Genomic DNA, 144,179 nt, shown 5'->3' with positions numbered 1-144,179 from the left:
AAACACTTGTCAAGGCCATCTCACAATCGATGTGAGACTTATTAACTCACCCTCTCATGCCCAACACTATTGGGCTTGATGCGTGGATATAAACGATGGGTGGCTCGATAGCTGAAACCTGATAACAGGTGGCCCAACGGATCGTGGAGATGCTCTGATACCATCTTAGAAATAGGTGATGGGCCTAATTCATCCTTACAAAACCGGATTGTAAGGTGATGATTGTCTCTAGTATATAAACACTTAGTCAGGTCATCTTTCAACCGATGCGGGACTCTTAACACACCCCCTCACGCCCAGCACTATTGGGCTTGGTGCATGGATATAAACGGTAGGTGGGCCGATAGCGGAAATCTGATAACAGGTGGTCCAACGGATCGTGGAGAGGCTCTGATACCATCTTATAATTGGGTCTAACTAATCCTTACAAAAGTGGCTTGTAAGGTGAGGATTGCCACTTGCTTATAAACATTTGTCAAGGCCATCTCACAAGTCACAACCGATGTGAGACTTCTTAACAACACATGGTGAGAACTGAGAGAGACAGAAATAAGCATGTCAGAGGAATAAAAATCTGAAATAGAGGAATAATAGGCAAGTTGCATATGTTAGGAGTCTTTTTTGCATAAGTGTTGTAGTGTTCTCTTGTGTATATAGTGTTGTGACTTGTGTTGCGTGGGCCTAAAGTAATGCCTAGCGCGCGTGTGTCAAGGCCTTGCATGCGTGCTTGGCTTGTGTGTATATGCATTGTATTGTTGCCTGGCCTATATAAGGCTTGTACTGTTATCCATAATAAATGAGAAGCACGTTTTGCTCCAACAATTGGTATTAGTATACCGATTGAAAGCGATCCAAAACCCATCTTTGTCTAATAACCGAAGTTAGTTACACAAAGAATCAAAGTCAGTTACACAAAGAACCAAAGTTTGTTACAAGAAACTTGAAGCTTTTGTGATTCAAGCTTCCATGGCTGAATCAAGCAATTACATGCAACCTTCTATCCCAAGATTCGATGGTTTCTACGATCATTGAGCCATGCTTATGGAAAATTTGTTGTGATCTAAGGAGTATTGGGATCTTATCGAGAATGGAGTAACTACTGCACCTGTAAATGCAACACAGGAGCAATTGAAAGCTGTAGAGGAAAGTAGATTGAAAAATTTGAAAGCGAAAAACTATTTGTTTCAAGCTATTGATCGAACAATTCTTGGAATAATTCTTTCTCGAGACACAGCCAAAGAGATTTGGGATTTTATGCACTTGAAGTATCAAGGATCAACCAAAGTGAAAAGAGCACAATTGCAGGCATTGAGAAAGGATTATGAATCCATGGATGATAAATTGTTTCTAAAAAATATTGAATTTTGAAACTTTTTTCCTAATTACCTAAATTTTCTCAACTTCTTTTAAAAAATAACATAAAATACATACGTCCCATTATCTAATTCTACACTCTAAATAAGCCATGAGATTAAACCACCATATGTTCAAATTGGACATAAAATCCTTTCTCTCTAGTTTTTAACAACCACCATATGTTGAACGTACACTACCTCCAACGATGATTCTTTTTATGCAAAAATCCTTTTGTTTCTTTCTTTCAAGAGGTTCCAACAACAAACCAACCAAACCGCTACCAAAAACATTAATATTATAAAATTATAAAGTGTGATCATCAACGACATTTGATATCGGTGACTTGTGATTAATTATCTTGGTGAATTGTGATTAATTATCTGTCCAATACAATTTTAAATTGAAATTAGATATTCTTTAATCTCATATACACATATTTTCATTATTTTTTATATAATCATAAATTAAATAAAAATATTTAATACCGTAAATTTTTTCAATAGAAATTATATTATCCAAGTGTCTTAAAATGTCACCTGGAAAGGAACAGAGAGATTATTCTATGCATAGCAAATTAAATCATATGATCAAATAAGACATGGCCATCATTTTCGTATAGCTCAACGATAAATAAAACATACTATATAATCTCTTGAAATTGGTGAATGCCAAACCAACAAAACTCGCCGTTTTATTCAACATATATAATATAGTACAACAATTATTAATATTAAAAATGTATTACATTAAGAATTATTTATTCCAATCATAGCAAACTGCAGGGGTATCGACTAGATTCAGACATGGTCCTGATTTCTTTATAGTCCAATTGCAAGTAACACATGTGTGATGATCTCTTTTAAATTTGTAGATGTCAAAATAATGAAACTCGTTAAGCCATCGAAAGGAACAAAAGAATAGTGTGGTGCCCCAAAAGTTATCGTCAAATTTAAAACCATAACTTTTACCATGTTCAAGACGTTGAAATCCAAGATCATCATCTTTAGATTGACAATGAACAGTTAAGTATAAATTATCTTCCAGAGAATTTAAAATATTCACATGTCGTGTGGAATATGCATGAACAATGTTCATTGACAACAACATCAATACTAATAGTTGAAGTAATTTTTGGATCAACAACAACATTATAATGGACAAAACTTTGATAGATTTTTGAATGAGTTACATTGGTGAGTATAAACTATATTAATATATTGTTAAAAAATTGAAATATAATAAATTTTGTTTTCATATCTCTCAATTCAATATGTTCTATCGTTATAATTATAAACATATTATGTTTTTTTGTAACTGAAAAACGTATTCTCAATTTAACTAAGAAAGAAAACCGAAGAAATTAAACTTTTGAAGGAAAACCGAATAAATTAAATAACCAATCCTTTATTAGTATGATATATTTTTTTAAAATACATGTCTCTTTCAAATTTTATCTACCTACCATTTAGTTTCAGTCAAACAAAATACTACCAAATTAGAGTACTTTATCTTTATTATTAAATAAATTCTAACTAAAATAGTTTTTATTTTTACCATTTTAGCTAAAATAGTTAAAAATGATGACTATCATCTTATTCCATTTTCGCTACTAATTTATTACTACGAACTTCTAGCTAAAATAGTCTTCTTTTTAAACCATTTTAGCTAAAATAGTTAAAATGATTTTTTTTGTTATGATTATCATCTTATTCCATCTTAGCTAAATTAATTTTATTATTATTTATTAATTAATACAGGTTGATATACGTGGCAACCCATATGGGTTATTAGCATTTAGCAGCACACCCGGTAGCACCATTGGTCTCATTACACCACTTAGATTACGTGGACTCAATTTTCCCAAACATGCCACGTGTCGATTCAGTAAAAAAAATTAATAAGCGCTTACAAATCGGACCCGGGTCGAACTATCCAACAATCATATTGCTACGACCATACCCGAAATTGGTCGGTTTCAGTTTCATGGGGCTATAGTGTTGAATTATATCCATTTTTACCAAGGGCCAAAGAACTTGAAATGGCTTTACAAACTTTTAAAACGTGGCGGAGTTGGAGTGATGGCCCGTTTATGTTTAATACCCGACCCATTAGTGGTGATCCATGTCAAAAGCCTTTGGTTTATTTTATGGAGCGGGTTGATGATGTTGGTAAGGGATTGACCCGGTCTGGGTATAAGAGAAACGACGCCGTTTCGGAGAAGAAGTGTGAGAGGGAACATTATAAACCGGTTTTGGAAATTCAATACGTCAATGTTTCGGCGCCTTTGCTTTTGCCTCATTATTGGAAAGAGGTAAGGAATTTTTTCTTTTCTTCTGCCACTTTATTTATTTTTGCTTGGTTAATATTTTAGTAGTTAATTTTTTTTTTGGGAGGACAATTAAAAATTTAGTTTTTAATTTAATTAAAAGTTAAATACATTTTTAATTCCTATAAAATTGTGGGCACTTAAGTTTAATTCAGGAAAAAAAAAATTACTTTTAATCTCTATTTATATTTTATAGGGACTATTATTTTGAGAATTAAAAATATCCATTCTAATATAGGTACCATTCTTACCAATTACATTAAAATTATCATTTGTGTAAAAAAATTATCATTAAAATTTAATATATACTAAAAACATATTTAATTCTTTAATTAATGAGTAAGATTTTTTAAATGTTTTATTTATTATTAATGCTGCTATTAATTTTTTTTGACAAAATATTAATTATTAATTAATTAGTGTGACATTTATATTTTTGAATTAAAAAGGTAGTTTTTTTTTGAAGAGTTATTATTTTTATCTTGATTCGATAGGTCAGTAAAAATAGTCTCTATTTACTTCTGTTTATTTTTTATATTTTTTTAATATTTTTTACTTGTATTGTTAGATGCAGTTGTATGAACGTTTCCAAAAAAGAATTTTTTTTTTTTTTTTTATGGATGAAAAAAAGTATTTTATGAATGTGTGTTTAAATCCCATACCAAAACTTTCTAATTTTTATTTTCTAATGAAAATTTTTAGTATGTTAATTAACCCGTGCGATGCACGGGTTTGATTAAATTTTTTATTTCATAATTTGTTTATCGAATAAAATAATATGATATTTAATTTTTTTTAAAAAATTTAATATGCATATTAACAGTCATCGAGAGATTAAAGCAAAGGTACTCCATATATGTAGAGAAAGATTAGTTTTGCCAAAAATAAAAAACAAATTAAAATATTAGAAGGGTACTATGGGTAGTGCAGAGAGTCCATTCCCTTTTTTGTTTTGAACAGCAATCAATTCCCTTCTAAGTTAGCGTCTTTCTCCTCTGTCGTTCATTCCAACTCCATTCGTTTTCTGCTATTCAGCCGCTGGGCATACTACGACAACCAGCTCCAGTCCACTCCACCGTTTAAGCGCCACTCACGATCAATTTGACAAAAGTAAAAGATAAAAAAACATAAGGGCAATGTTTGAAATAACCAAATCCCTAAATTCCATGGAAGTAAGCCATTGTAGCACCGTCCAATACCGACGCAAAGGCTATTTCAACAGGAAATTCTTTGCTGGCCATGAAATCTGGACATGAAACATGGGTTGGTTAGCTGAACAGTTGAAGAAATTTCGCAATCAACAATGGGGCTTATGCACATACGGTATGTGATCAATTGATTTGGTATTTTAAATTAATCTTTGGTCAAATTTTGGTCTCTGACATGAACTAGTTTATATTGTTTGATTAACAGACATTGATGGTTCAAACATATTCAATGTTTTTTTTTGTAACATATTCAATGGTTGATTGGAATAGTAGGAGGCTGAAGCTGCCCCTTTTCTTATTTAATTAATATTTATTATCTTATCAAGTATATTTACATTGAGGAAGACCATGAAAAACTTCATGGTATACTACATTTTTAGTGTATCGTACATAATTCTCATCACTTTCAATAATGAGAATCCTCAAACCGTTTGGTGAAGTCACCCTTGAAAAAGCAACATACCACTGTCCGTGACTAAATACAGGTTTTGGCAAATATAATCCCACATAATTTAATGACTGACCCTGGCAAATAAGAAGAATATGCCACTTCTTTATCTAAAACACACATAGCAATTTCAAAAATACTCCCATGACAATTATTCATAAGTAAAATAAACAAAGATATATATGCATACCAAAATAAAATAAAAAAGCCAAAGCAAGATATGAAGAATTTTCATTTTACACAAAGGAGATAAAGAAACACATCGGGGGTACTATGGTAATATTTTATTATAAAGTTTCATTCTATTGTTTACACCTCAAATTATAAGAAAAAGGAACTTAATTATTAATCTTTATTTCCGTTTCATTCCATTCTTTACCACCAATCCAAAAATAACCTTAAGAAGGAGGTCGTCCAGGACGTCCGGGAAATATCCTTGGTATACATCTAACGCCCTCTTCAGGATGGCTACCACCATGATAAGAATTGTGGCAAGTAGGATTTACCCAAACCTTACTGGAATGAATAGTTGGACCGTCGTAATTGTGAGCAACTAGTGTTTGCGGATCAGTTGTTGGTGATTGGTAACTGATGAGGCCATCGGATCCAGTAGCAACCTCTTCATGTAAATTTTGGTGATGCTTGAGATTCCTTGCAGTGGTGAGAGAAAAAACTGCAAGGAACGAAACTAGCACATATACTAAGTAATAATTAGACATCTTTGTAGCTGCATATGACACTCACAAATAATTAGTTTGGAGGTAGGGCTGTATTTGTATACATAGTGACAACTTTCTATAAATTCTCGTGTGTAAAAATTAATTAGAATAAATAAAAGTCAAGCCCATCAAATTGGAATACAAGTAAAGCAACATTGTCGTTTGTGAACAATAGAATAAAAGTCAAGTCTATGATGATACTCTCTTGCGAAAAGCCTCTCGGAGAAATTTCAAACCTCAAGCTTCAAATCTTAAGACTAGAGTTGTAGGTTTCATCTTCTTCATCTCAATCTTCGTCTTCTGTCTTCATCTTTGACTGGATCGGTTGAGAAGGGAACGACACAACGACTAAAGTGGTGGCATGCGTGGTGCTTTTTTGCCGTCTCTACTATTCCATTTGTTTCTTCGAATTCACTTCCAATTTATATTTAAATATTTAAATATATATAAATTTTTAAAATTTAAAAAAATTAAAATAAAAGTAGTGAAAATCTCAACTTATAAATCAAATTTTGAGTTTCTTTAAAAAAAAAGTGTGTTTTTGAATTATAATAAAACACATATTTGTTTAACAATAAAGACTAAAACTTGTGCATATATAATAATTTTGTATGGCCAAAACATGTTACTTTTTTTATAGAAACCAAATATATATTTAACCTAAAAAAAAATAGCCAAAGTATTGTCAGAGCAGAAGTTAGAGATTAATCTTTCAAGATAAATACTTTCACCTATTCTCGACTTGTTCGGTTGTTCCATTTCTTTTTTTACCAAAAGTTAAAGACTAATTCTTTGAGACACAAATTTATTTAAGAGATTGATCTCTCTCAATAAACAACTTTCGAACCATAGTTACATGAGATGAAGTTCATGAATTTCTTTATTTTTAATTAAAAAATATTTTAAAAATTAAAATTATTAATAAAAGTATTATTTTAGCATTTTTTTTAAATTGAAACAATGATAAAAATGACTAACATGTGCATATTTTGATAGATAAAGGACTTAAATGTTACAAAAATAAGATAAAGGATCAAAGTGTTACAAAAAAATAAGATAAAAGACGTCTAACGTAATTTTGCCAATATATATACTATTTGAATAAAAAGAAAGAAAGAAAATCAATCTAAAGGATGATTTATTTCACATTTTTTTATAATCTGATTTCGCGTCCGTACGCAGGTTCGCTAGATTGCCCAATTGATTAATGAATTTTTGTTATGATAGTTTAGGGTTGATACTAAATCCGTTTTATATCGATGTATCCCTATTTGAGTTGTATCTGATAGTCAAATTTAATATTCCCTAGTATTTGTATTTCTCTGTTTATTTATTTTACTTTTACTTTTGAAAAAAAATAAACAAAGGATGATTTCTGATAAAACAAAATGATCAAAAACCCTTTTTCATTAGTGGATGAAAAGAAGATAAAAAGGATTTGACACCATCAATGTGTAAAATTCCAACAAGGTGTATATCAGTCAAATTTGACGAAAAAATTTTAACAAGGATTTGACACCATCACTTATTTATCGATGTATCTTATTTGAGTTGTATCTAATAGTCAAGTTTAATGTCTCCTAGTCTTTGTATTTATCTGTTTATTTATTTTACTTTTACTTTTGAAAAAAAAAAAATTAAATGATGATTTCTGATAATACAAAATGATCAAAAACCCTTTTTCATTAGTGGATGAAAAGAAGATAAAAAGGATTTGACACCATCAGTGTACTTGTGTTAGAGTGTACTATATATAGATAGAAAATTTGTATTAAAAATTGTTTGTTTCACTTATTTAAACGAGCACCATCTAGGAGAAAAGAAAACAACAAGAAAATGAGGTAAAAAGAAATAGGTCCACACTGCATCAAGACCACTAAAACTGAGTGTCACCACCACGTCGCAAGTTCCTAATAATTAATTAATTAATTTAATTTATGCTTAAAATTATATAATTAATTCAATTGCATAAATAATCACAATCACAATATTCATAATTTTTTATCAACGTGATCTAAGTTAACCATCTATTTCCTTATCAACGTGATCTAAGTTAACGGACCATCTTTTTTATTGAATTAACAAGCAAGTTGGTAGCGGAAAATTTTTATGTTATGCTTTTTCTAATTAGTGTACTAATCCTCTAGCTTATTTAGAAAGTACATAAACCTCTATCGTAAGGGTTGAAGTACCCTCCCTTATATTTTATATACAACTATTGCTTATAAAAGAAGAAAGAAAAAAAAAAGCAAGTTGGTAATGGTATGGTAGCACATTCTGTACAACAATCTGCGCTACGGCTATAAAAGTGTGTGGTGCTATTAACTTTCACTATAAGGCCATTTAAGTTATAAATAGGAATATATTGGTCATTATAATCTCAACTTTCACTTTGTAATTAATAGGCAAACTATTGTTAATTTTATTCCAAGTTTTATTTTATTTTCTTAAACAATTCCAAGTTTTATTTAGTTTTCTGTTTTTAGTTTATTTGAGGCCTACTCACCATATTAATGTGAGTAATTCTCTACAAAAAATATATATATATAAATTTTGATTTTTAAAAATATTAAAAAAAATTAATCCAAATTAGAACTTACTTGTTGGTATATAATTTTAACTAATGTGACAAAGACACTTGATTAACTTTTTTTTTTAACCAAGCAAACTTAATTCATATCATTAACTAATAAATGTTCAATACATAAGGGAATAATCTCAAATCTATGGAAACTAGCCCAAACATTGGTCGCCCTAGTAAGAGTATGAGCAACCAAATTCGCTTGTCTCCTAACAAACTTAACCTCAAAGCACCTTTTTTCAAAACTTAACCTCAAACTTAACCAAAGACACTTGATTAACTTAAACCTTATTAAATTGACTAATTAAGTTCTTTAGTGTATGTGATTAAATTGGTATAGTATTTTATAAACTTTAAGTATCTATTTGAACCATTCTTTGGCCAACACCTTTTTTCTAATTGACTTTTACCGTTCTACACACGCTATTCTACATCGGTCTTGCACCGTTATACACTCACAAATCTAACATAATTAATTGGTTTTCTACACTACACATGGTTCTACTTCTTCTACCGTTCAAAACACACTAATCTACAGAAAGTTTGTCACTATATATATATATACAAAAACTAGTAGTATATACGAGCTACCTTCAAACTAATTAAATCTAGTATACAAGATGATGTCTTACCTATCTTTGCTAGTTTGGTTCCTTGCAGTTATCACCCTTACCATTGCAACAAATCATAAGCATCAAAATCCTCAAAAATACCACCCTCGTTCCTTAGATGGTCAACTCGACCATTTTCGTAAGATACACTCCATTTGGTATATTTGACGTTTTATTTATATTTAAGATCGAAGCGAGAATAAGAATTAAATACTTATCGGTTTAGAATTGTTGGTCAGTTTAGAATTGTTGGTCAGCTCCGCTGTTTATTATATACTCTCAATTCATATATGATATTTTTAATTTTGGTCAACTAGTCTAATGGCTAGAAAATTCATTTTGATTGGTCTAGTGGTATTGACTTGGGACCTGAGGGTGTGCTCCTCCTTAAGGTCTCAGGTTCGATTCTCTCTGGTGCCAATTTGGATGGACTAATTTAGCTTCTTCAATAAAAAAAAGTCTAGTGGCTAGAAATTCCAACATTAAGAAGGATAAGTGGGATGACCGAATTCGAACCTTAGACCCCTACATATATAATGTAATTATATAATGTAATGTTTTTGTCAACTGAGTTAAACTCACGGAATAAATTTGATTGTAGAGTTAATGTCTTTATTTGTTCGTGGAGTGTGGTTATTTGTTTTTGAGTAATAATATTTATAAATCTATTATGTTCTACACATGCGAGATTTGGTTGACCACATTAAAAATTGTGATATTAATTCAATTCATAAGTAAAATTAAGTAAAATTAATTTCATCGTGAATTTGAGCGAGTTCAATTTGAAAGTGACTTAAAGTTGTTGATTAAAGAAAAAAAAGATATGAATTAAGTTTGTTTGGTTCAAAAAAAAGAGTAAAATTAATTAACCTCAAATTTTGAATGTGATTTAAATTAATTATATATGCAATTAAATTAATTAACCAAAAAAGATATGAATTTTTATATATCGATTACTTGATAAAAAAAATATTAATCATATTTTTGTTTGTTTTTCTTTATTACCAGTGGTCGTGCTGTGTGATCCATATTTTCTATCGAACTAAAGATCTATAGCGTACTACCCAAACCTCATAATATTTTACTAAAATGAAAAATAGCTTTCAATTATATCAATGGATCATTGTTTCGAAAAAAAATGGATCATATATTTACTACTATGGGCCTGTTTGGATTAACTTATTTTTCAGCTTATGCAAACAGTTTATGTAGTATAAATTAGGTTTTATGTTATTTTATATGTTTCCACTAGTGAAAATTACATTTTTATAAGTTATTTTATCATAAACTAACTTATAATAATACATAAATATTTATTTATTTGGATAAGTTGTTTGAATAAACTAAAAAATAAGTTAATACAAATTATATCAAGTAAAAAAAAGCAAGAATATATCAAGCAAAACCAACAATGTAATGTGCAGTGACGCTCTCGATAAATAATCATGGAAAATTCACACACTCACGAACTAGATTTAAGATGAAACCTAAATAAATCAACAATTTTCAAGAATTAAAAAAAATTACTTTGATTTAGTAAAAAATAAAATAAAATACTTTGATCAAACAATATGGTTCGTATTTATGCTTAACATAGTTTGTTCTTGAAAAAAGCATTCAACAAATAAGTTCAATCATGCAAATAGACTTTCGTTTTTTTTTATATAAGCATCATGCAAATAGACTTGATTTATCACAAACATCGGGATGACCAAACATGAGAAAGTGTACTCTAACAATCAACACATACGTTTTTATACCGTTTACATTTGACATTTTTGACTTTCTAGTACTAGAGGTTATAAACCTTTTGAAAAGAGCTTAAAAGGTGATGCATAGTAATGTTGTGCCATCTAGGTCTATGAATGTAGTTTTCTCATTGTGGAGAATTAGGAGAAATTCTTGAGCTATAAGTGTCATGACATCTCTCATTTGGCCTTTCAAACATATGTCTTGAACAAAAGCCTTTAAGAAGATTTCTCTCCCCGACTTTCGTGTTTCTTTTCTATCCCTTATTTTTTTCATTTTTGCCCTTGAATAAATATTTCGGAATGTGTTTTTCGAATTTCTTTCCTTGAGAAAAATTTTTGGAATGTGTTTTCCGATTTTTTTTCGAATTTGAACTGGAAAAACTTTGGAAATCTTCGAAAAATATGTTTTGAAGTTATTATTATACAAGGGCAAAAATGGGAAAACGATGGGGTGGAAAAGAAACACGAGGGTGAGAAGAGAAAAATTTAGTCTTTTAATTTCCAATCAAGCTTGCTGTATGACAACCATATTCATGTAATCTCTTCTCTTTGGGTGAGTTGTAAAAGGTTTGTAAAGGTATACGTAAGGATAACATCTCTATCGCATTGAATATGCGAATGAAAAGTGTTAAAAATTGGTGATTTTATATATTTTTTTGGGTACTTATTAACTTTTTTCACAATTTGAAGTAAAAATTAACTTATTGTCTTGACAAAGAAAAGAAGAAAGACAACTTATTGTAAAAATTAGTTTTTATTAGTAAAATAACAAATTTAGCTACTTCTTTTCTCCATCATTTTTGTAGTGTTTTTAAGGTAAAAGAATTTATGGACTTAAAAGAATTCACATTCTGACTATTCTTGCTAAACGAGCATAGCGAGGTCAAAACGAACCAAGTCAGACACGATTCAAGTTTCAGGGCGCTAAGTGAACCACTGATAAACCAAGTTAGAATGTTTGGATTATTGAAATCAAGGTGATTCGTTAGGCGAGCTCTAGCGAGGTCAAAATAAAAAGTTCCAAAGAATACTAGGGAAGATGCATTAGCAGATTTGTTAAGGGAGCATCGCTTCACTAAGCAAATCTAGGTAATTCAAAGGATTGATGGATGATGTGATATTTCTGTCGACCTAAAGAAATATCCATATTCTCCTAATCGAATATCCAATTTTTGACTTTATATAAATATGCTTATATTTACTTTTTTATTATCAATCAATCTTGTAACATAAAACTCATTTTGAGAGAGAAAAACAAAACAGGAAGATAATTAGTCTTGTTTCATAAGTAATAGATGCGATTCTGCTCCATCCTTTAATCTCTTCTTCTCTTCTCTGCATAAGTTACTACGAGTATATGTAACTAAATTCTCCTCTATATTATGATAAGTTTAGCTAACTAAGATTTTGATGTAATAAAATGGTTAAAATGTAATGTAGATGCAGCGTTCTTTGTCGACTCGGGAAGGACAACGATGAGTGCTTGTTTCCGTAATAGCTCCGGTAAGTTTACTATTTGATTAACACAGTGGAGCAGCTGGTTCTATCAACAGAGGAGGGTGAAACATGAACATTATTGCAAGCCATGAATGAAGCTAAGTATTGAGGCTTTGAACGAGTCCAATTTGAGACTGATTCTCAAGTGTTGATTCAAGCAATTCGTACTAAGAGAAGAGACAGTTCAAAGTTTCTTCCTATTTCTATTGTTAATGATATTATTCTTGTTATGTTATATTATACGAACTTTGGAGTTAAAGTTATTTGGAGACAAGTGAATTCGCTTGTTCATACATAAACATGTTAATTCGTGGACTTGTTTCAATATATTTGAGATTATTCTTTTTTATATAGAATTTTTGATAATTAATGAAATGAATTAAATTTGTTTTGTTAAAAAAAAAAATTGATGTGAATTATGACCGGACTGATTATACATAAATAATCTATATATATATTTTTTTGGTACAACATATAATCTATATTTAATACTCTAGTTTATATGTTTATGATGTATATTTTACTTTTTTTTTTGGTTATTTGATGTATAAAATGTTGTTAAAAATAAACATAAAGTGTAAAAAAACAAAAAGTTATAAAAAAAATATAATAAAACTTTTATAAATCTTCATTATTTTTTTTTGACAAATTTATAAATCTTCATTTCAAAATTCCTAAAACTTGAAACACCAGCATCAAATTTCCCTCTACTCAACAACTTTTGCCAAAAATCAAAACACAAGACATCAACAAACAGAATCAGATCAGAGACTGTGTGTGAAGTGAATAACTGCATCTTCAGCTTGACTCAGATCCAACCATAACCAACTCGAACGAGTCACCGAGTTATACCTCAACTCGTCCAATGCCATCACCGTAATCGATAATGCAAACCGCATCTTCTTCTTCGGCATCGCCGGAAGCGATTCTCGAATGGCTTCACAAGGAAATGGGATACCGACCACTCGGTCAGTACGCCGCCGCCGGGAAGTCACATTCGCCGTCAGTTGAATCGATCCGGAAGGTTTGTCGTGGGAACATGATTCCGGTTTGGAATTTTCTCGTCACGCGTGCTAAGTCTGAGAAGACGGTGAGGAATGTTCGAAGGAATATTACTGTTCATGGTGATGGAGATGGTGTAGGGAGGAAGAAGGAGAAGATGATGGCTGGGGAGGGGTCTGGTTCGGTGGAGACGAGAGAGGCCGCGTTGATGGAGAGGGATTTGGCGGCGAAGGAGGTGGAGAGGTTGAGGAATGTTGTGAGGAGACAGAGGAAGGATTTGAAGGCGAGGATGCTCGAGGTTTCGAGAGAGGAGGCGGAGAGGAAGAGGATGCTTGATGAACGAGCAAATTACAGGTTTTTGTTCCTAATTTTGACCTAATTTTTGAAGTTCTGTAATTTGATGATTATTATTTGATTTGGATCCTAATGAAGGTTTAGTGAAAATTCATTACTATAGTGTAGTATAATCACTAGTTCAAATTGTGATAATTAAAATGCATTTATATGGTAATTTCAATTTCAAATGTTTCCCCAGTAGGGTTTGTATTTACACTTTACTAGCACTTGATTGAAGAATTTTCCCTGTTCTTCTGCATTAGGTTAAAAGTTGATTAAGCTACGAAACACTGACACACACACACACACACACCAGAGACAACACTAACACTAGTAACAATTTAAGAAAATAAAAGTGACCGAGGGTAACTACATGTGTCATGATCGTGTCGGTTGTGGAAACTGATCATGACTTCAAGCTGAAATGTTGGTGCTATATAGTGATTAGTGAATAAGAGATGCCAACTTTGTTGAGGACAAAAAGAAATGGATTTGTTAAAATTAGAAATGGATTTCTGCTTAATTTGGTTGTAGAAATTAGAAATGGATTTGTTTCAATGTTGCAAATGTTATTATCACCTTGAGTGTTGACATAGGCATATTGCGTTGTTGCTTGTTAGTATAATAATAATAATCTGCTTATGAGATTAAATATCATTGTTGATGAGAAAGTATGTGTGCTTTTGTATCGATATCAATGATATGTTTGAAAGAGAGTGGAGAAAATAATGAACTTGTGATGATTCTGGCATTGAATGGTTCAGTACTTAAAGTGTATGAGTTCTTTACCATTCTGCAGGCATAAGCAAGTGATGTTGGAGGCCTATGATCGGCAATGTGATGAAGCTTCAAGAATATTTGCTGAATATCACAAACGTCTCTGTTACTATATAAATCAAGCGAGGGATGCTCAAAGATCAGGTGTGGATTCTTCCGTTGAAATGGTAAATAGTTTTAGTGCCAAAAATGAGAAGGAATCTGTTTATTCTACTGTCAAGAGCAGTAAATCTGCAGATGATGTCATTGTCATAGAAACCACAAGGGAAAAGAATATCAGACAGGCTTGTGAAGCTCTTGTAGCTTACATGGTTGAAAAAATACAGAGTTCTTTTCCTGCTTATGAAGGAAACGGTGTTCTTTCAAATCCTCAGGCAGAAGCAGCGAAGTTGGGGTTTGATTTTGATGGGCAAATTCCGGATGAGGTTAGAACAGTTATTGTGAATTGCCTAAAGAGTCCTCCTCTATTGCTTCAGGCAATTACCGCATACACTTCTCACTTGAAAAGTCTAATTTCCAGAGAAATTGAGAAAATTGATGTTAGAGCTGATGCAGAGATCTTGAGGTATCAAAATATTTGTAGTTTCTTTTTCATGTTCTGTTGATGCTCTTGTTAGTTCCTTTGTGACCATAATTGTGAAGGTTAAACCTTTTGTGGAAATCATCAACTATTGTTACTATAATAACTTAACTTTCCCAAAAAACGTATATGTAAAAAATGCTAAAGTTCATCTGACCTTTCTTAAATGTACTAAATGAAAAATGTCATTTGTGCCCTTGTTTATTATGGAGTGAGAATATTAAAAGTAAGTTGGTGGAATTATGAGTAACTATGAGTAATAAATATAGGGGCATTCATGGAATAAATTTTAAATTATAGGAGTATTAAATGAAATCGAGTATTTTATTTTCAAGATGTTTCCTTGGTCTTAAATCTTAATAAATTAGAGTTTTGTTTCCTATAAAAAGGACCGGAGGGACGGGAGTAGTATGTATGTAGATGTATGTAGTTTATAAGTTCTCTGTTTGATTAATCTTATTAGCAAGTATATTAATCATGCTATTCATATAATTCAAACATCCATATTTCAATCAGGTACAAATATGAAAATAACATAGTTATGGATGTTTCGTCTTCTGATGGGAGCTCTCCTCTACAGTATCCACTTTATGGAAATGGAAAACTTGGGGTTGATGTGCCTCCAGGAGGAAGTCAAAATCAGCTCCTTGAAAGACAGGTCTTCATTCATCCTTAGACTGCATAGTTTTATTGTCTTGAGTTGAGTTATTGAACCAACACTGTGTCTCTGTTCACAGAAAGCTCATGTTCAGCAGTTTTTGGCTACTGAAGATGCACTAAACAATGCTGCAGAAGCAAGGGACTTGAGTGAAAAACTTATGAAACGTCTGCATGGAGGCACTGATGTTACTTCTCGTTCAATTGGGATTGGAAATGCATCTCAGAATGTTGGAAGTCTTAGGCAACTTCAGGTATTAATCACTCAAAACTTACGGTGAATTAGGTTCTTTTTAAGTGAGCTCTATATTTTCATGAATCTCTAGTCACCTTTTGTGCGTGATTCTATCACTACAAAACATCTAATAAGTAACTAATAGTTAAATTACCAGCATTTATGTTGAGAAGAAGTGCTTGTTGTCTGGTGATTTAGAGAAACACTGAGTCTGTAAGTTTGGATGATTATTGTTTTGGTGGGATAGCTTATATAAAGACTTAATGTTTACATCGATACACATTTTGTTTCTGATCTTGAGTGGTAATATTTCATTGGTAAGGACCAATGACCCTGCAATGCAATTTAGCAACAATACGGTGGAAATCAAAGAAGAAACAGAATTAATTGATGGAAATCACGTGTATTATTGATCATTGAAGGATAATAGTTGTAGAGGATCTCTCTAACTACTCCTAGAGCCAAGCTCCATCCAACACACAGAAATATCTATTCTCTGGCCTAACAGAATCTAATTCCATCATACCCTCTCTCCCCTACTAATTTCCCTTATATACCACCCAAGAGAATATTCCTTCACATGGCCACCTCATTAGTCTTCTTAGCCACCTTATTAGTCTTCTGCTTCCTATCATAAACCCTCCATATTTTGGGTTTGTCCATAGCGCCACTTTAATTAATTGCATCCCCATCAATTTTTTTCTATAGATTCAGACACTGTCTTAAACGGCTTTGGACATGTATATAATTTCGCTGTAAATGTTTAACATGTTTGTTGTACATGATTGATTTGCTTATATTATATGACATTATGGCAAAGAGACAGATACAAGTATACAAAATTTGTTTTTTTGGCAAATTATCTTTGGTTCATCTCTTCACATCTAATTATTCTGTGGTAGCATGTCAATCTGTCTTGATTGATAATTTGTTGTTAATAACGTAAGTTTTTTTTTTTTTTTGAGGTAGTTCATGTGGTGAGATTCTGAGTAAAATTGAATATTCCAAGTAAAATTGAATTACAACACTAAGGGATTTGTGAACACTTGTGCATCTAAGATTTGTTATGTCTAAACTATCACATCTAATCTAAACATGTTTAATTATGAAAATACTTTTTTTTATATCAACCATTTAAAGTAGGATCAATAAATAACTTTATCTTCTTCTATCTTGGAGGAATATTTGCTTGTAATAAGTTCAATTAAATTATTTAGGGTCCCTTTCTTATTTTCCAACTTTGTTCAGGAATTAAGATTTTTTGTTATGAGTTGGAAGAAAAAAGGAAAGAGCCTTTTCATCCCATTCAGTTCTATCCAATTATTAATGCTAGAAATATTTTTCACATCAAAATTTGTGGTGGGAGTTTACAACTTATACTTCTTACATGTGTTCAGCTAGATGTTTGGGCAAAGGAAAGAGAAGTTGCTGGTTTAAAAGCAAGTTTAAATACCTTGATGTCTGAAATACAGCGCTTGAATACGTTATGTGCCGAAAGGAAAGAAGCCGAAGATTCTCTTAAGAAAAAGTGGAAAAAGATTGAGGAGTTTGATGCTCGTAGATCAGAACTTGAATCTATATACACGGCACTTCTTAAAGCAAATACGGTAAGGTTCCATTATTTCACTATTTTCTTTATTTGTGGAATGTGACTGTTGTACTTACTGCTTATCCTTGGGTATTAATGGTACACTGTTTCAATTTAATGATTTTACTGGTTTTAACTTGGCCAATCATTAAAAAAAAACTTAAATTAGCCATTAATAGATTTGGCTGTGTCGCCATGTTGATGCATTTTGTTTATTGATATATGTATTGCTACCGAGACAATGGATTTTTGTTGGAAGTTTATATATATTGTTTCTACCGGGCTTTAATGGTATTCATTTCCCTTATGTTGTGCAAGTCATTCCAACAAAGCATTTTTCTTGTATTTCTTTTCCAATTTCTTTTTTTAATAAACAGCTCTTTGTTTTTTGTTTTGTTTTCTTTTATGTTGCAGGATGCTGCTTCATTTTGGAGTCAGCAACCATCAACTGCAAAGGAGTATGCTTTAACCACTATAATTCCAGCATGTTCTGCTGTTGTTGAGACTTCAAATAGCGCAAAGGATCTTATTGAGAAAGAAGTGTCTGCCTTTTATCGGAGTCCAGATAATAGCCTCTACATGCTTCCTTCTTCACCACAGGTTTATGATGCTTTAGCAGACACTTGTTGACTTTTACAAATGTTAGAACTAGGTTTTCGGGGTTTAAGATATGAGCTTGCTTACTTTTGGATCTTCTATTTCTACTATGTGGTAGTCAAACTTTACTCGGATTAGATCTCTAGTGTTTAATAATCATCGTATTGATAGAAGAAATTTATTCAGATGAAACTAAAAGAAGGAAAGTACAATTGAGGGATGGAAATGATATTCTTCGAATCAGAAAGCTCGAGATACAACGAGGAAAATTAATTGTTGAAAAAAATAATCAAGAATGCAAGAAGGCAGCTTAATTTTTGCAAATAAGAAATGAAAACTCAATTGAAAAAGAATTAGAAGTTATAGATATAATCCTATCCTAGGGAAAGAGACTTTGTGAAGCTCGGCAAGTTTGAGCTGCTAATGGAATTATAGAGGTTTTTCAGGGAATAATCCTGATTAGTTTTTTTAGGTTTAATTTGGAATTTGCATTTTGATTTTGTTGTGTCTGATGGGAGATGGTGAAAAGGGTGATTGTACTCCTATGAATTTGCTTCAGCCTTTGGTCATTGGCACCGCTGTCAGCTTTCTCTATGGCGGCCTGAAATTGTTATCGCTGCGAAGTTTGTGAGAGTTGGGATGTTGCATGAGAGAGAAGCAGTCGAGTGAGAGAGTTGGTAGGGAGAGGCAAATAGGTGTATTTTTTACTTTGGAGTTGTGTCCATAGTTTAGTGAGTAACAAATTTTTAGATCATTCTCATACCTTATCCCTTGTTTGGCTGCCTCATGATCAATTTTGAAATCAACTAAAAAAGAATTTTCTCTGTGCTATCTAGTCAGTCCCACCTTTTTTAGCAAGTCAAATGAATCCTTTTTTTTTTGTTGAGAAAGGTCGACTTTAAATGGCTTAAGAGACATTTGCTTTGAATATTTTAATAATCTATCTCATGTATTAAGATGTGCTTCAACTTAAATTTACCATAAATTCTGGTACAGGCACTGCTTGAGGCCATCGGGTCCGGTGGATCATCTGGACAGGAAGCAGTTGCAAATGCAGAAATAAGTGCGGCTATTTTGACAGCAAAAGCTGGTGCTCGGGATCCATCGGCAATTCCATCAATATGTCGTGTTTCAGCTGCACTTCAGTATGCTGCTGGTGAGTATATTATCATTTTGCATGCACTGAAAGGCTATGAATTTTTTTTTCATCCAAGCGTGAAGTATCTATTAATTTTTTTTTCATCCAAGCGTGAAGTATCTATTAATTTTTTTTTCTTAGAATTAAAAATATTATTGGATACTTTTTGGGTATGTACTATTAGGAATTATCAAACATGTATCAGTATCAGTGTTGGACATCAATACTTTGCCATTTTGAATTATTTGGGCTTCATAGACAATATTACGTTATTCCGAATGATGTAGTGAAATAGTGTAGAGCTTCCACAAAAATTATAAAAAAATTAGAAATGGTATATGTTTTCACATCTATAGATCTATATTACTATTGCATATTGATTTCATTAACTTGCAAATGTGGTTTCATAGGTATTTAATATTGGTGGTACGCATATTGGTGGTATTGAAATCTTTTATAATGTAGTAAATGATTTTTTTAATGGGCAGGCTTGGAGGGTTCTGATGCTGGTCTAGCATCCATACTGGAGTCCCTGGAGTTTTGTTTGAAACTCCGTGGTTCAGAAGCTAGTGTGTTGGAAGATTTATTAAAGGCTATTAATCTTGTCCATATTAGACGAGATCTTGTTCAAAGTGGTCATGCCTTGTTGAATCATGCCTACTGTGTTCAGCAGGAATATGAAAGGTAGATATGCATACAAACACCCCCAGAATCCAACCCGCATTCATGGTTAAATTCGTTTATGCATGTCAAGGAGAAAAAGATGTAGTTAATATATCTTTCCATCTCGTTCAGATTCATACCCTAATAATTTGTTGGAAGCTTTTTCTTCATTTTTGACATTTGATATAATGATGCAGGACGACCAATTTTTCTTTAAATTTGGCTGCAGAACAAGAAAAAGCTGTCACAGAAAAATGGTTGCCTGAACTCAAGACTGGTGTTTTGAATGCTCAACAGAGTTTGGAAGATTGCAAATATGTCAGGGGATTGGTGAGTTACTCCTGTTATTATTATTATTAGATATTAGATTGATATCCCTTAAAATAAGGGTGAACAAATCACAAATGAATGACTTGTTTATATATTTTTCACGTTAAGCTCACTTTTGAAACTTAGATCACCACTTTCTGTGTGTGTGTTTAGCTCAGATGCAAGTTCTGCTAAGCATGTTTTATTTACATATATGGCTATATAAAAGACTTCATCATAGTTGTTCAATTTGATATGTAATCTGTTGGTGGATTCTTATGTCTTTGCTTATAACTAATAAGATTTCCATTTCTATTCTTAAATTGTAACTTCTCCAGCTTGATGAGTGGTGGGAGCAACCAGCATCGACCGTTGTTGACTGGGTGACGGTGGATGGGCAAAATGTTGCTGCATGGCATAATCATGTGAAGCAGCTTCTTGCATTTTATGATAAGGAGCTACTATTGTGAATATAATTTTAAAGCACCTGCAGTAAATTAAATTTTTGGAAGTCCCAGATTGTCTAAACATTTCCCACTTTGTGATCAACATTGAAGACTATATTCTTTAGCCTCAAGGTGTTGTGCATTAGCCAACCGATACTTCAAGCAGTTACTTTGGGATGGAATATACAGCAGCTGTCTTTATCGATAGACCAAGTTGTCAAGAACAAGAAAGAAACCTCTCCTCTACCTGTTGATTTTTTTATAGATTCGCTCTCTCTTCAAAAGTGTGGTGTGTATTATAAGCCATTTTAGGTTTTAGGTGGTGAGTTGGAATGCTCTTTCTAATTGCATGTGATTAATGTTTTGATTCCTCTGATTGTAGAGCTCTGTAAATTGATTTATTGTGTACCAGATAGTTGAAGTTGAAGACATATTCAACTTCATTTACTGCATTCTGGTTTGAACTGTTGTACACAATTAGTACCATTTAGAAAACATGAAGAAGTCTAGTTACAAGTAGACTTATATGGTACTTGTTATATGATTTACGTGGTATATGAAATTTCTAGTTTTACAAACAAAACATTTCTTTGTAGAAGAGTTCTGAGTTCATAATTTATATTGCTAATCAAATTTAGCAATCTTGTTGAATTCTCTATTTTCTCCATGATGTAAAGAGGTCAAATATCAAGTTTAATGTAGGACCTTTGAAGCTGTTTTAGTCGAGATAACAAAGAAAATGAAAAACACTAAATTTGGGCATTAATTATTGTTCATCAATATCTAAACTTTAGGTAGTGTGAATTATGTGATATAACCGCAAATGGTTGTATCATTCATATGAAGACCGTGAGCCAAGTTGACATCATATCATAGTTCTTCAAGAATCACATTACTGCTACAAGGAATGTAGTTGGTTGGTGCAAACTTGATAACTTCAAAGGCTATTAATTCCTTTTTATAAGTGGTGAAATAAATATAAGGAATTTATTGAGAAAGAGACAAATTAGAAACTTCAACAACTATGTTCAGAGTCTGAGATCAGTGTAACTGAGATCAGTGTAACCAACAAAAAAAAAGAGACTGAGATCAGTGTATAGCAAATACTTCTTTGACAATACAGATGAATTGTGTGACAGTATCCCATATTACTTTCCACATCCATGTATAAATAAATGAGAACTTCTACGATACAGTAACACTAACAAATCAAAGGATTTTGGTACAATTGCTTTCTTAATGATCATTTGTGTCAATCAAATAGCTATATTTCAATGTTATTACGCTGAGACTTGAGTACTTAGTCTCTTAAACTCATCCTTGAAATCCATATAAACAAAAAAAAGATTTAGAAAACCAAATAACTAAAGACACAAATTCTATATTAATCTTATTATTATAGGTATTTTTGTTTTTGAAAAGACAAAACTATATTAATAAAATAAGCCTAACACAAAGCACAAGTTACTTTGGTTAAGCCGAATTTACAACAGGGTTCTGCATTCACAACACCAAAACTATATCATCATTCATCAAGTAGCTATGATAGCAACTGTCACTCAAAACCAGCATCACCTGATAAATCAAAATGAAAAAGTACACATTCTAAAGCCCAGCAGCCGCGGCGTTGGCAGTAAATGATTATTATTCACTTCATACTCATAGTCCGAATTCGGATTTACATATTGCCAACCAGAAAACCTTTCATGTCTCAAACTTCTTAACCAATCCTCAACCTTTAGAACTACCCAATTTTTCAACCGATTCTAACGCACTGCTCTGAATATGCAAACAGCACATGTACGATAAGTCCATATCTTATTACCGGAGCAATTTGTGGGCACTTACCACTCAATAGACCTATCTACCCAAAGATAGAAACTAAGTTGCAGGGTATGTAAACTATAAAGGTTCGATTGAATCTGTGAAACTCAAATTATTATCGCTGCAATTTCACAGCAACAATATGCACGACCTTTGCACAGTAGCAACAGCTAACAAGATCAGACCATACCTTGCAGATGAAAAAAAGTTCCTATACTACAAATTCCAATTGCATAGACAGTTAGAATCTTATCCCCCATCAAGAAGGATCACCTTTTTCGCTCAAAATTGTTGCCTTTTGGTATCTCAATTTATCAATTTCCTTTACTAGATAATCTAAAGTCGTGTCCGTAACATGGTTAGGGGTGCATCCAGCATCAAGCATCATTTTTAAGAATTTATAAGCATCCTTCACTCGGCCAGCCTTGCTATGAATTTCAATCAAAGTATTATAAGTGACAATATCAGGATTTATCCCGCTGCTTGTCATTTGCTCAAAGAACTTGTTCACCTCATCGATTCGGCCTGCCTTCCCTAAAGCATTAATGAGAGTGTTATACATAACTATGTCGAGATAACCACCCTGCTTCAGTAGGCCATCAAGTACAGCACTGGCTAGATCTGCTCTTCCCATCTTTCCTAAACCTTGAATTATCATATTATACGTCGCTATATCGGTGGGGCAGAGCTTTTCCCCCATTTCAGTCAGAATAGCCCAAGCCTCATTGAAATAGCCCTTTTTGACGAATGAGCTCATGATAGAATTGTAAGTATAACTGACAGGATCTACTCCTGCGTCGGTGAAAATCTCGAACAATTTGCAAGCCAGACTCAACTTTCCCTTGGCCAAAAATATAGACAGAAAAGTATTCACCATATTAACATCAAAAGAATCAGGCCCTTTTTGTTGAACTCTCTGTCCACGGTTGGGAGTGAACAGTTGCGAAGCATTGCCAGTTGACTTTACGAGACGCTTGGCCAATTTATCCATGTGTGGAGAGGATGACCACTCGTCGATTTGTTCAGAGGAAGTTTCCACCTCATCATCATCATCCTGGGAACGAGTTATGAAACTCATGATCTCACTAAAACCACCTTTGGAAGGGAACATTGGTGAATAATCCTTTTCCTTGGAATGCAAGTTATTGATAGAAGCTTCCATTCCAGCCTTCCACTTGAGAACACTGGGCAACAGATCCCCTTCCCTGACATGCTTGATGAGCCTATCAGTCCAATCCCAACGACCGTGTTTATGAATGCCAATCAAGAGAGATGTTATCGTAACAAGGTCAACAGAAAAGCCTCTAGCTTCCATTTCCTCAACCAACTCCAAAGCCTCCTCCAAATGACCCTCTTTACAAAGTTGCAGCACAACAATGCTGTAACTAATCCCATCGACAAACTGACCTTTCTTTTTAAGATCACAAAAAAGTGTATAACCAGCTTCTGATCTCCCATTCTTAATAAGTCCATGAATTAGAATATTATAAGTCGAACAAGAAGTTTTCACCCCTTCTTGAGCCATTTTCTCAAACATCTGGCATGCTTCATTAACCTTTGCAGCCTTAAAAAGTCCATCCAAAACACAATTATACACAAGCACACCCGGACGAAACCCATTATCCTTCATCTCATTAAAAATCCTCAACGCCTCATCCATTCTACAAGTCTTACAACAACCCCGAACAAGGATCGTATAAGTAAACTCATCCGGTTCATAACCACACCCTTTAAGCTCATCCCACACAATAAGTGCATCATTAATCTTCCCAACCTTACAAAGAACCGATAAAACCGAATTATAAGTACACATATCAGGTCCAAACAAATTCTTATCCTCCTTCATCTCATTAAAAAGCTTCATTGAAGTAACCAAATCACCCCAAGAACCAAACGCATGAATACAAATATTATAACCCCATGAATCAAAATTAAAACTTTTCCATTCCCTCAAAGTATTAAACACATTTTGAAACTCTTCCTTCATCTGGGCTTTCCTAAGAACCGAAAGTAAGTAATTCGAAGAACCAACAATAACCGAATTAAATTCCGAACAATCATCATCTAATTTCATAAGATTATTGAAAATTGATAAAGCAAGAGAAATTTGATTATTTTTTATAGAAGCAATTAAAAGAGAATTATAAATAAAAGGTGTAGTACCAATAGGTTGAAGATTTTGTGTTTGAATATAATCCAAAATATCAACAACAAAACGGAAATTCTTATTCCCATTATTATGAGAGAATTTGATAAGAAAGTTAAGAACTTTATTGAATGAATTCGAATCGAAAACGATACCGTTTTGTTTCATGGAATGAAGCAATTGAGGGAGATAATGATGAACAAGTGAAAGAGGGGTTTTGGGGTTACAAAGATTGTTGAAAATTAGAGAGTAAGTGGTTGATGAATGATGAATGTTGTTATTGGAATTGAAGAAATTGAGTTTGTGGGAAATGTGGAGTGATGGATTTGAAAGGATTTTGTGGATTAGGGTTTGTGTGATTGGGATTTGATTTAGGGTTTGTGGTGGTGTTGGTGTTGTTTGTGAGGTTTTGGAGAGGGTTTTGGTTATGGATGCTACTGTGAGTAATTCTGATACTTGTTTCCATGTTGAATTTGATGATGTTTTCATTGGTTTTGTGTTGGTTTGTAACTATGATGTTTTGAAATTGTTGTTTTACATTATCATGGGATTGAAGATGGCATTGTCTTCTTCTCTTTCTTCGTTCTCGTCTCCTGGTTTAAACACTGTGTTTGCTAACTCATCAGCTGAACCCTTTGTAAATTTCTTGACAAGAATTAATTATTTTAGATGGATGAAATAACTAATAGCTTATAGCAAATAATTTGAAAGGTAATGTAGTTTTTAGCTTATAGCAAAGGTAGCTTATTGAATTTATAATATTTTACTAAAATTAAAGGTTAAATTGTTGGAAATCGTGTGACTACAATTGAGAGGGGCTGAAATCACTTGATGATAGAACTGACCTCGAACCAGATTAAATTAGTGGTGAAAGCAAAAAAAAAATATTAATGGTTAAGCTAAATAAGTATGAAATTACATAAAAAAAAATATGAATAATTAATATTTAATTTTTTAAAGTAAGATGAGATGGTAAAATTTGAAAAATAAATTATAAACTAATAAAATGAGTTATATTTAGTAATAAGAAATATATTTAAAAAAAAAAATGAAATTTGTTGTATATACATTTTGAAACTATGCAAGGTTTTTCTCGAGCTAATTCATACGATATCTAATTAGATAGAATGTGTGTCATATATGTATAACTTATCAATTACTTAAGTCATAAGAGAATATTGCAACTGCATTTGGGGGGAACTAAAATCACTCAATGCCAGCACTTGCTCCGAACTTTGGACTACTAGGATCCCTTTCCCTTAGGAACCAGAGGGTGAAAACTAAAAAAAAATAAAAAATCATAAGAGAATATCTAACCATCTTTGTCAACCGAAATTAATTCTCTAAAGTTAAGGATTTGGTGTTTTAATTGATTTTTTCCGATATAACATAAATTATTTTACAGTTAACAGATATAAAAGTTAATTCCTATAGTAATACAAAATGACTTAATAATGTGTATTTTATGGTTCTAAGATAATGAGAAATTATTATTAATAACGATGGAACTGATGTCCATTTTACAAAGTTTCTATATAAGATTTAACCCGATCATAAGATGTTACAAAGTCAAACACACTTTATAGACCGATAACTTATTTAGTTAAGGAGAACCATTCTTTGAAGAAGCAGGAGGTGTCCCTGGTGAAGGGAACAATGGAGGAAAAGGAAAGCCCAAACTTGGTGGTGTAGAAGGACTTAAGCCAGGTACTGATGGAAAAGGAAACAATGGTGGTGATGATCTTGATGGAGGAGGTTGAAATGGATTAGGTATTGTTGGTGTTGTTGGTGGTTGAAATGGATTAGGAGGAACAAGTGGTGTACTTGGTGGTTGTAATGGATTAGGGACTAATGGTGATGGTTGTAATGGATTATTAGGGACTAATGGTGGTGGAAAAAATGGATTAGGAGGAATGTTAAAGGAATCAACATTAGTTACTTTTTCATCTAAAGATTCAACAGCATTTTTTGAAGTTTTAGTTGATTTAGATTTGGATTCATCATTAGTGGTTCCACTAGGGACTAGTGGTGACAAAATTGGTGGCAATATTGGTGTAACAATTTCAGGTAATAAAGGAATTGGTGGAAGTATAGGAGGAAGAATACCACCATTATGTGTGTTTGGATCTTGAAGTGGTGGTGGAAATGATGGATCAATTTTTGGAGGCAATGAATTTTTTTTCAATGAATCAACAAGTTTCTTTGTGTTTTGAATACTTGGTTTTTGGTTACATAGATTTGGTTGTTTAAGTGGTTTGAATGAGAAAAAACCTGCTGAGAATATGTGTAATCCTTGTTTTCTTGATTTTAGGTGTATTGATGAAGATGTGGCTGTTGATGCTATAGAACAATATGGTTCATTGCTGCTTACTAATTTCACAACACATCCTTTGATTCTCTTTACATGTTTGCTTATTGAGAATGGAAGTTGGATTCTGAATTCACCATGTTCATTTGTTTTGACTTGTTTCTTGAATCTTGGTTTTGAAATTTCATGTTCATCTTTGCATTCTACTTCAACTGATGCACCTGCATAGTATTATAACTGACATCAGCTTAAAATTCAGATAACATAACACAGGTGTCAGCTTGTGAATTACTGACACAGAAGTTAAGAAATGGAATTTCCTTTAAAAAATATTTAGTAGGTATGTAGAGTTATAAAATGGAATTTCCTTTAAAAAAAATGCAAATAAGAAGTTAAGAAATGGACCTGAAATGATATGGTTTCCCATGGAGAAATCTTGTTGAAAACATGTGTCACAATAAACAGTGCCAACCACAACAGCAGAAGTAGGCTTCTTGTGATGATGATGACTATTAGACTCAGAAAAAGTACCAAATGTTACAATCAGAAACAGAATTACAAGGAACCAAGACATTCTAAGGTTTGTTTGTTCTCTTAGAATTAACTCTCTTCTCTAAAGTATGTTTTAATATCTTGTACTATATTCAAGTATATATGTTCTTATGATCCTTATATATCTTTGATAAAGACACCCAAGAGACTAATATATAGTTCAACAAGATGTGTCCTAATAAGGCTAATTATGTCCATCATGCAAAAGCAACTCAACTGTAAACTAAAAGCAAAAACAATAATTGTAAGTTTGCTTTTCCCATCACCAAAACAACTACTAATTTAAAAAGGTAATTTTCCATTAATATAACTTATGTTTGACACCGTAAGTAGAATCACGATGACCTGCCATAATTTTTAAAAGTTGAATTTTTTAACGTTCTGTAAGTCGGATAAGTCAGAATCACGATGATCTACCATAATTTTTAAAAATTTAATTTTTTTAACTTCTGCAACATCACAACGAATCACCATAATTCTAACACAGTAACTGAATATAAACATATACTAGTATGTTTGTTTCTTTGTTGGAATATGAAAATGCAAAAGGGGTGTGTGTCTGGTTGTGATCCTGTGTTGATTCACGAGACAGAGAAGAGAAGCCACATATTCTGTGAACATGACACATGACTAATGTATAGGAAGTGTGTCCTTTTTAGATTCACACTGAGAGCTAGCTAGCACAGAATGAGATAATATCAAACATTTTTACAGTTAAGAAAAATAATTTAAATGAATGAGATAATATCAAACATTTTATAAGTAAAATAATTTAAATGAGTGGTACATTTGAATGAAAATGAGCCAAGTCATATATAGGTTAGCAACGTGCATCTTTTTTATTTGGACAAAGAAAATCATTTGCCTAACTAAAGCATTAAACTTAAAAGGCTTAATTAATAAAATGGTCCCTTAAAGACATTTTTGGTTTTATATTGGTCCCTTAAAGAAAAAAAGGTCTAAATAGGTCCCTTAAAGAAAAAAAGGTCCGAATAAGTCCCTTAAAGACGGAGATGTCTTTAAGGGACCTATTCGGACTTTTTTTTCTTTAAGGGACCTATTTGGACCTTTTTTTCTTTAAGGGACCAATCTGAAACCAAAAATATCTTTAAGGGACCATTTTATTAATTAAGCCAACTTAAAACTAATCGTTAATTAGTTCAGTGGTGATTGACGCTGAACTTGATAGAGAGGACCGCTGTTCGATCCCCGCATCTGCGATCGGGAGGAGGCTGGAACTACTTGATGTCAGAACTGACCCCTAAACCAGATTAAACTGGTGGTGAAAAAAAAATTATACTTAAATAGTTAATTATTTGCCTAAGTCATATTTTTTATATGGACCAAAAATATCATTTGGCTTCAATAGACAAGAAGGTAAATGTTCAAGGGTTTACAAGGAATTAGCTAGAGCAAAAAGTCAAAGACTTTGCAAAGAAAAATGAATGGAAAAGTTTCAATGATGTGTTGTGTTGGCTCTTCTCATTTATGGGATTGTTCTATTCCCAAACTTTTATGATGACTTCAAAGATATTTTTGCTTTAAATGTAGGGTATTGCTAACGAGTGTTCCCGGAGCACTCTTTAAGCATTCCATTAAAAGAAACTTTTTATTCAAAAAATTAAACACTACAATTTTCAATGCGTTGACTTTACGCATTTCCATAAAAATTCTATGAAAAACTTACTATTTAAGGGCTTAAAGAGTGCCCCAGGAGCACTATTTAGCATTTGCCTTAAATGTATTCTTGGCCGTTAAGGTTAATGAAGAGAACTACGTCCCTACAATCTTGTGTTGCATGAAAAGAGGATGGGGTGATCTTGGGTTGATAATTTTCAATCTCGTGGTACTTTGCGAGAACATGACGCGGAAGAGATAATTTTCAGTTGTGGAAACTTTCCGAATGTACCTCTCATAGGATTCAAAGGTTGTATCACCTACAATCCGACTTTGACGTTAAGACAACGTTAGTTATCCCATGTTAGAGAAGCTCGAAGACAAGTCATTGAAAAGTTTTGTTTTGCATAATATGGGAGAAAGTGACCCAATTATGTTGCAAAGGATAAGCCGAGCATATAATAAGATTTACGTAAAAGGAAGAAGTGAGTTGGGACGCCATAATTGCATTGCTAAAACGCCTATTTTTAAAAATCATAAAAGTATAAATTTATTTTAAAATTTAATTATAATAAGAATTATATTATAACACGCATGCACGTACACACCCACTAAATAAAAAAATTGGTGCCATCTTTTGTGAGTGCACACACAGCAAAAACTTGATTTTTAAAAATGAGACTAATACTTCAATATTTTTATTTATAAAATAGGAGAAGAGAACGTTCATTTAACCATAAAAAATAAAAATAAAAAATATCCAACCTTGTAGATGTTTGTTGGACAATGATTGTGTGACTTTTTGGCGGGAAAGGCAGCCTGCCTTTGGCCCAACCACACCCATCAGATCAATCAAACGTTTTATATCGTGCCACGTGTCCCTTATTTTTAATTCTAAAAAAATCATAAAAACAACCAGTTGTCCCTTTTCTCTCAGTTTGCACCAATCTGCCGCCGTGCATCTCTCCGCCGTCCGCCGTTGTCCCTCTCAGCGCCGGTATTTGGTTCAGCACCGGTATTGTCTCTTTTTCTGCCATCTTTCGCCGCCGTCATCTTTAAGGGGCGTTTGATTGATCTAACGATTGTGGTTGGGCTAAAGGCAGGCTGCCTTTCCCACCCAAAATTCACACAATCCTTATCCATGTTTTTGTTTGACAGAAAAAAAAAATCTAGAAAATTGTTCTTTTTTTTCTCTTTGAAACAGAGGGAGCACTCACTCTACTCACTGTGAGTGAATAAGAACCTCAAGAACAACCATAGCTTTTAGCAACACTTCAAGATTTTTCAACTCACAACTACGTACCCTCTCTACTCTAGTTTCTGGTAACCCCCAAAACTTTATTCATCTTTTCTTCTTATTTGATGCTGTTGTTGTTGTTATTAATTATTGTTAATTTGATAAACTCTGCATAAATTTCACATTTTTGAATGGAATGGTAAAATGGGTCATTTTTATAGTGATGAAATTGGATGACCCAGTAACCTGTTTTGTTGTTCTTCATGTAAAAAATGTATCTTTTGCTTCATATTGGATAACCCTGTTATATTGTATTTGAAATTGGATAACCCTGTTATTTGTTGCTAACAGGTAAATACCATAGGTTTCAAATTTGGATGCATATGTGAATGTAAAATAACAGACACACTGACGAACTTATTGTGGAGAAGTGGTTGTAAATATCTGATGAGGGTGCTTCAAATGCCCCAACTTGTAAGACATGGTCCATTTCAAAGTCATCTATGTTGCTACACTTCATATGTATCTTCAAGGTTGCCGGTATGTTTTGTTTCATTGAACCCTTCAAGCAATCCCACAAAAGACATCAACAACAACGACTTGATTCAATCGTTATGTAGAGGTGGCAATCTTAAGCAAGCTGTTCAGGTCTTGTGTAATGAGCCCAATCCGACTCAGAAGACTTTCGAGCTTTTGATATATTCTTGTGCGCAACAGAAATCTCTTTCGGATGGTCTTGATGTTCATCACCGTCTTGTCGGTAGTGGTCTCAACCAAGACCCGTATTTGGCTACTAAACTTATCAACATGTATCGTGAGTTAGGGGCTGTTGATCACGCTCGTAAGGTGTTTGATGAAACTCGGGAAAAAACCATCTATGTCTGGGCTGCAGTATTCCAAGCGCTGGCAATGGCGGGCCGTGGTGAGGAGTTGTTAGAATTGTATCGTCAGATGAATATGATGGGGATTCCATCGAATAGGTTCACGTATACATATGTGCTTAAAGCTTGCGTTGTTTCGGAGTTGTCTATCTGTCCTCTTTGGAAGGGTAAGGAGATTCATGCACATATTCTGCGACATGGCTATGAAGGACATGTTCACGTTATGACGACTTTGTTGGATGTATATGCTAAGTTTGGTTGTATATTCTATGCAAGTTCTGTGTTTGATGCTATGCCTGATAAGAACATTGTCTCGTGGAGTGCAATGATTGCATGTTATGCAAAGAACGAAAGGCCGATGAAAGCATTGGAATTGTTTCAGCTAATGATGCTTGAGGCATGTGATACAGTTCCAAATCCAGTAACAATGGTGACTGTGCTTCAAGCTTGTGCAGGCCTTGCTGCATTGGAACATGGAAAGTTGGTCCATGGCTATGTCCTTAGAAGAGGTCTGGATTCTGTATTGCCGGTTCATAACACTCTTATAACAATGTATGGAAGATGCGGTGAGATTTCCACGGGACAGCGAGTGTTTGATTATATGAAGAAACGCGACGTTGTTTCATGGAATTCTTTGATTTCTATATATGGTATGAATGGTTTTGGAAAGAAAGCCATCCAAATTTTTGAAAATATGATCAACCGAGGAGTTTCACCGAGTAACATATCGTTTATTACTGTTTTGTGTGCTTGCAGCCATGCAGGCCTTGTCGAGGAGGGAAAGATTTTGTTTGATTCTATGCTTAATAAGTACAGGATCCGTCCAAGTATGGAGCATTATGCTTGTATGGTGGATATTCTTGGCCGAGCTAATAGGTTTGACGAAGCAATCAAATTAATAGATAATATGGATTTCAAGCCAGGACCAAAGGTTTGGGGTTCACTTCTTGGATCATGTAGGATTCACTGTAACGTCGAGCTCGCTGAGAGAGCAAGCACTATTCTTTTTGAGTTGGAGCCTATGAATGCCGGAAATTACGTGCTTTTATCGGATATATATGCAAAATCTGGGATGTGGAACGAGGTACGGCGTGTAAGGAAACAATTGGAATCTCGCGGCCTGCAAAAGATTCCGAGTTGCAGTTGTATTGAAGTCAAAAGGAAGATATACTCGCTTGTCTCTGTTGAAGAGTATAACCCACAAATCGAAGATCTTCGTGCTTTCCTAGTTACACTGTTAACCGAGATCAAGAATCAGGGTTATGTCCCGCAGACAAACGTTGTTAAGTATGATCTTGATGAAGAAGAGAAGGAAAGAATATTATTGGGACATAGCGGAAAACTTGCCGTCGCTTTCGGACTCATTAATACTTCAAAAGGAGAAACCATTAGAATTTCAAACAACTTGAGATTGTGTGAAGATTGTCATGGTTTTATGAAGTTCGTTTCCAAATTTTCTAATAGAGAGATTCTTCTTAGAGATTGTCATAGGTTCCACTGTTTTAAAGATGGAATTTGTTCATGTGGTGATTATTGGTAGTTATTGGCAGAAAAGACTATGCAGTATTGCAGTTAGAATCATTATGAGGTATATATATAGTGACAGAAATTGAATGATGCCATGGTTCCAAACACAGCATACAACAATTGAATTGTGATGTACATTTATTGCCTCTTTTTACAATGCATTGAACAATCAGGATTGTGCTTTATGACACATTAGTTCAACAAGGTTAGAAAATATCAACTATAGAAAGTTGTTTATCTTTTAGATTATTATACTATTTTGTAGTTTTAGAAGTGATTTATTTCAATGAAATTCTCTATTTTCACAAATGCAGCAGTGTAGTACCAATTAATTTATTTTTTTGTTGGTTCATTCCTTTTACAGGTTGTGGTAAATAGTTGAATTAAACATGAGGACCTAACTTTGATTCTTGAATGCCTTCATTAGGATTGTGACCACAGTGGGACAGTGCATGCTAAAACATTCAAGGAAGAAAATGACCTATGGACTAACAACTGCACAGAAATTTCAACTTCCAATATATAGGACAGACTATTGATTTTCATTACTATTTCATTACAATTTCAATATAAGAATACAAAGAGCTCTACAAGATGTACAATAGTTCTTTTGAATATGATATCATGTATAGTTAGATTATGTTGAATATCAAAATTGAGTTTTATCTCTTTGGTCTATTAGCTCTTTATTCTATTTAAACATACCTTATATGAAGTATGCCTTTAAAGGCTTACAAGTCATATACTAATGATAAGTGAAAGCATATAAATGTCACATTATGCGACTTGCATTAGGCGCGATACCAACGATAAGACTATTATGCATGTTCTTCGTGATTGTGAAGACATTTGTGATTACCAAAATCCCTATATCACTAGCGACAATTGGAGTAAATTTGTTAGTCTTGATTTTGTATGAGTGGCTTTATTGAAATCTTGCCACTTCTGATATTTGCGTTAGTGCTAACTCAAATCGGTGAATTTTCTATGCAGTAGAGTTTGTAGAAAGATATAAACTCCCTCTTTTTTTTTTACAGAAAATCCAATCTTAGACGTGCCTTCCATATCAAGTCCATAGTTAGCTCAACCTAATACCTTCATGACATTGTGAAGCATTTTTCTATTTACTTTGATTTGAATTTGATGATGAAACAGTTGCATATATAGCTTAGAAATGAGAATGGATTCTCTCCATCAAATGAGAGAAATAGTAGAATCTTAACCATTGAATAAAATTGAGTTATCAAATTAAAAAAATAACAGAAAAATATTTAAGGCTGAGATTGAGGACACATGATAAGTATGAGAGGAAATAAATCGAGAGAATCCATTCTCCTTAGAAATCTCCTCCTAAAAATGCTTTCAAGCTTAATGTAGATGAGTCTCACAATTCTCATGACAATTCTCGTGATTGTTATATTAAAGCTTCATCTACTCGTTATATTAAAGATTTCCGTTGTCATATTGAAACCTCATATACCATTGTTCCAGAGTTCTAAGGTATGTTCTACGATATCTGTCTCGTTAAACATATTTTTTATCATTTCCCTCTGTATGAAAATAAACACTCAGATCCTACTTAACACTATTAAAAATTGGTATACTAATATAGCGAATTTTCAACCTCTTCTAATTTATATTTTTAGCCTTATAAATGATGCATTTTCACACGTCTTTACTAGTCATATAGTAAATTATTTATTACATTGATGCTCACTCACTTAAGCTACTTTGTGATGTTTAAGCGCTCGTTTGAAATAACTTATTTTTGAGCTTATACAAAACAACTTATGCAAATAAATAAGATTTTATGTTAATTTATTAATTTATAAATTCCACCGACAACAACTATATTTTTATAAACTATTATTTCATAAATCATTTTGATAAACTTAAAATAATATATAAAAACATATTTATTTGCCTAAGTTGTTTGGAATAAAATAAAAAATAAGTTATTTCAAATAAACCCTAGACCCCAACATATAGTTATTTGATTAATTTTTTATAATAAGAAAATTAATTATTTATTAATTAATTCAATTTGTTTACCCTAACTTCTCTCACTTTCCCTCCGTCCCTCACCGCTGTTCACAGCTTGTTCGGCTAATACTCTCTTCCGCCATACGCCGTCGTCTCTTCAACAGGTATCTATAATCTTCAATGTCAAACTAATTTTCGTGCATCTTGTTCATCACTTTTTTAGTTTCACATATTCAAAAGAAAAAGTTTGTAGTAATTCACTGTGAAAAATCACTATAGTAGCAGTATTGTTTTTAAATTTATTATTTTTAGGTTAGAGACAAGCACGAATTAGGTTTTATTTTACATGTTAAAATTATAATAATGTAGTGTAAATTTTGTTACTAGTGTTGGAACTTGTTTGTGTTATGTTACCTAAGTGATTGTTATTTGAAACGTTGGTAGTTAAGGATGGTGGTTGTTTTGGCTTCATCCTCTGATGCTGGTGGTGGGATTGGATGTTGGGATCTTCATACAGGTTCTGAGCAGATCCGCTACAAATCACTTTCTTCCCCTTGTCATGGACTTACCTCTGTTGGTGATCGTTTCCTTGCATCTTCTCAGCTTCGAGACACGGCGACTTCTGCTGGTTCTGTTTTCTTCTGGTCTTGGTCCAAGGTTTGTTTATATATACTTAGTTTATTTATTGATTAGTATCTTTATTTATGCAATTTTATTACACGATGAATGATAATGAATGATGATAATGTTCCTTGCATGATGGGTGTGCAGCCTCAAGTTGAAGTTAAGAGCTTTCCAGCCGAACCTATTACACCTCTTGCTTCTAATCACAGTGGCACCTATCTAGTTGGTGGTGGATTGTCAGGTGACATATACTTGTGGGAGGTGAGTTTTCTTATTTGATGTATATTATACATCAAGGGTTTGTTTTTAAGATTGATGGTTGATTTTTCGTGGAAATATTTTATGAAAATTGAAGCCTGGATTGTTTGTGGTTGTGGCGTATGCTGAACTTTTGTGGCATTAGGTTGTGAAGAATTATGAATTATGAATTGAATGTTGGAACTCGGAACTTAGTTTCTCTTTTATACTGTACTATACTGAGTTGGCTACATTACTTGTTAGGTTGAAACCGGAAAATTACTTAAGAAGTGGCATGGTGATAATACAGCTGTTACTTGCTTGGTATTTTCTGAAGATGACTCACTTCTAATATCTGGTTTTAAAAATGGAAGCATACGAGTTTGGTCTCTCTTAATGTACGTAATAGTGCTCATCTTGTCTCTTAATTTTCCTTTTGGGCTGCTTGGGCACTAGCAGTGCTAACCACTGTGGAAAACACTAAAACACTACTTTTCATGTCATGGTTCAGGATATTTGATGATGTGAGAAGACAGGAAGCAAGCAAGATTTACGAGTATAGTTTTTCAGAACACACCTTGTGTGTAAATGATGTTGTGATTGGTTATGGAGGGTACAATGCAATTATAGCTTCAGCATCAGATGATCGGACCTGTAAGGTCTGTTTTACTGTTTTTGTGTTGCAGTATTTTGTAGAAAAACGTAGTGCTTATCGTATGATATTTAATGTTGTCAGATTATATCGTCAATTTCTACAATTTGAAAATTTTAATCATTTATGGTTATACACCAAAGCTTTCATAACATTGGGGGAAAACCAGCTGTTCTTATTCTTCGGTGATGATGTCAAAGGTGCTTTTTGCTTTATACTTTTTTTTAAGTATGAGAGGCATATAGTTAAGGAAATTTTGGCCATGAACATAATACTTTTTGAGAACTGATACTGTGATAAAAAGCTTAGCAAATTTATAGAAATATGAAAAGTGTATTCTATGATTTGTTTTGCAAGTTTTCTATTGTTACTAGATCTTTATTATTGTTGGAGTAACTTTGATCTAATGTGTCTTTTCTATAGTGTATTTTATATCGTCATACTCAGGTCCCTGTGCTTTTTTATCCTTTACTCATGGTTACCTTTTACACTGTTAATTATTCTATGTAATCTATTCCGTCATTTTGGGTTGATTCTTGCATACAGAACCATGCTTCTCAGTTTTGTATTAATTACTACCTCCATCCCTAATATAGGATCCTCTTGGATTTTTTTTGTCCCTTTTTATAGGTCCTCCGTCAAATTTTTAATTACAATAATTATTTCTTTTTCAAAATACCTCTAATTATTTTGTATCTACTTTGTAACTGATAAGTTAGCAATAAATACTATGAAGGGTAAACTTTGAAAATTAATACTACTAGCAACTTTCCTAATACCAGTTATTAATAAAATTAATACTACTACCAACTTTCTTAATTCCTATGATTTAGTATACAAGCTCCTATATTTAAGGTCAGAGGTAGTGTTCCCTTTCAAGAATATATACGGCATCACATTTTTCAATTCAATATTGTGGAATACGGACCCAATTGTGGCATAAGGCTAGGTCTTTGTTGTTATTTGTTGTTTTTCCAATTCACATATCTTTTTTTTCTCTCTGAATTCTAATGCGAAATCACATTTCCCAATTTAATATTGCGGAATACGGACCCAATTGTGGCATAAGGCTAGCTTGTCGTTGTTATTTGTTGTTTTTCCAATTTACAGATTTTTTTTTCTTTTCTGAATTCTAATGTATACGAAATCGCATTTTCCATTTTAATATTGTGGAATACGGACCCAATTGTGGCACGCATAAGGCTAGGTTGTTTTTGTTATTTGTTGTCTTCCAATTCACAGATTTTTTTCCTATTCTAATGTGTTCTCTTTTTTGAAGGTATGGAGCTTATCTAATGGAATGCTTCAAAGAAACATTATATTTCCTTCAAAAATTAAAGCCATTGCACTTGATCCTGCTGAACATGCCCTTTATGCTGGCGGTGAAGATGGAAAAATATATATTGCTGCACTTAACACCACAAAAATCACTACTAATAACCATGTTTCATATATCACTGGTTCATTTTCTAACCATAGGTTAGTTTTTGTTCTCTTATTATCCAGATATTGAATACATTGACCTATCGACACCCTCTCGTTCATGATATTTTATATTTTCCCAAATCTGCATACATTTATGCTTCTTTGCTTGTAATTGTAACATCTCATGTACCTTTTTGCTTCTTTGCATGGTTAATTACAAAAAAAAAAAAATTGATTCAAGCTGTGGTGTCATTTAACTGATTAACTTCCTCATTCTTAACAGCAAGGCAGTTACTTGCTTAGCATATAGCGCCGGCGAAAATTATTTAATATCTGGATCTGATGATGGAATAGTTCGAGTTTGGAATGCCAGTACTCATAATATCATCCGTGTGTTTAAACATGCTAAAGGTATTGCATACATTTAATGAAATATGCCCTACTTGTGATTTGGGATTGCTTTTGTAGATCAGGCTTTCTCATTGCATAACTTGTTCAGTAAAGCTTGTACATGCTCTATTCATTACGAACATTTTTATACAGAATGACATTATATTTTGCCAATACTCAAGTTTTTTTTTCTCGCCAAATACAAAACTCAGGAAATGCATGATGATGATTAAAGTAAAATTGTTTAGATGAGAGATAATGATAGGTTAATAGAGAGAAAGTTACCCAAAGACAGAATTCAAAGGTAGACAATCCTTACCTGAGTCAAAATTGAGAATTTGCCTATGATATGTTATAGCAGTTAATATATATGATGATTATCGGTGGTAAAAGAGCTTAGTCTTGTAAGCACTCATGTGTGTGAGTTTTGCTTATTGCTCTTATAATCTCAGTTGCCATTGACACTATATGCATTATATATTCAAAACTTATTAATACTTGTGCTGCTACTGTTATTTTCTGAAGTATTTTTTCACACCTTTTTACACTCGAATACCTTATATTCACACCTTTTGATTCTTCATTTCCCTTTGACGAGGATACTAATTATTTTCTATTCAATATACTCTATATGATTATATAAAATTTACGTTTATGTTTGCCAAAATGCATGCTCGTATCTGGTGTTGTTCAAGTTTATACTCAGATTGCATCTTTTTTCATTTTTATGACCGAATCACCGCACCTTCAGGACACTGTATCAATCACATTTTTTTTCTTTCAATATTGAGTATGCTGAAGCATGCATTCTTTATGTTTAATGCCAATCTTTTGAATTTTGCAGGACCAATTACAAATATTCTTGTTCTTAGCCCAGAAAATGATTCAAGTAATCATGTGTCTTCTAATTTACAAGTAGCCTCAAAAAAGAAGGGAGCTCAATTTCCTCCTTTGGAAAAATATACAAATTCAATAGATGAAGACTCGGATATAAAGACTATTGTCAGTCTTGGGGGTAGCAAGAGATGCATGGATGAGGTTTCATACCTTAGTTCTCATGTGATTTCTAGTTACAGTAAGGAACTTCAGGTTAGTATCTAATGATGATTAAGTGTCTTTAATATTTATAGCTATCGGTCTTTATTTTTAAAATAAATTAAGAATTTAATTCATATATATATATTGTTGGTGTAAAATGTTTTTACACTGTCAATCAAACATAATTGTCAGATCGTTAGAAACGTTTGACTTCAATCATAACTACTAAAATCACACATATGATTCATTGTGATTTGCTGACACTAAATCTTTTTATGCTGACAATATATCAAAATTAAACTCATTATTTAAAGGATAGCCATTATCTAGTCTTGATTTTCAGTTAACCTATCTTTTAACCTATGTCTCAGAATCAAGGTTCGGCTGCTGCTTCTGAAATGGAGATAGAGAAACTAAAACGTGATTGCCAAAAGTCAATGCAGATGGTTAACCAATGGAAGAAAATGTATGATAACCTGCATCAATTTTGTGTAAAGGAGCTGCTAGACGAAAATGCGAAATAAGACATGTTATTCTAATCATGCAAGTTTTCAATCTTTGGGATAGAATTTTGTAGCATATCTCTAGCATCACAAGGTTCCCTCTGCAGTTTTGTCCTTCTTCTGCTATGTCTGGATATGCGTTTAACAATGATTCCTGGCGTTTCAAGGAGTTCTTGCCGTGACTTTTATGAAGCTATCTTTTGTAGCTTCAGCAAAATCGTGGTTTTTTTTTTGTTGTAATTGGATGCTATTCCAAATGTATGCTTCCTCTTATTATTATTTATTGATAAGTAATTTGTTTGGTTCCTTACTCTATATTGTTTTAAAGCCTCTCAGCCTTCATGTTTTACTTTGAGATTCTTCATCCCTTTTGTTGGGGAGTTTGGAGAGTGTTATATGTACACTACTACATCTACTTAAAATACATTTAGTGCAGTGACTCATTTTTCTTATATCTTTTGTTCAATTCATTTTTTTTGTTGTTGTTGTTGTCAAGTAGCTTAGTATTTCACCCTTAAAGTGAATAAATGGGGTGTCCGACATTCGAATCCCGGTCCTATAGATATCTTATTTGGCTCATTGTTAATCGACAGGGAAGTAACTACTTATTCTTCAAAAGGTTGATAATAGCGACACTGCAATTGATATGCACTTTGTATAGTAAAATGTTGTTCTTCTCCACCAAATTGTATTAGGACCATCCAAATCAATAGTCGGATAGTCAATATCTAATTTTTTCTTTTTCTCTGAGTTTCTTCTTCCTCTACTAGTTAGGGGTGATTTTAGGTCATATTTGGCCTAAAATCACCCCTCTTCACCTTTTTTCTTGTTGTTTTCAATCTAAATAAGTGATTTTTCACATAGATTAAGTTTTTTAGTTGTTTTTCTTTTTTATTTGTGTGATATCGTCGTCTGAGTGCGGCGTTTGTGTTGATCGTCGTCTTGGTACGACGTTGTTGAATTCTCCGTCTTGTTACGGTGTTCGTTTAGTTCATATTTGAAAGATCATCTTCAATCAATTGCAGATTCAATCAATGATTTGGGCATCAACGTTGCAGATCCGGAAGCATGGATATTTCGGTGACTTTAGTTTTATCATATTATTATTTGTAGGCATTTTGCCGTTGTATGCTATTAACACGGATGCTGTGAGTTTGTTCGCAGATTCATCCTTTTTGTTTTTAGTGATGTTGAATGTGTATTTGGATCTGATGTACTATATCAATTATTGGAATGAATGAATATCGTTATCTTTTTAGTCAAAAAAAAAAAAAATATCTAATTAAATTTTTTTAGTGAACTCGATTACTTAAGTTGACTCATACCAAAAACATATGTAAGATATCAAATGTAAAAAGATTTTCTTAAATTCATCGAAAATAAATTCTTAAAAGTATGCAAGCATTTTAATTTTTTCAATATAAAAGTATTTTTAAATTTCTCTTTTTACTTCCTTAACAAATTTAGCACTTGTTAGAGAAACCTTATCCAAGTTATGGTTCTCACTCTCCTTATTCTTTCTTTTTCTTCGCCTAGGGCTACACGACACTAACTTTTGTCTGACATCAAGTGGTTTCCGGTCTCATTCGATTGTAATTGCGGGGATCAAACTGTGGTCTCCTTACTAAGTCCAGCGTCAATCAGCATTGAACCAACTAATGATCGGATTGGATGATCGATAGATTTTTATTAAATCATGGTGTAAAACTACTTTACCTAGTCAATGCATATCCATTAAACTTTCTTTTTTTATTGACTTTATAAAAAAAAAATCTCTGATTGATCCACACCGTAATCGTATTGTCCAAGTTGGGAATAAGAAGAGTAGAATATGGAAGATCATAATTCACAACTACAGAGAGTGAAGTGTGCATGAGACCGAAAGAGAAAGAAACAACTTTCATATTTTCTCAAGCCTTTTTTCAATCAACTAATCTTGGTGTGAGTCCCTTTCTTCCATCTCTTTTGCATGTTTGGAAAACCTTACGTTGTTGATGTTTTCTTTTTTCATATATCACTTTTTGTTAATCAATGAATGGTGTGAGTAACTGAGTAGGGTTTGTTATTATATTTTTCATCGATAAATTCCATGTGTTAATGATTTGATTTATGAAGGTGTTGATGTTGTTAGCATAGGTTTTGTAATTGGGGGAACAATTGTAAATGTTTCTGTCAATGTATATATATTTTTATAAGACTCGGTATCCGGCCAAAAGACCGACTAATCTGATGGACATCAATTCCACCTTCCACTAGTGGGGGGTCCATTTGAAGCAAAGCTGGACTGATCCAACACAGAAGTGACACAAGAAGATTCAAACTTGAGACCTTTGAGAGGAGCACATGACTTTGTTTCTGTCATTGTTAATGTTTGCATGTTTTTAGTTTGAGTACCTTGTTCTTGTTTAAGTTTGGTATGATGTTAACGTTGAAGTTTTTGGTTCAATTTGTTCGTCTGACTGAGTTTTTAGTATAAGGAATGGTAGGAAGAATAATGCTAGCAACACACACTCTTTTATTGGTTAAAATCACGAGTCCTATCAAATATGTACAGGACCCTAATGATTTAGCGGGACCATATGAATTTTAACCAATAAAAGAGTGTGTTAAAAAATGTGTGTTGCTATCACTCCTCGGGGTAGGAAACTGTGTTGAATTCGACATTTGTTGTTGTTTTTGTCATCATCGCACAACGACCTGTCTCCCTCGCCAGGTGATAGGGACCAGTTTTGGGCTATTTGGTTGAGTTATTTTCAACTATTTTTATACTTTATCGTCCTTATATCTTAATAATTCTTACTAGAGATTTTAAATCATCATAGTCGACTTCAAAACCCTTGAATTGGTGATGTTGGAATTATATTGAATGGAATGAAGACCTTGGTTATGATTTACATATGCTTTTTATGTGTGAATATTATTAATATGATTTCAGTTTGTACCTAAATGAATCATATAAGAATCATATTCTTGCGGTGAGTTATGGTATGTTCCCTGAGAAAAAGGGGAATTGTCATCCAGTAAAGGAGGATTTGGTAAAAAGGGGAATTGCAGCCACGACATCTGGCCTACCTTACTAATAGATTAGAATCAACCGGGAAACTCACGTCTGAGGGACTTAATAAAGGGTTCATTAAGTTACGAGTTATCATATCTTTGTAAATTCTTATGCCTTATTATTATTATTATTATTTCTACTTATTGCATTAGATTTCTTGTAGATTATTTTATTCTCATGTTCACATTCCTCCCAGGATTCACTGAGATTTAACTCTCACCCCTGATCCTTCTTTGTTTCAGATAAAACGGAGTAATAATAGCTGAAACTTTGTGTAGCTTTTGCTTCTGTTTAAGAAGCTATATTTCTTTGTTTTGTATTTTTCCCCTTTGAGGGTTGGTACTTGTAATTAGTCATGAGATAAGTAACATAAGGTGCTACATTTTCGGTATCAGAGTCTGGTTTAACCGACCATACTGTGGGTATCATTTTGTCACTGGACATTCTTATTGTCAGTTCATCAAATGTTAAGTTTGATCAACTTAGTATTTGTGCACTATATGCAGGATCATGGCAGCAAGTGCAGGACTCCGTGGTAGTAAGAGAAATGCTCAAGCACCTCCAGAACCTAATGACGACAGTTGGGAGAAGATGTTGCAAGTTATGAAAGAACAAATCGCTGTTGCCGCTAATTTGGTGAACAACCCGGTTCAACCTCCTCCACCCAAAGTCCGGAATCCAGTCTTTGACTTTCTCAAATGCAACCCTCCTCCTTTCACTGGAGGGGACGATCCGCTGGAAGCCCAATCTTGGCTATATAGATTGAATAATATTTTTGATTGTTTGCATTGCACAGACGAACAGAAGGTAAATTTTGCTGCATATATGCTTAAGGGAAAAGCGGATAATTGGTGGAACTTCACTTGCATGTTGGCTACGGGAAAACCAACGGACTGGGAACATTTCCAAAAAGCGTTCCTTGATAGGTTTTTTCCTATGTTTATTAGGAAGCAGAAAGAACTAGAATTTATGCATCTTCAGCAAGGGGATATGTCTGTGGCGGAGTATGTAACCAAATTCGAAGAGTTATCTAGGTTCTCATCTCATTTTCGTTTTTCCCTGGATGAGGAGTTTAAAATTGACCACTTTGAGTGGGGATTAAGGCCTGATATCCAGAGTTTCATCGCAGAAGAGAGCTTGAAGAAGTGTCGACTTAAGTTCACTAGCTATAACACATTAGTGCATGAGAGTTACGCCGCAGAAGAGAGCTTGAAGAACTGTCAAGAAGAATGCGACCTGAAAGGGCACCAGACAAAGGATCCTTCTAAGTACTCTCAACATCTGAAGGTCAGAGTTCCTCAGAATAAAGGCAAACAAGTCCAGACCTCAATTTCACCCCGGACTGGTATGTGTCCCGAATGTGGGAAGAATCATCGTGGAGAATGTTTGGCTGGAAAGAATGTGTGTTATTGGTGCAAGCAGCCTGGACATGTGATTCAGAACTGTCTTATGCTGAAACAAGAGGAAGTAACTAACTCGAGTAACTCATCCACATGAACGGTATTTTCTCTGTGACAAGAACGCCGCAGATGAAAATCTGATTACTGCTACATGTTTCCTTAACCAAGAGCCCTTAGTTGTGATATTTGACTCTGATGCATCTCATTCGCCGAGTGTGTACTACATCTTGGTCTTTATCGGTCTAAGTGACCGTTTTTTATGTTGATTTGTCTTCCTTTTAAAATGGATGAATGTCATGTTAGGAATGGATTTAATTTACGTTTCTATATGCCAAACCTGCATGTTCATATCTTGTATTAATTCCAGTTTATACTCTACATGTCCAAATTGTCAGTCTTTCTTGGGGTAGCATGAGATTCATGGATGTTTCATAGTTCATACTCATGTGATTTCTAGTTACAATTAAGGACCTTCAGGATTGTATCTAATGATGATGATGATTACGTGTCTTTAATATTTATAGCTATCAGTATTAATTTTTAATTTAAGAATTTAATTCATATATATTATTAGTGTATCATTAAAAATATTTGACTTTAATCATAACTATTTTTAAAGTCTCATTGTAAAACTTTTTACACCGACATTATATTAAAATTAAACTCATTATTTAAAGGATGCCGATTAACTAATCTTGACTTTGAGTTAACCTCTCTTTTAACCCGTCTCAAAATCAAGGCTCCGATGCTGCTTTGTCGTACTCTTATCTATTGTGGATTTATGTAGGGTTGTTGTGGGAGTTTGGAACTTTGTGCTGGTAATACTTCGCATGTTTTCTTGAACGCCGAATTTCAACTCCGACATGGTGAAAACACTAATGTTCAAAGCTAGTCTTATTTACTGTTACATACTCGCGTGAAGAAGCCATAAACCTCATGTATCGCGTGAAGAAGCCATAAACCTCATGTATGTTATCCATTGGATAACTAATCTCGAAGAAACTAACAAACTAAAATGATTTGGAAACTCGGTAGAAATGGGATATATTCGGTACGATCTACATACTATCGGCTGATGGAAGTTATTATTGATAACAACCACCTCAAGGTCGATGGTAATTGGAGCAAGCTATGGCAACTTTGTATCCCTAAAAAAGTTAAATTATTCCTTTGGCGTACCAATGGTTTTTGCTATGATTGACCAAGTTGAGAGGAATTTCATGTCTAAAATTGCTATGTTGATGTGGACTATTTGGTGGAGACGTAACCAAAAATGTTGTAACGATCAGCTACCCACGATATTCCATGTTATTAGACGCGCGCGAGATGCATTGCACGACTGGCTTCCGGTACAAGAGAAACAACACAAGACGCAATATGGTAATGCATCTAACTGAGTTGCTCATTATTTAACTCAGGCATCTCGCTTTTGTGCTTAGTCCCCAAGTTAATTGTCCATATTGTATTGGATCTTCTATTATAAATAAATGCATTAAGATTGTTTTTGTCAGAAAAAAACTACATGTACAATATACTAACAAGGAATGTCGCACAAAATTAGGACAAAAATTTAAAATTATAAACTAAATATCCAAGGATTTGACATTATGCATTATTTGTTTGATATTGTTAATTTTCATGGAAGAGTACAAATTCAACCATTTTTACTTAAAATTTGAGTCGAACAAAAGAGTATGTTTGAAATCCAATTTTTTTTTAAGAAGCCAAAATGAAATTCTATTGCACTACGATATTTTTATAACTTTGTTGCCTAACTATGTTTAAATCATAAAAAATATCTCACAACTCAACATTAAAATTGAAAAGGATCCAAGCTTATGAAAGAATAAAAAAATAAAAGTGTATGTGAAAAGAGCTCATTTATATTAATAAATAATCAATTTAAATAATAACGAATTATCGAGTGAGAGACTTTAATGTATATTTTTCAATTATTTTTTTATTTGAATACTAATAATAATTTAAATTTATCATTTTTTTTATATTTTTTGTGAGATAAATTTTACATATTTAAAATTTGGAAATAGTGAATACTTTCTTAAACTTATATTGTATTTTGACTATTTATTTTATATTTTATTTACAATAAAGCAGATAATCGAAGCTAGGACTTCTTGCATACTACGTAAACCCCTCTTCACTAAGACCAAACCTAATGACTTTATTTTGACATAATTACTTATTATTATTATTATTGTCAAATATTTTAATGACTATAAATTTTACTCTTAAGTGGATAAATGATATGTTTGGGTTCGAACTCCGACCCTTGCATATATAATGCGATGTGGTACCAACTGAACTAAGCTCAGATGAAGTTATTGTTATTATTAATTACTAGCGGGTAGGGTTGGGAATAGGCCAGACGGCCTACAGGGGCCTTCGGCCTGGCCTGTATGAGCCTGGTCTGGTTATTAAAAATGCCAGGCTTAGGCTTTGAAAACGGCCTGTTTACATAAATAGGCCAGGCTTAGGCTTCTAAAAAGACATACGAAGCCTGATAGGCCGACCTGTTTATAATAATTATTATTTATATCTTATAAAAAAAATATTATTTATATAAATATTATTAGCTTTTAATTATTGCGACTTTTCGTAATCGTATTTGTTATTTTATTAGTTTTTAATTATTGTGTTAATCATATTATTAGCTTTTTCTTAATGTTGTAGAAATTATAAAAATTTAAATGTGAACTTTTTAAGGCCTGTTTAGCCTATTTAAAAAAACTATATAGAGAAGCTTTAATGTAACACAGGCTTTTAAACAGGCTACAAGGTCAGGCCAGACTTTTAAAAGGCACAGGCCAGGCCAAAAAAAATAACATTTGATAGGCCACAGGCCAGAAAAAAAATTGTAGGCCAGGCTCAGGCCTGTCAAGGCCTGGCCTGGCCTGGCCTGTTCCCAACCCTACTAGCGGGCCAAGCAAGCGCGTTCCGCGCCTGTGTCTAACTTATGTAAAAAAAAATGTCTTATATTATTGTGAGTTTGTTAATAAAAAAAATTTGTTGCTACTAAAAAATCAAGGATATTGTTGGTATTATTGGTAAGTGTTATTTCAAATTATAGTGAATGACAAAATGGACAAAAAAAGCCAGTCCAAACTCCCATATTCTTTTTATATATTGTTGATTATAAATTATTATTATTTTGAAGCAATTATTAATTATTATTATTAGAAATTTATGAAAGAAAACAAAAAATTATTAGAAGTAGAATCTAGCATTTTCTTTTCCTTTTGGACAAAGATAAGCACATTTTCCAGCATTTTCTTTGTGATGATTAGTAAGAAAATAATCTTCTATGTACCAAAAAAAAAAAAAAAGAAAATAATCTTCTTCCTCCTTAAGCAAACATTTTCGTCACTACTACTGTATTAAAACCTCTCTCTCTCTCTCTCTCTCTCTCTCTCCCCATTCTTCAGCATTTCATCATAACCGTCTTCAACACGATAGTCTAAATTACCATAAACCCCTCTCAATTTCCATTGATGCCAGCCACACTCACAACATTTCTCGATTCACATCGCCATGGCTGAAAACCTCACCGTCCTCTCCGACGCTCTTTCCTTACCGTCCGCCGACTTTCTTCATAAGCTCCGCTCCGATGATGCCGTTAGATTAGGTCTCGATGCTTTCTACTGCCTTCTTCGTCGTGGTCTCGAATCTTCCGGCGATCAAACTTTACATCTTCACTCATGGACTGATTCTCAGATTCACGCGATTTCTTCTCTCGCTAACTCAATCGCGTCCTCTTCTCGATCTTTATCAGGTACTATCATCATCATCATCATCGGAACTTAATTTTGTTTTTGTTGCGTTTTTTTGCTATTGCGAGATTTTTAGCTCGTTTGTATGATCCTTGTTGTTGCAGCTGCAATTTGTTGATTTTTTTTTTGAAGTGTTCGGAAATGATTTTATGTATAGTGTTATTTTTGTAACAAATTTTTTTGGTGTTGTGTGAATAGTTGAGCAAGCGGAAGGAGTACTTGTTGCGATTGTGCAGCAGTCTATAGAATTTGCTCTGTGCTATTTGGAGAAATCTGGATTTGATGATGATGAACTTGGAATTCAGGTTGGCTTTCGATATTGTAATAGTATGGAAGTTCTGTAGTATGAAAATTTGATGAAGAGTAGTGTGTGCATGGTTTGTTGAGTTTTGAGTATGATTTCAATGAAGTATAATTTAATTTTTTCCTTTTTCTTTAATCGTTTGTTGGAAATTGGAATTATCTGTCGTTTTCTTTTTCATCGATGATTATTTTCATTAAGTCCGTCAGGAACTCACCAAGGTTTTAAATTGTGGTCGCGGTCACATCTTTGAGATCTAGCCTCCAGGTCAAATGGGTTTCAAATTGCGGACTTCAAATGCCTTGGTGTTGCAGCTAGCATTCCATAAACATGTTTTTTGAATTCCTGCTATGAGTATCTTAGCTGATTTGCATAATCATAATTGGAATGAAATGATACCCAATCCATTTTTTAAGTTAAAAATTGTAAGGATTGCTTTTCTGCAAGAGTGCCTTGGAGAGTAGTGTGCATGGTTTATTGGATTTTTAGCATTTATTTTGTTCAAATAATGAAAAATGCGAAACGCTAAATAATATTCAAGTTAATAAATGATTTATTTATTTCTTTATATGTATGCAGAAAAAAACTACTATCAAAAAGTAAAGGGGTTTTATAGAAGTTGTTTTTTTGGTTTACAGTTTTAAAGAAGTTCAATTCAGTCCTTTTTCTTTAATCATTCTCTGGAATTGTTTGTCGTTTATTGTTTAATCAATGATTATTCATAATTCATTACGTCCACTAGGTAACTGTTCTCTGGAATTGTTTGCCATTTATTGTCTGATCAATGATTATTCATAATTCATTACGTCCACTAGGTAGCCGTTCTCTGGAATTGTTTGTCGTTTATTGTTTGATCAATGATTATTCATAATTCTCTACGTGCACTAGGGATTCAACATCAATGTTTTAAATATTGGTTGCGGTTGCATCATGATTGTTGATATTTATGAGAGTCATGGTCAACTGTAGCCTCAATTGCGACCGTGGAGACTTAAAACACCTTGGTGGCGCTGCCGTATTTCGGAAAACTTTTCTTTAAATCCTGCTCGTCATATGATTCTTATTTCTTTTTGCATAGTTATGATTGGAAGGGGAAATGAATATCATACCAGTCCAGTTATAAAGTTAAAAATTTTACGAATTACTTTTCCACAAGACTGTTTTGCAACCTTTAACTATGTTGAAACTCAATGGAGCAACAACAACAAATATTTTATTGTGAAAGATAGACTTGTCAGTTGGAAAATTTTTTCCCAGCCTATTGGATTCCACACACTCAGAGAGAGAGAGAGAGAGGCTACATAATAGTGGAGAGGGAATATCCTCTTCCCAATTGATCCCGATAGGATTTCAGTGTTGGACCTCAATGATGAAGTACCCAATTCTCAACTAGTAGGGTGGAGAAACGTAAAAATTACAATGAAGATGATGGGCAACCTCTAAAGAACAGAAAAAAAATAAATTAGACAAAATAAAAATGGATTTCTTAGAGTTCAGCATATGTTCGTTTTAAGCCATTGTCCCAAGCCTTTATTAGATACTTATTAAACTTGGGCACTAAATTGAATTTTGGGGCTGGTTTTATTTATCTTGCTTCATGCATATGTATGGCACTGTGTACCAATAGGTTTTTCTGATTTCTATACCTGAGTATGGTAGGAGAAAAAGTTCTCTCCTCATATCCATTTATAGATAAAAAAATTGTCTGGTGGGCATAGCTTAAACTTTTTTAATTGTTTTAGAACTTATTGTCTTGGTCTGTGTATTTTTCTGTTAGAGTGATGGTATTTTTTTTTTGTGCATCACCAATTCTTTTTAAACCTTTCAGGCCAACATGATACATCTCTTAGAGATAGCTTTGGTTGATGGAACAAATATGGTAGTGGACATTTTACAACCTACAACTGCAAGTGCCTTAGTGGATTTGCTGCCAATGGTTGATGATTGTTGTGGTGATTATGTGGATGACTACAAAAAATGCCGTTTAGAAGGTATCATGTTAATAACCAATAATTACCCCACTGTTGTCTTGTCATGGTTTTCCTGCTAACCTAACCATTTGCTCATTTTTTTACTGATTCATAAAAGGATTTCGGTGCTCAGTGGAAGAAAAATCAATGGATTGGCTTCTGAAGACATTAGCTTCTAAACACATGCCACATGATAGGCAAGAATCTGGATTCAGTGAGCAGACTTATGATCAATATCTCAACACTTTTGTCTTTCTATCCCAGCACTGGGCAGTTGTCCATGGAAAATGCACCCCTCGCCTGATCTTGCTGTGCAATAAACTGGCTAATGTACAAGATGTATTTGATGAGCGGGTTTTGGGCCAAAGTTTTCGAAGGAGGCTGTCATTCATTTTGAGAATGTTGAAGTTACTTGGAAGTCTCATGACGGATGTTCCGTATGTTGAATATGATGCCTCAATAATGAGGGCAGTTGCGTCATTTACTGATACTTTGTCTAATTTGTTTAGAGTTAAAGTCGAGTTTGTGAATACTTATGCTTCTGTTGACGGAAGTTTTGATAGCATCGTTTTAATGGTTACAGAAGAATTTCTTCACGATGTTCAGGTTATTTTCGGTAATAGCAATGTAGCTCAGAATATCCAAGCATGTGTTGTAGTATCTATACTAGAGAGTTTGGATTCTTCTGTTTGGATATATGACAAAACTGATCCAAATTCGAAGCCCCCCTTGGCTTTCTTCCCTCGATTTGTTGTTTATACTCTGAAACTCATTAATGATCTCAAAAAACAAAGGCACCAGATTTCTTTTGAGCGGAAAGACTTTGATGTAGAACTTGTTGGCAGTTCTACTGACTCAGAAAACAGTTCTTTTTCATGCCTTGTTCATCGTGGGTCTGTTCCTTTGCTGAAGGGATACACTTTTGAAGAGCTTATAAAACTGATATTTCCTGCATCAAGCCAATGGGTTGAAAATTTGATGCAACTTGCTTTGTTTCTTCATTCTGAAGGATTGAAATTAAGGCAAAAACTGGAAAGGTCCCATTCTAGTTTGGCAAAAGTTGCTGGACCATCCGAAATTGAAAATGCAGTGTGCCATGATGATGAGGCTCTTTTTGGAGATCTTTTTTCTGAGACAGGGCGTTCTGTTGGATCTACAGATGGGTGTGAACAACCACCTGCTTCTGCTTTAGTTTCTAACTCCAGCAATCAGAATATGCCAATTCAGGCTGCTATAGAACTTCTGAACTTTCTTAAAACATGTATCTTCTCTACCGAATGGCATCCTTCCCTTTTTGTTGATGCTTGCAGCAAGCTCAGTAGTAGAGACATTGATATTTTGCTTTCCCTACTCAATTGTCATGGCTGTTGTTCTGAAGATAATATGTCTGATGGTTGTATCCCTTCACGTGAAGATGGGAAGATTGGGCTCATCCATGAAATATGCTTTGATCTTCTGCACAACCTTCTCACAAACCATGCATTGAGTGATTCACTTGAAGACTACCTTGTGGAGAAGATCCTAATTGTTGAAAATGGTGCTTTTAGTTATAATGACAGGACCCTCACCCTGCTTGCTCACGCATTATCTAGTAGGGTTGGTTCTTCTGGCAGTCAGTTGAGAACAAAGATTTTTAGGGGATATGTTGCCTTTGTTGTCGAGAAGGCGAAATCTGTTTGTGTAAACTGCCCAAGTATCAATGAACTCGTTGGTACTCTTCCTTCATTGTTTCATATTGAGGTAGTTCTTATGGCCTTCCATTTGTCCCATGAAGATGAAAAGGGAGTGATGGCAAACTTAATCTTTTCAACCCTCAAAGAAGTTGCTAACCCAGTGTTGGATTTGAACAGCTCACTTTTAACATGTTGGGCTTTAGTGGTTTCAAGGCTGATCTTAGTTCTTCGCCATATGATATTTCACCAACAGACTTGTCCTACATCATTGCTTGTAGATGTGCGGTCTAAGTTGAGGGAAGCACCACTGTCTAGCTCATCTTTGCTTAATAAGGTTAATGATCACATGACATCTTGGTCATCAACTGCATTAAAAAGCATTGCAGGTGGATTGGTTGGACAGGAGGTTTTTGTTGGTAGCTTGATTGGACAACTAATTGATGTTTCCGAGTCTGCTGCTTCACTTAGTGTGGATGATTTGATGATTGACAAATTAACTCTGGATTGGAAGGACATATACTGTACTTTTTCACTAATTCTTGGATTTTGGAGAGGCAAAAAAGCCACTGCAGTGGAGGATCAAATTGTTGAAAGATATGTTTTCAACCTTTGTTGGGATATTCCATATATAAGCTCTGAAGCAGACAATTCAGTTATATCTTGGAATCAAGGGCAATCTGTAGATCTATCTGACATGTTGCATTTTTTCCACTTCAGCCATTTACTCGTAGGCCATCCAGAGACCTTTGGGAACTTCACTAGTATTCCAGATGTTGTATTGAGCTTGCTTCAGAATTTAAATGCTTTTCCCATACCAGAAGGCATTGAGGAATTAGGTTGGGATTTCCTCAGAAGTGGAATGTGGCTGTCTCTACTGCTTTCCTTCACTAATGTTGGCATATGGAGATATTGTATAGACAATGCAATTTCTGGACATGGTCTAACCTGGACTGAGAGTGCTTTTGGGGATGAAAAATATGCTAAACTTGCCGGAAGCATGATTTCCTCCATGATTGACTCTGGTCAGTTTTTATTGCTTGTAAGCCTGTTCTCATCCTTGCTAAACAAGCATGTGCAAATTTATCAGAAAGCTTTCCTCGATGTCCTAAGTTACAAACAGAAGGTGGCTCCTGGGTTTTTACCACTCTTACTGCTGAAATATACTGGAATCGACAAAAGCCTGCAGGACGAGCTCTTGGAGAGGAGTGGCTCCAATGCAGGCGAGCTGCAGTCTGTTTTGAGCATCATATCAAGGTTGGATGCTGCTGTTGATAAAAAAGCTTCAAGGATTCTTCCCAGAGCTTATTGGGAGTGCATATTGCATGGTTTTCCTTTCAGCTCTTCTACTTCTAGTGCGACTTTGCTCTCTTGTGTTCTTAGCGTAAGAGGAATCATTTTTGTTCTAGATGGGTTACATAAAATAAAAGAAGCAGGAAGAAATATTGACTCTGAGACTGAAGTCTTTTTACAAATTGTTGATACAATAATGATTATAAAGTGTGATAGAATCTTTGAAAGTGTTCATCAGAAATGTGACACTATCTATCACAGCTCAAGTGCAGAACTCGAACTGTCAAATTATACAAGCCTTATTCTAATAAAGCAAATGGAAGGGTTTTTGAAGGACATGAATGCTAGAGGAGCAAGTGATTGTTTTGTGCACGAATGGATAATCTGCAAAATTGTTGAGATATTAAGCAGTCTTAGAAAAGATCCTTCAAAGTCTGTTATATTTCACTTTTATCTTGGTGTTGAGAATGTGCCAGGGCAGATGAGTAAGCTTTTGCAGTTGCATCTTTGTGACTGTTTGGTTCTAATTGATTCCCTAGATACATGTTTCTCTGAATCAGTGAATGTGAAAGTTCTTGGTTTCTTCGTAGATCTTCTGTCTGGAGAGCAACTTCCTCATCTCAGAATGAGGATACAAAGGAGATTCCTTGACAGAGATATACAGAGTGTATCTAAATGGTTGGAGAAAAGGCTTTTAGGAACCATAATGAAATCAGATAGTGGGGTGAACTGTGCAAAGGGGAGTTCCATTTCTCTACGGGATTCAACCATAAATTTTATTCTATGCCTGGTATCACCGCCATCTGAAAAACAGTCAAAAGAGTTGCAACATCATATTTTCAATTCTGCACTTCTATTACTTGATAATGCTTTTTTGCTATTTGATATACATGTGGCAAAGTCATATTTCAATTTCATTGTTCAAATTTCAAGAGGAGAGTTCCTGATGAAACAACTTTTGACGAGCACTGTAATGTTGATGGGGAAACTGGTGGGCAATGAAAATCTGCTTCCAGGACTTAAGTTTCTATTTGGATTTATTGCAACTGTCTTGACTGAATGTGGATCTGGTAAAGTTTCGTTGCAAAGGATAACTAAGAAGTGTTATTCTGGAAATAGTGTTGGGGTGGGACACACGTCTGCTCGACTGGTTGGGTCCAGAAAAAATTCTGAGGCATTCATCATTTCCTCCAATAAAGAAGGAGGATCAACTTCTCTAGAATGTGATGCTACTTCGGTAGATGAGGATGAGGACGATGCAACTTCTGATGGAGAGGTGCTTAGCATAGATAAGGATGATGAGGAGGATGCCAACAGTGAAAGGGCCCTTGCTTCAAAAGTTTGTACATTTACTTCCAGTGGAAGCAATTTCATGGAGCAGCATTGGTACTTCTGCTATACATGTGACCTGACTGTATCAAAAGGTTGCTGTTCAGTCTGTGCAAAGGTTTGTCATCGAGGTCACCGTGTAGTCTACTCACGCTCAAGCCGCTTCTTTTGTGACTGTGGAGCTGGAGGTGTTAGGGGTAGTAATTGTCAATGTTTGAAACCACGGAAATTTACTGTAGATAACAGTGCACCTGTTCGTGGTTCTAACACATTTCAGTCCTTTTTACCCTTTCCTGAAGATGGAGATCAGCTGCCAGATAGTGATTCAGATTTTGAAGAGGACATAATTTCAGATGTAGATAACTCACTCAGATTATGTATTACAAAAGAGCTTCAAGAAGTAATTCCATTGTTACTGGAAGAACTTGACGTTGAGAGTCAAGTGCTCAATCTTTGCTCCTCCTTGATGCCATCAGTAATTAGTAGACGAGACTCCCACCATTCTAAGGATAAGAAGATCAGTTTGGGTGAAGACAAGGTGATTTCTCATTGCATTGATCTCTTGCAGTTGAAGAAAGCTTATAAAAGTGGATCATTTGATCTCAAGATAAAGGTTGATTATTCTAATGCCAAGGATCTCAAGTCACACTTAGCAAATGGTTCTCTTGTGAAGTCATTGCTCAGTGTTAGTCTACGAGGTCGTCTTGCTGTTGGTGAAGGTGATAAAGTTGCTATATATGATGTTGGACAGTTAATTGGTCAGGCCACCATTTCACCTGTGACAGCTGACAAGACCAATGTAAAACATCTTTCTAAAAATGTTGTCCGCTTTGAGATTTTACAACTCGTGTTCAATCCTGTGGTTGAGAACTATCTTGTTGTAGCTGGTTATGAGGATTGCCAGGTTCTAACATTGAATCCTCGTGGTGAAGTGATTGATCGCCTTGCCATTGAACTTGCGTTGCAAGGTGCATATATCAGACGGGTGGAATGGGTTCCAGGCTCACAAGTTCAGTTAATGGTTGTGACCAACAGATTTGTCAAGATATATGACCTGTCCCTGGACAACATCAGTCCAGTGCACTACTTTACTTTGTCAGATGACATGATTGTGGATGCCATTCTCTATACAGCTTCCCGGGGCAGATTGTTTCTTGTTGTTCTGTCAGAAAATGGAAACATTTTCAGGTTTGAGTTGTCAGTCAAAGGGAATGTTGGGGCTGTGCCATTAAAAGAACTTGTACAACTCAAGGGAAGAGAAGTTCAGGCAAAGGGATCGTCATTGTACTTCTCTTCAACTTGTAAACTACTCTTCGTATCTTTTCAAGATGGTACCACACTGTTGGGTCGACCAAGCTCTGATGCAGCCTCCCTAACAGAAATGTCTTCTGTATTTGAGGAGCAAGAAAGTAAGACGCGGCCTGCTGGAGTACATCATTGGAAAGAATTGTTGGCTGGCAGTGGATTATTTGTTTGCTTATCAACTGTGAAATCAAATTCTGCTCTCGCGGTGTCCATGGAAGAACATGCCATACTTGCTCAGAGTATGAGGCATTCAGTAGGTTCAACCTCCCCTATAGTTGGTATGACTGCATACAAACCACTATCGAAGGATAAAATCCACTGTCTTGTCTTACATGATGATGGTAGCCTTCAAATATATTCGCATGCTCCTGTTGGTGTGGATGCTGGTGTCATTGCAGCATCTGAGAAAGTTAAGAAGTTAGGTTCTGGCATCCTCACTAAAGCTTATGCTGGAACAAATCCTGAGTTTCCTCTTGACTTTTTTGAGAGGACTGTATGCATCACGCCAGATGTGAAACTGGGTGGTGACGCCATCAGAAATGGAGATTCTGAAGGAGCTAAACAGAGTTTGGTAAATGAGGATGGTTTTCTAGAAAGTCCCAGTCCTACGGGTTTTAAGGTATCTTCTATCACTTTTCAGTTCAAAGCGAATATATTACTGTATTTTGTCGAACACTTTTTCAGTTTGAGATTAGAGATAACACTGTAGAACACCATAGCCTAAGGTAAGGGTGTGTTTGGAAACTTTTAAAACTGGATATTTGGGGTGCATTCTGGCTGTTTTGTAGATGTAGGTTGTTTGGTTATCACACAAATTTTATAATAGTGAACTAATTTTAAGATCAGCTCTCTCTCTCTCTCTCTCTCTCTCTCTCTCTCTCCCGGTTCAACAAAGTCAAGAATAAGCATGCAAAGTTTTTTGAATATTTTGAGATAATTATTTGGAAACAATGGTTTGATCCCTTGAGAGAACTTATTTTGCTTTTACACAAACCATATATAAGCTAACATGATTTTAGCAAACATGTTTGTTGATGAAACGCAATTTACACACCCAGGCTCAAAGACATACACTAGATTGTGTTCAATTCATTATGATTTGGAAAGTTCAACCCAGGAATTGTCTATAAATGATTCAAAATTTTCTTTTAAAATTGTACGGGTTATATCCCGAATACTAAAATAGATCCATTCCAAACCATTACATGTTTTTACAATGTCATCACTGCAATAATGTCAGCTGCTTTTGATGATGTGTGTCAAGTGATTGGATACAGCATTTTTGTTCCCTAATTTCTTTCTTTATGCATTTTCACAGATATCCGTCTTCAATTCAAACCCTGATATTGTCATGGTTGGTTTTCGAGTTCATGTGGGTAATACATCGGCAAGCCACATACCTTCCAGTATTTCTATTTTCCAGAGGGTTATTAAATTAGATGAAGGAATGAGGTCCTGGTATGATATTCCATTTACTGTTGCGGAGTCTCTTCTTGCAGATGAAGAATTTACAGTGTCAGTTGGACCAACCTTTAATGGCTCAACACTTCCCAGAATAGACTCACTTGAAGTTTATGGCCGAGCTAAAGATGAGTTTGGTTGGAAAGAAAAAATGGATGCGATTTTAGATATGGAAGCAAGAGTACTTGGTTCAAATGCATCACTCGGTGGATCTGGAAAGAAGCGCCGATCAATGCAATCTGCTCCTATCCAGGAGCAGGTAATAGCAGATGGGCTTAAGCTGATTACCAAGTTTTATTCATCATGTAGGCAACAAGATTGCACAAGGCTTGAAGAAGCAAGAACAGAGCTGGGAAAACTCAAGTGCAAGCAACTATTAGAAACAATATTTGAGAGTGACAGGGAACCTATTCTGCAGGCTTCTGCTAGTCGTGTTTTACAAGCAGTTTTTCCCAAGAAAGAGATATACCATCAAGTAACCTATTTAGTATCACTTGGTTCTCTATTTTGTTTTTTCAACTTTGTCAATGTTATGCTAATTATACTATCTTGACTCTTCTCACATTAGGTTAAGGATTCCATGCGGCTCCTTGGAGTGGTCAAATCATCTTCACTACTGTTGTCAAGTCTTGGGATAGGTGGTACTGCAGGAAGTTGGATAATTGAAGAGTTCACTGCTCAGATGCGTGCGGTTTGTAGGATTGCATTGCAACGCCGTTCAAATTTAGCAACATTTCTGGAGACAAATGGTATTGTTTTGTTCTCGCTGATTGAATCTTAAATATATGGATGATAAGTTTAAACAATCCTCTGCATGAAATTATTTTATTGAGATACTTCTATATTTCTATATGTAGTACATGATTTAAACTACTTTTGCTGGTGTAGGCTCAGAAGTGGTGGATGCACTTATGCAAGTTTTATGGGGAATATTGGACTTTGAGCAGCCCGACACACAAACCATGAACAACATTGTTATGTCTGCAGTTGAACTTATTTATTGTTATGCTGAATGCTTGGCCCTGCATGTAAAAGATTCAGGTGTGCACTGTGTAGCACCTGCTGTTGTATTGCTCAAAAAGCTTCTTTTTTCGTCTGATGAAGCTGTTCAGACTGCTAGCAGGTTTTTTTTCTCATTCTGTTTTCTTTTTATATTCCAAATTTGATGTTCAGGTTTTTACACATTTTTTTTCTTCCAGTTTGGCCATATCTTCGAGATTGCTTCAGGTTCCTTTTCCAAAGCAGACACTGTTAGCTCCAGATGATGGTGTTGAGAGTGCAGTGCCAGTTCCTGGCTCAGCTGACGCAAGTGCTAGAAACAACCAAGTCATGATTGAAGAAGACACTATCACTTCATCTGTTCAATATTGTTGTGATGGTTGTTCTACTGTACCTATACTTAGGCGAAGGTGGCATTGCACCGTTTGTCCTGATTTTGATTTATGTGAGGCTTGCTTTGAAGTACTAGATGCAGACCGACTTCCTCCACCACACTCTAGAGATCATCCTATGACAGCAATTCCAATAGAAGTGGACTCAGTGGGAGATGGCAATGAATTTCACTTCTCACCTGATGACGTTAGTGACTCGTTGCCTGTACCGGCTGATAGCAACATGCAGAATTCTTCTCCATCAATTCATGTCTTGGAGCCCAATGATTCTGGAGAGTTTGCTGCTGCATTGACTGATCCTGTCTCAATTTCTGCTTCAAAACGAGCAATAAATTCCTTACTACTTTCTGAGCTTCTTGAACAATTGAAAGGATGGATGAATACAACCTCTGGAGTCCGAGCAATCCCTGTTATGCAGCTTTTCTACAGGCTGTCATCTGCCGTGGGTGGACCTTTCATAGACAGCTCAAAGCCTGACAGTTTAGATCTAGAGAAACTAATCAGATGGTTTTTGGATGAAATTAATCTCAACAGACCATTTGTTGCCAGAACCCGGTCATCATTTGGGGAAGTTGCAATCCTGGTCTTCATGTTTTTCACATTGATGCTTAGAAACTGGCATCAGCCTGGTAGTGATGGTTCCATGCCAAGACACAGTGGAACTGCTGATGTTCATGATAAAAGTGTAGTCCAACTTTCTTCATCCACTTCGACCACTTCCAAGACTTCAGTTGATGACCAAGAGAAGAATGACTTTGCATCACAGCTGCTTCAAGCTTGTGATTCTCTTAGGCAACAATCTTTTGTAAATTATTTGATGGATATACTGCAGCAACTAGTGCATGTTTTCAAATCTCCTATTAACAGTGAAGGTGGGCATAGTAATGCTGGACCTGGATGTGGGGCTTTGCTTACAGTACGCAGAGATTTACCAGCTGGTAATTTTTCACCTTTCTTTTCTGATTCGTATGTGAAAGTGCATCGAACAGACATCTTTATGGACTACAACAGGCTTCTACTAGAGAATGCTTTTCGACTGGTGTACACACTTGTTCGGCCAGAAAAACATGACAAGACTGGAGAAAAGGAAAAAGTATACAAGTTGTCTTATGGGAAAGATTTGAAGCTAGATGGATATCAAGATGTTCTCTGCAGTTACATCAACAATCCTCATACCAACTTCGTAAGGAGATATGCCAGGAGGCTTTTCCTACATCTCTGCGGGAGCAAGTCTCACTATTACAGTGTACGTGACTCTTGGCAGTACTCTAGTGAAGTCAAGAGACTTTATAAACACATAACGAAGTCTGGTGGTTTTCAAAATAATCCCATTCCATATGAAAGAAGTGTGAAGATTGTGAAGTGTCTTACCACCATGGCAGAAGTAGCAGCTGCACGTCCTCGTAACTGGCAGAAATACTGTTTAAGGCATGGGGATATTTTGTCGTTCCTGATGAATGGAATATTTTATTTCGGTGAAGAGTCTGTTATTCAGACTCTTAAACTTCTCAATTTCGCCTTCTATACAGGAAAAGATGTTGGTCAGACTTCACAAAAAACAGAGTCAGGAGACTCAAGTTCAACCAAATCGAGTATTTCATCTCAAGATTCAAAGAAAAAAAAGAAAGGTGAAGATGGAGCTGAATCTGGTTCAGAGAAGTCCTATTTGGATATGGAGGCAGCAGTAGATGTCTTCACTGACAAGAGTGGCAATACCTTAAAGCAGTTCATAGATAGTTTCCTTCTGGAGTGGAGTTCAGTTACAGTGCGTGCAGAGGCTAAATTAGTTTTATATGGTGTTTGGCATCATGCCAAACCACTGTTTAAGGAAACTATGCTAATGGCTCTCTTGCAGAAAGTCAAGTGCCTCCCAATGTATGGCCAAAATATTGTGGAGTATACAGAACTTGTCATTTGGTTGCTTGGAAGATCCCCTGATACTAGTTCAAAACACAAGATTTCGGAACTTGTAGACAGATGCTTGACTTCTGATGTAATTAGGTGCATCTTTGAGACACTTCATTCACAGAACGAACTCTTAGCTAACCATCCAAATTCTCGCATATATAATACTCTGAGTGGCTTAGTGGAATTTGATGGATACTATCTTGAGAGTGAACCTTGCGTTGCCTGCAGCTCTCCAGAAGTACCTTACAGCAGGATGAAGTTAGAATCCCTGAAATCTGAAACAAAGTTCACTGATAATCGCATCATAGTGAAATGCACTGGAAGTTACACAATCCAGACTGTGACCATGAATGTTCATGATACCAGAAAGTCAAAATCAGTCAAGGTCTTGAACCTATACTATAATAACAGACCAGTTACCGACTTATCTGAGTTGAAAAATAACTGGTCTTTATGGAAGCGTGCAAAAAGCTGTCATCTTGCATTTGATCAGACTGAGCTTAAAGTTGAATTTCCAATTCCAATTACAGCTTGTAACTTCATGATTGAACTGGATTCATTCTATGAAAATCTTCAGGCATTGTCTCTTGAACCATTGCAATGCCCACGCTGTAGTCGTCCAGTCACAGATAAGCATGGTATATGTAGCAACTGTCATGAAAATGCATATCAATGCAGGCAATGTCGCAACATCAATTATGAGAATTTGGATTCTTTTCTGTGCAATGAGTGTGGGTACAGCAAATATGGGCGGTTTGAGTTTAATTTCATGGCGAAGCCAAGTTTTACATTCGATAATATGGAGAATGATGAAGATATGAAGAAGGGGTTAGCAGCCATAGAGTCTGAGTCAGAGAATGCTCATCGGCGGTATCAGCAACTTTTGGGCTTCAAAAAGCCGTTACTTAAAATTGTATCAAGCATTGGTGACAGTGAAATAGACTCACAACACAAGGATTCTGTGCAGCAAATGATGGTTTCTTTACCCGGACCCTCATGTAAAATCAACCGCAAAATTGCTCTTCTTGGAGTCCTGTATGGTGAGAAGTGCAAAGCAGCTTTTGATTCTGTCACCAAAAGTGTTCAGACGCTGCAAGGGCTACGCAAGGTGCTGATGAATTATCTGCACCAGAAGAATTCTGATAATAGCGTGTCTTCAAGATTTGTGGTGTCCAGATCACCGAATAACTGCTATGGCTGTGCAACTACATTTGTAACGCAATGTCTAGAACTTTTACAGGTGCTTGCAAGGCATCCAAATTCTAAGAAACAACTTGTTTCAGCTGGCATTTTGTCTGAGCTATTTGAGAATAACATTCATCAAGGTCCTAAAGCTGCCCGGGTCCAAGCAAGAATTGTACTTTGTTCTTTATCTGAAAGTGATGTAAATGCAGTTACTGAGTTGAACAGTTTGATACAAAAGAAAGTTTTGTACTGCCTTGAGCATCATCGCTCCATGGACATCGCAGTGACTACACGGGAGGAGTTGCTATTACTTTCTGAGGTGTGTTCTTTGGCCGATGAATTCTGGGAATCAAGATTACGTCTCGTATTTCAGTTATTATTTTCTTCCATTAAGTTGGGTGCCAAACATCCTGCCATATCTGAGCATGTTATTCTTCCTTGTCTGAGAATTATTTCTCAGGCATGCACACCTCCAAAGCCTGAGATGCCAGACAAAGAGCAAGGCCTTGGGAAGTCTTCTGCAAAGACAAAGGATGAGGTTTCTCAAAACGTACCTGGGTCCTTGACTGGTGCTGTCAATGTTGGTGGAACAAAGACATTTCCAGACTCATCAGAAAGAAATTGGGATGCCACTCCTAAGACTCAAGATATTCAGCTATTGAGCTATTCAGAATGGGAGAGCGGAGCTACCTATCTTGATTTTGTTAGAAGGCAATACAAAGTGTCTCAGGCAGTCAAAGCTACAGGCCAGAGATCAAGACCCCAACGTCATGATTACCTGGCACTTAAATATGCTCTGAGATGGAAGCGTCGTGTTGGTAAAGCAGCTAAAAGTGAGTTGTCAGTGTTTGAGTTGGGATCATGGGTTAAAGAACTTGTTTTGAGTGCATGTTCACAATCTATCAGATCAGAGATGTGCTCTCTCATAAGCTTGCTTTGTGGTCAAAGTTCGTCCAAACGGTTTCGGCTTCTGAACCTAGTGGTTTCTTTGTTACCTGCAACACTTTCTGCTGGTGAAAGTGCTGCGGAATATTTTGAATTGCTATTCAAGATGGTAGATTCAGAGGATGCTCTTTTATTTTTGACTGTTCGGGGATGTTTGCGGACAATTTGTACCCTAATTTCCCAAGAAGTAAGTAGCGTTGAGTCTCTGGAAAGGAGCCTACACATTGATATAACTCAGGGTTTTATCCTTCACAAAATCATAGAGCTTCTTGGTAAATTTCTTGAGGTTCCAAATGTTAGATCCAGGTAAGATTGCTGCTTGAATAGTTTTACTTTTGAGATTAGTTTTTTGATTTACATCGTCTCATCGAAGTAAATTTTTTATTCCAGATTCATGCGAGAGAACTTACTTTCTGAAATTCTTGAAGCCCTTATTGTAATTCGTGGCTTGATTGTTCAAAAGACAAAGTTGATAAGTGATTGCAATCGTCTCCTTAAAGATCTTTTGGATAGTCTACTACTAGAAAGCAGTGAGAATAAGCGACAATTCATTAAGGCCTGTATCAATGGTTTGCAAATACATGGAAAGGAGAGGAAAGGACGTGCTTGTTTGGTATGGATTAATTTTACTTTTCATTTTCCGAAGTGTTATAACTTGTTCTTTTCTCTAAAATCAGTTGTGACAATTTTTTATCCAACAGAGTATCAGTTTGGTTATGTAAGAGGATTAGAACTAACAAAAAGATATTAGATGTTAAATTTATAGTAACCTTTTTACTTAGAATCGTTTTAAACTTTGGTGCGTTTTGTACTTGCATTTGCAGTTTATCTTAGAGCAACTCTGCAATCTGATCTGCCCCTCAAAACCCGAACCTGTATATTTGTTGGTCCTAAACAAGGCACATACTCAGGAAGAGTTCATAAGGGGCTCAATGACCAAGAATCCATATTCAAGTACTGAGATTGGCCCATTGATGCGTGACGTGAAGAATAAGATCTGCCATCAGTTGGATTTATTAGGTCTTCTTGAGGATGACTATGGAATGGAATTGTTGGTTGCTGGTAATATCATTTCTCTTGATTTGAGCATTGCACACGTTTTTGAGCTAGTGTGGAAGAAATCAAATCAATCTTCTAATGCAACTAGTTCCAACTTGGTGTCGTCAAATGCTGTCACCTCATCTAGATATTGCCCACCTATGACAGTGACTTATCGCCTTCAGGTCTGTTTCTCTATCAGTGACCATGTTAATCGGCTCATTCGTTTAAACTTTTGGTTTTGAATTTATTTTATATATGTATACAATTTTCAGGGATTGGATGGTGAAGCAACTGAGCCTATGATTAAAGAATTGGAGGAAGATAGAGAGGAGTCTCAGGATCCAGAGGTTGAGTTTGCCATCGCGGGCGCTGTTCGTGAATGTGGTGGACTGGAGATACTGTTGGGCATGATTCAGGTAGACAGGAGTGATCTCCCTTTATATCCATGAACTATGCTTCCACACACACACATGTCAAGCCAATAAATCCTTTCTTTGTTTGATTTCTTGTCTTGAACACTGTAGCCTATAGCTTAGAGCACTCTAGGATTAGAAGCATCAATCACAAAGAAAACTGTTGCGAAATCCTCTTTATTTGCGGCCACTTTTGCTGTCTTTTATTGGGCCACTTGATTTTCTACATTGTAGCGGCACATCACCTTTAGTGGGTTGGGGATAGAGGGCTTAGTACCACATTGCTAGTGACTAGTGATATGATTTTTTGTGCTTATAAGTTGTTTAATACATTACAAAGTCAAATACGAATTTGTTTCTAGCATTATTCTTTTGTGATCGCTTTGAGTATATGATTGTCTTTAACCTCTATTTTTTAAGGTATCTACTTCAAAAGAAATTGTGTTTTGCCTAATATATGTATTGTTACAGGCATTCTCATCCACAGCTACTCTGTATGTTTGGTGATTTTAATAAGATGTCATTCTACTGCTTGCAAATTTAAATTGCTAATATAGTTTTCTCACTTTTCCCTATTTACAGCGTCTAAGAGATGATTTCAAGTCCAATCAGGAGCAATTGGTTGCTGTTCTTAATCTTCTTATGTACTGTTGCAAAATTAGAGAAAATAGACGAGCTTTGTTGAAGCTAGGAGCTTTAGGTTTGCTTCTTGAAACTGCAAGAAGGGCTTTCTCAGTTGATGCCATGGAGCCAGCCGAAGGTATACTTTTGATTGTTGAAAGTTTGACTTTAGAAGCAAATGAAAGTGACAGTATAAGCATTACACAAGGTTCCTTTACTGTCACTAGTGAAGAAGCCGGGACAGGTGAACAAGCCAAGAAGATAGTTCTTATGTTTTTGGAGAGACTATCTCATCCATTGGGGATTAAGAAATCAAACAAACAGCAGAGGAACACAGAGATGGTTGCTCGAATACTACCTTACTTGACATATGGTGAACCTGCTGCAATGGATGCTCTAATCCAGCATTTTAGCCCATACCTGCAAGATTGGGATGCATTTGACACTTTGCAGAAAAAACATTTGGACAATCCAAAGGATGATGATGTTGCTCAGCTAGCTGCAAAGCAGAGGTTCACACTGGAAAACTTTGTTAGAGTTTCAGAGTCACTTAAGACAAGTTCCTGTGGTGATAGATTAAAAGACATTATCCTAGAAAAGGGTATAACTAAATTTGCAATGAAACATTTGAAGGATAGTTTTGCCAATACTGGGCAGACGGGCTACAAGACCAGTGCTGAATGGGCACAGGGTTTAACACTGCCTTCCATCCCTCTTATATTGTCGATGCTGAGAGGTTTGTCAATGGGACATCTCCTCACTCAAAAGTGTATTGAGGAGGAAGGTATCTTACCCTTGTTGCATGCCTTGGAAGGAGTTTCAGGAGAAAACGAAATTGGGGCAAGGGCTGAGAATTTGTTGGACACACTATCTAATAAGGAAGGAAAAGGAGATGGATTCCTGGTGGATGAGGTGAGTAAGTTGCGTCATGCAACTAGAAATGAAATGAGACGCCGGGCTTTGCGTAAGAGAGAGGAGCTGCTTCAGGTATTTTATATAAAATACCTCAATTTACATTATTTTTAGATTTTCATAAGTTGGTATTTTCTATGACTTCAAAATTAGATTGGCAATTAGCGGACTCTTTTGTGTCAACTCTTGAACAAAATGTTTGATGTGAAGTTGGAGATTTTGCTCAAAATATTTTCAATTGGATTGTAGTACAATATATGGCATTGTGTAGTATTACTTGGAATGTATTAGAATCTGATTTCCTGTTTTATTTTGCCTTGTCTGTTATGTATGATGCAGGGGCTAGGAATGCGACAAGAAATGTCTTCAGATGGAGGTGAACGCATTGTTGTTTCCCGGCCTGTCCTTGAAGGTTTAGAAGATGTACAGGAGGAGGAGGATGGGTTGGCATGCATGGTGTGCCGGGAAGGATACAGTTTAAGACCTACTGATTTACTGGGTGCTTACTCTTATAGTAAGCGTGTGAATTTGGGCGTAGGCACCTCAGGAAGTGCCCGCGGAGAGTGTGTTTACACCACTGTAAGTTACTTCAATATTATTCATTTCCAGTGCCATCAAGAGGCCAAAAGAGCTGATGCTGCCTTGAAGAATCCTAAGAAAGAGTGGGATGGGGCAACACTTAGGAACAACGAATCTCTCTGTAATTCTTTATTCCCTGTCAGAGGTCCATCTGTTCCAATGGCGCAGTATATCCGCTTTGTTGATCAACATTGGGACAACCTTAATGCTCTTGGAAGAGCAGATGGAAGCAGGCTTCGCCTGCTAACATATGACATTGTTCTGGTATGTTATTTGGCCTCAACATGTTGTCTTTTTATGGTTTTTTAATTTTAAATGGTGAACTTGACTGATAAGATACTTAAAGGAAAAACTGAAGGAATCATGTTCACCTACATGTAAATGATTGGATTATGTCCCTTTTTGGATAAACAACTTCATTTGCAGCTTATAGCATAGATACTTATTATAAGTTATTTCCTTAACAACAGATAAAATAAAGTCAAACTATTTTAGTATAAGCTATAAGCTGTTTTCATAAGCTACCCTGAAGAGTATGTGAAACTAAGTTGAAAACAACTTATGAACATGTCATAAGTTGATTTTATAATATCTCCCAGAGTCTGACACGTTCTTATTCTAGTAGATAAATCATTTAACGTAGAATATTATTATATCTACAGAGGGATGTCCCTGCAATTATTTCTACACTGCTTGAATGATCAAGTGATTTTGTCTCATTCTTGCTAATGCATTTTTCCCGTCTTTGTAGATGTTAGCTCGGTTTGCAACAGGAGCATCATTCAGTGCGGATTGCCGAGGTGGGGGACGGGAAAGCAATTCTCGGTTCCTCCCATTTATGTTTCAAATGGCACGCCATCTTCTTGATCAAGGAAGCCCCTTGCAGCGTCGGACCATGGCCAGGGCTGTATCAGCATATATAACCTCTTCTACATCAGATCTGAGACCCTCTTCTCCGTCTGGCACCCAACTTACATTGGGAACAGAAGAAACTGTCCAATTTATGATGGTGAACTCACTTCTCTCAGAGTCATACGATTCCTGGCTGCAACATCGTCGCGCTTTTCTGCAGCGTGGAATTTACCATGCATACATGCAGCACACACATGGTCGTACCACTGCTCGTCCATCGTCCATTTCAGCCTCTGTACAAGGTGTGGAATCTGGAAGTACGGACCAAAATGCTTCAACAGAAACAGGGCAGAATGATGAGCTTTTATCTATCATTCGTCCAATGCTTGTCTACACAGGTTTGATTGAGCAGTTACAGCATTTCTTCAAGGTCAAGAAATCGACTAGCACAGCATCTGCAAGTACTGGTGGAGCTTCATCCGCAACAGAAGGGGACGATGAAAGTGGAAGCCTCGAAGGTTGGGAATTGGTTATGAAAGAGCGACTCTCGAATGTGAAAGAGCTTCTCGGATTCCCGAAGGAATTGATTTCCTGGCTTGATGACATTAATTCTGCCAGTGATCTGCAGGAGGCCTTTGACATTGTTGGGGTTCTGCCGGAGGTTTTGTCCGGTGGGTTCACCCGTTGTGAAGACTTTGTGCAGGCTGCAATCAGTGCAGGGAAAAGCTGAAACTATATGAACCTCTCTTTTCATATATTCAAATATTAACAGCATATCTTATACTGAGAGAATGTAAAACGCTATATATGTACTATGTTCTTTTGAACTCACAAAGCTGATATCAAATGAAAAGGGTATTGTGATGAACACGGGCTTAAGCTATTACTCCATGCAAACAAACATGTTCGAATCAGGAGAACTCCTTTTCTCGCCCCCCTCATGCCCTTTGGATGGATCAATCCAGAAAATATATATATATATATATATATATATATATAGAGGATGTATATTATGAGAATGCTAAAGATATATGAGAATATGAGAATGAAATAATAGCCATTAGATTAAAATGGATGGTTGAGATTAAAGTAATTATTGTGAGTCATGTCACATTCAACCAAACATTTCCTTCTTCCGTATCTTACTTCTCTCTTACCATTCCCGACCGGTTCTTCCCTTTCCTTCCACCACTAGTAGTTCCGGTCGGTCGCCTTCTTCCATCATCGTCGGTTGTCGGCTTGAGAGCCTGGTTGCCGTTTCTGGTTGTTGAGGGATTGTAAAAAATTAGATCTAATTCACACCACTTTAGAAGATGTGATTGTTGAGCATGATTGCCTTATTCCGATGTGAAACTTTCAGCAGCCAGTTGAGAAAACTATGAATTGATAAATTGAAACAACTTTAGAAGAGGAATTTATTAAATGGTTTGTTAAGGATTACGCTAACGGTGGACATGATGATGGTGGATCTGTGTCTCGTCCCTTTTGTTCTTCAGTTACCAACAAGAAATTTGTGAAGGGATATTTTCAAATGGTTGAATTGCTTATATATAGCTATTACAAATTGAATTTAATATTGTTCTTCTTTTGATTTGGTAGCAACGAGACCTTGACATTGTCTTATGTTATAATAACCTTGTGATTGATTTATATTAACTGGTGTAATTGAATGGTTGCAGCAACAATGTCGTAAGATTTACTTGTGTGCAAGACAGCGGTCGGAACTGAGACGGCGGTCGGAAGTTTATGGGTCAGTGGAGGTTGGCCAGAACTAAGATGGTGAATTCATTGGTGTATTGCTGTATCCATCGGCGGCTGCGGGGGTAAGGCGTGAGAGAGAAAGATTCTTCGAAGGAATGAACAGTGAAGAGAGAAGTTGAAGGGTTTGTGATTGAGTGGAAAAGACACATTAAAAAGTATTTTAATCTCAACCATTCATTTTAATCTAATGGTTATTATTCATTCTCATATTCTCATATATCTTTATCATTCTCATAATATACATCCTCTATATATATATATATATATATATATATATATATATATATATATATATATATATATGTATTTTCAGAAAAATCTTGGAGATAAAATTAGCTCTCTGGAATCAAAGCGGTAACAGCTACTAAGGGGCATAACTTTTAAAACATTTAGAAGAAAAACATGTTTGATCACTGACTCATGAATCAATTAGTCATGGCAGCTACTTTTGTAGCAAATTGATTAATCAAAATAAGAAAACTAAATTTATGCCAATCCTTAGGGAGTTTACAACTACTAGATGAACTATTAGAAAGTATATACTCATTTGATTAATTAAACTACTACATTTAAAATCCTTACACACTGATCAAAGAAGTATGAGAACACCATCATTCAAGTGATTCTGATGAAAAGCTAACTTTTCCGCAAGAAAATTTGAGATGTTCTGAGCAGTTCAATGACACTAAAACCAGTACCAAAGTTTTGTAGGGTGGTTCCACCAATGAATCGAAAACACTGCCAAGACAGCAGAAGGACACTTATAAGTAGAAGTGACAATGCATTTGAGCCGATTTATTACTACTCCAAGGTTGCTTTAGTTTATTTCGACGTGTTACAGTTGCAACGGAACAGAAAATAATTCGGCTATGTTTAAATTATTTTGACGCGGGCGGAATTGGTGTACACCCACCTCAGAAACCTAATATTGGACCCCAAAAGCATAAAACTGGTGTGCGAAAAACAGATTAGAGAAAGTGAGGGACATAGGCATTTGAATGCCGCATTTAAAGAAGAGACTAATAATAATGTATGATAGTCAAATAAGAACAAAAAACAGATTAGAGAAAGTGTGGCTTCCATTCTCCTTTGTCAAACTCAATATAGCATATAGAAATATTTACTGCTTTTCTCTGCCTAAGATAATAATCAGTTATGTGTGTGAACCAAACTAAATTGTTACTGCAATTCTCTGCATAAAGAAATAGTTACTGCATTTCTCTGCCTAACATAAATATAGTACCAAAATAAAATTTATGAAATTCATATTATCAAATGGTTTCTTAATTTTTTTTTAGTACAAGGTAAATACCTAACATAATAACTTGACAGCGAAACTTCCACATTTCCTTCCAAATATTACCAAACTTCAAAACATAATAAAATACAATCAACACTATCATACAACAAAGTTTGAACTACATTCATTTTATTTAGTACAACAGATCATACTTATGCATCCTATATATGTGTAACCAAACACTCAAAGATGTACTCCAGGATGCTAGCCAAAATACAGCAGCAGTGGATTCATCCCATAACAAAGGAATTGAACATCCTGAAACAAAATTCAATTTCATTATTTGTAATAAACATCATTGGGATCAAACAAATGAGCATGTAAAAAACAGACAATTTTCCATTTGTAGACTTTGAAGATTTACTTTTATACTTATCTTATGACACAAGACTTGTTCTTTTTGTTGATTTTACAAAACTAACTTATAAGTTATAACCTATCTTAAACTTATTTCATGACAAATCATTGAACAGTGAGAATGCAATACAAATTGTAGAAATGCTTTATTTAAACATATATCAACAGTGATAATATATTAGTATTTAATAATATATATTCAAGATAATTTACACATGAACGAAAGGTAGATGGACAATAAGCTGCACCAGTAAACCTTTCTGTATAGCAACTATCCCTAGGCAAAATGTATTCATGATTCAGTTAAACCATAAAAATTAAAATAGAAGAGTAAGAAAGAACAGTAGTACCTGCTATCATTTTAGAGAGCTAGCCAGCCAGGTACATAGATCACTGCTTCCACCACTTGAAGATTCTCAATATTATAGCATTCAGGAATTTTGAGTAGGTTTCTCTCCAAGAAGGTAGCAACAATATTGAGCCTAAAAAGCCGACGAAACCAGTGAAGAATCCTATCCCCATGCTCATGAATAATGCTTCCAAAAATATTGAACCGTCATCTCCTTCATCAGTTGGATGGACTAGATGTTCAGGCGTCTCTTCTGGACATTTTATATCAAGTGGTTCTCCACAGAGATTGGAATTTCCTACAAAACTTGAAGCATTAAAGCTCTGCAACTGCGTTCCAATTGGAATTTTTCCATAGAGCTGATTGTTTGACAAATCCAACATAGTGAGGCGATCAATATGAGCTAGGCTGGAAGGAATTTTGCCTGAAAGATGATTACTTGATAGATCAAGAAATTCAAGTGATTTGAAGTTTCCTATGTTTGGAATGATTTCCCCAGTGAGATTGTTTCTTGACAAATTTAAGGAAATTAATCCAAATAAGTACTCAATTTCAGTTGGTATTTCCCCAGTAAGATGGTTGCATGAGAGATCAATGGTTTTTAACAAAACATCTGCCTTTTCGTAGGCTTGGTGTACACCTTTCCACACCAGGAATAGTTCAAAAAGATTTGGTAGTAAATAAGACACATCCATGTAAATGATTTTATACGAATCATCCAATGTTGTAGTTGAACTTTCGATGTCCTGAGCCATTGAAGTAAAATTATTTACACACGTTGGGATTCCTCCTGATAATTTATTTAGTGACAAATCCAAGACATGAAGTTTTTTCAAATAACAGATATTTGAAGGTAGATTTCCATACAAGTAATTGAATCGGAGACTTAAAATTACTAATCGGTGTAAATTGTCTCCGATCCATGAAGGTAATGGACCATGAAACATATTTTGTCCAAGGTCTAACCAAGCTAACTTGTTTGAGCAATTCTTCAAGGCAGAAGTAATTGGTCCACTCAAACTGTTATTTCTTAAAACCAAAGCTTTCATGCTAACAAGAGCAGCCATTGAGAATGGAATATTTCCGGACAACTTATTATTACTCAGATCAACAAACTGTAGTGAGGTTAAATTATTCCAACAATCAGGCAACTCACCCGTCAGTTGATTGTACGACAAGTCCAATGATACCAAAGGTTGAGGCTTACTTTTGCTGCATAGAAAGGAATTGAAATCTGAAAATTTATTATAGGAAAATTGCAGTGCTGTTGCTTGCAATAAAAAAGAAGGAATGGAACCTTCAAGTTGATTCGAATTCAAATCTATAATAGGCTTATTGGTAATCTTGAGGTCGAAATTGGGAATCCTACCGATGATATTGTTGTCTGACATTTTCAAGATATCTATTGTTTGTAATTTTTCCCAAAACCAAGAAGGAAATCTCGAATTCAGATTGCAATATGAAAGGAGAACACAAGATATATAATTTTGTGTTTGCAGCCAATTAGGAAATCTAGAATTCAGATTGCAAGATATAAGATTCAAATTTATTAATTGAAAAGAAGGAACCCAATCATCACTAACCTTCATAGTCAATAAGTTTTCAGACAAATATAGGTCTTCCAATTTGGAGAGGTTAGTGAAATGAGATTCAGAGACAACACCTTCAAAAGAGTTTCTGCTCAGGTCTAAATACTTTAACTCCATAAGAGATCCAATGCTCATGGGTATTTCTCCAATTAATTTATTTCCATCAAGATACAAAGTTGTCAAAGATGAGAGGATTGAAAGGTCGGGAAATATGCCAGAAATTTGGTTATTCCATAAAGATAGTGTCTGTAACGAGGATACATTTCCAATGCAGTGTGAATAGTTATTATGGATGATAAAATATGAAATTTCTCCACTTAAGTGGTTATTATCAACCCAAAATTTCTGCAAGGTGCATATGATCCCAATGGATTTAGGGATCTTGCCCTCTAGACTATTGTCATGCATATCGAGATTCACAAGTGAATGCATTATGTTTCCAAAATCTTCTGGAATTGTACCTCTTAACAAGTTATCAGAAAGGTCAAGGTGTTCAAGATTAGAGCTGTAGTTAAGCATCCAGTGGAATATCAACGGTGATGTTAAATGATTCCGAGATAAATCAAGGACAATGAGAGAAGTGGAAAAGTTCAACTCGGAATTAGATAAATGAAGCATATTTTCATCAGAAAGGCTGCATTCACTTAGATACAATTGTTCAAGGCTTGGAAGCTTAGCTAGTAATTGCAAGGTGTGACGAGAAGAATCGTTGAGATTTTGAACTTCACTCAAGTCAAGATTTCTCAAGGAAGACAGATTTGATAGCCACCCAACATTGCCATGATTAAGATTAGAATTGGAATCAAGTTTAAGAGAATGCAACGACGAAAGATTTCCCAATTGGAAAGGGATTGCTCCAATGAGTTCATTGTTGCTGAGATCAAGGTGTCGCAGTTGTGAGAGATTCCCAAGTTGAGAAGGAATCTTCCCATCATAATTGCCATGTGAAAGATCAAGGTACCTTAAGTTACTGAAGGAACCAATAAATTTCGGGATTTGACTGCTAGTAATCAAAAGCCTGAGGTCTAGATATGTTAGATGTTGCAACTCAGTTATTGAAGGATTGATTTCACCCCGTATTCTCGAACAATGCAAATCAAGCCTTTGAACATAACCCGTTTGGTTGTTGCATTGGACTCCCATCCATCTGCAACAATCTGCATAATTTGGACCGTCCTTCCATGTGGACAGCATGCCATACTGATCATGAAGGCCATGTTTGAATGTGAGGAGTGCTTGTCTCTCCCTTTCTTTGCACTTTGTTTCTCCATTCTCTATTGCTGAGTTGAATCCAACAATGGAGGACAACACCAACAATGCATAGAATATAATAATAATATAGTTTCTCATCGTAATTAATTTCAAAAACAAAATAAAGCTGCTGTGTTTTGTTCTATTATCTGATGGAGGGGGATATACTATATTCTCAAGAGTATACAAACACTATTTATACTAATTTAAGTGCATAGCCAAAGTCAAAAGGAAACATGAAGTGGGTCCAACAAGAAAACCAGAGTTTTTACCTAGAAAACCACTTCTAAGATAAAAGTTTCACCCTATCAACCAGACACTCGACAGAAAAGGTCCCTTCCGAAAAAAAGACGTCATTTATGATCTCTAGATCGTCCACACAATAGTTTGTCAGATTAACAAGCGCCCGAATCTATCTTTTCTACCCATGTTCATGCCCAAGAAAGCCTCAAAATACCTTAAAACACTACGTGGAAGCACCAGCTCACACCCAACCACCGAAGAACCATACCAAACAAGTGAGATTCGGTTACAAGAGCCGAATAAGTGCTCAGCTAATTCAGACCAAATCTACATATAGCACACACATAGACGCAATAGACCCCAATGACACCCCGCTGTCAAAGATTTTGATGAGTCAGAGTTCGAAACTTTAGATACTCCACTTATCCACTTTAAGGTAAAATTTCTAGCCACTAGACTACGTGAGAAAAAAGTAAAATAAAATTCATAAACAACAAAATGTGTTAAAAATTCTCACATCAAATATAAGATAATATGAATATAATTATATAATGAGCTAGTGACCCAATATCCTCACCGGTTCGATGATCGATCCAGTTTTTCAAACACTGTCCACAAGTCCCAAAAAGATAATTCACACGTAAATCCGTAGGAAATATTTCGTCTAATATCCTTGGAAAAATTCTAGTATAAAATTAATAAAATATTTTATATTTATTAGCAACAGCTTACTTATTTTTTTAATCAAATATATTATATATTACTAATATAATAACAAAAATAGTACAACAGAAAATTTAGAACGACAAAGAGAGATGCCAGAAATTTTGGATGGTTCTTTTATTTGGTTGTCCATAGCCTTATGCTGTGCTCAATTTTTGGATGGTTCCTTAATTTGGTTGTTCATTAGGATTATCTTGGATTGGTTTGCACTAGTTTTAGATTGACTGGTTGTCCATTTGTGTATTGCATCCTTTTTCTGCAAGTTCAGGAGCTGTTTTGGCTTGTAGCTTAGTGTTTCCATTAGCATGTTGCATTAGATCAAGGTTGCATTGGAGACCTAAAGCATTTGTAATGGTGACTGTCATGTACTTTGTCTTGTTTTGGAGTGGTGAAACTGAATTTTGCACATCTAGTGCACAATTCACTCTTTAATATATATTTTGCTTCTCCAAAAAAAAAAAATGGCAGAAGTCTACAAGGAAATACCAAAAATAAAACTATAAGGAAATACCAACAAACTTGAACCCCAAAAAGCAGTACATATATCTATAATGAACCACCACGAGAAGATCCCCCCTCATGAAAATATAGGCGAGGGTCAACCACAGGTAGAACTAAGCAACAAGAGGGCCTCTAATGCCCCTAACCTATCGAGACTCAACATGATACCCGAACAAACTCTATCGATTCTAGCATAAAATATGGTGGATATCTCATTCGTAAAAGGAAAAGAGAGACTAGAGTTTTTACCTAAAAACCACTTCTAAGATAAAAGTTTCACCCTATCGACCAAACACTAGACATAAAAAGCCCCTTCCAAAAAAAGACGTCATTCCTAGATTTAGGACAATATATCCACACCAACACTACCATACTATTATTGGCAGTTTGGCACCCATCCACTAGAACAGAACACCTATATCCAATTAATCTATATATTATTATTATTATTATTATTATTATTATTATTATTATTATTATTATTATTATTATTATTATTATTATTATTACATAATGCATTTATATATTTATTGGAAATATTCTTAGAGTTTATAAGATTCAATAAATCTCTCGAATTCCATTTTTTTCTTTGGCACAGCTATAATGGAAGACTTGGAAAATATGTCACGCGGAAAGTATCTTTTTTTACTTTTAGCACACTTTATCAATGGAAGACATGGAAAAAGATGTCACACTGGAAAAAAGTACTACCTAACACGGCAAAAATAACTTCTAAATCTACGGTAATTCAAAATAAAATATACTTGTCCTTGGAAGATTAACTCATTCGATACATTTTATACGTAAGGGTTGATGCTTCAACCCCGGATATTTTATTTATCCACTGTAATGGTGAAATTTCTAACCATGAAATTACCTGACGAAAAGCATAAAATAAAATATATTTTATTGTTGTACAAAAAGTAAAATAAAATTAATAAACAACAAAATATTTTAAAAAATTTCACATCAGATATAAACAACACCCGTTATAAGTGATTGCATGGTCTCATGATCAAGAAATATTTATTTGGTCACACACTTAAAACACAATAAATCATATAATCATTTAAAAAAATATGTATTATTTAATTATTACTTTTTCTACATTTACCTTTTTTGAGTGTGTGACCAAATAAATATTCATTGGTCATGAGAGATGAGACCATGCAAGAATATCTCGCGATAAACAGACAAATTGAATCTCAATTTCAAAATTCATCTCTCTCTTAAACACATCCTAAAACACTCGGAAACATGTATGTTGCGGTTACTGCATCATGCAGTAACTGTTTGTGTTAAATCATAATCAATAGTCAAAATTGATTTTGAATGTTTGATTTAGACCATTTGATCTCAAATCAACGATTATTATGTATTAATACGTGCAACAATAGTATTTTCTATATAGCAGGAAATCCATATCCAAAACACAAATATCCTTCTTTGTGAGAAGGAAGTTAAATAACAAGAGTGATTACCATTGAAGGAAAATATTACATTGAAATATTATTTTGTGTAAAGTGAAAGTAAATGGCTAATGAATATTTTTTAGGTTTATCCCTTACGTTTATTTTAAGTTTCAATTTGGTCCCTTACGTTTAAAAAGTATTAATTTGGTCCCTTACGTTTATTTTAAGTTTCAAGTTAGTCATTTCCGTCAATTTTGTCACTAATACCGTTTAAACAGTACACGTGTTAGTGTGTCTAAGTGCCACGTGTCAGTCCACATATGCCAATTGGCTGCAACATGTGACAAAATTGACTGCCACCGTAGTATTTTCTATATAGCAGGAAATCCATATCCAAAACACAGATATCCTTCTTGTGAGAAGGAATTACCATTGTAGGAAAATATTACAGTAAAATAGGATTTTGTGTAAAGTGAAAGTAAATGACTAATGAATATTTTTTATTAGTTTATTTCTTAGGTATTAATTAAATTATTTTTTGTTTAGTGGTCTTCCTACCTTAGAGAAGAAGCCCTGCTTTTCAAAAGTATGACAACACTGTCTGTCATTCAAATGATTCTGTGATGATTAACTAACATTGCCGTGCGCGACAAGTTTGAGATGTTCTGGGCAGTTAAATGGCACAAACACAAACACAAATGATTCTGTTGAGATGCTTGAGTTGAGAATGAATCAAACACTGCCAAGACAGCATAAGGACACTTACCAGCCAGTTTTTGAAAGAATCAAGTGACAATGCACTTTAATATAGTAATGGTCACATTTGTGCCGATTTAATACTACTCCAAGGTTGCTTTAGTTTATTCGACATGTTACGGTTTCAATGGAACAGAAAAAAATTGATGGAATGATTCTGTCTTATACATAATAATTAACAGAAGCCTAACAAAAATACCAGTTCTTTTTAGTACAGAAGCCTAACAAAAATACCAATACCATATAACTCTTGGGCAGAAATAAGAAAAAGATTATTGGTTTATTCCTCCAATTGGCAGACTACTTTCTTTATAAATTATTGACTTTCTAAATCCTACCAAACAGAGCTTCTCAGCAGTCAAAGTGTTGAAATCAAAACAAACTTGTTTTCCATTGATTAGTTTAGGGAATATGTATCCCTTCTTTCCAGCTTTGACAGGACGCTCAATGCAACGTAAGGGACAAAAATTATAGAGTATAGTCCATGATTCCTTCACACCAAGTTCACCCAAAACTGATATATAAAAAGTATTCATTTCTTCACAAACTGAGATTAAAGCAATGGACCCGTTCAACACAAACAAGTCTTTCCAGAAACCATCATCCTCTGTAGATATGGTATGGATGTTATAAGAAATATCTCATTGCTTAGGTCAATTGATAATAGATATACTTCATCATCGTTTTCATCGTCATAGCCATCTTCACCCAACCAATGACACACTCCATCCAGACACACTCCTTCATCTCTATAATCATACGGGACATCAAAATTAAGTTTCTTCCATGAGTTACTTCTTAAGCTATATATCTCCCAGAAGAGATCATGAGATATATTATCCAATGAAAGATCATCAGTATCACTATCAGTGTCACTATTTCGATCATGCAATACCTGTCGAATAACCTTATAGTCATCATTGATAGAATCATAGGCAAAACCATGTCGAGTAATTTCAACATCCATATAGCGTACAGATTCACTCAGGCTGGTAGGAATAACCTTGATTTCCTTGGTAGTTGGATTCCACAATACAACTCTATTATTTGGTTGAGAGTCACAAATTAGACAAAGAACCCCATGAATACTACTAGATCCCACAACATAAAATTCAGGGTCAGTCTCTTGAAAAGGATTTGGCCAATCGAATTTGGTCTTACTCTCAAACCTCTCGCCAGAAAGAGAATACAACTCACATTTATCTTCATCATTGATATTCATATTTCGAAGTAGTAGGAGAGACGTATCATCATAGTACGAACGATTATGACATAACAATTTTTTGAGGAACAAGCTCATGAAATAAGGGTTTCTAAACAAGAGGGTCCATGATTTGCGTACGCATCCAAAACGGTTCAAAGACTTCAAAGACAATTTTGATAGAATGGAAAATGCAAGATCATCGGGTATATCATAGCTAACCTTTTTGGTTTCTGGCTGCTCAGGTGAAAAACATTCCATCTCCACGACTTCGAGCTTGCAATTGAAACCTTAGTGAAAATACGATGGAGAAATTAGAGGTTGTTTTTCGATGACAAAACTCCGCCCAAATTTTTGTAGATCCTAATTTGGATCTAGCCGGAAGCAATAGCGGTATGCTCTAAAAAACGTTAAGGGCAACGATATTTGTATCGCCGACTAAAAGGTTGCAGAAGATGAGATCCATGGAGCAATTCTTAGATAACAATCAAAGATAAGATCGAAGAGAATGAAACGCGTTAGTCAAAATATTTATGAAAACAAAAGAACAATCTCACTTTTAAATTTAATAATTTTGAAGGTATATTAATTAATACTACTATATATTAATATTGACGCGTTTACAAAGCGTTACCGACGTTGTAGTCAGTTTAGATATTGCATTGTGAGGAGTCATATTTGGTCAAATCACATCTTATAATTGTCTATGAAGATATTATAGGGATTAAAAATATATAAAAGTGACACTATGATTTAATTGTATCGACAAGAAATAGAACATACATCTATGTAATTCAAGACTAAAACTGCACCAGGACTTTTCACCTCCCTTAGGAATACGGTAATCTAAGTCTCAGATTATTAAGAAATTTGTGGTGAAAATGGAGTAATCATTCTTATATTCATTCTGTTACAGTGATCAATAATAAATTTTCCAGTATACAAAATTGTTTCCTTTTGTTAGAAATGGTAAGGTACATATACCATTTAGCTTGTGAATATGTAATTTCATGCCAACCAGGAATGGAACCTTCAAGTTGATTTGAACTCAAATCTATTAAAGGATAGTTGGTAAGATTGAGTTCCAAATTGGGAAGCTTGCCGGTATTGTTTGCAATTTGTGCCAAAACCAAGTAGGTATTGGATATAGATTACTCACATTTGAAAGGGAAAGAAAGAGTAAGTATTTTTATGTTCGGATCCAATTTGAATTCAGATTGCAAGATGATAGCCTTAAATCTAGTAATTGAAAGGGAGGAACCCAATCATTACTAATATTTATAGTCAACCGATTATGGGACAAGTGTAGAATGATCAATTGGGAGAGGTTTGTAAAATGCGATTCAGTCACAACCCCGTCAAAAAAGTTTCCACCCAACATCAAAATCTCTAACTTTGCATGTGAATTGATGCTTGTAGATATTGCAATGTCTCTTAATGTGCCTGAAATGCAATTTTCCTCCAAGTCCAGTTCTTGTAATGAGGACACATTTCCATTGCATTTGGAATGATTAGTAGTATGAGTAAAACTTGAAATGTCTCCACTCAAGTTATTATCCATAGCCCAAAATGCTTGCAAAGTGCATATATTCCCGATGGATTTCGGGATCTCTCCATCTAGACGGTTGCTTGAGAGATTGAGACTTACAAATGAATGCATTTTGTTTCCAACATATTCAGGAATGCTACCTTTTAATATGTTATCAGAAAGGTCAAGGTGTTGAACATTGAAGCTGTAGTTAACCACCCAACGAAATATCATTGATGATGTGAAATGATTTGTAGATTGATCAAGAACGGTTAGAGAACTAGTGGAATTGTTCAAACGAGAATCGAATAAAGGAAGAATATTAGCATCGGAAAGGCTACATCCACTTAGATCCAACTCTACAAGGCATGGAAGCTTCGCAAGGAATTGTAGGGTGTGTTGAGAAGAATCGTTCAGATTTTGAATTCCAGTCAAGCCAAGATTTCTCAAAGCAAAGAGATTTGATAGCCACTCAACATTGCCATGGCTTTGGTTGTTGATTCTAAGATCATAATTGGAACTGAGTTTAAGAGACTGCAATAATGAGAGATTTCCAAGTTGAAAAGGAATTGTTCCAATGAGCTCATTGTATCTAAGATCAAGGTGTTGTAGTTGTGAGAGATTTCCAAGTTGAGAAGGAATTTTTCCACCATAATTACCAATTGAGAGATTAAGATATCGTAATTTGCTAAACAAGCCGACAAACTTTGGGATTTGACTCGCGGTATTCAAATAACTGAGATCTAGATATTTTAGATGATGTAGCTCAGTTATTGAAGGATTTATTTCACCACTCAAATGATAATTATAAAAACCGTGTAGATCAAGCTTTTGAACATAGCCGGTTTTATTGTTGCATTGAATTCCACTCCATTTGCAGCAATCTGCATTTGGACCGTCTTTCCAAGTAGACAACATGTCATACTTGTCTTGAAGGCTTTGTTTGAACGTGAGTAGTGGGCGTTTCTCCCTCTCTTTGCATTTCGTTTCTCCATTTTTGGTTTCTGATTTGAATCCAACGATGGAGGACAACACCAACAATGCAATAATCCAGTTTCTCATTATAATTTTCACAAAAAAAATAAAATTGAGATTTTTTTTTTTGTCAATAAATTGAGATTCTCTAATGGATATATATAAAAAACTGTGTTCAGGAATTTTTTTTTCCCTGCTTTCCATTATCTTAAACGTGTAATTTTTTTTTCTTTAATGAATTTCATTATTTGCTTTCCCGTTGGATGACATTTTTTTGTGGATGACGATATTTTGTACTCATTAGCATTTTCCACATCCACATTGATAACCTTTTTATTTTGCGGCTGCGCAGGTGAAAAATAATCCATCTCCACGACTTCGAGCTTGCAATTGCAACCTTCTTAGTGAATAAAAGATGGAAAAATTAGGGTTGTTTTTCAATGACGAAACTCGGGCCAAACTTTTGTAGATCCTATAATTTGGATCCTGCCAGAAGCAATACAGTACGCTCTAAAAAAAGTCAAGGGCGACAATATTTGTATCGCCGACTCAAAGGTCGTGGAAGATGAGATCCAAGGAGCAATTCTTAGATAGCAAGCAATAGCTCCCGGTGTGACTTCATTAAAAGCAATCAAAGATAAGATCGTAGAGAATGAAAATATTTCTGAAAACAAAAGAATAATCTCATTTTTTAATTTAATTAGAGGTATATTAATTAATACTATTGACGCGCTTGACGTTGTAGTCGGTTTAAATTTTGCATTGCGAGGAGTCATATTTTTGTTTCAAATCACGTCATATATCTATGAAGATATTATAGGGATTAATATTTAATATTTAATATATAAAAAGTGACACTATAATAATATGATTCAATTGATTGAGAAGAAAAAGAACGTATACATCTATGTAATTCAAATTTCAAGACTAGAACTCAGATTAACATGAAATTTGTGGTGACAATGAAGTAATTTCATGCCAACCACAAGCATTCCAAAAAATTGAGTACTGTAAGTTTCACAATAATTATAATAAATAAGTGATTGTTGTATCACATAATAACTTGACAGCAAAACTTCCACATTTCCTTCCAAAAATTACAAAACTTGAAAACATAATAAAATACAATCAACACAAACATACAACAGAGTTTGAACTACAATCATTTTATTTAGTACAACAGAATACTTATTCATCCTATATAGATGTGTAACCAAAATACTCAAAGCTGTGCTCCAGGATGCTAACCAAAATACAGCAGCAATGCATTCATCCCATAACAAAGGAATTGAACATCCTGAAACAAAATTCAAATTCATTATTTTGAATCAACATCATTGATTTTCCATTTGTAGATTTTGAAGATTTACTTTTATACTTATTTTTGTTGATTTTAAAAAACTAACTTATAAGTTATAACCTATCTTAAACTTATTTCATGACAAATCATGAACAGTGATAATGCAATACAAATTGTAGAAATGCTTTAGTTAGACATATATCAATAGTATTTCATAATATATATTCAAGATAATTACACATGAACTAAAGGTAGACGGACAATAAGCTGCGCCACTAAACCTTTCTGTCTAGGAACTATCCCTAGGCTAAGAGTATTAATATTCATGATTCAGTTAAACCATAAAAACTAAAATAAAAGACTAAGAAGGAACAGTAGTACCTGCCATCATTTTAGAGAGCTAGCCAGCCAGGTACATAGATCACTGCTTCCACCACTTGAAGATTCTCAATATTATAGCATTCAGGAATTTTGAGTAGGTTTCTCTCCAAGATGGTAGAAACAAAATTGAGCCTACGAAGCCAACGAAACTAGTGAAGAATCCTATCCCCATGCTCATGAATAATGCTTCCAAAAATATTGAACTGTCATCTCCTTCATCAGTTGGTTGTACTCGATGTTCTGGCGTCTCTTCTAGACATTTTATGTCAAGTGGTTCTCCACAGAGATTGGTATTTCCTACAAAACTTGAAGCATTAAAGCTCTGCAACTGCGTTCCAATTGGAATTTTTCCATAGAGCTGATTGTTTGACAAATCCAACATAGTGAGGCGATCAATATGAGCTAGGCTGGAAGGAATTTTGCCTGAAAGATGATTACTTGATAGATCAAGAAATTCAAGTGATTTGAAGTTTCCTATATTTGAAATGATTTCCCCAGTGAGATTGTTCCTTGACAAATTTAAGGAAATTAATCCAAATAAGTACTCAATTTCAGTTGGTATTTCCCCCGTAAGATGGTTGCTTGAGAGATCAATGGTTTTTAACAAAACATCTGCCTTTTCGTAGGCTTGGTGTACACCTTTCCACATCAGGAATAGTTCAAAAAAATATGGTAGAAAATAATACACATCCATGTAAATGAATATATACGAATCATCCAATGCTGTAGTTGAACTTTTGGTATCCGGAGCCATTGAAGTAAAATTATTTACACACGTTGGGATTCCTCCTGATAATTTATTTAGTGACAAATCCAAGACATGAAGTTTTTTCAAATAACAGATATTTGAAGGTAGATTTCCATACAAGTAATTGAATCGGAGACTCAAAATTACTAATCGGTGTAAATTGTCTCCGATCCATGAAGGCAATGGACCATGAAACATATTTTGTCCAAGGTCTAACCAAGCCAACTTGTTTGAGCAATTCTTCAAGGCAGAAGTAATTTGTCCACTCAAACTATTATTTCTTAAAATCAAAGTTTTCATGTTAACAAGTGCAGCCATCGAGAATGGAATATTTCCCGATAACTTATTATTACTCAGATCAACAAACTGTAATGAGGTTAAATTATTCCAACAATCAGGCAACTCACCTGTTAGTTGATTGTCTGACAAGTCCAATGATACCAAAGGTTGAGGCTTACTTTTGCTACATAGAAAGGAATTGAAATCTGAAAATTTGTTATAGGAAAGCTGCAGTGCTGTTGCTTGCAATAAAAAAGAAGGAATGGAACCTTCAAGTTGATTTGAATTCAAATCTATAATAGGCTTATTGGTAAGCTTGAGTTCTAAATTGGCAATCTTGCCGATGATATTGTTGTTTGACATATGCATGATATTTATTGGTTGCAATTTTTCCCAAAACCAAGTAGGAATTCTAGAATTCAGATTGCAATATGAAAGGTAAGCACATGATATGTAATTTTGTGTTTGAAGCCAATTAGGAAATCTAGAATTCAGATTGCAATGTTCTATATTCAAATTTTTTAATTGAAAAGGAGGAACCCAATCATCACTAACCTTCATAGTCAATAAGTTATCATTCAGATATAGGTCTTCCAATTTGGAGAGGTTAGTCAAATGAGATTCAGAGACAACACCTTCAAAAGAGTTTGTGCTCAGGTCCAAATACCTTAACTCTGAAAGAGATCCGATGCTCGTGGGTATTTCTCCAATTAACTTATTGCCATCAAGATACAACAATCCCAAGGATGAGTGGATTGAAAGGTCGGGTAACATGCCAGAAATTTGGTTATTCCATAAAGATAGTGACTGTAACGAGGATACATTTCCAATGCAGTGCGAATAGTTATTATGGACGACAAAATATGAAATTTCTCCACTAAAGTTGTTATTAGAAGCCCGAAATCTCTGCAAGGTGCATATGGTCCCAATGGATTTAGGGATGTCGCCTTCTAGACTATTGCCACGCAGATAGAGATTCACAAGTGATTGCATTATGCTTCCAAAATCTTCTGGAATTGTACCTCTTAACAAGTTATACGAAAGGTCAAGGTGTTCAAGGTTAGAGCTGTAGTTAAGCATCCAGTGGAATATCAACATTGATGTAAAATGATTCCAAGATAAATCAAGGACAATGAGAGAAGTGGAAAAGTTCAACTCGGAATTAGATAAATGAAGCATATTTTCATCAGAAAGGCTGCATTCACTTAGATACAATTGTTCAAGGCTTGGAAGCTTAGCTAGTAATTGCAAGGTGTGATGAGAAGAATCGTTGAGATTTTGAACTTCACTCAAGTCAAGATTTCTCAAGGAAGAGAGATTTGATAGCCACCCAACATTGCCATGATTAAGATTAGAATTGGAATCAAGTATAAGAGACTGCAACGACGAAAGATTTCCCAATTGGAAAGGGATTGCTCCAATGAGTTCATTGTTGCTGAGATCAAGGTGTCGCAGTTGTGAGAGATTCCCAAGTTGAGAAGGAATCTTCCCATCATAATTGCCACGTGAAAGATCAAGGTACCTTAAGTTGCTGAAGGAGCCAATAAATTTCGGGATTTGACTGCTAGTAAGCAAAAAACTGAGGTCTAGATATGTTAAATGTTGCAACTCAGTTATTGAAGGATTGATTTCACCGCGGGTTCTCAAACGATGCAAATCAAGCCTTTCAACATAGCCTGTTTGGTCGTTGCATTGAACTCCCTCCCATTTGCAACAATCTGCATAATTTGAACCGTCGTTCCATGTGGACAGCATGCCATACTGATCATGAAGGCCATGTTTGAATGTGAGGAGTGCTTGTCTCTCCCTTTCTTTGCACTTTGTTTCTCCATTCTCTATTGCTGAGTTGAATCCAACAATGGAGGACAACACCAACAATGCATAGAATATAATAATAATATAGTTTCTCATCGTAATTAATTTCAAAAACAAAATAAAGCTGCTGTGTTTTGTTCTATTATCTGATGGAGGGGGATATACTATATTCTCAAGAGTATACAAACACTTGTAATTTATACTAATTTAAGTGTATCGCCAAAGTCAAAAGGAAACATGAAGTGGGTCCAACAACTAGAAGAAAAACCCAAACACTTGTAAATTTAAAAGCAAGCAGGAAAGTGCAATGGAAATAGCAAAGCAAAATAATCCCATGAATCTTTTTCCCTCGAGATTCTCCATGCATGAAGTGTAAAACTTTTGTAGACACATTTTATTACGCTATAATGTCACTTTTATAGATTATTTCATAAAACATATTTAATTAGAGAGGCATATATAAAATAATTTTACACTATTTAAATTTGTTCATTTCATGCGTATTGGTTTTGTCATGCGATCATTACCAACCTTTTTAGTCACTCCTTCTAAAAAACAAATCCGAGATAACACATCTTCAAGATCACCTAGTAAGGACACGTTCCTCCACCAACAAGAGATTCTCCTAAGACCTCCGAGATGAGAGGAGGGAAATAAAGAGTCATATATTTACCAAAATTATAGAGACCTACGTACTCCTCTAGAGATTAACAACCACTTAATTACTTAAAACTAACTTTCTTAATCATGTGTTAAATTATGAGTTTCCAATAATAATGATAATAGTGTCACTAAAGACAATTGAATTAGTAAATTTGCGACTTACAATTACATTTGAAAAAAAAAAACAACAACCTTCCAAACACATTGGAGGATATTTGAGTCAAAATATAACAATTACAGTAAAAATTTAAACTTAAAACAAGTAACCTAGTAGCTATGCAATACAAATCTATGACAACATAAGACGAAAGCAATACATATTTAGGACAAAAACAATATCGAAGAGAATCTGTCCATATCGTCCAAGTCCAAGAACCTGTTTGCAAGAAAGTGGAATTCTTCAAAATTTGAAACCATATATCTGCAATCAGAATAGCTCATATGTCCTTATAAATTTAAAAGACATCTTTATGAACGCATTAAAATCAGCTCAATGCTTTTCAGAAATGAATTTTCCACCGGGGATACAACCAAAAATGGATCATCAACAAACAAAAAATCTTATATCCATACCTACACTTTTTTTATTTAGAAGCTAAATTAAACCGATCAAATTTGTTCTTGTTGATTGCAATGCAAGTCACACATTGCTAATGAAGGAAAAAATATCAAAGAAGTTATATTGGAGAAGTCTCACATTGCTTAGAGAAGTGAATGGGGAGGAGCTCAATACTATATATAGAGACCTCAAGTTCTTGTTTCAACACACCAAGCAGTATCACTGGAAAACACTTTAAGTTTATATTTGTGTATTTGTTTCTTTCTCTTATGCTCTTGTTTTATAGTATTTGAGATGTAGTTCAAATATATATGTTGGAGAATGTGGATATACTTGGTCAAGGGGCGGTTGCAATGGCGGATGCACACATATTGCATTGGGGGCTCAAGCCCCCACAAGAAAAGGAATAATTTCTATGATAATACTATGATACATTTTTATTGTAAGAAATTTTATATTGCATATTTATTTGAGTCCCCATAAAAAATAATTAAGTTTTTTCTATTTTACGGTTAAGTAGTCTAATGGCTATAGTAGGGTGAGATAGGTAGTTTAACTTATTGAACTAGTTGAGCCAAAAGTTAAAAGAGGTGAAGGTCCAGTGTTCAAATCCTGCCAAAATGTAAAAAAACTAATGTCACAATTAACATACTAACAATTTGTCATTAAAAAAATGTCTAGTGGACCTTTTCTTTCTCTATTAACTTTCATGTTCTTTAGTCATACATAACATCTCTTCTCATACCGGTATAAACCTTTTTTTTTTGTCTTTTTCTAATAGAGCAACATAAACTATTTTTTTACCTTAATCAAGGACGGAACTAGAAGTTTTGAGTAGTGGGATCATTACAAAATTGCATCATTAAATAAACATAATATTTCATTTTCAAAAGCATAAAAATACATCATAATTATTCTCTACGATCTTCCATATTTTGATAATATTGAATAATTTTCTCTTTTTCAACATTAAGAAAAATATATCTCTCATCAGTCATCTCCCATAAATTTGTGGGTGTGGGCAACTAAATAAGTTTTTAACTGAGTGGGTGTGGACGTGAGTATGGACTACTATAAAACTTATCAACTAATTTATTTGTTATATAATATAATACTATATATGTATAGTAGTAGTAGTAGTAGTATATATATAAAAAAATTCACATCAAAGTGGAGGCATATGCCTACATAGTGACCTTCCTAGGTCCGTCCCTGACCTTAATCAATTTTATTTTTGTCCTCTATTTCTCTTGAACAATTACAAATTTGTAGATTCTTTTGGGTTTTATTAAAAAAAGTATCAGATATATTTAATTAGTTTAATTATCAAAATAAATTAAACAACTTCTAAAAAAAAGTATTAGTTAATAATATTTTTAGCCCCCACCAAAGAAAATTTATGGATCTGCCATTGGGCGGTTGAAAGTGGAGTCTATATACAATTTTCACATAGTATTTAACTACATATATATTTGGTTCAAAGGAAGAGTGAAAGGATTCTAAAATTAATTTACCTTTTTATCCTTCTAATCTTATCATAATTGCATTATTTTAAAACTATACTTCATATTGTCAAAAAAAAAACAAATTATACTTCATAAACCGTTAAACATGAAAACTCATTTCATAAAAAATAAAATATTAAAACTCAATAACCAAAAACTCCATAAATAATAAACAAAAAAATTTTAACAAAAAAATTGGTGATAAAAAATATTAGAGCACTTCTAAAATAATCTGGTAGAATATGAAAATATTTATAAACAATTTATTGATATAGTAATTTATTATAGAAATTTATATAATTTATTATATATATACAACAAAAAACATATAAACCAACATATTAAAACTAAATGAAAACAATCCGATTAGTAAGAATTATCCTTACGTAAAATAACGAAACAAAAAATCTTTACCTAAGATAACAAAACAAATACTGGTTATCCAACGTTACGTAACAAAAAAAAAAATAACAATATGATTTGAAAGCAAACAATAAATAAATTAGAAAGTTAATAACTTAAAAAAATAGGATAGGATACTTTTAGCATTTTAAAATAATTACGAGGATAATTATGTTAATATAATTAAAATTGTAATAATAGAACTCTCCTTCCCTCCCTCCCTTCCCATCTAAATCCCCCCAATTTAAGGGGAAAGTAAAAGTTGAGCTTAGGAGGGATTTTGCTCCCCTCCTCTCTCTTTCCTTCAAAAAAAATGAACCAAATACATAAAATTTAAAATATTCCCTCAACTCCCCTCTCCTCCCATCCAAAATCTCCGAACCAAACAAAGCCTTATATTTTTATGCTTGTTTTTCCCAACAATATATCCAAGTCTAAGAACCAGTTTGCAAGAAAGTGATGATATATTATTGGTAGTTTGGCACCCACCCACTATAGAACAGAACACGTATCTATATTCCATGCAGAGCTTATGGCAATATATAAAGGTCTTCATTTAGCGTGGGAGTTGAACATTAGGGACTTGTGTTGCTATTCCGACTCCGTGATGGCGCATAAATTAATTACTGAACCGGTTGATGAGTGACACCACTATGCAGCCATCGTTAATAATATTAAGGACATCCTGAATAGGAATTGGCATGTCGTCATCCTCCACATCTATCGTGAAGGCAACGCCTGCGCCGATTTTTTAGCTAAGCACGGTGCCCACAACAATGAAGATTTCACTTCCTTCAAAAAAAAAAAAAACAATGAAGATTTCACTTCCATAGTTTCCCCGTCTGCTGGTTTAAATCTTTGTCTTCTAGCTGATGCTAGTGGGACTTGTTTTTCTAGATAGTTTTCTTTAGCTTTTTCTTTTATCTTTGCCTTCTTGTACCAACAAAAAAAAAAGAACACGTATCTATATATTATTAGGCTCTGTTTGACAAGGTCAGAAAATTGACTTATAACTTATGTCTTACAAATTATAAGCTAAAAAACATGTTTGGTAATAGTCTTTTTGTAACGACCCGATTTTTATTATTCGCTATTTATGTGTTTAATTAATTGTTGCGATGACTTTTAATTAAATTAGTGGCGAATAATTATTTATCGAGAACATTAGTTAGTGAGCGAGTTTATGATGCGTTGTGAGTGCTCGGCCGTGTAACTGGGCTTTTGGCCCATTGGGCCTAAGTCACAAGAAATAGGGAGAGCTTTATAAGCTCATATAGAGAGAGAAACTCATTTTTCCTCTTTGTGATCAAGAATAGTAGAGAGAAGGAGGAGAGCTAGAGCAAGGAAGAGCAAGAGAGATCAAGAACAAAAACTCGAGAATCATCGAATCCAAGTATGAGAGTAGATTACATAACCTCGAGTGATTCATGGAGAGGGGAGGATGTCGATTCCTCCGTATCCGGACAATCTACACTCATTTTCTTTGGGTTTTGAGGTTTTTCTTTGAAATGGATGATGATCTTTGGATCTCATGTTGTTGTGAACCTCTTAACAAATATCATGAACGAATTTAATGGGTTTAAAACGGAAATTTGTAGATGTTTGTTCAAGAAATGTGAGTTTTTGAGTAATATATGTAAATCTCATGCTTTTTGATGTGTTTTGTTGTGGATCTGAGAATCAAATCATCCTTTTATGTTTATATACATGTTGTATGCGTGAAAACTAACTTATTTGGGATCTGGAACATCAAAACTTGGGTTTTTGAGTGAATTCTTCATGAACCCGAAACAGGGTGTTCATCCTGCGTAAATTTGGTCGGGCGAAGGTTTGTCTAGCCGGGCGAAAAACTCGCCAGCTATCACTAGAAAAGGGATTCTTCCCTAGCTTAATTTCGCCAGCTCTCGCCAGGTTTAGCCGGGCGAAAAGTGTCGAGCCTGACTTGTTTGTTTGATGGTTTAAATGCAATTAGATGTTTATAACATGGATTAATTGTGTTCTTATGCAATTGTTGATGATTTGTTGATGATGTTTGATGAATATAGTTGATGACTTTTGGTGATGTTTTTTTAAATGTCAAAGATGTTTGATGATTTATGAAGTGTGATATTAGAATTATATTATTCTAATAAAGAAGGATATCGAATTATGTTATTCGATAAAGACATATATTAAGGTATGTGTTATCTTAATAAAGAAGTAATGTTGGATAGTGTTCCACATTAGTAAAGGACGAGCGTAGTGTTATTTGTGTGTGAGTGAATTCATGAAAACATACATGCATTAATGAATTGTTGATGTATATTGGATATATATTCCAAAAAAGACGTATATCGGATTATATTTATCCGATAAATAAGGATATTAGAGGTGAGATGCTCTAATAAAGAAGATGGTACCACATGCATTAGATATGTCTAGGGTGACATAGCATGAGTTGTGGCATTAGATGCATTAGGATTATGTGCACATTGTGTGATAAATGATATTTGACATTAATTGGAATTGTTGATGCCTCAGAATCTTGTAATTGAACTAAGATTGAGAATGTATGCTTGTGATGCTTTGTTGATTGTAAAGGATGTTTTGATTACAATTATCATGTAATCTATTATTGGTTGAGAGTGATGAATTGTCTATACTTGCTAGATGTGTGTTGATTATAAATGATGTGTTGATTACAATTATATTGTAATCTATTATTGGTTGAAGTTGTTAATGTATATTTGCGAGTTAGAATATGCATGATAATAATGTGAAGTGTGAGTATATTTCTCACACTAGTATGTTGATGATTATGTTTTCTAACTCTCTACTTTGTGTTATGTGTTGGACCTTCGGGGGTCCAGATTTACAGGATATGTGTGTATCGCTGTTCGAAAGAGTTGTATTTAGTATATAGAGTCGTCCGTGACTTGTGTATTTAAATATAAAAAATGTATCTTTTATAAGAGGATTTATTTTGTATAAACGAGTCTTACTAATTAATTATATTAGTTAAATAACGGGTTTGAGTGTTACACTTTTTATTATGAGCTTATAGTTTATTTTATTGACTTATAGCTTATTTTCCAAATGCTATTTCAAGTAGCTTATGAGCTCATAGCTTATATTTTTTCTTCCATTTATACCCTTGTTGTTTTAACTAAAATCCACTTTTACCCATTCTATTTTTTTTTTTTGGTACAAATTTTACCCATTCTATTTTCTTATAATATAAAATAACTATTTATAATTATAAGCATGTTCTAATTCTTCTGAATCGTGTTCTTTATTTTTCACGTATTACTACTCCCTCTGGACTTTATTATAATAGAAATTTTTCTTTTTAGATTCATTGTAAACTTAATGTATCTGGACAATATTATAGTCTAGATACATTAGTTTTACACAATGAATCTAGAAAGTCAAATTTCTCTTATAATAAAGAGCAGAGGAAGTATTATATTTTGATTTTTATTCTTGTGCGCCATGTTCAATCACGCCATGAAATTTTAAGAAACTGGAGGCAAATATAATCATCATTTTTTTTTCGGTTGCAATACAATCATCATTCCTTTGCATTTCAAAGATAATATTATCCTAATTAATAGAAAAAAATTAATATATTACTAACAAATATATATATATATATATATATATATATATATATATATATATATATATATATATATATATATATATATATATACATCGTATACATTAGTTTATACATAATGAAAGTAAATATCCTACATAAAAATAAAAATAATGAAGATAAATATTAATTTGATAAAAAAAAAATTAAAGAATATGAACGGATATAAATGTTCAAAAATTTATCATAAATAGCTAAAACACATAAATAATTATAGATAATTAAGTATCTTAAATATTAAATTAATATAAATTTATTATAATTAAAAGTGTCCTTTTATGTCATTTTATATTTATCAGCTACTTCTTTTTTTTTAAGCATATTTATCAGCTACTTGAACCGCTAATTTACCGCTAATTTTACCGAACACTTCAATTAGCTTATCAGTCATCAGCTATAAGCTATAAGTAGAGGTGGGAATAGGCTAGGCCAAGCTAGGCTTTGTCAAGCCCGAGTCTGGCCTGTCAAAAAATCAAAGGTCTGAACTTGGCATGTGGCCTATCATAGGCTTATCTTTTAGGCCTAATGCTGACCTTTTGAAAGCCTATGTGGCTTGTTATCCTGTTTAAAAGCCTATTTCACATTAACATATTTAAACAAATAATTATATTTATTTTTAAATATACTTATGAACTAATAAACTAATGTCCTTTTGATATTTAACATGATATTTTAGAGACTTTGATTATATATGTCATCATATTTTAATTCTAATTTAAATAATGCATTTATATATGTGAAAAATTAATATAGATTAATAAACTTAAACTACCGAAAAAGTTAATAGATTTATAATTTAATCAAAGTACAAATTTTAATATATAAATAATAGTAGTAATAAAAATATTATTTATATTAACTTAAATAAGTCGGTGTAATAAGCTAAAAGGCTTTTTTAATGGCTTACAGCCTGACCTATTTAACTAAATAGACATATAGAAAAGTTTTGGTCTACTCTATTTAAAGAAATAGGCTGGTCTGGCCTGAGCCTATGTAGGCTAGCCTTAAGGCTATATAGGTCAGCCTTGTCTATTCTCACCTCTAACTATAAGCTATATGCCATCAGGTATAAGTTATAAGCTAGTTTATCAGTCTTCGTCTATTTTTGCCAATCAGAACCTTAATATTTTATATATTACTATTAATAATGCATTTATATTTTTATTGGAAATATTCTTAGAAACGATAAGATTCAATAAATCTCTCGAATTCCTTTTCTTTGGCACCTATAATGGAAGACTTGGAAAATATGTCACGCGGAAAGTATATTTTATGAGCACACTTTATCAATGGAAGACATAGAAAAAGATGTCACACGGGAAAAAAATTCCAACCTAACACGACAAAAACAACTTCTAAATCTACGGGAATTTAAAATAAAATATACTTGTTCTCGGAAGATTAACTCGGTCGTTAAAATATCACATTTTATACGTAAGGAACGGTGTTCCAACCTTGGAAATTTCTTTTATCCACTTTAAAAAGTATAAAATATTTTTTTTTTACTGGAAAAATAAAAAAAAATTGTACATAAATAAAATATATTTATTGTTGTACAAAAAGTAAAACAAAATTAATAAACAACAAAATGTTTTAAAAAGTCTCACATCACATCAGATAAACAACACCCATAATAAGTGAGATATTTTTGCATGGTCTCATGATCAAGAAATATTCATTTGTCATGAGAGAAGAGACTCTTGAAGTACAAAAGTAAGTAAATTTGTTATCGTCTCCACAGGGAGTCAGGGACTCATGCGATATCAATGTCGTTCAACAATTAATATAAGGGTGCTGTTAACATGTGCATATAGGGCACATATTAAGGTATCTATATATAATTAGAAATTTGCATTTAATATTACAAACAAATTTAATACTTAAAAGATATAATATACATGTTTCGAGAGAATATTTCTATATTTGTATTGTTAACATGTGCCTTAGGCGCACATGTTAACATTTGCCTTAATATAATTTCAAGTAAAGTGATTTCAAGATGTTTGTTTGTGAAAAGGTGCGAAAAGAGAACAACGATAAGGAAATGATTAGAATAACAAAGAGATGGAATTGCCAGGATTAGACTTCATTAAGATGTTTGTTTGTGAAAAGTTGCGAAAAGAGAACAACGATAAGGAAATGATTAGAATAACAAAGAGATGGAATTGTTAGGATTAGACTTCATTAACTAATTGATACGTATTTCTCTGATCAGTTATATAAGTTCTAGCCATTTATCAATATTATCACGTGTCGCTTTCGTACGTTTCCGTCCCCAGATAATGACGAGAAATCTATTATACCTATCAATCCCTGATCCCTCGGGTGATTAATCAATACGATAGCATTAAGATCCGACACTTTGAGTGAATATTAAACCTAAGTCTATTCCTAGAGTTTAGAAATTTAATACTCCCTCTGATCCTATATATACGGAACACTTTGGAAAAATTGTCCTTTTTATAAGAAACACTCTTTAAATTTATTTTTTATTAAATAGATAATCCCTTATATACCTTTATTAAATTGTATAAAATGCAACATATTCCAATGTTATACATTAATTACACAGACACATTCCAATGTTAGTTTTAGAATAACACATAACATTTTAGAGTTTTTAATAAAAAAAAATAAACCTCTTTAGTATATGTGTTTTTCTCAATATGTTCCTTATATATATATATATATATATATATATATATATGACCGGAGGGAGTAGATATTATCCTAGTTCAAGATTCAAATAGTATATTCCTATAACAATTCAAATCCAAATATCAAAACAATAGAAACAAGGATGATATTTTGATTAATAACTAAAATCATATAACGACGTGATCAAAACAAATACATATTAATAAATTTAATTATATCTAATCCCAACAATAATGTCTTTAACTACTCTCATTATCATGATAGCTTTACACAAATGAGAAGAAAAGAGATTAAATAACAACACCGTTGATTCCTCTTGGTGCAGTTGGTGTGCACTTTAATATAATAATGGTCACATTTGTGCCGATTTAATACTACTCGAAGGTTGCTTTAGTTTAAAGAAGAGACTAATATTCAAATAAGAACAAACCAGAGATTAGAGAAAGTGATATAAAATGTGGCTTCCATTCCCTTGCCGAACTCATGAATCAAGTTAGTGTCCTTTCCTTGCCAGTGGCACTCAGTAGGATATAGAAATATTTATTGCATTTCTCTGCCTAATATAAATATAGTTGCTATAGCAATTTTGCAAATAAAATAAAAGATAATCAATTATTCAACAACTACCAAAATAAAATTGATGAAATGACATTCACATTATCAAATCGTTTCACTATTTGTCTTATGAGAACCGCTATTGTCAAACTCCCTCACAAACGCTTTTTATCACACTCCCTTACAACAAGCCACATCATCCCTCTTATTAATTAAAATACTTTTCTTTTCTTTTTTATTGTGAATTTAATAACTGCTCACGCGTAACCCACTCCCGCAAAATAGAGTAGATACATTGAATAACTAATATATCTAGTCTACAATATAGAATAGATACATTAATGTACATAAAAAATGATTTTTGTTTATAATTAATTAAAGCCGCAGACATAAGCATTATATTTGGGTTTTAGACAACTAGTTTTAGGATATTAATTTTCTATTGTACGTATATTATATGTTCATTTTTCGTTGCCAACTTATCTAAAGTTCAGTACAGTATATATAATGAGTTATTTTACTGTGTTTTTTTATGTGCCTTTTGGCTTGTGTTATCATACTTGTTTTATATATATATCTAGTTATTATATATTGGAAATTATCATTTGAAATATAGGAAATGATGGAAGTTCCTGAAGGGAATGGAGAGCATATTGTTGATGAGAATGAAGAGGAAACTCTCAATGAGAATATTGCCGACAATGATTCATGTCCTGTTGATTTAGAGGCTAATATTATTCAAGAACCCATACATTGGAATGGAATTTGATTCCCTAGAAAATGCTTATTCATTCTACACGCACTATGCTAAGTGTATCGGATTTGGAATATCTATTAAAAACAGTCGCTGTTCAAAGGTTTCTAGAGAGTTTATTGATGCAAACTATGCTTGCACACAAGATATGGGAAGAAGCGAGAATCCACGGCACAAAATCCGCGTCCATGTTTGAAGGTGGGATGTGAGGCCAGCTTACGAATCAAGAGAAATTGTGAAGGAAAATGGATTATTCATAACTTCATTAAAAACCATAATCATGAGCTTTTTCCGGCATATGCACATTATTTTCCTTGCCATAGAGGAATCAAAAGAAATTGTGAAGGAAAATGGATTGTTCATAACTTCATTAAAAACCACAATCATGAGATTTTTCCGGCATAGGCACATTATTTTATAGAGGAATCAATAAAGTTCAAAAGCATACTATTGAAACATTGCAACATGTTGGAGTGAGAAGAACCAAAATTTATGCCTCAATGGCCAAACAATATGGAGGATATGAAAATATTGGTTGCTTGGAGAAAGATATTGGAAATGGAAACCATTTAGATAAAAGTCGGCGTTTGGATTTAGAGAAGAAAATCCAAGAAGAAAATGTTGGAGTGTTTTATGCTCATGCAAGTAGAAAATCCAAGATTCTTTTATGCAATTGATTTGGATGATGAAGACCGTATAAAAAATGTATTTTGGGTGGATGCAAAAGGTAGAGAAGACTATCAAGAGTTTGGAGATGTGATTTCATTTGATACACAAATAAATACAAAATGCCATTTGCTCTTTTTATTGGTGTAAACAATCACCTTCAATCAAGGTTACTTGGTTGTGCATTACTCTCAAATGAGTCCATGCATACTTTCATATGGTTGACGAAAACATGGCTTAGAGCAATGGGTGGAAAACCTCCGAATGCAATTATCACAGATCAAGATAGGGCAATGAAAGCGGCTATTAAAGAGGTATTTCCAAATACTTGACATAGATTTTGTCTTTGGCATATACTTAAAAAGGTGCCTGAGAAGCTTAGTCATGTATTAATAAAAGATCAAGACTTCATGAGACATCTCAACATATGCATTTGTAAGTCTTGGTCAAAACAACAATTTGAAGATAAATGGCATGAGATGGTGGAAATTTTTCAACTAATGGAAGATGGGTGGATTAGCTCATTATATGAAGAAAGTGAACATTGGGCTCCTGTTTACATGAAGGATACATTTTTTGGTGGCTTGTCAACTACTCAAAGATCAGATATTAATGCTTTTTTTGACAAATATGTATGTAAGAAAACTACATTAAAACAATTTGTTGAAAAATATAAAGTTGCTTTATTGGATAGAGAAGAGGCAGAAAAGCAAGCTGATTTTAATACATGGCACAAGCAACCTGATCTTAGGACTCTATCACTTTTTGAGAAGCAAATGTCGATGATTTATACACATGCAATCTTCAAGGAATTTCAAGTTGAAGTTTTGGGATTATCTGGATGTCATATTGTGGAAGAGCGTAAAGATAATCTAGTTACCACTTTTAAAATTTTCAACTTTGAGAAAAATAAAGAGTTTATTGTAGAATATGATGTATCGAAAGAGGAAACATCTTGCCTGTGTCACTTGTTTGAGTATAATGGGTATCTTTGTAGACATTCGTTAATGACACTCCAAACTGTTGGTGTCTTTGTTGTCCCATCACACTATATATTGAGAAGATGGACCAAGAATGTTAGAATCAAACAAAACCAAAGGAAAATGAAAGATGTTTGTTCTAGTAAGGAGAGATATGATTGTTTATATCAAAAGGCTATTGAGTTGCTTGAGGAAGGATAACTAAGCTTTGAGAGTTACGATGTTGCATTCCATGCACTTGAAGAGACGTTGAAACAATGTGTAACTATCAATAAATCTTTGAAAATCGGGAAGGAAAAAGGTTAATTAGAAGATTTTCACTTTATCAAAATTTGTAATGTTCATATTTTTATTAGCTTGAGTTCTCATTGTTATGTATTTGTTATGAGACTTGAAGTCTAATATTGTTCAAAGAAGAGCAATAAATACCTCAAATGTCCTCAATGTGAAGTGACTTTTCCACTAACAAGAATGGTATGACACATTATTCTTAGGTAATTTAATATTTAGTTAATTGATGCATTTTGAGTTTTCACATAGCTAATTACCTTTTGCTTTCTCTTTTTCACAGGAAAATCAGTAGGGTTCAAGGAGTTAAGAAAGTGATTTTTGTGAAGGAAAGGCTTGCTAAATTGTTTAGTTGATATTCGAGAAACTTAGTTCCTCCATTTGTAGTTTTTTCTTTTTTTGTTGCTTTGTTTCCCATTGATAAAAGAAAAAACAAAAAAAAGGAGACTTGTTGTATAAGAACAATTACTTTGTATTCAAATTTTGTTTTTGCAGAGTCCCAGTTTGCATTCAATATACTAGTTTTAAGCCAAGAGCTGTTGTGGTATTTATTTTGATAATCAAATAGGAGTGAACTTAAGCCAATTGGTTGTGTTTAACGTTTGTTTTTGAATCATTACCACATTCAAAAGTGTAATCATAAAATAATATCACTTTTCAAAGAATTCATTGAATATGGTCCGAGATCCTAAACTAACAGCTCTTTCTTTATACATAAAAATTAACAGAAGCCTAGTAAAAAGATTATTGGTTTATTCCTCCAATTGGCAGACTACTTTCTTTATAAATTATTGACTTTCTAAATCCTACCAAACTGAGCTTCTCAGCAGTCAAAGTGTTGAAATCAAAACAAACTTGTTTTCCATGGATTAGTTTAGGGAATATGTATCCCTTCTTTCCAGCTTTGACAGGACGCTCAATGCAACGTAAGGGACAAAAATTATAGAGTATAGTCCATGATTCCTTCACACCAAGTTCACCCAAAACTGATATATAAAAAGTATTCATTTCTTCACAAATTGAGATTAAAGCAATGGACCCGTTCAACACAAACAAGTCTTTCCAGAAACCATCATCCTCTGTAGATATGGATGTTATAAGAAATATCTCATTGCTTAGGTCAATTGATAATAGATATACTTCATCATTGTTTTCATCGTCATAGCCATCTTCACCCAACCAATGACACACTCCATCCAGACACACTCCTTCATCTCTATAATCATACGGGACATCAAAATTAAGTTTCTTCCAGGAGTTACTTCTTAAGCTATATATCTCCCAGAAGAGATCATGAGATATATTATCCAATGAAAGATCATCAGTATCACTATCAGTGTCACTATTTCGATCATGCAATACCTGTCGAATAACCTTATAGTCATCATTGATAGAATCATAAGCAAAACCATGTCGAGTAATTTCAACATCCATATAGCGTACAGATTCACTCAGGCTGGTAGGAATAACCTTGATTTCCTTGGTAGTTGGATTCCACAATACAACTCTATTATTTGGTTGAGAGTCACAAATTAGACAAAGAACCCCATGAATACTACTAGATCCCACAACATAAAATTCAGGGTCAGTCTCTTGAAAAGGATTTGGCCAATCGAATTTGGTCTTACTCTCAAACCTCTCGCCAAAAAGAGAATACAACTCCCATTTATCTTCATCATTGATATTCATATTTCGAAGTAGTAGGAGAGACGTATCATCATAGTACGAACGATTATGACATATCAAATTTTTGAGGAACAAGCTCATGAAATAAGGGTTTCTAAACAAGAGGGTCCATGATTTGCGTACGCATCCAAAACGGTTCAAAGACTTCAAAGACAATTTTGATAGAATGGAAAATGCAAGATCATCGGGTATATCATCATAGCTAACCTTTTTAGTTTCTGGCTGCTCAGGTGAAAAACATTCCATCTCCACGACTTCGAGCTTGCAATTGAAACCTTAGTGAAAATACGATGGAGAAATTAGAGGTTGTTTTTCAATGACAAAACTCCGCCCAAATTTTTGTAGATCCTAATTTGGATCTAGCCGGAAGCAATAGCAGTATGCTCTAAAAAAAGTTAAGGGCAACGATATTTGTATCGCCGACTAAAACGTTGCAGAAGATGAGATCCATGGAGCAACTCTTAGATAACAAGCACTAGCTCCCGGTGCGACTTCAAAAAAAGTAATCAAAGATAAGATCGAAGAGAATGAAACGCGTTAGTCAAAATATTTATTGAAACAAAAGAACAATCTCACTTTTGAATTTAATAATTTTAAAGGTATATTAATTAATACTACTATATATTAATATTGACGTGTTTACAAAGCGTTACCGACGTTGTAGTCAGTTTAGATATTGCATTGTGAGGAGTCATATTTGGTCAAATCACATCTTATAATTGTCTATGAAGATATTATAGGGATTAATATATAAAAGTGACACTATGATTTAATTGTATCGACAAGAAATAGAACATACATCTATGTAATTCAAGACTAGAACTGCACCAGGACTTTTCACCTCCCTTAGGAATAAGGTAATCTAAGTCTCAGATTATTAAGAAATTTGTGGTGAAAATGGAGTAATCATTCTTATGTTTAATAAAATTCGTTATGATTTTCCTTTTCAAAAGTGGTGAGATTATTTTCTTTAGTGAACATGAATTTATAAGAATAATGGTTATGGGAACATAATTGACATTTGAAGAACAACTTGGTAGAAAGAGAGTCAAATTTACAGCTTACTTTTAGATATGCATGCAGTTTAATTTTTTACGATCAACAGTGTTTTTTACGAATGTGATTTTGCCTGACTCTAGTGCTTATGAATTATTCACATAATTGTTAATGTGAGCGCGGTTATCTACAGGAGCATTGTTCAGTGCAGATAGCCGAGGTGCGGGGGCAGAAAGTAATAACAGACTAACACATTAAGCAACAATTATCATTTTCTTAATGCCTGAAGATTGTCACCATAAAGAAAACTTCCAAGAGGAGCGTTGTTCAATAAATCCATAGTGCAGACGCGACTCTAGTCCTGAACTCGGATTCTTCCACTACTAAGTTCCCAATACAGTGTTCGACAAGCTTACTTACCAGTCTGTTGCGAAGTATGCCCGCTAGATCCAGCTGGTGTGTCGAACATACTGAGGCATGCCAATAGCATGACAACGCCATCATTCAAATGATTCTGATGATAATCTAACAATTCCGCGCGACAAATTTGAGATGTTCTGGGAAGTTAAATAGCACCAAGACTAGTACAAAGTCTTCTAGAGTGGATCCACCAATGAATCCAACACTGCCAAGACAGCAGAGGCCAGAGCCAGAGGACACTTGAACCGGTTGCTTTAGCTTATTCCAACGTGTTATGGTTGCAATAAAACAGAAAAATCGGATATGTAAAAATGATTTTGATGCCGGTGGAATTGGCGTATTCCCATCACAGAAGCCTACTATCAGAGCCCAAATGCTTAAAACTGGTGTGCAACATTTAAAGAAGAGACTAATAATGCATCATACTCAAATATAAGATAGTTATTACTACATTTCTCTGCATAAAGAAATAGTTACTGCATTTCTCTGTCTAACATAAATATAGTAGCTAGCAATTTTGCAAATAGAAAGAGAATCAACTATCAAAATAAAATTTATGAAACAACATTCATAGTATCAAATGATTTCTTTATTTGTCTTATACATAATAACAGAAGCCTCACAAAACGACCAGTTTGTTTGAGTACAAGGTAAATACTTAACAACCAATATCATATAACTCTTTGGCAGGAATAAGAAAAGGATTAGTGGTTTATTTCTCCAATTGGGACACTACTTTCTTTATAAATTATTGACTTACCCCAATATCTATATCCTACAAAATTGAGCTCCTCGGCCTATGTTGCATGGGTACTCCATTTTAGACCGAGTACCGGTACCGGGTACGTACCGGGCATCGGTACGCGTATGGTACTCCCCCGGTACGCACCGACGCCGTACCTATTTTTTTTTTGTTTTTTGCAACGGGTACACGCGTGGTACACCTGTGGTACTCGCGTGGTACACCAATCCAAAAAAACACGATTTTTTTTCTCCTTTTTCTTTTATTATTAGTTTTTTTTATAGGAAGATTTACGTTTTTTATTTGTTTATAATATAAAGTAGCAATTATTGGTAAAAAACAATAACAAAGTAGCCGCCGGAATTATTCACTCATTTATTGAAAAGGAATAGACTAAATTTAAAGAGAGATGAAGATCTAGTTTTTATTCATACCAATTTTCGTCTTCTCTCAAGAAAGAGAAATATTAATATTTATAATGAAAGTGCAACAAAAATGTGGGATATTCGTAGAGATGAATGAGATTTATTTAATATATAGTTGTTATTCTTGAAATTGCTAGTCTTTCTCGCGGTGAACCTAACTAAAGGTCACTCTTTTTAGTGATGATGAAGAGGGAAATAATTGACTCTTTTTGAGCTAATTGGTTTTTAATTTCATATTTTGTTGTTTCTAACAATTTAAATTACATTTAAAGTGTGTTGTGATATTTTTTATGTTTAATTATTTGTTTTAACAATATAACTATATTATTTGATATATATAATTATATCTTTTAAAAAAATTATAGGGACGTACCCGTACCTTAATTTTTCTAAAAATGTCGTACCCCGTACCGGTACCGGTATCGGATACCGGTACCGTACCCGCACCCGGGCAACATTGTCCTCGGCCATCATAGTGCAGAAATCAAAACAAACTTGTTTTCCATTGTTTAGTGTAGGGAATATGTATCCCTTCTTTCCAGCTTTGACGGGACGATCAATGCAAGGTAAGGGAGAAATATTATAGAGTTTAGTCCATGATTCTTTCACACCAAATTCACCCAAAACTGATATATGAAAAGTATTTTTTTTCCGCACAAGCTGAGATTAAAGCAATGGACCCGGACAACACCAACAAGTCTTTCCAGAAATAATCATCCTCTAAAGATATGGGTGTTATATGAAATATCTCATTGCTTAGGTCAATTGATAATAGATATACTTCATTATAGTTATTATCATCATAGCCCTCTTCACCCAACCAATGACACACTTCATCATGACACACTCCTTCTTCTCTATAATTATGTGGGACATTAAAAGCAAGTTTCTTCCAAGAGTTACTCTGTAGGCTATATATCTCCCAGAAGAGATTATAAGATATATCCTCCAACGGCAGGTCATCAATGTCACTATCAATGTCACTATTTGGTTTATGCATTACTTGTCGAATCACCTTAAAGTCATTATTGATAGAATCATAACCAAAACCATGTCGAGTAATTTCAACATTCATATAGCGTACAGATTCACGAAGACTGATAGGAATAACCTTGACTTCCTTGGTAGCTTGATTCCACAATACAACTCTATTATACGGTTGGTAGTAAGAAATTAGACAAAGAACCCCATGAATACTACCGGATCCCACAACATAAAATTCAGGGACAACCTCTTGAAAAGGATTTGGCCAATCTAATTTGGTTTTATTCTCAAACCTCTCACCAGAAAGAGAATGTAGCTCAAATTCATTATTGATATTCATATTTTGAACTTGAAGTAGTAGAAGAGACATATCTTCATAGTAAGAACGATTATGACATAACAAATTTTTTAGGAACAAGCTCATGAAATAAGGGTTTTTAAACAAGAGGGTCCATGATTTGCGTACGCATCCAAAACGGTTCAAAGACTTCAAAGACAATTTTGATAGAATGGAAAATGCAAGATCATCGGGTATATCATAGCTAACCTTTTTAGTTTCTGGCTGCTCAGGTGAAAAATATTCCATCTCCACGACTTCGAGCTTGCAATTGAAACCTTCTTAGTGAAAATACGATTGAGAAATTAGAGGTTGTTTTTCGATGACAAAACTCCGCCTAAATTTTTGTAGATCCTAATTTGGATCTAGCCGGAAGCAATAGCGGTATGCTCTAAAAAAAGTTAAGGGCAACGATATTTGTATCGCCGACTAAAAGGATGCAGAAGATGAGATCCATGGAGCAATTCTTAGATAACAAGCACTAGCTCCCGGTGCAACTTCAAAAAAAAAAATCAAAGATAAGATCGAAGAGAATGAAACGCGTTAGTCAAAATATTTATGAAAACAAAAGAACAATCTCAGTTTTAAATTTAATTATTTTAAAGGTATATTAATTAATACTACTATATATTAATATTGACGCGTTTACCAAGCGTTACTGACGTTCTAGTCGGTTTACATATTGTATCGTGAGGAGTCATATTTGGTCAAATCACATCTTATAATCCTTAATATATCCTTAATATATTAAAATAGAAAACATGAGTTACACAATTAAGCGGCAAATATCCCGCCTAAACACTCTTCTTCATAATTAAGCGGCTAATTAATTCATAATGTCACTTGCCACTATGTCAATCACTACAAATTTAAACATTTTTACCTTTCCAAAATCTCACCGTCATTGAAAACCCAAAACTTTCTCCCACTCCTTTATATTCTTCTATTTGCTTCTTAAAATAACTATTATAATTTTTAAATTAAATGTGTTATTTGTTTTTATATAATTAATGAATTTTTGTTCTGTTTCTATAAAAAATTCTCATGTTTTCATCTAAAAAAATTTGTTTTATTTTTAGTCCCTAATGACTAATTTATATCATTTAATATCAATGTTATCACACTTCTATGTTTAAGATGTGTCTATGTTAGGTTTATATATATTATATATTATGTTAATCATATATAAGTCCATTTTATGTTCAAAGCATGTCAAAATTGTGTCCACTATCGACTAAAAACAAAACAAAAAATATTTTAAGAGATGAAAAACATGTAATTTTTTCTTATAAGGACAAAAATAAAAATTCGCTAATATTGTAGAAATGAACAAAATATTGAACCCTAATTTTATTTTGTTAGGTTCTTTGTTTTGTACTCTTCTATCCCAATTTATAAGAAAAAAACTACGTTATTTTTGCGTCATGAAATTATATTTCGAGACCTAATGAGTATATGAATTCTTTTTTCTCTTTTGTGCTAACATAATTCAAATAAAAAACATAATTTTTGGATGAAGCATCAGTGTTTCATGGAGGAAGAGACACTTTCACTAGAAGGCCCTCTATTTCTTTTTAGTGTCTTTAAATCTTCAATTCTACAATTTAGGTCTTGAACGAATTTATTATCAATTTTTCAGGACAAAAATTGTTAGTTTGATTCAATTATATTTTGTTCAAACAAATACTTCCCCCGTACCAAAATATAAGTCGTTTTGAATTGGATCCTTTTTGGCTATCATGATTCTTGAGTGTGGAGCTGTAATCTTCTTTGTGTATATATGCCCGTTTCTAGGTCGAATATGTGGAGGATAAAGTGGTTGATATAGTTAGATATTTCATGGCAACTTATGTTTTAAATTTACAATAATGGAAGTTGCATCTTAGGAGACCAGCTTTGTTTTAAACTCATAGCCTTGGAACTGATTGGATTGTACTGATTTGAGGTATTGGAGTTATTAGAATAGGCTTGCGTAGTGAATTTTGCTCCCGCATAACATAATCTTGCAACTTGAGAAGTGGGGAGACCTTTTCTAACTTATGAGATCTAAAAGTAACATTGAAAGATCGACTTTGCTATATGTATATATAAAACTTATCCTTTCATACTTGAAACATTTTTCAAAGAAAATAAGACAAAAATAAGTTAAGCAAAACGAAGCCCAGAGGATATGCATTTTTTATGAAAGAGATATATGCTTATTAGTTTAGGGATGGCAATGGGCGCCCACGGGTGCGGGTTTGAGTGATACCAAACCCACACCCGAAATCAACACCCAAACCCAAACCCAAACCCAAATCTGTTCGGGTGGCAAAACCACACCCACGCCCACACCCATTGGGTTCGGGTTTTTTACACCCAAACCCAAACCCACAACACATTTTGTACTACTTTGCAAATTTAAGCAAAACAAGGTAAATTTAAGCAAAAACAATGGAATTTAAACATATTGTCAATCACTTAGCAAAAACATAGGTTTAAAATTACAAAGGAATTTAAAATTACAAAATAGTCTTTCAAGAAATTAAATTACAACTAAACCAAAATTAAGTTCTTCCAACTTTCAAGCAAAATTCAAACACAATTTTGGTTTGTGGTTTGTGAAAAACCTAATTTTACTTTTACACTTATATATATATATATATATATATATATATATATATATATATATATATATATATATATCTGGGGGTATTTAGGTAATTTTAACATGTTTCGGGTGGGTGTATGGGTTTCGGGTGTGGGTTTGAGTGATACCAAACCCACACCCATATTTTCGGGTGTCACCCAAACCCAAACCCAGTCAATTCGGGTTTCGCCCGTTGACTTGGGTTTGGGTTCGGGTGGATCTCACGGGTTTGGGTTTTTCTGCCATCCCTATATTAGTTGTTTTACAAGTTAAATTTTATTTTTCCAATACATTGTATAGAAAATTCCATTTAATTTCCTTTAATTTACCCCGTGCGTTGCACGGGTACACAAACTAGTTGTCTATGAAGATATTATAGGGATTAAAAATATATAAAAGTGACACTATGATTTAATTGTATCGACAAGAAATAGAACATACATCTATGTAATTCAAGACTAGAACTGCACCAGGACTTTTCACCTCCCTTAGGAATAAGGTAATCTAAGTCTCAGATTATTAAGAAATTTGTGGTGAAAATGGAGTAATCATTCTTATATTCTTTCTGTTACAGTGATCAATAATAAATTTTCCAGTACTCAAAATTGTTTCCTTTTGTTAGAAATGGTAAGGTACATATCATTTAGCTTGTGAATATGTAATTTCATGTCAAACACAAGCATTCCAAAAAATTGAGTGGCTGTTGTATCACATAATAACTTGACAGTAAAACTTCCACATTTCCTTCCAAAAATTACCGAACTTCAAAAACATAACAAAATACAATCATATAATATATAAGTGACTTTGTATCACATAATACTATCATACAACAAAGTTTGAACTACATTCATTTTATTTAGTACAACATATCATACTTATGCATCCTATATACAGCAGCAAAGACTCAAAGATTTAATCCGGGAAGCTAGCCAAAATACAGCAGCAATGCATTCATCCCATAAAAAAGGAATTGAACATCCTGAAACAAAATTCAAATTCATTATTTTGAATCAACATCATTGATTTTCCATTTGTAGACTTTGAAGATTTACTTTTATACTTATCTTATGAAACAAAACTTATTATTTTTGTTGATTTTAAAAAACTAACTTATAAGTTATAACCTATCTTAAACTTATTTGATGACAAAGACAAATCATTGAACACTGATAATGCAATAAAAATTGAAGAAATGCTTTAGTTAAACATGGGAAAGGATTCCCTCCCGTGGAAATTTAACTGGAGATTATATCCACCATTAAACATGTATCAACAGTGTCATGTCACTATAGAGAACCCCTACCCGTTAAACATATATCAACAGTGGTAATATATCTTCAAGATAATTACACATGAACGAAAGGTAGACGGACAATAAGTTGGTCTACTAAACCTTTCTGTATAGCAACTATCCCTAGGCAAAATGTATTCATGATTCAGTTAAACCATAAAAATTAAAATAGAAGAGTAAGAAAGAACAGTAGTACCTGCCATCATTTTAGAGAGTTAGCCAGCCAGGTACATAGATCACTGCTTCCACCACTTGAAGATTCTTAATATTATAGCATTCAGGAATTTTGAGTAGGTTTCTCTCCAAGAAGGTAGAAACAATATTGAGCCTACAAAGCCGACGAAACCAGTGAAGAATCCTATCCCCATGCTCATGAATAATGCTTCCAAAAATATTGAACTGTCATCTCTTTCATCAGTTGGTTGCACTTGATGTTCTGGCGTCTCTTCTGGACATTTTATATCAAGTGGTTCTCCGCAGAGATTGGAATTTCCTTCAAAACTTGAAGAATTAAAGCTCTGCAACTGCGTTCCAATTGGAATTTTTCCATATAGCTGATTGTTTGACAAATCCAACATAGTGAGGCGATCAATCTGAGCTAGACTGGAAGGAATTTTGCCTGACAGATGATTTCTTGACAGATCAAGAAATTCTAGTGATTTGAAGTTTCCTATCTTTGAAATGATTTCTCCACTGAGATTATTCCTCGACAAATTTAAGGCAACCAATCCAATTAAGTACTCCATTTCAGTTGGCATTTTACCTGTAAGATGGTTGCTTGAGAGATCAATGCTTTTTAAGAACTTATCTACATTTTTGTAACGTTGGTCTACACCTTTCCACATCAAGTATAAGTCAAAATCATATGAATCCATATAAAACCCACCGCCAGTTAAATTGATTTTATACAAATGATCCGTTGATGTAGTTAAGCTCCTAGTGTCTTGAGTCATTGAAGTAAAATTCTTAACACATGCTAGAAATCCACCTGATAAGTTATTTAGTGACAGGTCCAAGACTTGAAGTTCTCTCAAATTACATAGGTTTGAAGGTATACTTCCATAGAAATTATTGCACCGGAGACTTAAAATTACTAATCGGTGTAAATTGTCTCCGATCCATGAAGGTAATGGACCATAAAATTTATTTTCTCCAAAGTCCAACAAAGCCAGCTTGTCTCCTCCAATCAATGAGGAAGTAAGTTTTCCACTCAAACTATTATTTCTTAAGATAATAGCTTTCATGTTAACAAGGGCAGCCATTGAGAATGGAATATTTCCGGACAAATTATTATTACTCAGATCAACAAACTGTAATGAGGTTAAATTATTCCAACAATCAGGCAACTCACCCGTTAGTTGATTGTCTGACAAGTCCAATAAAACCAAAGGTTGAGCCTTACTTTTGCTGCATAGAAAGGAATCAATATCTGAAAATTTATTGTTCGAAAGATGCAGTACTCCAGCTTGCAATAAAAAAGAAGGAATGGAACCTTCAAGTTGATTTGAACTCAAATCTATTAAAGGATAGTTGGTAAGATTGAGTTCCAAATTGGGAAGCTTGCCGGTGAGATTATTGTTTGTAATACTCATGATAGCTAGTGTTTGCAATTTGTGCCAAAACCAAGTAGGTATTGGAGATAGATTACTCACATTTGAAAGGGAAAGAAAGAGTAAGTATTTTTGTGTTCGGATCCAATTAGGAAATCTTGAATTCAGATTGCAAGATGATAGACTTAAATCTAGTAATTGAAAAGGAGGAACCCAATCATTACTAATATTTATAGTCAACCGATTAAGGGACAAGTGTAGAATGATCAATTGGGAGAGGTTTGTAAAATGGGATTCAGAGACTACCCCGTCAAAAGAGTTTCCACCCAACCTCAAAATCTCTAACTTTGTAAGTGATATGATGCTTGTAGGTATTTCTCCAAATAATTTATTCCTAAAGATCCGTAAGATTCTCAAAGATGATAAAGTTGAAATGTCCCGTAACGTGCCTGAAATGTAATTTTCCTCCAACACCAGTTCTTGTAACGAGGACACATTTCCATTGCATTTGGAATGATTAGTATGGGTAAAACTTGAAATGTCTCCACTCAAGTTATTATCCATAGCCCAAAATGCTTGCAAAGTGCAAATATTCCCGATGGATTTTGGGATCTCTCCATCTAGACGGTTGCTTGAGAGATTGAGACTTACAAATGAATGCATTTTGTTTCCAACATATTCAGGAATGCTACCTTTTAATATGTTATCAGAAAGGTCAAGGTGTTGAACATTGAAGCTGTAGTTAACCACCCAACGGAATATCATCGATGATGTGAAATGATTTGTTGATAGATCAAGGACGGTTAGAGAACTATTGGAAAAGTTTGAACGAGAATCAAATAAAGGAAGAATATTAGCATCAGAAAGGCTACAGCCACTTAGATCCAACTCTGCAAGGCTCGGAAGCTTCGCAAGGAATTGTAGGGTGTGTTGAGAAGAATCGTTCAAATTTTGAACTCCACTTAACTCAAGATTTCTCAAAGCAAAGAGATTTGATATCCATTCAACATTGCCATGAATTTGGTTGTTGATTCTAAGATCATAATTGGAACTGAGTTTAAGAGACTGCAATAATGAAAGATTTCCAAGTTGGAAAGGAATGGTGCCAATGAGCTCATTGTATCTGAGATCAAGGTGTTGTAGTTGTGAGAGATTTCCAAGTTGAGAAGGAATTTTCCCACCATAATTACCATTTGAGAGAATAAGATATCGTAACTTGCTAAACAAGCCGATAAACTTTGGGATTTGACTGGCAGTATTCAAATAACTGAGATCTAGATATTTTAGATGATGTAGCTCAGTTATTGAAGGATTTATTTCACCACTCAAATGATAATTATCAAAACCATGTAGATCAAGCTTTTGAACATAGCCGGTTTGATTGTTGCATTGAATTCCACTCCATTTGCAACAATCTGCATTTAGACCGTCTTTCCATGTAGACAACATGTCATACTCGTCTTGAAGGTTTTGTTTGAACGTGAGGAGTGCGCGTCTCTCCATTTCTTTGCACTTTGTTTCTCCATTCTCTATTGCTGAGTTGAATCCAACAATGGAGGACAACACCAACAATGCAATAATCCAGTTTCTCATTATAATTTTCACCAAAAAAATAAAATTGAGATTGTTTTCTTTTTTTTCTTTTTGTCAAGAAATTGAGATTCTCTAATGGATACTATATCGAAGAGTTATGCAAGTGTATATATATATAGAGAGAAACGGTGTTCAAGAAATTTAGTCCAAAAAAAAAATTGTGTTCAAAAAATGATTTTTCTTCCTGCTTTCCATAATCTTAATCGTGTAATTTTAAGCATTCTTTTTCTTTAATGAATTTCATTATTTGCTTGCCCATTGGATGACAAGTTTTTGTGGATGACAATATTTTGTACTGATTAACATTTTCCACATCCACGTTACTATCAAACATTATGTATTATTTCTTGATAATTAATTTTGCTTCTTTTAAAAGTGGAACCAAAACATACACCAAAAAGTAAGTCGTCTAACCTGGCCTGTGTGGAAAGGGCAAAAGAAAACATCAAAATGGACATAATAGACCGGAAAATAATGTCTTGTAAGCCATTTTATACGTTAAAAAATTTAGTGGATAAAACAAGTGATAAGGTTCCGTGACATGGATATTGTGCAAATTTGAAAGCAAATGTTAGACTTGGTGACATTCTACCCTAGACTTGGAAAATTGCTTCATCTATAATGGAAGACTTGGAAAAAGGTATTTCACTTATAAGTCTTTCGAATTCGGAGAATCTTGGACCATAGAGCATTAATTTTTGGCGGTTGAATTGAGCAAATATAAATTAAAAAACAAATGTAAAAGGATATTCTTAATTCATAATAAAATTTAGGTGAAATTACACTAACCTTCTCTAAAATCTATCTAAATATCACTCATGCCCCTATATTTTAATAAAATTACTAACCTCTCCTAAACTATAACACGATTTCTCTTCTGTTTAAAAAGGTACTCGAACTTAAATTTTCAACAAAGTCGTCTTGATTATTTTCCTTTTCAAAAGTCTTCTGTTTAATAAAATTCGTTATGATTTTCCTTTTCAAAAGTGGTGAGATTATTTTCTTTAGTAAACATGAATTTATAAGAATAATGGTTATGGGAACATCATTGACATTTGAAGAACAACTTGGTAGAAAGAGAGTCAAATTTACACCTTACTTTTAGATATGCATGCAGTTAATTTTTTACGATCAACCGTGTTTTTTACGAATGTGATTTTGCCTGACTCTAGTCTGAACGAATGTGATTTTGCCTTACCTTGCAACAATTATCATTTCTTAATGCCTGAAGATTGTCACCATATAGAAAACTTCCAAGAGGAGCGTTGTTCAATAAATCCATAGTGCACACACGACTCTAGTCCAGAACTCGGATTCTTCCACTACTAAGTTGTTTTCCATTGTTTAGTGTAGGGAATATGTATCCTTTCTTTCCAGCTTTGACGGGACGATCAATGCAAGGTAAGGGAGAAATATTATAGAGTTTAGTCCATCATTCTTTCACACCAAATTCACTCAAAACTGATATATGAAAAGTATTTTTTTCCGCACAAGCTGAGATTAAAGCAATGGACCCGTACAACACCAACAAGTCTTTCCAGAAATAATCATCCTCTGAAGATATGGGTGTTATATGAAATACATCATTGCTTAGGTCAATTGATAATAGATATACTTCATCATAGTTATTATCATCATAGCCCTCTTCACCCAACCAATGACACACTTCGTCATGACACACTTCATCTTCTCTATAATTATGCGGGACATTAAAAGCAAGTTTCTTCCGGGAGTTACTTCTTAAGCTATATATCTCCCAGAAGAGATCATGAGATATATTATCCAATGAAAGATCATCAGTATCACTATCATTGTCACTATTTCGATTATGCAATACTTGTCGAATAACCTTATAGTCATCATTGATAGAATCATAAGCAAAACCATGTCGAGTAATTTCAACATCCATATAGCGTACAGATTCACTCAGGCTGGTAGGAATAACCTTGATTTCCTTGGTAGTTGGATTTCACAATACAACTCTATTATTTGGTTGAGAGTCACAAATTAGACAAAGAACCCCATGAATACTACCGGATCCCACAACATAAAATTCAGGGTCAACCTCTTGAAAAGGATTTGGCCAATCTAATTTGGTTTTATTCTCAAACCTCTCACCAGAAAGAGAATGTAGCTCAAATTCATTATTGATATTCATATTTTGAACTTGAAGTAGAGAAGAGACATATCTTCATAGTAAGAACGATTATGACATAACAAATTTTTTAGGAACAAGCTCATGAAATAAGGGTTTCTAAACAAGAGGCTCCATGATGTGCGTACGCATCCAAAACAGTTCAAAGACTTCAAAGACAATTTTGATAGAATGGAAAATGCAAGATCATCGGGTATATCATCATAGCTAACCTTTTTAGTTTGCGGCTGCGAATGTGAAAAATATTCCATCTCCATGACTTCGAGCTTGCAATTGCAACCTTCTTAGTGAAAATAAGATCGAGAAATTAGTTAGTCAAAATTTCAAGACTAGAACTGCCCCTGGACTTTTCACCTCCCTTAGTAAGACATTTGTGGTGAAAATGGAGTAATCATTCTTGTATTCTTTCTGTTACAGTGATCAATACTAATAAATTTTCCAGTATTTAACTTGTGAATAAGTAATTTCATGCCAACCACATTACAAAAAATTGAGTACCGTAAGTCTCACAATCATGCAATCAACACTAACATACAACAAAGTTTGAAGTTTGAAGTTTGAACTACTGAACTACATTCTTTTTATTTAGTACAAAAAAGAATACTTATCCATCCTATGTATGTGTAAAAACTACAGCAGCAATGCACTCATCCCATAACAAAGGAATTGAACATCCTGAAACAAAATTCAAATCCAAATAAATAAACATCACTGGAAATAAATAAATAAATAAATAAGCAAGTAAAAAACTAACTTTTATACTTATTTTATGACACAAGACTTGTTCTTTTTGTTTATCTTAAAAAATTAACTTATACGTTATAACCTATCTTAAACTTATTTGATGAACAATTTTTTTTATCGTTAACTAGGTATCCTGTGCACGCAACTGTAGAGACTAATCTCTTGAGCCTTGTGGGGCCCAAATGAGTGGCAAACTCTCCCTAAGAGTTTTAACATTGTTGCATATGCCCAAGCTAGGGATTGAACTCGGGACATTGGTTAAGCTAGAAGAGACATGTGTCATCTCATCTAAATGTTCTTAGGTTTTGATGACAAATCTTTGGACACTGATAAATGCAATACAAATTGTAGAAATTCTTTAGTTACACATATATAGCGATGAAAATTACACATGAATGAAAGGTGGACAAAAAAGTTAAGTTAGGTTTGATCCAAAATTTTAATAAACTATCAGAGTTTTCCAAGATTTATTGACCACCAGCCCCACATTTATATATTGGGATTCAATTCTTTATTTCTTACTCTTACTTTTGATTCCAGACGCTTGCTCTGTTTTGGTAAAAATAAGCTATAAGCTAGCTGATAGCTGATAAGCTAGCTTATAGCTGAAAAGCTAGCTTATAACTGATAGTTGATGGCTGCTAGCTTATAGCTGAAAAGCTAGTAGAATAAAATTAAAGTGTTTGACAAATTTAGCTGTTGTAAGTACAAAATAACATAAAAATTCATAGTTAGTGGGTAGTTTTTTTTTGTAAGTGTTATGGGTAGTTATTATAATTTTTAAAAAATAAATAAATAAAATTAATGAGGGTAAATATGAAATAAAATGAAAAAACTATAAGCTCATACGCTACTTGAAATAGCATCTCAAAAAACGTTATAAGTTAGTTAGAGAAGTTTGTTACCAAACACTTCACATTTTTTTCAAACAAGCTTATAAGCTAGTTCAATAAGCTATAAGCTAGCTTATTGAACTTACCAAACAGTGCCTTAATATAAATTATTTTCGATAAAATGTGACATTCTTTTTTATTTGACAAGTAATTTAGTGGCTAGAATTTTACTTTTTAAACCGAATAAATGAGAGTACGAACCCTAATGCTGCATATTACGAAGGGAGTTGGTAATTCGAAGTTCGACCATGAAAAAAATAAAATCTAGCAAAAAAAATATTTCTACCAAAAATCAAACTCGGATTTTCACAAATTTCTTTATGGGATCTAATTGATTAATCATTTGAGCGATAAAAGTGAATTTTTGGAGGGGGTATATAATAAGTTTCATTTTAGTAAATTAGTAAAAAAAAAAAAATTAAAAAAAAAAAGTGCAACCAATTGCACTATGTGCACACATTACTAAGCTCACTCTTTTATTATTTTTTTCTCGCTTTGGATTTTCTCGAGAAAATTTTTTCCATCAAAAGAAGAAACGAAAATGGCTAGGTCTGCTAAAGGCAATCAAGATGAAGAATTGGTTGATGATGACGATCAAGACCTCTTCACTGCAAACAATTCTTCTTCTCTCAACAACAATGGTACATTCTCATTCTCTTTTTCTCTATGATTTGATCGTGCAATACCCAACACTGTTTCACGATTCCTTGATTCATGGGTGTTTCAAATTTCTAATCGTTTTCCATTTTAATTGCGTTATGCAATTCAATTTCAACTCAAAATGCAATTATTGTGTTGTGAATTGACAGTGAAGGTGGATGAACCTAACAGAGGGAAAAGGGCTAACCCTCATCGTTCTAAGCATTCAGAAACTGAGCAGCGTAGAAGAAGCAAAATTAATGAAAGGTAAATTTTCATTTTTAAAAAAGTGTTTTTTATTTTATTATTTGTATATTTTGAAGGAAAATTGACGTTGGGCTCTGTTTGGATTGATGAAATGTGATTGAGTGGAATGGAAGGTAATGGAATGTAGTAATAAGTAATTAGGTTCCGATGTTTGGATTTGCAAAAAATGAACGGAGTGGTTCATTTTAAAATATCTAAACAATATTCAGTAATGATTGGATGTTTGAAAAATGGATATATTTTGTGAGGTAGATTTCAGGTTCTTAGAGATCTGATACCTGAAAATGATCAAAAAAGAGATAAAGCTTCTTTTTTGTTGGAGGTACTTGATGCAATCATTTACTTGTATACATTTTAATGATTAATTATATCCTTATAAATTAAATTGGGAATTTTGATTTTTGAATGTCTTTTGTTGTGTAGGTTATTGAATATATTCAGTTCCTAAAGGAAAAGTTACAAGTTTATGAACAATCTTATGAAGGATGGAGTCAGGAGCCAACTAAATTAATTCCATGGGTAATGTATTTAGATTTTAGAACAACTCTTTTGTTGTGTCTGTGTTCAGTTGTGACTTTGATTGCCGATGCATGACCGTATAAGTATGCATTTATGGGTAAAGTACATTTATAAATGCGATCATTGAGGCATAACAAATTGTGAATGTGTTGAAATATCAACCATCGATTTATTTGTGTACGGGTTGTGAATCATATGGGCTTTTATGTAAGTGAAGAACTTGTTTTAGTATAGAAGCTCCTTTAAGCTAGAATCCAGTTCAACTTGAGCCTTGATTCTAAAATTTTCAGGGATCTGGATTCTCGACATTGTTTCTCCTGTTTATATTTTGTAAATTCTGTGAATATATGAGAAAACGTTTAGATTCAAGTGATGCAACTTCATATCTAAAACAGTGTTGTCTAATAATGGCTATAGCGTTACAATAGCACTATAGTGTAGAGGAATTTTAACAAACTACTATCATTCTGCGATACAAGCTTTAATACTTAGTGTTGTCAGTTAGAGGTTACCGGCTTATAGCAGTGCTATAGCACTTTTGCATAGCGGAATTTGAACTTATCACTATTTGCCGCAATTTGCCATTGATAAACCTGATCTAAAATTTTATCTTTACACGAAACTCTAACTTGAACTACTTAAGTTGTATAACATTGTGAAACTTGTGATTGTCTAATTGTATGAAAATTTATTCATGTTAATATACTGAATGCAAAAGAAACAATGCTAACCTCCAAGTCTTATTCTTACAAAGCAGGGTTGCATAAATGGTCCTCATCTGGCCAATGTACTCAATCGTATGTTATGTTTGATGATGTCAACTGTATAAAATTTATCATTCAAATAATATAAGTTCCTTCTTGCTTAAGATTTTACTATTTTATGGCATTTGGCATCCTCAATGTTATAGTTCTAACAATGACTGGTTGTCTCGTAAAGCCTTGAAATAATAGCAGCGGCTCTTCTAAATTTTACTGTTTAACCTTTTTTTTTCCAGAGAAATCTTCATGGACCTGCTGAAAACACTACGGATGCTTCTCGAGCTATTCAAAATGGGTCTATTCAAAATGGTATGGTGACTCAACAGATGATGGAGTTGCCTGTATCTAATGCTGACATGGATACCAATCTCCAGCATCAAGTATGGCTTAGCAAACCAAACAAGGACTATATTGTTCCAAATAATACATTGAAGGATCAAGAGGAGATGAAAATTGAAAGTGGATCGGAGTCAGATAGCGTCTCAAGTGCCTATTCTCAAAGGTGAGTTTCTTTGATAAGTTTAGTCTCAAGTGCAACACTTCTTCTGTGAAGCTCCGTTCCCAAGATTACCAACATAGCTGTATGTATTATTGATGTAAAACATTCATCACTGAAATCTGACAGGTTTCTTCTATCGAAAATATGCTAAAATTTTCCATTCCACATTCAAATCATGTGTTTGTTGATCACCTTTTTACCCACTTAAATCTTGTCAACTTTGCAATTTGTTAGGACATTATCACTGTTTCAAATTTTATGGTATGACCTATCCCAACAATACATTATCACTAACATTCTTATAAGACACCTAGGCAAGTCACGTTCTAGAAGATTGTAGAAGTCGAGGGAATAAGAGTTTGTTAGCACCCTCCCTGATTTTAGGTGTTTTTTCTGTTATAAAAGAGAAGGGTAGGGAAGTGAGTAAGGCATTGAGAAAACGGTTAGTATCGTGTAGGAGAGTTCTCTCTGAGTTAGGAGTTGTTGGGAACCCAGAACAGCAAAGTAAGATAAACAGTCGACAATAGAGACAACAAATCAAAAGATAACTCTCAACCTCACCTCCCATTCCTTATAATATGGAAAGCGTTACAATCAACCCAACAACAGAAAAATAACTCGCCCCATATTTCCCCTTTTGCCCCTTCTAGAATAAACTCTCCATATTTTGGCCCCAGCTGAGTCATTGTGAATCATTTCATTATTTGGTCTATGTGTTGCCTCACGATGTCTAACAATACTCCCTCCTAAAGCTTGAACCTTGTTCTCAAGGTTAAATGAGGGAAATTGACTTCTGATCATAAATGCCTCCTCCCAAGTTGCTTCTTCTACAGGCCTTCCCTTCCACTGTAACAAAACCTGCATAATCTCTTCACCCTGTTTCTGAACCATTCGAGCAGCTAACACAGGTTCTGGTTCAATCAGATCCGTACCATCACCTTCTAGATTATCAGGTAATGCCTCCTCTTCACTATAGTTTCCCACTGCCTTCATAAATCTTACGTAAATACGCATGAAAGACAGGGTGCACCCTTGACCCCTCAGGAAGTTTTAGTTTGTAAGCAACTACTCCTATGCAAGCCACAATAGGATAAGGACCAAAATACTTCGCCGCCAGTTTCTCATAAATGCGGGTTACAACAGATTGTTGTCTATGAGCACGCAACTTAACAAATACCCATTCTCCCACTTCGACGCACCTTTCAGATCTCTTCTTGTCTACCTGAGACTTCTTTCAATCTTTGTGCTCGTAGCAGATGCGCCTTTAACTGCCGCAATGCTTCGTGTCTGTCTGACAGCTCTCTTTGCACGGCTTCCACCCTTGTCTCACCTATTCCCCAACGTGTCATCACTCAAGGTTCCTCCCGTATACCACCTCAAATGGGGTTCGATCAGTGGCTGAGTTGTATGTAGTATTGAACCAGTATTCTGCCCAGTGGAGCCAACCTACCCATGACTTTGGCTGATCAGCTCCGTTTGGCCGTCAGATTCCGGATGATACGCTGAACTCATCTTTAATTGAGTTCCTTCCAGCTTGAGTATCTCCTTCCAAAAGTAACTCATAAACACCGGATCCCTATCACTCACAATCGACCTAGGGATACCATGTAAACCGTATAACCTCCTTGGTAAAAACATCAGCTATACTTTTGGCTGTGTATGGGTGTTTAAGTGGTAAAATGACAATATTTTGATAGGCGGTCTACCGCTACAAGTATAGCTTCATACCCGTTCGATTTAGGTAAACCGGTGATGAAATCCATGGATAAATCACTCCATATCGCCTCTGGTACGGGCAAGTGTTGCAGCAACCCTCCGGGTGATGCTGCTAAGTACTTTTACCATTGACATGTATCACACCCTCTTACAAATTCCTGCACCGTGTTCTTCATCCCTATCCAATATAAGTTAGCAGCTATTCTTCTCCATGTCCTTAAAAAAACAGAATGGCCTCCTTGTGGGGTAGTGTGGAAACATCATTTTGTAGAAACATCAGCTGAGGTTTCAACGGAGATTGGTTTGACATAACTAACCTGCCCTCATAAAATAAGACTCCCTGATGAAAGCTGAACCCAGGATGTGTAGAAACATCATTTTGTAGGTCAGCAATGATATCTTTGAGCCTATAATCTTGGTGCACCTCTTCCACAACTTGCTGGTGTTCTTCCCAGCATGGATATGAAACCATACTACTCAGCTCCACACCCTCATACATTCTAGATAAAGCATCAGCTCCTATATTCAATTGACCCGGTTTGTAAACTATGTCAAAATTGTATCCTAGTAATTTTGCTGCTCAATTCTGCTACTGTCCAGTCACTATTTTCTGCTGCAAGAGTTCTTTCAAACTTCTTTGATCGGTTGACACGATGAATTTTCTTCCTAACAAATAGGGCCTCCAATGTTGGATAGCCAAACCCACAGCCATCAACTCCTTCTCATATGCTGACTTAGAAGAATTATTCACTCCTAAGGCCTTGCTAAAATATGCTATCGGATTCTTCCCGTCTCAAGATTGCACCTAAACCACTGCCGGAAGCATCACATTCAATGAAAAATTCTTTGTCGAAGTCAGGGAGTGCGAGCACTGGAGCTGTAGTCAATCGTTCTTTCAATGTGTCAAAGGCTTTGCTGCGCTTTCAATCCCCATTGAAACACATCCTTTTTGGTCAAATCAGTTAGAGGGCGAACTCTTACCGTAATCACGAATAAACTTCCTAGAATAACTGGTGAGCCCTAAGAAACCCCTTACTCCCTTCATGTTCTTGGGTATAGGCCAGTTCCTAATATTGATAAATTTGTTAGGATCCACTGCTACTCCTTTGGCTGAGATCACGTGACCTAAGTATTCCACTGTATCTTGGGCAAATAGACATTTCTTTTTATTCGCAGTCAAACAGTTATCTCTCAACACCTTCAAATCTGCCTCTAGCTGAACCATATGAGATGCCCAATCTTTGCTATACACAAGAATATCGTCAAAGAAACACACCTTGCCTCAACATAGGACGAAAAATGTCATTCATCAAACTTTGAAATGTGGAAGGAGCGTTCATGAGTCCAAACGGCATGACTAAGAACTCATAATGACCCTCATGGGTGTGAAATGTCGTTTTATGAACATTGTCGCCCTTAACTCGACCTTGAACTTGGAATGTCGTTTTATGAACATCGTCGCCCTTAACTCGAACTTGAACTTGGGAACCCAGAACAACAAAGATAAACAGTAAACAATAGAGACAAAGGGTGATTGATTATTATTGTGTGAAATTGAATGTTTACAGAGAGGGATTTGTACCCAGATTCTGACCAGGGCTCCTATAGGGTAGCTCACAACTCCCTATTCATAACTATTTCTCAACAAATCAAAAGATAACTCTCAACCTCACCTCCCATTCCTTAGTTACAATCAACCCAACAACAGAAAAATAACTCTCACCCCATATTTCCCCTTTTGCCCCTTCTACAATAAACTCTCCATATTTTGGGCCCAGCTGAGTCATTGTGAATCATTTCATTATTTGGTCCATGTGTTGCCTCACGATCTTTAACAGGAGTTGATAGAACTCTGGTTTATCATTTCAATATGCAATCCTTAGTTGCAAGAGCATCTTGCTTAATTTCCATTCATTAAAGATACAGTTTTATTGATATATTATTTGGGAGTTATCAAAACCCTTCAATACTCCTAATCAGAGAGAATACTCTCCTAACCAACCATCAATGATAAGCCTCCATGAATCCCTCACTCTCCTCTCCTTCTCCCTATAAATTCTCACATTCTAACAAACTGCCACATCAGCACCTCTTCCTCTATAACTTATTCGGCCTAGTTATTGGGCTTAGGCCCAAAACCAGTGTCCTAGCAGATTCGTTGCTTGAAAAAGATAATGGACATACGAAGATGTTTGATTGTTTCTATCCAGAATTGTCTTATTACAGTTGACAACTTGAACTGTTTTCAGTGAAAATCTTCCTGTATCATACAAATTACACAATGAGTGGTGCAACGATATATTTTCTGGGAAATTAACTTTTCAACACATGAATCAATATGAGTAGATATTATTCATGCCACCAATGGATGTTGACCGGTTGTCTTGTGTTTGAACAGAATATTGGGTACTCTCACCCAAGCGCTGCAATCTTCAGGTGTAGATTTGACCCAGGCCAGTGTCTCAGTGGATATTGATGTTGGTCGGCGAGCAAATACTGGGTTGACCCCCTGCCAATATAGCTCAAAGGTTTGTTAATACGTTATTTTTCTTCATTCTATGGCCCTGGAAAATTTATTCAGTTTCTTGTTTATTTAAGAGGATTTTTTGTTGCATTTAAGAGATTAAATTAGATGATCTGATGTTACCAAAATGCAAGGTGGTGTTTGAAAATAAGTGTTTGGAAGAACTTGTAAAAATAATTTGTGATGTGTTCATAAGTTGTTTTAAGTTTATTTTCAGTCTCATTTCAAGATAACTTGTGAAAATGGTGTATGCAAATATTAACCTCTTGGTTCCCTCGTTCTTTTCCATCTGCCTCAAATTATATTTTCAATGAAAAAACTTTCGGAGATTGCAAATTAATATTCAACGTGTATATCTAAATTACAAATAGTATATTGAATTTAAGATTTTTTATCACGTAAGCTCTCATATAAGAAACACTTATGTATGCTATTATCTGTTCTAAATTATGTTTTAAAAACTGCATGAACCGGGCAGTCCAACCAATTGAACTGGGAACTAGTCAGTTTGCCAGTTTGCTTGATCACGGTTATATTGTTGTCAAGATTGAACCAGGTTGAGCAAGTTGAACCGGTTCAAGTGCGGTTTGTTCAACCGATTTTTATCTTTTTACATTTGTTTGTGCTCCGGTTCAACCATGGTTGAACTAGTTGTACCTTGAATCAGAAGTCTCACCAGTTCGATTTTTAAAATATTGGTTCTAAGGATGTAGACCTTCATTTATCCTTAAAAATCATTATTTATAAATTATACCCTTTTTTTTTTGTTTCAGGGTCATCATGAAAATCCATTTGTGAACAATCAAGCAATGGCATGTTCAGGAATGGATTACTTCAGTGAGGATTCTGAACAGAGTCCAAAGAGGTTCAGACAAGAATCAAGCTAGTGATTCACTTCATGTTCATTTTGTGCTGTTTAAATATTATTATTATTTTTTGGTGTTGAGCTGAGGGAAAGTGGGATTAAGGGTAGGTGAAGTTATTTTTGTCATGCCGTGTAGATTTAGATAAAATGTATATTTCATGATTCTGGTTTTGAAATAAGCGTATGGAAGTATGGAAGAGCTTATTTACAACTTATATAAAGTTATGAGACCATCACTTGTGTAAGTATTTTTGGAGAATTTATGAAATAATTTAGGTCTGTAATTGTTTAGTATTCTCTTTATAACAGGTAAGTATTCTCTTGTTAGCTTTTAATTATAATTGCATAGTGCATTATTCTTATTTAAACTAATTCATATTTGTCATTTTAAGCTGAAATTATGCATTCAATGACAAGATCAAATTCAAAGTGTAAAGCATATATGTGAATGTGATACACTAAGGTCAAATTATGCATTCTTATTTAAACTAATTCAAAGTGTATAGACAGAGTGAAACAAACTTTTTAATTAAAGCATTTGTAAAAGAATCTTGCTGCTGCATATCATTTCTCTAAAGTATTTATGCCAACACTTATTATTTTCTCGGCAGAGAAAGGTGCTTATTTTTTCTTAATCCACTTTTATCCAAAATTAAATAATTATAATTAGTTAATAGAGTAGTAATTAAAATCAAGAGACATAGAGAAGGGAGTAAAAGGAGTCAGTAGACCTTCAAAACTTATTTTTGAAGTTTATGAGCCTTAACTTTAAGATTTCGTGCTTCGGAGGAACTTAAAATTCTGAGATGAAATTGGCATGCTTTGGGATCGATACAACCGACACTTTGTTTTCTCGGTTCTTCGTGCCTATCGTCATCATCAAGTCAGAGGAGGATACCAACATTAGTAGTTTTCAGGGGTTTTGCATGACTGTCTCATTATTTACTTTGTTAACAACATCATTTAATCAGTTCGTAAAAAACTGTTCTATCTATAAACAGTTCGTAAAAAACTGTCATTAGTATCTTGGCTTATCTTCTCAGTCATGTGTTGCTGATATTTTCTCAGTCATATCATATGTTCAGCTGATTTAAGTTCAGCTAAGGATGGGCCTTCCCTAGGAGAGTTTACATGCTTTTTAGTAATTTTCTTTATTCATTCAACAACATAATTTATTTATGTATAAAATAATGTATTTTTGTTGTAAAGGATAAATTATTAATTGATACAATTTATTTTAATTAGAGTGTAACTAACTAAGAGGGTGAGTTAGTGTAACTAACTAATTAAGAATGTGCTCATAAATTTTTACTTAGATTGTGTATATGCGTGCGTACGTGAATTAAAATAAATATTTATTGAAATTAAATATTCATTGTATATTTAATGTATCTGTCTTGTAATATAGACCAGATACATTAAATATACAATGAACCTATCACCCGCAGAAAATGAATATATTGAAGGAATGAGTTGTATATATAAGAAAATTAGGAGGAAATGAATTTGGAAGTCTGAAAATATATATAGAGTACGTAGCACTGAGCTTGAAATATCTGTTTTGCAGAATTGGAAAAACGTGTGATGAATGAGAGCTTAAATTATTCAATATATAGGGCACTTACCTCGTAGTGGTACTGGTACAAACGTGAGAAGCAAAAAAAAAAAGGCTAGAAGAAAGATTATAAATGGAATGGATGAAATTAAAATTACTACTCTTATAAGATACAAAAATGCAGTTGAGTTCTCAGTGCTGCATCAATAAAATACAGTCAAACTGAACTTAATCCTAATATTAGCTAGGAGGGTCATCAAGTTTACACCAAAACTGATATATTATCAATAAATTAGCATGGAATGTATATTTAAGGACTTGAGCTAACTTAGCCAAAAAAAAAATACACCTATGTTATATAGATTATTCTCTAGTATTAAATGGTTTCCTGAGCATGGTTTTAAACTGAGGCCTGCAATTGCGGACGAAATAGTTTTGCTATGGCATCACAACTGTAGTTTTGACCACGTCGGCAACATGTTTCCGCATTTTGCCACGATATAAAAGTTTGCAGCATAACTGTGTGACCGCAATTTAAAACCATGTTTTCGAGTGAGGCAAAATATTAATGGCTTTATTCCTTTCCTCGCCCAAAACTAAATCTGGGATGAAGCATTTGTAGCAACAACCAGTTATGTACATGAATCCGGAGAATGTGAATCCATTATCGAATGTCGGATGAACCATCAACAACATATTATCTTAGATGTCATCTATCGCCACCCTCGAGCTCTTCTTGATCCTCAAATTGATTTTCTTCTTTAGTGTTTACTTCTGCTTCACCTTCATTATTTCCACCACTTTGTTTAAAGAATAAACCGGATACAGAATCATCGTCATCACCATCATCATCGTTTTCTTTATCTTTCGATTGAGAAACAGAACCGGTGTCCATCCATGCAGGACACTGGTGAGTGACACCAAGAGATAAAGGAATAGAAGAATTCTTTGATGCTTCAAAGGAGTCATGCCGCAAACAAGAACATTCCGGAATTGGATGAGAGAGAAAGGATAATGGTTTTGATTTACTTGATGCTTCTATGATTCCATCAAGTAATGATTTTCTCAAATGTCTGCGAACTGATTTTAGCCACGTACGATTTGCTTGATACATGTGTTCACGAATCTCGTCTACAAATTTAGCAGCTTCCTTTCTGCATCAAAAGAAGTATATGAAATCTTCTTCATGCTTAAAATATCATTACTTAATCTTTTGTTTGTGAAAAAGAACATAGAAACATCGACCAAGGTAGAGTTATTTACCTGTTGGGTCTAAATGTCTTTGACGCAGCCGACTGATATAGCCTGTGCCCCATCACCAGGCTAGCGAAATTCGAATGCCCTTTCCCGTCACGGTCAAATCCGGGGATGAACACATCGGCTTCAACACAAACAGCATAATCAATAGCCTCCCATAGTAATTTATGAGCATTGGTCCTCAGTTCCATTACTGTGCTATCAGGTTCATTATCACTTTCGGCTACCCAACCCCACCAACCCTCTATGTTATACGATTTCGGCCTTGCTGGAGGTGGAGGAAGTGGACGAGGACGTGGACCTGCGTTCTTCCAAGCTGCAAGCTTTTTAACTTCTTCGAAAGGTGGTGGTCCCGGAGGAGGATTAACAAGGTTAACTTCTTGCCCGTATATCTTAATCATCTCCCAAGGTGTAGTAAGAGAAGTTCTATCAACAACATTTTCAAACATCGCATGAAGAGGAATCAATGTTCTTTGACCACCAAAGACTTCTCCTCCAGATACATATATAATTGCATCCTTCGAGTATCCATAGGCACGCAGAAGTATACCAATCTGCAAGAGATCAAAATTGTAGATCGTATAATAACTGTTAATTACTGAAGTTTGAACAGTCATTCTCCAACCAATTCACTGACACTGAAAAATTAAGGCCTGTTTGTTTCACTTTTTAAAATAATAATCATCACTTTTAGTAATATTCATCCGTTTGTTATAGCTTTTAAAAAAAATGAGAATCTAAAAACCACTTAAATTATTAACTTGTTTGTAGTAGCTTCTCGTGAAAATCATTTACAGCAGATGATTTTTAAATAAAAAAAATAAGTTTTTCATCATGGTAAACAAACAATAGTTTCTGCTTAAAAATCTAAATTATTGAATGTCAAAATAATTTTTTTATATTCCATAACAAACAAGCCTTTAAGCCTTGTCGAAAGTCTAAAACAAATTCTCTCACCTCCTCAGGCATTAAAGGACAAGATCCATTGAGTCTTGCTTCAGCTGAGTTGACTGAAAGCTTCCCTTTGACAATCCCACGTTTTATCATCCATGTTCTTTTATGTTGAATGAGTTCAGTATGTACATCCTAGCAAAGATTCAAAGACCGTCGTTATTGAAGTTCATATACGAAAAGCTGAGTAGTTTAAGGTAGTTATCACAGATAAAATTATATACCTGAAAAAGTTCAGCACAACCGTGATAAGCTAAAGACTCTCTCGTCATGCCAGGATCAAAAGCAATGAATGGACGACTAGGAGCTCGTAATCTATAATTATATCATGAAATACTCAGAAACCGAAAAAAACAAACATAAGATGTGACAATGAAGTTTCTCTTGCCTCTGTAAAACCTTAGCGGAAAGTTCCTGAACTTCCTGACGGAACTGAAGAGCATGAAAAGAAACTCGGCATCTCAGCCTTTGATATTCTTCAAAATTGGGAGGGAGAATGGCCTGAGAGAAGAAAAGGACAAGCAAAGAGAAACAATAATTAATACCTACATTTAATAAAAGCACGGTACAAATACAAACCAATTTGTGTAGCATGAGCAAGAAAATAGTAAAGAACAAATTGACGATGGACAGTGAGTTTCGCAGAATCATGATGTGCAGTTGCAATTTTGGCAAAAGTTGCACTTTGGAGCTTTAACAAAATCATGGTGCCATAGTGATTTCGTTCGGAATAGACTAGAGAGTCCGAACAAAGTCATGGTGCCATAGTGATTCATTTCGTTCGGGCTAGACTAGAGAGTCCGAACAAAAGTTGAACTGGTTGTTTGTCAAAACTTAATCTAAAGATCATTTCACTAATCCATTGAATCCTAGACTAGTCAACTAAATAATAAACAGGTCCGAACAAATTCACTTAGGAATTTGATTTCTCTAATAAGAAAAAATTTGATAAAAAATATGGAACTAAAGCATGAATCATAAATTCTCGTTACCTGCAAGCATCCGCCATTGGAAACAACCAGTTCAACCACTGAATGCTTCTTTAATATAGGGAGAACATGATGGAAATAATAAAAAGGTGATGCCGAATATGGAACTTTAAACACCGGAATCTCCTTCTTTCTTCTTGCACCTTTTAGATATTTTGGAAGAGTTCTCACAACTTTGACATCTTTTGCTAATGAGAATATAAATTGGTCCTCGTTATATAGATACGCAAAACTCTTGAACTGAGAGCTGTACAAAAATAGATATAAAAAGAAATAGTAAATATTGAGCATGAGACTGACAGCGTGTTTGGATTGACTTATTTGAGTTTATCTACGCATAAGTTGTTTTCAGCTTATTTGAGTTATGAACACAGTTTATAATATATTATGTATATAAGCTGTTTTCAGCTTATTACACTCTATGATAGCTTATGAAAACAGCTTATAGCTTACATAAACATAGTTTGACTTAATTTTATCTTTTGTTATAGAAACAACTTATACATAAGCACTTATACGATAAACGCTTATGCTATAAACAGTTAATTAAATTGTTTATCTAAATTTGGCCCGAGTTAAATGTAAGCTTCTATTATTCCTTGAGAGAACATATGATAAACCTTATTCCCTTGGTGCTGGTTGTTGATTGGATTTCAGGCATTGCTAATGTAGCATTAAGAAGTCTAGCAACGACAACCACATCGGCTATCTGAAAAAACCAAATAATAATACACTTTCAGTTGAATGTCGTTAAAGTACAATAATAGGATTCAGAACCTGAAACAATAGCCTCACCGAATTCCTGATCTCGTGAAAACCACCTTGTATCCGGACAAAAATAAACCCGTTGGTTTGTGAACCAGGATCTGTCAGGAATGATGGAAAGAGACATATATAAGGTTTAGCAGTGATATGAAACGCAATAGTATTCAAATTATGCTGAATCCTAGATACAATAATATTGAGAAACAAGACCGAATGCATATACTGAACGGTGGAAAAAAGTGTGAAGATCGAACTATTCATTTAGTGAAAATTTTACAGTCAACAAAACCTGAATTTTTTTTATACAATGTAGTATATGCATAAAACATCATTGTCAGAAAGTGACATAAAAATACACATGCAAGTGTTGAGACAGACCGAAATCAGGGCAACAAATAATCGTACTGGTCAAACTTTCGTTCAGAAGACATTGCACATAGATGTGATAGAGGCATTGCCTATATAGCACCAACACTACAAATTGAAGGAATGTCTGTGTCCGACACCGTCAAACCGACATGTGGTTACATTCCATCGCCCCCATTTTCTTATATAGATGCCTTGTTATAAAAAGCAACATCAGTAAAATTAACAAACTTCCAAAATGATCTCTTAAATTGAAAACCATTGATCACATTAGTCCTTCTAAAACACTTAATTTAGTCGCTACAATTGTCTTGAAGGAACTAATATGATGGAATATCGTTAATTTCAAAGATCAAATTGCCCGAGCCCTGAAATGTAGGGATTAAATTGGTCATTCGCTCTAAGACTCGTCCTAACTAGATGGAAACTAAAGCTAGCTACATGTAACAAACTAAGTCATAATCTCCAATCACGAATTTCATATAAAAAAACATCATAACCCGATAAATCATATCTCCATTCTTACAGTGATTCAAAAGAATGTACGAAACAAAAACAAAAACTGTTCCCAAAAATTGCTACATATTGGATTGCAATCGAGTTTGGCGAAATCACAATGTGATATTATGCTTATGGCAAAAGCTAGACTTTGCAGCTTCAACAAAATCACAATGCCACCATGATTCCAAACGAACATGAAACACATTAGAATGAATCAAACACTCAATTTGACTAAAATAGAAAAATAGCTAGTCAACCCTCTCCCTACACCCCCACCAAAAGTTCACAAGTTTGGTCGGCAGATAAATAAATCAATGATCAATAAAGCAACATAGAATAAAATTTCTAGCACCAAAATGAAAAGTTGAACTAACCAGAATAATACCCTCTTGGATTTGAATCTGGATACAAAGATTCAAGACGCTTTACCTGTCCCCATAATCTTCTATATGAAGCACTCTGCACCACAAACAATAAAAAAAATAAAAAATAAAAAAACTTTAAATATACACAGCAAAAAAAAAAACATTAAAATACACAAAAGAAATAACAATAACACACATGAAAACAATGTCTAAAATCTCATTAGCTTATAAACTCCAAAGACTTAGGAGACAACAGATCCAAACCAATGAACAAAGACAGTGATGTGTTTATTTCCATCAAAACAAAAAACAAAAGGAAAAACATCATATGACGAATACCCTTCTGATAAATGCAACATCTTTGTCATTTTCTGAGACACAATACAATACAAAGTCCTAAAAAAAAGGGATTTTTTTCAGAAAAATCAAAACTTTAAGAAAATTAACATAAAATTAAATGATAAAAAGAAAATGGGGGGTGTAAAAAGGAAGTAAAAAGTTGAGATCTTTTTGTTTACATTAGTAGGAAAATCTGTTTTATCAAAGATGGGTCTCCAAGAGAAGATTGTAACTGAAGATTGATAATCTGAAACACCAAGTTCAGTGAATCTAGCTAGAAGAAAGTGAATGAAGATTGAAAAAGCTGATAGAACAATCCCAATAAGACCAACCCATTTCATTTTTGACTTCATTTTTATTTCCCCTTTCATTGAAACAAAAAAAAAAAAAAAAAACTCTCTCTTTCTCTCTCTATTTATGTTAATGTTACTGTTTCTCTCTCTTGAGAGATTTGTTGAGAAGTGTGGTGAGGAGAAGAAGAATGAAGTAACTGAGTCAATAGAAAAGTCTTTGAAAGTGAAGAATGAGATTGATAAGGCACGTGTTAAAGCATGTTTTCGCTTCGGTTTTCATACACTGGCCAGAGAGAGAGAGAGAGAGAGAGAGAGAGTGCTGGTTGTATTGTATTTGTGTTGGATCAAGATTTAGGAGGACCACACCCTATATCTTCTAGTACTGATGTGTCTTTATTTTTGTTTTACTTTTTTTTTTACAATTTTTTATTATTATTTGATAATATATCTATTGAGGATATACACACATTTTAAAAAAGGTAGAGTTGTTCAAAAAATAAAGTTATTGAGTAAATTAATTTTTATGATAAAATTAAGTTACCATGATATTTGCTTAAATAAAGTGCTCTTATTAATATACCATAAGCAATTGAATTTGAATTATTTCGAATTATTTGTTTTAGAAAAATTTTATTAATCACGTAAGTCTAATATTTTTATGAATAAAAAAATACTAATATAATTAACATATTAATAAAGTAAATAAAGTGAGAGTATATAAGTGAAAAATATCATCAACATTCATTCTTGGTCTCTCGAAATCTTTGGCTCTACCTTGGGTTTAGCAACGCAAATTTCTTCTCAATTATGAATATCGATGATTGGTTAAAACTTGGTTCTTTGGGTCGCCAAGCCTTTACCTTCTTGGAGGGTGTCCGGTGGGCGTGGAAGCATCGAAATTTGATGAGTTTGAACAATGAGACTTGGTCTCTAAATAGGCTATCTTACAACATTCAAAATATGGTCGAAGATTTCATGTTTTGCTTCTCACTCCTTCTTATGTTGATCCATTGATTGACAAGTTCGTCAAATGGAATAATGATAGAAGATTAGTTAGTGGTTAATTAATTAATTATTAGGTAGTATTTAATTAAGTAATTCAGATATTAATGAGATATATTATTTATATTATTAGTTTGATATTTATGTTATTGGATTGTCAAATGGGCTTTATTCCCTTAGGCTCGTTAGGAGTCCTATATATGTAGTGTTCTTTCATATTTTAACCAAATAAATGAAAATGAAGTCTTTTATTTATCTTTATTTATTTGCATTTCTTTATTGCTTTCTTAGATTTAACTTAGTATAGCTTGATAGAGCATCAACTCTCTATCAAATAACAACAACTATTATTGCATCATCCTTAATGTTGATGGAAGTTGTCTTGATTCTCCTATTCAAGCCGGCTTTGTAGGATTTATCAAGAATAACTCGGGCTACTATTTATCAAGGTATTCTGAATTTATTCATGGGTCTTCGGACATAAGCTAGCTGAATTATATGCATTCTATCAGGGCCTCATTCTTGCCAAAGATATGACCATTGGAGAACTTGTTTGCTACTCTAACACCTTACATTGCATCAACAGTAACAAATGTCTCATTTCTAAGTTTTATATCATTCTGTGTTGATTCAATGCATAAAGGAGTTGCTCTCTCATAACAATGTTACTTTTTGCCACACTCTAAGAGGGAAGCCAATGTTCTTACTTTTTAGTAAAGATGTGAGCTTCTTTGGATGTTGATCTAATAATTCACAGTTCTCCTCCGACAGACATGCTTGATCTTCTTAAGAGTGACACAATTGAGACCGTCTTCATTGGAGAATAGTTCCTTGTTTTCTTTTTGTCCTCATTCTTTTTTCTCTTTTTTTGATTAGCATCGTAACCAAAAAATAAATAACCAATACAATATTCATCGTCATTATAAAAGAATTGCATTTTTCATATATTATATTAATAAAATAACTAAAATAACAAAGTGATTATTAATTAATAAAGTACTCAAACAGTTTTAATATCTATATTAATAAAATAATGAAGTGATTATCAATAAAATAGTCAAATTAAGTGATTATAAACCAAAAAAAAAAAAATAGTAGACAAGCGATATTTACTCACATGGTTGATAAACTCTAAAGATAAATTATTTGGGAGAATATGAATTTGGTGTTTGGGTTGAACATTTTATTTAAACATTATAGTAAAATAAAAGGTTTTGTTCGGGTATGAAGCGACTGATTTTGAATGAAGGGAAATCAACCGTAAAACAATATAGTGATAGGTGGATTTGGAGAAATATTTTCTGTGGTGATCTTTCAGTCAAAGAAACTTATTATCTAAGTTTTTTAATTTGAATTTTAGTCTTTTTTTTTTTTTTTGCAAAAATTCATATACCATGTTTGAAATACTTTTTTATGACATTTTATTAAGAGCTTAAAATATCAATAATTTAATAATTTAACTATTTAATTTTTTGATTTAATAATTTAGTTTTTAATTTATAATTATTGATAATTAATTAATGATATGACATATAGGGACGAAGCAACAGCCACCACTGTGGGAGCATGTGCCTCCACAAAAATAATTAAAATTGCAATGTGTATATGTCAATACCCCACCCAAGATGTCCTCTATGAAAATGGCGACATGCATATTAGTTCAAATTACTACTATACCACCTATTATCTAACATATGAATCAAGATTTTTTTCGGCATTTTTTTGTCATATCAGTTATTCGTTCATCTTTTCGTCTCTTTTTTCTACACTATTTTATTTCTTCTTTGTGGATCAAGAACTGTTGGATTGAAAAAATAAGAGAGAGCCGGATTCAGTGTAGGAGGTGATCCACTTCCCTAATATATAATTCTAAATGATTAAAATGTAAAATATAAGCATAGAGTCTTTCATCATTAATATATATAGACTTCCTCTTATCTCACATGTACACAATTTTTTTTATTCTTTTTGGGTTAATTCAATAGCCGGTGCATATATCTATACCGTAGACCAAACACATTTTTTCTTTGTGTGAGGTTTGAAGTTTGAACTGAGTATCTCTAGGTTGAAGTACAAATTCTCAACCAAATGACCTCTCAGAAGACAGGATAGACCAAACACATTTATTGTTAAATGAATCTAAAAAGTAAAATGTTGTTTGTATATAAAATCAGAGGGAGTATTCTATACCGAATGAAATTGTTGTTATTAAATTGTTATATTCCGACTTTTTTCCATATATAACAACATATTAACAACCACTATATAACCTTCACTTTATCTCGCAAGAGGAGTAAATATGTTTTACCTTTGTTTAAGTGTCATATTATGAAACTTTTTTTGTGTGTGTCTTAACTATATTATTTGCCCCACAATCTAAAATTTCTGGCTCTATCACTAATGACATATAATTAAAAAAAATATCTGTAGCAAGCGATGTAGACATTTATAAAAGAGAGATGACTAAAAGTGAAAACAAAAATTTTATAGGAACCAAAATTTAAAGGAATTTTTTAGTGAAACTAAAAATAAACGTCGGTATATTTAAAAAATAAAAATATATTTAACTCTATTACCATAAAAAAGAAATATCTAACTCTAATGATTATTTATTACTTTTAATTTTTAAAAATAATTCATTAATAAAAAATTAAAAAATAATAGTAAATATATCTAATAATTTATTTTCTAAAATAAAAAAAAAAGGAAAATGCTAATTAGTATCACTAAACACTAATTAGCAAACTAAATATGATAAATAAATCTTAAAATTTGTGTATTTTTTTTAAAAGTATAAATAATATTTATTTCAATATAAAAATTACTTCTTTTGTATTCCTTAACTAATATCTCAATGCTAATTAGCATGAGAGAAAAAATATCAAACAAATAATTGAATATTCCCAATAGTAACATGTTTAAGTACTATTTTTTCACTTTTGCTTTCGTGGAAAATTTTGTCAGAATGAAAGCATCTTCAAAGGAGAAGTTGGCTAGGTAGGTGCTCCATTATTAATGGTTATTGGTACGAACCAGAATCAATCAGCATTTTTTTTTTTTTTTTTTGGAACTATATTTTTTTCAAAATTATTAATTATTAGTAGTATATTATAATGTTCAGTTAGTTTTTTTTTCCTATCATGTTGAACCCAACCTCTAACTTTTTAATCTTTAACTCAATTACCTTAACTAGTTGAGCTACTCATCTTATCCCAATTTTTCTAGAAGTCATAATTGTGTGCAATTTTCAAAAGCAAATAATAATATTCTTTTATAGATTTTAAATATAATTAGATAGTCCTCCTATACATGTAACCAAAAAAAGATAGTACTCCTACATTTAAGGAAAAACAAAAATTGGAGACATAAATTTAACTCAGTTAAAAAAGTTCCTAACATTATATGAAGTTTATATACTTTTATATTCTTGATTATAGTTGTCAATGCATATTTATTTGCTTTCTTAATTGATTTTCCGCTTTGACACTATTTACCCTATGTTTGGTTTAACGATGACTATAATTGAGTTTGGTAGAATTGAGTTTGACAGAATTGATTTTAGTTAAAAGCGAGTTGGTCATAATTAATTTATGTTTGGATACATTATCTAAAAGTGATTCTCAACCTTTAATGTTGTTTGATAATTTGAAATTAAAATTGTTTTTAAACGTGAAAATTACCAAAAGAGTATAATATTCAATATAAAGATAAATATGGAATGATCACACATTTATTTTATCTAAAATTATAATATGAATTTTAATGTTCACACATTCATTTTAAAATAATATTAATTATAATAACTATTTTTAAATTTAGTAAAAATAAAAACAAATTCTGTTAGCTTCATTTAAAATACAAATATTTCTTTCTTCTTTTCTCCTCTCGTGGGTTCAAAGGTTGTTTTTTATTTCCTCTCGCTCTGTTTCATCTTTTAGAGTGAGAAGTTTTTGAGGGGCAAAAAGGGGAAATTGGAACTCATCTGATTTGTTTATTGGAGAATCGATTTAGATCAGACGCAGAAGCTACAAATACCTGCTTCAACTAGAATCGCTTTTACACAGCAAGAATCAATTTTGAAGCAAACATCCAAACAACGTTCTAACTGATGTGAATCACGTTTGACACTAAAAACGTGCGTTTGAGTCCCCCCAACATGTAACCAAACTTGCAAATTGGGTCATCACATTCAATCCTAGTTCAACTAATATTATTATGTTAGACATCAACAGCTAAATATAAGTTTGAATTTTTTATTTTTTTTTTTAGTAAACCATAAGTTTGAAATTTTATAATTATATGTATATGAGTTTTGGTACTTGGTAGAGTTATCAACAACAAAATAAACTCATTATTAAATACAGTTTCTATGCGTATTATTTATAAATTGAATTTAATTTGTATACGACGTACTTAGTATAAACAAGTCTTATAAACCCACACATATTATTTTACAAATATGTTATTTTATGAATGTGCAAAAACTTATTACACCAAAAGTACATACTTCAAAATACTAACTTAGTGTGTTACATATAATATAGAGGTTTAGGTCTCTTAATTATTTGTCCCAATTTCAAACTCTAACTACTGCTTTATGAAAAATCATATGTTAGAAAAGGTCAACAAGATAATCTATAGTTTACTGAAGATAAAAAAAATCTTAAATCCAATTAAATGTTTTTTCATGTTTTTCTTTTTTCGGTACTTCTTCGTATTTCTAAATATATACTACTTTCGTCCTTAATTATAAGATCATGTTTGATCACTGCACGTACGCCAATGCATAATTTTGATCACCAATATATTTAATTGTCTATTAGTAAAAATTATAAAAATTTAATATTTTGAAAATACTCTTTAAAACAAATTGAACAAGATCTCATATTCTTATATTTATATTTATATATTATTAAAAAAATACGATCAAAACAAGATAAATGAATAGTATATTTTTGGCAAACAGAGTCTTATAATTATGGACGGAGGTAGTATATATTAATGTTCACAGCTCAATTAGTTTATAAAATAATTACACATGGACAAACGGTAGATGAACAACAAGTTGCGCTATTAATCCTTTTTGAATATATAGCAAAACTGAATCTCTGAAAAACTACATTCATAGACCTAAGTGTCATGACATTACGATGCATGACCTTTCGAACTCTTTACAAAAGGTTTACAGTCTTTAGTGCTAGAAATTCAAAAGTATCGAATGCAAACGATATAAAACGTGTTGATTAATTGTCTGAACATACTTTCTCATGTTTAACCATTGTATTTATTTTGTTTCTTTTTTTATCTTCATATTTTATAAAACATTTATTAAACTGATTAATCTCGGTTAAAGAATCAATAAAGAATTTAAGGTGTGTTATTTTTTTTCAACTCATTTTTTTTTTTCATATTCAAATGTCAAAGATTAAATTTCCTTTTTATTTAAGAGTTTCAACTCCACTAGAACATATTCATAGTTAGTTATTTGTTGTTTTTCTAATAAAGTAGTAAGAAATTATAGAATATTGATAGTAAGTAACATTACTCGCTTTGGTATTTATGATTAATAGGACTAATCTGTATGTGGGGGGGCCTTCCGTAAATATATGTCTTAGGAATTTGTTAGATGATCAAATTCATGATCAAATAAAGGTCAAGAAAAAGTGGGTTTTATGAGATTTGTCTTGATGTTATCATGATTAATGAAAGGAAACTTTTTTTGCAATGGAGAAAGTAGATACATGATGTTCAACATTAGTTAATTAAGATTCAAGACAAAAAGGGTTGAAAAATAGTCAATTTCTATATTTGTAATCTGTGGGCCTGTGGTTTATAAGGTGGGTGGAAACTTAAGAGATTCTTTGACAATTTGATAAAAGACTAGATTTTCTATTTTTCTTATTTATCATTTTAAGCAACATTTTTTTCCTTTGTAGCTTGTCCATAGATAGAAGAGATGTTTCTTTTTAGCAGCTATACAATAGGAGAGATTTTTTTTTTCAAAAGGTAGAGAATATTAAAAAAAAAATGATTTGAATGTTATACTATTTTCTTATATATGCAGAGTAATGTTGCATGAGAAATGAAACCAAAACAACTTTTCAATTATTGCGAATTATTCTCTTTTATGTGAGGAAAGGTTAGAAAACCTTAAATTTTTTTGGATCTATACTTTTGTCTATATTTATAGTTATAATATCCTTTTTTATATAGAACCATAAATAATTATGAAATAGAGATTAATTTTGATACATGTGTAAAAAAATGAAAAATTTCCATCACTCGATTGTAGGGGTGATCTGATCGTATCCGAACCAACCCAAAAGTAAAACCGTAAACCGATCCAATCCAAACCGAAACCGCAAAAAATCGCATTTAATTTTAATCGCACGAATCATTTTTCTTCTAAACCGCATGGTTTGGTTTGCGGTTTTCATTTCAGAAAATCAAACCAAACCAAACTGACTTAACTTAACTCTATCAAGTATTAGCAATCAACACAAATTGAATCCATAAAACACTATGCCGTAAAAACATATCATTTCACGCGATCCAGAACTATATTGTTGGTATTAAAAATAAGTTATTACGTATATGCAATTTATGTATATGTTTATTTTGTAACAAGTTGAAAATATTGTCATATTTTTTATATCATGATAAACCGCACAAACCGAACCAACCCTAACAGCATTGGTTTGGTTTGGTTTGATTTGGATGACTTTTTAAAAACCAACCAAACCAAACCGAACCGCATGCATTTTTATCTCGCGGCTAGGATGACTTTTATGCTCAAAACTGAACCGAACCAAACCGCGAGCCCTGTTGGAAAAATATGACATACAATTATCTTAATAGAATAAACCAAAGAAATATTAGAACTAATTATTATGATACATAACAAAATAAAATTATAGAATAAGAAGAATTTTTTGAATTTGACTGAGGCGTGCAAATGCACTAAGCTTAAGAGTATTTCGCATCACAGGTAAGTTATTCGATGCAGTTGGTCTCATAGTTAATACCTTCCAGAATATAACAATCACATCTTGCTAGCACTACACGTGAATTAACAAGATCTCAAGGATGCTCAAAGAAACTTAATTTATATTATTATCATATATGTTTTCTCTTTTGTTCACGTTGCACTACTAAGCCCAGCCTCACAGATATGTACTACACTACACATGATTCTCTTATAATAAACAGATGCTAAACCGATAAATCCTATTAATTTGATGTTACCGATAGAGTATAACACTAATAATGAAACTTGTACATATAAATAGTAATAATGTTGATAATAATTATATACAAATTAACTTTAAAATAAATTATTATATGAAAATATCCCACAAGCACCCCTACTCGTATGTGTAACTTTAAAAGTAGTTTATAGTCAAATATTTTTAATGATTTTACAATTTTTTTTTACTATATCTTACGATTATAATTGATTGATAGTGTAAATAAATTGAGTTCATTATCAAATTTTGTTAACCATTGATTCACTCAACACCTTAGGTCTTCTCTTTTTTTCCTGAATTAATAAACCATTGATTCACTTTGGCACTTCAAATAATTTGTAGGCTTTTTGAGATATAATTTGAGAGTTTTTCTTTTCATCTTATACATTTTCTCGCGCGACCTACGAATTTAATACCCTCGTACGCTACTTAGGTAGAGAACACCCCCAAAAATACCATACTTTTATAATGTCTGTTACTTAAGTAATAAAAGAGTAAAATAGAAAAAACATAGGAGGCACAAGAAATTGATAGGGTGATAAAAGAAAATCTCATTATTTAAAGAGTACGGTAGAAATGTATTCTAAATGTCAACACTAGTAAATGGGCTGAATCAGTTAGCTAGACTTTGTAAGCCCAACACAATTAGATTTGATCACTCTCCTGTTATTATTTGTACCCCTCTAATTTGGCTGTGGATAAACATAGTCCAGTTTTAATTCAAAAAAAATAAATTCTTTCACCCAAAAATAAAATCAACCAACCTGTTGTTTCACTGTTTTTTTTTACAGTTGTTACACTGCTCCTATCTCTTTGATAAATTTCATTTTAACTTATCTTATAACTAATAAGTTGATAGCTGCCGAACAAGTTAATAAATATAGAAAGTTAGATGTGAAAAATTTTGAGTTTAAATTGAAAATTCTCTATTCCTATACATTTATTATATGTAAGTGTAAATTCAGGATGTCAACAGGTTGAAGAATGAGAAGAAGATACTTTACCGTTTTTTTTTTTCCACCATCTAAAATACTGCTATCTTCATCTCTATTCCCCAATTCATATAGTACTCTGTTCTCATCCCCGAATCTCAGGTCGGTCTTTCATCCCAATAAAAAAAATCTTCACCTTCAAATTTCCAAACGAAATAATCCGCACATACGAATACAATTGACATCCGTTTTAAAATCAAATAACTTAAAAAAAAAAAATCTTACAACTAACATTGTATTACTATTATTTGTGAGTCTTAAAAACATCAAAATTTATCTATTAAAAAAAACTGCATTACCATTTTTTTTACAACCTTATCATTAGTAGTACCATGTCGGTATGAAACTATACATACCATGATACCTTTAACTTAAAAGGAAAATGAAAAACTACTAAAATAAAAGATGAAATTATTTATCCATCTCAAGTAACGCCACGTGCTATAGGGTGGGCCCTATGATCCACACGTGTGTAAATCTTGTTGAACCAAGAGTACTATTTTTCAGTTAAAAAAATACCAGTAAATCAGTTATGAAATTAAAAAAAAAAGAAAAAAAAAATAAAAAATGATTGATTTAAATCTATAAGAATACAAGAATCGGTTAAACCCTGAAAGCAATGGTAATAAGAAAAAAATTACAAAAATCTGTATAGAATCAAAGTGGAACTGAGCCTCTCGTCGGATCTGATCTCTCCTCCGCCTCTCACGGCGGAGCTTCCACGCGCCGCCGAAGCTTCTCGCCGATAAGGTTTTTATACTTTCATATTTTCAATCTTTCATTTCCAGAATAACTTCAAATCTGAATTTTGCATCGGAGGATCAATTTCTTTTGTTTTTTTTACGAATCGAACTATTTGAATTTTTGTTTTCTTCATTTTGTATTTTTCTGAATTAGAATTGAAGATTGATTTATGAAATTATGATTTTCGTTTTTGCAGAGATTATTGAGAAAGTAAAGTGAACGTCTGAACGATGGGTGAAGCTTTTGGTGGTGAAATTTGCAGCATGTTTGATCTTTCAGGAGGTTGAAGCAGGCGAGAATCTTATCTTATTTCATTATATTCTATCAATTTCTTTGATAATAATTTGATTAATTTTTTTATCATATAGTACTAACTTCTAATTTTAAAAATATATTCGTACGATTTTGAATTTTCTATTCAATATCTATGAAAAATATTTGTTTTTGTGTGGATTTCTAAATTTTATAATTATATTAATTTTTTGACTAAAAATAAGTTTTTAACTAGTCAAAAAATAATTTTTTATATTAAAAATTTTCTAAGAGCAAATAATAATAATTAAAAAAAGAAAATAATAATAATAATAATAATAATAATAATAATAATAATAAATTAGTAGTATTATTTTGTGGATTTCATTATTGTGTTCTAAAATTAGTACTAGCCACTTATTGTTGTCGGATTTGTTTGGATCATATTATTAATTTGAAGAAATGTAGGGTCCAAATCCATTATTGTCATAGTACTTTTGTTGGCATATGGATTATGGATATAGTAGCAATTTGTATGATTGTAGTTCCGATCTATTTTAGTTGTCGTTTTAACTTTTAAGGTTATTTACACGGTGTAATGATGTAGTTATTTATATTTTTTCTTTAATATTCTTAACTATTTCTCATCTTATTCTTAACGATATATAATGTAAAACTTTTTTACAAATGCATCTCGCCATATCAATATTTGTAAAGATATTTCAATAGTTAACAAAATATCATCATGGTGTAATTTGATTGAATGCATGTACGTAAAAACTTGACACTGTCGGTGCATAGAAATTAATCTCCTTTTTTGCAATATATATATACTTACAGATAATTTTAACAATTTGAGTTTTGAAAACGACGAATAAAAAAGAACAATTTTTTATATAAAAAAATTACACTTAAGAAGGGGATTAAGATCTATTTTTTAACATAAATTTATTGTGGACTTGAAGCTTGACATAAAATGATTCTTTTGCTAGGATTTATGTGTAGTTTGTCCTTACTCCTTATATATATAGTGATAGTCGGTTTGTCTTTAGTTGAGTGGTTAGGGAAGATAGAATTTTAGTTATTAATTTGAACAATGGTTTAGAAAACCATTTATTTTTGGGCTGATTATTCATATAGGAAAGGTAAGGTAGAATAAATACACATTTCATGACGTGGTTTATATTAGTTTGAGTGAGAAAAACGAAATAAATTACTGGACCCGTTTGCAAACACTGTTAAAATTACATCATTCTTTCCCACTAACAGTTCTAGTTCAATTATTTACCTCTGATTTATATTTGAAATATCGATTGAATCTTTTTCTTTTTAACAAGCTAGCACTAATCTGATGCTGCAGTCTCTGGTTAACATTGATTTCATTTGTTAAGAGTAACTAAGGTAAGATGTCACTCTTTGTATTGCACTAATGAAGGTAACGTACATTAACTTTCTTTTCTTTCTATTAAAATGATTGGTTTGATATCTTATAATTCTTTAGTTACTAATTCAAATCCTTTGTTGAATTCATATGCCTGCATACAGGGTAAAGTTTATGCATCCTTTCCCCATGATTGACTGAATATTAAGATTTTGATAATGAATTTTTCTTTGTTGGCTAATATTTATTTTGTACATATCTATATAGTTACTTTTATTTCCCTATTTTTGATTAGCTTCTGTTGTCAGGTGGCATCTCTAATGTAGCGATTTGGTCGAGTGACATCTGTTATACCGTGTAACGAGTTCTTATGTAAGAACCTTTGGTGTTTTCCAGAGTGACTATGATTGTTTATGGAAAAAACTCTTCTCTGCAATATCAAGTGCCAGCATTTGAGTTGCGTGTTTGCTTGGGAGAGAACCTCAGTTCCGCTGGCATTCGACTTTTCCACTTCTCCTTTTCCTTGCATATATCCTGATTCCGACACCTGTTTACATCCCGAGATGGCGGCTGCAACCTTCAAAGGAACTCCTAGTGAATGTTTCGGGAATAAGAAAATGGAAAGAAAACCTTCTGGTAGAAGACGTGTATTTGTTCAGACTGAAACCGGGTGTGTTCTGGGCATGGAATTAGAAAGGAGTGACAATGCGCATACTGTGAAGAGGAAATTACAGGTAGCATTCAATGTCCCAACCGAGGAAAGTTCACTTATATGCGGCGACACGGTCTTGAAAAATGATCTAAGTGTGGTTAGAAATGATTCTCCACTTCTTCTCACCAGGAACTTTTTACACAGGAGTTCATCTACTCCGTGCCTTTCACCGACTGGTAGGGATCTTCAGCATAAGGATCAGAGTGGACCGATTGAGATTATTGGTTGCTCGGATATGTTATCTGGAACTAAAAAACTGGTTAAGGATATTATGATGGCAATAAAAGGTGGTGTCGTACCGATCCCTGTTCAGAGTGGATTAGGAGGTGCATATTATTTTAGAAACATTCACGGGGAAAATGTCGCTATTGTGAAACCAACTGATGAGGAACCATATGCACCAAACAATCCAAAAGGCTTTGTCGGTAAAGCTCTAGGACAACCAGGATTGAAAAGGTCGGTGAGGGTTGGAGAGACGGGTTTCAGAGAAGTTGCAGCTTACCTTCTTGATCATGATCATTTCGCTAACGTGCCTTCTACCGCACTCGTGAAGGTTACACACACTATTTTTAATGTTAATGACAGGGTCAACGGTAATATGCATCCTAACAAGGAGCAAATAAGCAAGATTGCATCACTGCAGCAGTACATACCTCATGATTTTGATGCCAGTGATCATGGAACTTCTAGTTTCCCTGTTGCTTCTGTTCATAGGATCGGAATTTTAGACGTACGAATCTTAAACACGGACAGACATGCAGGAAATCTTCTGGTCAGGAAGCTTGATGGGCTTGGAAGGTTTGATCAGGTCGAGCTTTTTCCTATCGATCACGGTCTCTGTCTGCCTGAAAATTTGGAAGATCCTTATTTTGAATGGATCCACTGGCCCCAGGCTTCAATCCCTTTCTCTGAGGATGAACTGAAGTATATATCTTGCCTAGACCCATTTCGTGATTCAGAAATGCTTAGAATGGAGCTACCAATGATTCGAGAAGCATGCTTGCGGGTTTTGGTTCTGTGCACTTTATTTCTCAAGGAAGCAGCTGCCTTTGGTCTTTGTTTAGCAGAAATCGGCGATATGATGAGTAGGGAATTTCACTGTCATGGTGAAGAGCCTAGTGACCTTGAGTTGATATGTATTGAGGCAAAGAAACTGTTCGATCATGAAGATATATCATCTTTCGAGACAAAAGTAGGAGACAAAGATGTGACCCTTTTTCAGTTAGAGAGCGAGGATGATCAGGATTCAGATTTCGCCACAAACATAGAAGAGAAGCCAACAGTCTTGGAACCTTCTCAATTCAGAACGAAAAACGAAAACTGTAGAATTAAGCTTTCTAAACTACAGGAGAATGTGATGGAGGACGAAGAGGCTGAGAGTGAAGGCGAGTTACCCTTAGGTGCAGATGAATATACTAATATCTCAAAGCTATCTGTGTCGGTGAAAAATGCAACACTTGATGAGGAAAGTTGGCCGCGCTCAGGTGTAAAGCAAAGGAGTGATGGAACATTGGTTGGGACTTCATCTGGAAATACCAGTGTGAATGAGCTGGTTTCAAGTTCAAGTTTTGTGAATCTGACAGATATGAATGAAGAGAAGTGGAATCAGTTTCTTGAGAATTTTCAAAGTTTATTGGTACCAGCTTTTGTTAATTGCAAAGAAAGGAATGTTGGTAAGAGGCAGAGACAGAGGCTTGGAACCTCATGCCAGTTTTAAAGGCATTACATATGAAATATGGTTTGAACAAATAAAGTTTTAGAGGCTTGTGCAATGTGTCACACCATGGTATACCTTGAAATATATATAGATATATAGTTGATCAATGAAAGTGTGTATGTTGAATAAGTGAGGTTACATGCCATAATAAAAGTGTGTATACCAATGTTTTTCTGGAGATTTAAA

The 144,179-nt window shown here is 33.7% G+C and overlaps 12 protein-coding genes and 7 pseudogenes across 16 annotated transcripts in view; 8 read left to right on the top strand and 11 right to left on the bottom strand.

The window, feature by feature from the left end:
- The first annotated feature begins 13,127 nt into the window (after positions 1-13,127).
- On the top strand, positions 13,128-21,591 carry LOC123888662 (AUGMIN subunit 5). Its single transcript, XM_045937775.1, has 10 exons — positions 13,128-13,853; positions 14,635-15,177; positions 15,709-15,850; positions 15,930-16,103; positions 17,482-17,691; positions 18,087-18,272; positions 19,266-19,425; positions 19,896-20,091; positions 20,268-20,400; positions 20,718-21,591. The coding sequence occupies exons 1-10, from the start codon at positions 13,384-13,386 to the stop codon at positions 20,847-20,849; spliced, it is 2,346 nt and encodes a 781-aa protein (XP_045793731.1). The 5' UTR covers positions 13,128-13,383; the 3' UTR covers positions 20,850-21,591.
- A 335-nt stretch (positions 21,592-21,926) lies between these two features.
- LOC123892526 (pentatricopeptide repeat-containing protein At4g01570) lies at positions 21,927-25,475 on the bottom strand. The gene has a single exon (XM_045942332.1). It carries the CDS (start codon positions 25,282-25,284, stop codon positions 22,909-22,911), a length of 2,376 nt encoding a protein of 791 aa, XP_045798288.1. The 5' UTR covers positions 25,285-25,475; the 3' UTR covers positions 21,927-22,908.
- A 781-nt stretch (positions 25,476-26,256) lies between these two features.
- Positions 26,257-27,778, bottom strand: LOC123889820 (proline-rich extensin-like protein EPR1). The gene is made up of 2 exons (XM_045939317.1): positions 27,509-27,778; positions 26,257-27,324 (listed from the first exon to the last, which is right to left on the bottom strand). The coding sequence occupies exons 1-2, from the start codon at positions 27,675-27,677 to the stop codon at positions 26,399-26,401; spliced, it is 1,095 nt and encodes a 364-aa protein (XP_045795273.1). The 5' UTR covers positions 27,678-27,778; the 3' UTR covers positions 26,257-26,398.
- A 2,425-nt stretch (positions 27,779-30,203) lies between these two features.
- On the top strand, positions 30,204-33,595 carry LOC123892541 (pentatricopeptide repeat-containing protein At3g46790, chloroplastic). The gene is made up of 3 exons (XM_045942351.1): positions 30,204-30,595; positions 30,861-33,122; positions 33,282-33,595. The coding sequence occupies exon 2, from the start codon at positions 30,957-30,959 to the stop codon at positions 32,928-32,930; it is 1,974 nt and encodes a 657-aa protein (XP_045798307.1). The 5' UTR covers positions 30,204-30,595; positions 30,861-30,956; the 3' UTR covers positions 32,931-33,122; positions 33,282-33,595.
- Positions 33,596-34,927: 1,332 nt separating this feature from the next.
- LOC123889769 (protein ROOT INITIATION DEFECTIVE 3-like) lies at positions 34,928-40,221 on the top strand. 2 transcript variants are annotated; one of them, XM_045939260.1, is made up of 9 exons: positions 34,928-35,064; positions 35,345-35,557; positions 35,672-35,785; positions 36,026-36,159; positions 36,273-36,420; positions 37,693-37,892; positions 38,122-38,249; positions 39,073-39,317; positions 39,638-40,221. In XM_045939260.1, exons 2-9 carry the CDS (start codon positions 35,351-35,353, stop codon positions 39,788-39,790), a joined length of 1,329 nt encoding a protein of 442 aa, XP_045795216.1. In that variant the 5' UTR covers positions 34,928-35,064; positions 35,345-35,350; the 3' UTR covers positions 39,791-40,221. The 2 variants fall into 2 exon arrangements, with proteins under 2 accessions (XP_045795216.1, XP_045795217.1); XM_045939261.1 differs by having other exon boundaries at positions 34,965-35,064; positions 35,350-35,557.
- A 1,322-nt stretch (positions 40,222-41,543) lies between these two features.
- On the top strand, positions 41,544-44,792 carry LOC123889770. Its single transcript, XM_045939262.1, has 2 exons — positions 41,544-41,710; positions 43,334-44,792. Exon 2 carries the CDS (start codon positions 43,338-43,340, stop codon positions 44,322-44,324), a length of 987 nt encoding a protein of 328 aa, XP_045795218.1. The 5' UTR covers positions 41,544-41,710; positions 43,334-43,337; the 3' UTR covers positions 44,325-44,792.
- Positions 44,793-47,471: 2,679 nt separating this feature from the next.
- On the top strand, positions 47,472-68,059 carry LOC123889727 (auxin transport protein BIG). Its single transcript, XM_045939193.1, has 14 exons — positions 47,472-48,017; positions 48,214-48,320; positions 50,145-50,307; positions 50,405-56,502; positions 57,202-57,819; positions 57,913-58,093; positions 58,233-58,467; positions 58,544-63,079; positions 63,164-63,386; positions 63,598-63,996; positions 64,087-64,230; positions 64,810-65,835; positions 66,100-66,603; positions 67,091-68,059. Exons 1-14 carry the CDS (start codon positions 47,777-47,779, stop codon positions 67,919-67,921), a joined length of 15,306 nt encoding a protein of 5,101 aa, XP_045795149.1. The 5' UTR covers positions 47,472-47,776; the 3' UTR covers positions 67,922-68,059.
- A 2,940-nt stretch (positions 68,060-70,999) lies between these two features.
- On the bottom strand, positions 71,000-74,897 carry LOC123892126 (annotated as a pseudogene).
- Positions 74,898-77,705: 2,808 nt separating this feature from the next.
- Positions 77,706-78,895, bottom strand: LOC123892125 (annotated as a pseudogene).
- A 641-nt stretch (positions 78,896-79,536) lies between these two features.
- Positions 79,537-81,341, bottom strand: LOC123892124 (annotated as a pseudogene).
- A 1,044-nt stretch (positions 81,342-82,385) lies between these two features.
- On the bottom strand, positions 82,386-86,409 carry LOC123892123 (annotated as a pseudogene).
- A 9,852-nt stretch (positions 86,410-96,261) lies between these two features.
- Positions 96,262-98,240, top strand: LOC123892122 (annotated as a pseudogene).
- Positions 98,241-99,071: 831 nt separating this feature from the next.
- LOC123892121 (F-box/kelch-repeat protein At3g06240-like) lies at positions 99,072-100,259 on the bottom strand. Its single transcript, XM_045941957.1, has one exon. It carries the CDS (start codon positions 100,257-100,259, stop codon positions 99,072-99,074), a length of 1,188 nt encoding a protein of 395 aa, XP_045797913.1.
- Positions 100,260-102,133: 1,874 nt separating this feature from the next.
- LOC123892120 lies at positions 102,134-104,166 on the bottom strand (annotated as a pseudogene).
- Positions 104,167-107,078: 2,912 nt separating this feature from the next.
- Positions 107,079-111,192, bottom strand: LOC123889991 (receptor-like protein EIX2). Its single transcript, XM_045939528.1, has 2 exons — positions 108,037-111,192; positions 107,079-107,528 (listed from the first exon to the last, which is right to left on the bottom strand). The coding sequence occupies exon 1, from the start codon at positions 110,981-110,983 to the stop codon at positions 108,077-108,079; it is 2,907 nt and encodes a 968-aa protein (XP_045795484.1). The 5' UTR covers positions 110,984-111,192; the 3' UTR covers positions 107,079-107,528; positions 108,037-108,076.
- Positions 111,193-112,280: 1,088 nt separating this feature from the next.
- Positions 112,281-113,395, bottom strand: LOC123892119 (annotated as a pseudogene).
- Positions 113,396-115,227: 1,832 nt separating this feature from the next.
- On the top strand, positions 115,228-122,906 carry LOC123892712 (transcription factor BIM2-like). The gene is made up of 7 exons (XM_045942568.1): positions 115,228-115,416; positions 115,585-115,681; positions 115,934-116,003; positions 116,105-116,200; positions 117,198-117,463; positions 121,575-121,704; positions 122,474-122,906. Exons 1-7 carry the CDS (start codon positions 115,317-115,319, stop codon positions 122,585-122,587), a joined length of 873 nt encoding a protein of 290 aa, XP_045798524.1. The 5' UTR covers positions 115,228-115,316; the 3' UTR covers positions 122,588-122,906.
- Positions 122,907-124,250: 1,344 nt separating this feature from the next.
- On the bottom strand, positions 124,251-130,287 carry LOC123889444 (O-fucosyltransferase 27). Of its 2 annotated transcripts, none has more exons than XM_045938781.1 (10): positions 129,833-130,287; positions 129,324-129,408; positions 128,113-128,183; positions 127,938-128,026; positions 127,321-127,564; positions 126,717-126,829; positions 126,553-126,643; positions 126,335-126,463; positions 125,384-125,931; positions 124,251-125,274 (listed from the first exon to the last, which is right to left on the bottom strand). In XM_045938781.1, the coding sequence occupies exons 1-10, from the start codon at positions 130,022-130,024 to the stop codon at positions 124,830-124,832; spliced, it is 2,007 nt and encodes a 668-aa protein (XP_045794737.1). In that variant the 5' UTR covers positions 130,025-130,287; the 3' UTR covers positions 124,251-124,829. The 2 variants fall into 2 exon arrangements, with proteins under 2 accessions (XP_045794737.1, XP_045794738.1); XM_045938782.1 differs by lacking the exon at positions 129,833-130,287 and adding an exon at positions 129,511-129,624.
- Positions 130,288-139,560: 9,273 nt separating this feature from the next.
- The window catches only part of LOC123889077 (phosphatidylinositol 4-kinase gamma 6-like), a 4,655-nt gene continuing 36 nt past the window's right edge, over positions 139,561-144,179 (top strand). Inside the window, exons 1-3 of one of the 3 annotated variants that reach the window (XM_045938262.1) lie at positions 139,561-139,937; positions 140,128-140,223; positions 141,873-144,179. The exon at positions 141,873-144,179 is cut by the window's right edge and continues 36 nt beyond it. In XM_045938262.1, the coding sequence (XP_045794218.1) occupies positions 141,978-143,993 (2,016 nt within the window). In that variant the 5' untranslated portion in view covers positions 139,561-139,937; positions 140,128-140,223; positions 141,873-141,977 and the 3' untranslated portion in view covers positions 143,994-144,179. Of the gene's footprint in view, positions 139,938-140,127; positions 140,224-140,538; positions 141,619-141,872 lie in introns of those variants that run through there. The other 2 variants (XM_045938261.1, XM_045938260.1) reach the window with 2 other exon arrangements.

The sequence above is a fragment of the Trifolium pratense genome, linkage group LG6 (assembly GCF_020283565.1).
Source record: "Trifolium pratense cultivar HEN17-A07 linkage group LG6, ARS_RC_1.1, whole genome shotgun sequence".
In the NCBI taxonomy this organism is placed as follows: Eukaryota; Viridiplantae; Streptophyta; class Magnoliopsida; order Fabales; family Fabaceae; genus Trifolium; species Trifolium pratense.
The sequence above is the reverse complement of the archived record's forward strand: the minus strand, read 5'-3'. Positions and strand labels throughout refer to the sequence as shown.

Excerpts from the sequence above, each read along its gene's own strand:
- LOC123892712 (XM_045942568.1), top strand. The coding sequence starts at position 115,317 with ATGGCTAGGTCTGCTAAAGGCAATCAAGATGAAGAATTGGTTGATGAT. Across the intron at positions 115,682-115,933 it reads AGAAGCAAAATTAATGAAAG|ATTTCAGGTTCTTAGAGATC; the intron begins GTAAATTTTCAT and ends TTTGTGAGGTAG. Across the intron at positions 116,201-117,197 it reads CAACTAAATTAATTCCATGG|AGAAATCTTCATGGACCTGC; the intron begins GTAATGTATTTA and ends TTTTTTTTCCAG.
- LOC123889769 (XM_045939260.1), top strand. The coding sequence starts at position 35,351 with ATGGTGGTTGTTTTGGCTTCATCCTCTGATGCTGGTGGTGGGATTGGA. Across the intron at positions 35,558-35,671 it reads TCTTCTGGTCTTGGTCCAAG|CCTCAAGTTGAAGTTAAGAG; the intron begins GTTTGTTTATAT and ends ATGGGTGTGCAG. Across the intron at positions 36,421-37,692 it reads CAGATGATCGGACCTGTAAG|GTATGGAGCTTATCTAATGG; the intron begins GTCTGTTTTACT and ends TCTTTTTTGAAG.
- LOC123889444 (XM_045938781.1), bottom strand. The coding sequence starts at position 130,024 with ATGAAAGGGGAAATAAAAATGAAGTCAAAAATGAAATGGGTTGGTCTT. Across the intron at positions 126,464-126,552 it reads GTTGTGCTGAACTTTTTCAG|GATGTACATACTGAACTCAT; the intron begins GTATATAATTTT and ends AATCTTTGCTAG. Across the intron at positions 125,932-126,334 it reads GTCCTTTAATGCCTGAGGAG|ATTGGTATACTTCTGCGTGC; the intron begins GTGAGAGAATTT and ends GATCTCTTGCAG.
- LOC123892541 (XM_045942351.1), top strand. The coding sequence starts at position 30,957 with ATGAGGGTGCTTCAAATGCCCCAACTTGTAAGACATGGTCCATTTCAA.
- LOC123889770 (XM_045939262.1), top strand. The coding sequence starts at position 43,338 with ATGGCAGCAAGTGCAGGACTCCGTGGTAGTAAGAGAAATGCTCAAGCA.
- LOC123889820 (XM_045939317.1), bottom strand. The coding sequence starts at position 27,677 with ATGTCTTGGTTCCTTGTAATTCTGTTTCTGATTGTAACATTTGGTACT. Across the intron at positions 27,325-27,508 it reads GGGAAACCATATCATTTCAG|GTGCATCAGTTGAAGTAGAA; the intron begins GTCCATTTCTTA and ends AATACTATGCAG.
- LOC123892526 (XM_045942332.1), bottom strand. The coding sequence starts at position 25,284 with ATGAAAACATCATCAAATTCAACATGGAAACAAGTATCAGAATTACTC.
- LOC123889991 (XM_045939528.1), bottom strand. The coding sequence starts at position 110,983 with ATGAGAAACTGGATTATTGCATTGTTGGTGTTGTCCTCCATTGTTGGA.
- LOC123888662 (XM_045937775.1), top strand. The coding sequence starts at position 13,384 with ATGCAAACCGCATCTTCTTCTTCGGCATCGCCGGAAGCGATTCTCGAA. Across the intron at positions 15,851-15,929 it reads ATCAGCTCCTTGAAAGACAG|AAAGCTCATGTTCAGCAGTT; the intron begins GTCTTCATTCAT and ends CTCTGTTCACAG. Across the intron at positions 17,692-18,086 it reads CACTTCTTAAAGCAAATACG|GATGCTGCTTCATTTTGGAG; the intron begins GTAAGGTTCCAT and ends TTTATGTTGCAG.
- LOC123892121 (XM_045941957.1), bottom strand. The coding sequence starts at position 100,259 with ATGGAATGTTTTTCACCTGAGCAGCCAGAAACTAAAAAGGTTAGCTAT.
- LOC123889727 (XM_045939193.1), top strand. The coding sequence starts at position 47,777 with ATGGCTGAAAACCTCACCGTCCTCTCCGACGCTCTTTCCTTACCGTCC. Across the intron at positions 56,503-57,201 it reads CCAGTCCTACGGGTTTTAAG|ATATCCGTCTTCAATTCAAA; the intron begins GTATCTTCTATC and ends GCATTTTCACAG. Across the intron at positions 63,997-64,086 it reads CAGTGACTTATCGCCTTCAG|GGATTGGATGGTGAAGCAAC; the intron begins GTCTGTTTCTCT and ends TACAATTTTCAG.